The following is a 144,179-nucleotide window of genomic DNA, read 5'->3' as shown; positions in this document are numbered from 1 at the left end:
AGGTGATTAAGACTGTATTGCAGCTATCTACCTGAGGAGCAGGTGATTAAGACTGTAATGCAGCTATCTACCTGAGGAGCAGGTAATTCAGACTGTACTGCAGCTATCAACTTGAGGAGCAGGTGATTCAGACTATACTACAGCTATCAACCTGAGGAGCAGAAGATTCAGACTATACTGCAGCCATCAACCTGAGGAGCAGGTGATTACTGAACTGAGAATCCCCCACCAGAACTAAGCTCACTGGTGAGGGCAGAAGAGTCAGACAAGCAGGTTCGGCAACACACGGACAGATACAGTACAAAGGCAGAAGACTGAATCAGAGTGAGGTATAAGCTAAGTCGGCAACTAGATCAGATAGGCAAAGGCACAGAATCAAAAGACGGAAGAGTAGTCAAGGCTAGCAGAGGGTCATAACAAATAATACAATTTAATTAGTACTTTAAGCTATCAACAGAATCTGGCTAAGTGTGGATCCCCAGTAGTGTTGGGCGAACAGTGTTCGCCACTGTTCGGGTTCTGCAGAACATCACCCTGTTCGGGTGATGTTCGAGTTCGGCCGAACACCTGGTGGTGTTCGGCCAAACTGTTCGGGTTCGCCCGAACTGCTGAATGCCCGGCCGAACAGGGCCCCCCCTATGGGGTCGCAGGCATAAGGGAAGAGCATGCCCCGATCGCGGGGGGGGGGGGTCGGAAATTCCCCCCACCCCCTCCGCTAGCGCTCCCCCCTCTGCCCGCTTCCCCATACAAAAGTTTCACGAAAGTAAAATAGTACCGGTGGTGTTGGCTGGCTGCTGCAGTGGCTGGCTGGCACTATGAAGTGACTGAGAAGGAGGAGTCGGAGTAGGACGCGTTGAGGGAGGCCGGGCAGCGGGCGGTTCAGTGGTAGTACCCTTGTGGTACTTCCGCCCTTTCTCTGACCTCACGTCCTCTGCGTAATGACGCATACGAGGGTACGCGTGACGCGTACCCTCGTATGCAGAGGACGTGAGGTCAGAGAAAGGGCGGAAGTACCACAAGGGTACTACCGCTGAACCGCCCGCTGCCCGGCCTCCCTCAACGCGTCCTACTCCTCCTCCTCCTCCTCAGTCACTTCATAGTGCCAGCCAGCCACTGCAGCAGCCAGCCACCACCACCGGTACTATTTTACTTTCGTCAAACTTTTGTATGGGGAAGCGGGCAGAGGGGGGAGCGCTAGCGGAGGGGGTGGGGGGAATTTCCGACCCCCCCCCGCGATCGGGGCATGCTCCCCCCTTATGCCTGCGACCCCATAGGGCCCCCAAAAGCGGGATGTTCGGGGAGTTCGGGGTTCGGCCCGAACATGCCGAACATCGCGGCCATGTTCGGCGAACGTTCCCGAACCCGAACATCCAGGTGTTCGCCCAACACTAATCCCCAGCTTCTGCTGGTTCTAGCACACTTTCAGATCTGACTAAGGGTCTGAGTGCTAACACGTAGCATATGCAACAGCAGACGGGGAACAACTGACAGGCATGTCCTATATATACTGGGAGCGCTCTTTAGCGCCGCCCCAGTCAATTAGACAATCAGGATCAGTGTTGGAGTCAGCTGACCGGCTGATCAGCTGACTCCCATTCTGCTTGCATAAAGGTCCTGTCTGTGCGCGCGCGCGTGCGCGAGTAGACCTCATTCTATGTGCGACTGAGGGACCAGGCAAAGTTCCACCATGTAACAGCGCGGCGGAGGCCGGTGGCCGAGACGTGGAGATAGCCGGCATGCCGCTCAGCGCTGCGGCGGCCTCCCCCGCATTCACCATAGTCCCAGGCACAACTCCATCATGTACCTGCGCGGCGGAAACCGCCGGCTGAGACGCGGAGATAGCCACCATGCCGCTCCCTGTTGCGGCGGCATCTCCGCTATGCTTTACACACCCAGATATATCTCCACACCCTAGATCTCTCCTCCTCCACCATGGACAAAGTCTCTGCCTGCCTCACATCCATTTCCTCCTGGATGGCTGCCAGGTACCTGAAGCTTAATTTCGACAAGACTGAACTTCTAATATTACCACCCCGCCCAGCTGCACCCCTCCCTGATCTGCACGTCACTATCAAAAATACTACCATCCGCCCTACCTCCCAAGCACGCTGTCTAGGCGTTACTCTGGACTCTGAACTTTCCTTTAAACCCCACATCCAAGGTATTGTCAGATCCTGCAACTTCCACCTCCGCAACATCTCCAAGATCCGCTCCTACCTGTCCCCTGACACCACTAAACTCCTTATCCACGCACTTGTCATCTCCCGCCTAGACTACTGCAATTCTCTTTTGTCTGGCCTCCCCTCTAACCATACTGCCCCACTTCAATTGCTAATGAATGCGGCAGCCAGACTGATACATTCTTCTCACTGCAGCACCTCTACAACTCCGCTCTGTAAAGCCCTACACTGGCTCCCTATCAGCTTTAGGATCAATTTCAAAATTCTGTGCTTGGCCTACAAATCAGTACACAAGACCTGCCCGACCTACATCTCAGGGCCCAAAGCTGTAGCCAACGGAGAGCGGAGGGACCGGCCATGATGGGGTAGCCGTTCCCCTGGCAGCGCTGGGTTTACAGGGGAAGTGGGTTGGCCGCCCGGGTGTCATGGGGCAGTGCATGGGTTAACAAGGGAAGGGGCGGGTGGTTTAGCGCTGGAAGACGTAGGGAAACCTTCCCGGGCTAGGCGGCGAATGTAAGGGGGCCGGCACTTCCGGCCTGTAGCAGCAAGATGGAAGAAGCTGCTTGCCGGACGCCCGCCCGTGCCCCAGTGAGTATGGCAGATTTGGAGTTGTGGCTGGCCAGGATCTGGGCGGAAGCGGAGTCGAGGGGCCCCTCATGGGTCCATGTGCAGCTGGCAGCTATGGGAGCGGGCACAGCGGCGGAGGTTGCGGCGGCCAGCGAGCAACCCGCGGCTGCGGCACCCATCGCTCCACCCACGCAAGCAGGTGAGGGGAGAGGTGACGAGAGGAGACTGTCCAGGCCACCGGAGAGACTTAGCCCAGAGCCCCATGCCAGACCCCGGCGCTGCTCGGGGAGCCCCCCTTGGGACCCTCCACCTCCCCCCGCAAAACGCCATTCAAAAAGCCGGGGGTCTGGCGGGAGGAATCCCAGCCAACAGCAGGAGTCAGCAGGAGAGGGGCTATCCAGTGCGGCCTGCTCCTCACATCCACAGGCAGCGAACGGTGATAAAGCCCTTAGTACCCGCACGGCGTGGCAGACTAAGCGGGCCCAACAGAAGGACTCTCATCCCACGGGTGCCGCCCTTCCCCTGCGGCGACGACCCACCAAGCACACGGTGGGAGCAGGAGCTTCACAGGCAAGAGCAAGGCGGGAGGAGCAACCAAGCAGAAGGGCAAGTCGGGCAGAGGCACTCAACGGCCACAGACACAACATGAACAGCAGGGACACGCGTCCAGAGCAGCCAGGTGAGGCCAATTTAGCTGCGGTCAATGCCTTAGCCACTTTATTGTTGGGGATTTGTGGGGGAAGACAGGGTGGGGCTGGTAGCCTAGCAGCGTCGGCAGGGTCGCAGTTAGCGCAGGCGCAGCCTTCACTTCCTGTTGCGGCGGTTGCGACGGGTTGTTACCAATTGGGTCGCCCCTCTCACCGGTGGGAGCTTGGGCATCGACATCCTCGGTAGCGGCTTCGCACGCGGGGTTGGTGCCTTTGGGGGCGCAGGTTGTAGGTCCGGCTGCGCAGGGGGTGGTTCAGGTGGCTCCACCCGCTGCGTTGGGCTTGAATAGTGTCCAGTTGGAGGTGGCGGTGCAGATGGAAGGAGCAGTGGGCGGTTCTTCCTTACCTGGGGGGGCAGGCCAGGTGCGCTTGGCAGACGCGTCGCTTGCGGAACTGTATGTTTGCTTCAATTGCCTTCTTAGTTCACATTTGAAGCAGGATGTGAAGGAACAGATCTGGAAGGGCGAATATATATGCTCAGCACTGTTTGGTTACATGGACTCGATCGGGGAGGCTTATCGGTCGTACGGGGGGAATGCCTGGCTGCGGTACGACGAGCAGTTTAGGCAGACGAAGGCGGTACGGCTGGCGGTTTGGTGGGACCACAAGGATATTACCTTGTGGATGCGGCTGATGATCCCGGCTAGGACCTCTCAGTCCTTTCACCCGATTGCCGGAGGGTCGGCCCCCGCTGGCCAGCCGGCTACCCGAGGAAAGGGTATCTGTTGGCAATACAATGACGGATCCTGTCGTTTCGGGCAGTCCTGCCGGTTCAAGCACGAGTGCTCCAATTGCGGAGGCTCACACGCGGCAATTTCTAAATAGGTATCCTGAACACGAGGTGTAATGAAACGCGGAAAAGCCGCGGCCTCTCAAGGTGAGGCGGCTGTTTCCGCGTCCAGCAGGACGCCACAACGCGGAAAAAACGCCGCATGCCACTCAGGCAGAGCGGCGGAATCCGCATTGGGAACAGCGGAATCCGCATCGGTAACGGCGGAATCCGCATTGGAGGCGGCTCCCGCACTTGGTTCACTAGATACATTGCAAAACAGTACTGGTGTGGCTGGGACTGATAGTCCACCAAGATTCAGACTTACACGCGCGCGAGCACAGAGGCTGAGTTTAAATAACAGCCAGAAGTGAGTCAGCTGACCAGGCTGGTCAGCTGACATTTTCCACAACTTTCATTGGTCCAGCAATTAGGGAGGTCCTGGAAAGGTCCTTGAGTATATATACTGCTGGCTGTTCACTTGCTCTTTGTCTGGCGTTGCAATCACATATGTGGGAGCACCCAGATCCGTAGCCGGGACCAGCTGGAGCTGTAATCCTACACTTAGCTAGATTCTGTTGATAGCTAAAGTACTAGTTTGATTGTATTTATTTGTTATGACTTTTGCCTGCCTTGACTATCCTCCTGAACTCTGATCTTGTACCTCGATATTTCTGATACCTGTTGCCGAACCCCGGCTCGTCCTTAGACTCTGTTTCTGCCTCCTGATTTTGTACCTCGATATTTCTGATACCCGTTGCTGAACCCTGCCTGTACTTAGACTCCGCCTTTGCCTACTGTATCGGTACTTTATCTGTCCGTGTGTTACGACCTGGCTTGTCCGACCTCGAGAACCGACCTCACTTTTGGAGACGGTTCCCCGTCCTGTTAGTGACACTTCCTCCTGAGTGTCACTCTCGAACTTTCATTCCTACTGTCAGTCTGACTCCTCCCGTCTTGGAGAGCTCAGGTCTGCGGAAGGAATCCGTGCAGTTTTCCTTGCTGCACTGAGGCCTAGGCCTCCAAGTGTTACTGTTACACCAAACACTACACTCTACTCAGGTGAACAGAGGTTAGTTAGTATATCGGATTATCGGTGATACTGCAGATCACGTATAATCTGGTATACATCTGTATTTCCTGTGATACTGCAGATCACCGGTAATCAGACCCTCTCTGTGCTTCACCGATCGTTACAGAACGCCAGACCAAAAAACAGATGGACGCACGCACTGACCCTCTGACTGTGCTTGCCACTTCGGTGGATAGCATCCATCAAGCACTGGGCCAGCACAAAGCCTTAATTGATGGCTTATCAGGCTCTGTGCGAACTCTTCAGACGTCAGTTGATTCGGTGCGATCCCCTCCGACTAATGATATACGTATGCCCGTACCTGATAAATTTTCCGGCCACAAGTCTGACTTCCGGAATTTTAAGAGTAGAGTGTTATCATATTTCGAGTTGAGACCCCGATCCTCGGGGACTGAGACCCAACGGGTCATCTTTATTAAAACTTTGTTAACTGGTGACTCCCAGTCCTGGGCGTACAACCTGCCCCCCACAGATACAGCTCTGACCTCGGTAGAGGAATTCTTTAAGGCCATGGCGGTAATTTACGATGACCCTGACCTTGCTGCGACCTCTGAGCGGAAGCTTAAGCTTTTACGGCAAGGCAGGGGTTCAGTCGAAGATTACGCGGCCGAATTTCGTAGGTGGTCAGTTACAGCCAGGTTTGACACCTATGCCCTCTTAGATTACTTCCTGTCTGGGTTGTCGGATGAGGTCTCCGACCTAATGTTAAGTCAACCCGAGCCCAGAACAGTCGATGAGGCCATCTCCGCGGCCATTCGAATCGACCGCAGGTTGCGCTATCAAAGACAAACCAGGGGTAGTCACCGTGTCAGAATGGTGTCTTGCGCCACAACCCCAGTGACACCACCTTCTCCCGAGTCAATGCAGATTGGTCGGTCGGAGCTGTCCCTAGAGGATAAACGGTTGCTCCTCCCGTGTACGATTACATGGGAAGGTAAGACCGAGCTCACGGAAGCCTTTGTTGATTCTGGCGCTGCAGCTAATTTTATGGACTTTGAGTTTGCTAAAAGGTTGGGTATTCCACTCACTCCGGTAAAACCACCCGTCCAGGTTACAGCAGTGGATGATTCCCCTCTGCAGAGGAATCATCCGTTATCACAGACATCAGAAGTGGGAGTCACTATAGGGGTGCTGCACAGAGAGAGACTGCAGTTCATTGTATTACATATGTCCACCTCCACAATCATCCTAGGCATGCCGTGGTTACAAATCCATTCACCACAGATAGATTGGGCCACGGGGCAGTTAACAGCATGGTCACCTCATTGTTTCCAGCAGTGTTTAGGGAGGCTGACGTTAGGTCAAACCAGTGTACAGGTGGAAGGAGTACCTGAGCAGTACTCGGATTATGCTGACGTGTTCTGTCCGAAGGCTGCGGATAAGTTGCCTCCGCATCGCCCTTTCGACTGCCCCATTGACCTCTGTTCTGGTTGTATGCCCCCTCGAGGCCATTTGTATAATCTGTCTGGACCTGAAAAATTAGCCATGCAGGAGTATATCCGTGAAAACTTGGCCAAGGGCTTCATTCGGCCGTCCCGGTCGCCGGCCGGGGCAGGCTTCTTTTTTGTTAAGAAAAAAGACGGGGGTTTGCGACCATGTATCGATTACCGGGGCCTAAATAAAATCACAGTGAAGAATCGCTACCCGTTGCCGTTAATAGACGATTTATTCACACAGGTCACTGATGCGAGGATTTTTTCGAAACTAGATTTACGGGGGGCATACAATCTGGTGCGCATAAGAATGGGCGATGAATGGAAAACGGCCTTCAATACACCTAACGGGCACTACGAGTACCTGGTGATGCCTTTCGGGTTATGTAATGCTCCGGCCGTTTTCCAGGAACTCATTAATGAGGTCTTTAGGGAGGTGTTAGGGAAGTTTGTGTTAATCTACCTGGACGACATTCTTATCTTTTCTAACAATCTCCCTGATCACAGAACACATGTCAGATTTGTACTGGACAAGCTGAGGCAGAATTTGTTGTACGCAAAACTTGAGAAGTGTATTTTCGAGGTTACATCTGTCGCATTTCTGGGATATATAATCTCCACCTCGGGCCTGTCTATGGACCCTGCCAAGGTCTCCGCGGTACTGGAGTGGCCGCAGCCGGTGGGGTTGAAGTCTTTGCAACGGTTCTTGGGTTTTGCAAACTATTATAGGAGGTTCATAAAGGGGTACTCCACAGTAGTCGCACCCCTCACCGGTCTTACTAAGAAAGGGGCAGACACCACTCACTGGCCTCCTGAGGCTGTACAGGCATTCTCTACTTTAAAGGAACTGTTCTGCTCAGCACCCATACTGAGACACGTGGACACTTCTTTTCCTTTCATTGTTGAGGTAGACGCCTCAGAGGTTGGAGTGGGAGCTGTGCTGTCTCAACGTTCAGGCTTACAGGGTAGATTACACCCGTGTGCAAATTTTTCTCTGAGGTTTTCTCCTGCGGAGAGAAACTACGATATAGGCAACAGGGAGCTTCTAGCCATTAAGTTAGCCTTCGAGGAATGGCGTCATTGGCTAGAAGGAGCAGAGCACACAATCACGGTTTATACCGACCACAAGAATCTGGAATACATCGAGGGGGCTAAGAGAATGAGCCCTCGGCAGGCCCGATGGTCCCTGTTTTTCTCGGAGCTGGGAAAAAAGGGCGCATGCCGCTAGTGGACAAAAAGGGCGCCGCCATTCACTCCCATAATAAATAGAGTTTAATGGGCGCCGAGTAGGAAAAAAGGGCGCCGGAGCTAAATAAAGTTTATAAACGGCGCCAGGAGCTAAATAAAGTTTACAAACGGCGCCCGGCGATGTTTAATGATTTATAACTGAACTTGTGGTGATTTACGTTTATAAAATGCACCCGTGCCGAATAACGTTTATGAAAATACTAAACATATTTATCTTATTTAAATAATTAAAACATTATTTAAAGTTTTATCCCTTACTGTTTGTAAAACATTATTATTCACAAAATAAAGCGATCAGTACGTAACATAAATTGCAAAATATTTTTTGAATCCACAATTAGTAAAACATTATTATCCACATAATAAAGGGGGGTCTTAGGTTTAGGCACCAACAGGGGGGTCTTAGGTTTAGGCACCAATAGGGGGGTCTAGGGGTTAGGGGTAGGTACAGGGAGGGGTACTTAGGCAACAACAGGGGGGGTCTTAGGTTTAGGCACCAACAGGGGGGTCTTAGGTTTAGGCACCAACAGGGGGGTCTTAGGTTTAGGCATTAACAGGGGGGTCTTAGGTTTAGGCACCAACAGGGGGGTCTTAGGTTTAGGCACCAAGAGGGGGGTCTAGGGGTTAGGGGTAGGTACAGGGAGGGTTACTTAGGCACCAACAGGGGGGGGTCTTAGGTTTAGGCACCAACAGGGGGGTCTTAGGTTTAGGCACCAAGAGGGGGGTCTAGGGGTTAGGGGTAGGTACAGGGAGGGTTACTTAGGCACCAACAGGGGGGTCTTAGGTTTAGGCACCAACAGGGGGGTCTTAGGTTTAGGCATTAACAGGGGGGTCTTAGGTTTAGGCACCAACAGGGGGGTCTTAGGTTTAGGCACCAACAGGGGGGTCTTAGGTTTAGGCACCAATAGGGGGGTCTTAGGTTTAGGCACCAACAGGGGAGTCTAGGGGTTAGGGATAGGTACAGGTAGGGTTCTATGTAAGAGTAGGCTTAGGTATAGTTTTAGTAAAATTTTAGTAATAATTACTAATGTATTACAACACTTATTACGAACGTAGTTATATTTATATCATCTTTATAAACAATATTTTCAGATTTTATTATAAGAACAAACCATAAATGACTGTTATTCACAATAATATACAATTATAACAATTAAACATATATTATTGGTTTTTTTAAAAACGTAATTATAAGTTTAACTTTTGAAACAGGGAAGATTAACGTTTTCACAATTTCCGATTTCATAAACATTATTTAATGATTTATAATTTTGTTAAACATTATTTGTAAACGAAATATAGCACACTATATTTATAAACCCTATTAATGATTAATTATTATTTAGAGTTTACACCCCGCGCCCTTTTTGTCCAGGCGCCCTTTTTGTACGTACGCGTTTTTCTCAAGGTTCACATTCCTGATTACGTATACTCAAGGTAGTAAGAATACCAAGGCGGATGCCCTCTCCAGGTGTTTTGAACCAGTGACAGCACAGTCCCCCGCTCCTGAGTCTATCATTCCGCAGAAACTAGTGTTAGCTGCCACGGAGACCTGGGAGGATTGGACAGAGGTTTTGGGTCCCTTTCAGCAGGATGTTCCTGAGGGAAAACCTGAAGGGGTCATGTTTATCCCACTACCATTTCGCTTACAAATCCTGCAACTCTTTCATGCCCATAAGAATGCTGGTCATCCTGGAGCTGCCAGAACGCAGGATCTGATTGCCAGGTGTGCTTGGTGGCCTTCTTTGGCAACAGATTGCAAGGAGTATGTCAGGGAGTGTGCGGTATGTGCCAAGAGTAAACCCTCCCGGCTGGCATCTGTAGGAAGGTTGCAGCCTTTGCCCACCCCGAGTGAGCCATGGACCCACTTGTCCATGGATTTTGTGGGGGAATTGCCCAGGTCTCAAGGCATGTCGGTCATCTGGGTGGTAGTCGACCGTTTTAGCAAAATGGCCCATTTTGTGCCTCTGAAAGGACTCCCCTCGGCTCAAGAACTGGCCGAATTGTTCATCATTCACGTCTTCCGGTTGCATGGCATTCCGGAAGACATTGTGTCAGATAGGGGAGTCCAATTCGTGTCTGGATTCTGGAGGGCATTTTGCAACCAAATGGGCATGAAATTGTCTTTTTCGTCAGGCTACCACCCACAGACAAACGGGCAGACTGAACGAATTAATCAGTCTTTGGAGCAGTTCCTGAGATGTTACGTTGCGGAGGCTCAGAGTGACTGGGTAAAATTTTTACCCTTTGCAGAATTCGCACAAAATATTTTAAAGAATTCTTCGTCTGGTTTCTCTCCATTCCAGATTGTGACAGGGAGGTCACCCAAAGTCTCCCATTTTCCAATTGTCTCTTCTCCTTTTCCAGCACTGGAGGATTGGCAGAGGTCACTGAGGGACAATTGGGGAATCGTTAAGGGGAACTTGCAGAAGGCATTCCAGAATCAGAAGGGTCAAGCGGACAACAGACGGTCCGTGGAATGGGAATTTCAGCCAGGGGATTTAGTCTGGGTGTCCACAAGTCACTTGACCTTGAAGCAGCCTTCTGCCAAACTGGGCCCCAGGTTTGTGGGTCCATTTTCCGTGACTAGGAGAATTAACAACGTCACTTACGTCATTGATCTTCCTGCCAGCATGCGGGGCGTAAGGTCGTTTCACGTGTCTCTGCTCAAACCCGCAGTCCATGTGGGCCCTACTCCGCCTCCTCCGGTCCTGGTAGATAGCCAACCCGAGTTCGAAATAGAGAGAATTTTGGACTCACGCGTTGTCCAGAACTCAGTACAGTACCTGGTACACTGGAAGGGGTATGGCATTAAGGAGAGACAATGGGTCCCGGGGACTCGCATGCATGCGGATGAGTTGAGGGAAGAATTTCATACCTTACACCCCGAGAAGCCTGGTAGGAGTTGTCCGGAGTCCACTCCTCGGGGGGGGTACTCTCAAGGTGAGGTGGCTGTTTCCGCGTCCAGCAGGACGCCACAACGCGGAAAAAACGCTGCATGCCGCTCAGGCAGAGCGGCGGAATCCGCATTGGGAACGGCGGAATCTGCATTGGGAACGGCGGAATCCGCATCGGTAACGGCTGAATCCGCATTGGAGGCGGCTCCCGCACTTGGTTCACTAGATACATTGCAAAACAGTACTGGTGTGGCTGGGACTGATAGTCCACCAAGATTCAGACTTACACGCGCGCGAGCACAGAGGCTGAGTTTAAATAACAGCCAGAAGTGAGTCAGCTGACCAGGCTGGTCAGCTGACATTTTCCACAACTTTCATTGGTCCAGCAATTAGGGAGGTCCTGGAAAGGTCCTTGAGTATATATACTGCTGGCTGTTCACTTGCTCTTTGTCTGGCGTTGCAATCACATATGTGGGAGCACCCAGATCCGTAGTCAGATCCGCAAGTGTGCCGGGACCAGCTGGAGCTGTAATCCTACACTTAGCTAGATTCTGTTGATAGCTAAAGTACTAGTTTGATTGTATTTATTTGTTATGACTTTTGCCTGCCTTGACTATCCTCCTGAACTCTGATCTTGTACCTCGATATTTCTGATACCTGTTGCCGAACCCCGGCTTGTCCTTAGACTCTGTTTCTGCCTCCTGATTTTGTACCTCGATATTTATGATATCCGTTGCTGAACCCTGCCTGTACTTAGACTCCGCCTTTGCCTACTGTATCTGTACTTTATCTGTCCGTGTGTTACGACCTGGCTTGTCCGACCTCGAGAACCGACCTCACTATTGGAGGCGGTTCCCCGTCCTGTTAGTGACACTTCCTCCTGAGTGTCACTCTCGGACTTTCCTTCCTACTGTCAGTCTGACTCCTCCCGTCTTGGAGAGCTCAGGTCTGCGGAAGGAATCCGTGCAGTTTTCCTTGCTGCACTGAGGCCTAGGCCTCCAAGTGTTACTGTTACACCAAACACTACACTCTACTCAGGTGAACAGAGGTTAGTTAGTATATCGGATTATCGGTGATACTGCAGATCACGTATAATCTGGTATACATCTGTATTTCCTGTGATACTGCAGATCACCGGTAATCAGACCCTCTCTGTGCTTCACCGATTATTACACGAGGCGGCTGAGTTCTTGAGGGCAGGTTTCGAGGAGGGGTTCCGGATTCCAAGCAGTTGTTTGTTGCGGTCGGACCCCCCTTTTAGGAATTTAAAGTCTGCCTATAAGCTACCGGGTGTTGTGGACAAGAAGATGGCTAAGGAGGTGGCAGCAGGTTGGTTGGCTGGTCCGTTCCCTTCTCGTCCTCCTGGTTGATCTGATTGCGTCACCGCTGGGCGTGATTCCTAAAAAAGAACCTGGGTCGTTCCGCCTAATCCACCACCTGTCTTTTCCTCGCGGTTCATCTGTCAATGACGGTTTGTCGGGTGATGATTCATCGGTAGTACACACATCATTCGATGCGGCTTTGAGTTGGGTCAGGCGTTTGGGTCAAGGGGCATTGTTGGCAAAAACTGATATCGAATCAGCTTTTAGGTTACTGCCTGTTCATCCTTCGAGTTTCTGTTTGTTAGGTTGTTTTTGGAAAGGGGAGTACTTTGTGGATAGGTGCCTACCCATGGGGTGCTCCATTTCCTGTGCGTATTTTGAGAGGTTTAGCACTTTTTGGAATGGGTAGTAAAGGATATGTTGAACGTTCAATCGATCATACACTACCTCAATGATTTTTTGTTCATGGGTGCACCAGACTCTCCTGATTGTGCGTACGCGTTGGCCACTATGCGGCATATATGTGAGCGCTTCGGGGTCCCACTCGCTGAGGAGAAGACGGAGGGCCCTATCACGGTGTTAAAATTCCTGGGAATTACCATAGATACCGTTGCTATGGAATGTAGCTTGCCAGCTGACAAGGGGGAGAACCTTAAGAATTCCATTTCGGTGGCGATCCATAACAAAAAGATGACTTTGAGGGAGGTGCAGTCTATGCTAAGAAAGTTGAATTTCGCCTGCAGAATCATGCCCATGGGGCGTATTTTCTGCAGGCGCCTGGCAATGGCAACCGCAGGGGTATCCGTGCCGCATCACCGCATTCGGTTAACCGCGGACATCAAAGCTGACCTGCAGGTGTGGTTGATTTTCTTGACAGATTTCAATTGCAAGTCACTGTGGATGCAGGACACGGTGAGTAATTCAGAGTTAGAGCTGTTTACGGATGAGTCGGGCTCCCAAGGTTTCGGTGCCTTTTTCGCCGGGCAATGGTGTGCGGTTTCCTGGGACACATCCTGGGTGGAGGCTGGTTACACTTCCAACCTTATTATTCCCCATAGTAGTGGCGGTACAGATTTGGGGACGGCAGCTGGCCAACAAGCGGGTCAGGATCAACTGTGACAACATGGGTGTGGTCTTGGCGAAAAACAACTGTTCGGCATCCTCTCCTCCGGTGATAAGTCTGATGCGTCAATTGGTGTTCTATTGTTTGCCGCTTAATATTTACTTGTCTGCTGTACATCTACCTGGGGTCGACAATGTCATTGCTGATGCACTTTCTCGATTCCAGTGGGACAGATTCCGGGCGGCAGCTCCCACGACGGAAGAACGTGGGGTTTCTTGCACGTCCGCGGCGCGGAGGAATCCTTTCGAGCGGTATCCTGTATGATCGGGAGATCCTTATCGGAGTCATCAGAGGCAGCGTACACGTTAGTGTGGAACACGTGGGATTCTTTGATGATTCAAGTGGGAGGTTGTGGGATGCTTTGATGATTCAAGTGGACGAAGAGCGGCTGTGTTTGTTGTTGTATTTTTTGGGGACAAATTTCGTGGAAGGTGTTTCGGTGTCAGCAGTGGCTAAGACGCTATCTGCTCTGGCCTTTTGGTTTAAGGTTAGGGGGCTCTTAGACGTAACAAAAGATTTTCGTGTGAGGCAGGCACTTAGAGGTTACCAGGCGGTAGTGGTTCGTAGAGAGGCCAGACGCCCGGTGAGGTTCGAATTGTTGGGTAGGCTGGCAGAGGTGCTGCCAGGTTTGTGTTCCTCAAGTTACGAGTGTGGTCTATTTCAGACCGCTTTCATGCTGGCCGTTTTCAGGGCTTTCAGAATAGGGGAGTTAGTGAGCCGGAACAAATCTGGAGTGGGAGGCATCCTTGCAGAGCACGTCACCGTCCTCGCTGATACGGTGGTCATTTATTTACTGCGTTCAAAAACCAACCAGTTGGGTAGGGGTCGTACCATCACTCTGTTTCAGATTGGTGGTCCGTTATGCCCTCATTATAATGTACAGAGGTTAGGGGCGGCTCGCCCTTCACAGGCGCCGGTGTTTTTGGTGCACCGGGACGGTACGGCTATGTCCCGTTTTCAGTTCGTAGCGGTATTTTGGAAATGTTTAGGCCAACTTGGCCTCCCTTTCCTGGGGTTTGCCTCCCACTCTTTTCGGATCGGGGCGGCTACAGAGGTGTCACGTTGGGGGTTGAGTGAGGGGGTTATAAAGCAGATTGGGCGTTGGGAGTCAGCTCGGTACAAGTCATATATTAGACCCCATTTAGTGTAGGATGGGGGGTCGTTTGGGTACTAGGGCAATTGTTGTTAGTTTTTTGTTTCTCTTTTGTTGCAGGTCTGCAGGTCATCGTCTGGATTGTGGGACATTCCTACAGTAGTAGGGGGGCGAGAAGGGCGGATGTGAGGCCTGAGGGCCGGAAGCTTGGCTTCCCGAGGGAGCAGGTACGTATCAGGTGGATAGGTTTCCCTGGGATGGTTTGGCCCAGCCTTTTTCTGGAGCTACACAAGTTGGCACGCATGGACAGAGCCCCCGATATCCTCGTTTTGCACGTTGGAGGGAATGATCTGGCCGCTAGGTCCACCAGAATTGTCATAAGGGAGATTAAATTTGATTTTTTAAGGGTACGCATGGACAGAGCCCCTGATATCCTCGTTTTGCACGTTGGAGGGAATGATCTGGCCGCTAGGTCCACCAGAATTGTCATAAGGGAGATTAAATTAGATTTTTTAAGGGTACGGTTCCTGTTTCCAGAGGCCATTGTAGTTTGGTCAGACATAGTGGCTCGGGAATATTGGAGGTTGGTAAACTCGGTTCATAAGGTCAACAAGGCAAGGATTAAACTGAACAAAGAGGTGGCAAGGTTCTTTATCAGGAATGGGGGGTTGGCTATCCGACATTTCGAACTGGAGGAGGAGATTGGTTTGTTCCTTAGAAGGGATGGGGTTCATCTTAACCACTTCCCGACCGCCCACTACACAAGGGCGGCGGGGAAGTGGAGCCCTGCAGGACGGCCTCACCCACAGAGGCGGCGGTCCATTTAAGGGCATGGGCGGAGCGATCGCGTCATCCGTGACGCGATCCTCCGCCGGCGCCTGTCACCGCTCGCTCGCCGCAACATCCCGCCGGCTATACGGAAGCGCCGGCGGGATGTTAACCCCGCGATCGCCGCATACAAAGTGTATAATACACTTTGTAATGTTTACAAAGTGTATTATACAGGCTGCCTCCTGCCCTGGTGGTCCCAGTGTCCGAGGGACCACCAGGGCAGGCTGCAGCCACCCTAGTCTGCACCCAAGCACACTGATTTCTCCCCCCCCTGCCCCAGATCGCCCACAGCACCCATCAGACCCCCCCTGCCCACCCCCCAGACCCCTGTTTGCACCCAATCACCCCCCTAATCACCCATCAATCACTCCCTGTCACTATCTGTCAACGCTAATTTTTTTTTTATCCCCCCCCCCTGCTCCCTGCCCCCTCCTGATCACCCCCCACCCCTCAGATTCTCCCCAGACCCCCCCCCCCAGACCAGCCCCCTGTTTACTGTATGCATCTATCCCCCTGATCACCTGTCAATCACCTGTCAATCACCTGTCAATCACCCGTCAATCACCCATCAATCACCCGTCAATCACCCCCTGTCACTGCCACCCATCAATCAGCCCCTAACCTGCCCCTTGCGGGCAATCTGATCACCCCCCCACACCAATAGATCGCCCACAGATCCGACATCAGATCACCTCCCAAATCCATTGTTTACATCTATTCTCTCCTCTAAACACCCACTAATTACCCATCAATCACCCATCAATCACCCCCTATCACCACTTGTCACTTTTACCTATCAGATCAGACCCTAATCTGCCCCTTGCGGGCACCCAATCACCCGCCCACACGCTCAGATTGCCCTCTGACCCCCCCTTATCAATTCACCAGTGCATTAATTACAACTGTTCTTCCCTGTAATAACCCACTGATCACCTGTCAATCACCTGCCAATCACCTATCACCCATCAATCACCCCCTGTCACCCCCTGTCACTGCCACCCATCAATCAGCCCCTAACCTGCCCCTTGCGGGCAATCTGATCACCCACCCACACCATTAGATCGCCCGCAAACCCGCCGTCAGATTACCTCCCAAATGTATCGTTTACATCTGTTATCTTCTCTAAACACCCACTAATTACCCATCAATCACCCCCTATCACCACCTGTCACTGTTACCTATCAGATCAGACTCTAATCTGCCCCTTGCGGGCACCCAATCGACCGCCTACACGCTCAGATTGCCCTCAGACCCCCCCCTTATCAATTCGCCAGTGCAATATTTACATCTGTTCTCCCCTGTAATAACCCACTGATTACCTGTCAATCACCTATCAATCACCCATCAATCACCCCCTGTCACTGCCACCCATCAATCACCCCCTGTCACTGCCACCCATCAATCACCCGCTGTCACTGACACCCATCAATCAGCCCCTAACCTGCCCCTTGCGGGCAAACTGATCACCCACCCACACCAATAGATCGCCCGCAGATCCGACATCAGATCACCACCCAAGCGCAGTGTTTCCATCTATTCTCTACCCTAAACACCCACTAATTACCCATCAATCACCCCCTGTCACTGCTACCTATCAGATTAGACCCCTATCTGCCCCTAGGGCACTCAATCACCCGCCCACACCCTCAGAATGCCCTCAGACCCCAGCCCTGATCACCTCGCCAGTGCATTGCTTGCATCCATTCCCCCCTCTAATCACACCTTGAGACACCCATCAATCACCTCCTGTCACCCCCTAGCACACCTACCCATCAGATCAGGCCCCAATTTGCCCCATGTGGGCTCCTGATCACTCGGCCAAACCCTCAGACCCCCTTCCGATCACCTCCCCAGTGCATGGATTGCATCTATTTTCCCCTCTAACCACCCCCTGAGACACCCATCAATCACCTCCTGTCACCCCCCTAGCACTCCTATCCATCAGATCAGGCCCAATACAACCTGTCATCTAAAAGGCCACCCTGCTTATGACCGGTTCCACAAAATTCGCCCCCTCATAGACCACCTGTCATCAAAATTTGCAGATGCTTATACCCCTGAACAGTCATTTTGAGACATTTGGTTTCCAGACTACTCACGGTTTTGGGCCTGTAAAATGCCAGGGCGGTATAGGAACCCCACAAGTGACCCCATTTTAGAAAAAAAAGACACCCCAAGGTATTATGTTAGGTGTATGACGAGTTCATAGAAGATTTAATTTTTTGTCAAAAGTTAGCGGAAATTAATTTTTATTGGTTTTTTTTCACAAAGTGTCATTTTTCACTAACTTGTGACAAAAAATAAAATCTTCTATGAACTCGCCATACACCTAACGGAATACCTTGGGGTGTCTTCTTTCTAAAATGGGGTCACTTGTGGGGTTCCTATACTGCCCTGGCATTTTAGGGGCCCTAAACCGCGAGGAGTAGTCTAGAAAACAAATGCTTCAAAATGACCTGTGAATAGGACGTTGGGCCCCTTAGCACACCTAGGCTGCAAAAAAGTGTCACACATGTGGTACCGCCGTACTCAGGAAAAGTAGTATAATGTGTTTTGGGGTGTATTTTTACACATACCCATGCTGGGTGGGAGAAATTTCTATCTAAATGGACAATTGTGTGTAAAAAAATCAAACAATTGTCATTTACAGAGATATTTCTCCCACTTAGCATGGGTATGTGTAAAAATACACCCCAAAACGCATTATACTACTTCTCCTGATTACAGCGGTACCACATGTGTGGCACTTTTTTACACCCTAAGTACGCTAAGGGGCCCAAAGTCCAATGAGTACCTTTAGGATTTCACAGGTCATTTTGCGACATTTGGTTTCAAGACTACTCCTCACGGTTTAGGGCCCCTAAAATGCCAGGGCAGTATAGGAACCCCACAAATGACCCCATTCTAGAAAGAAGACACCCAAAGGTATTCCGTACGGAGTATGGTGAGTTCATAGAAGATTTTATTTTTTGTCACAAGTTAGCGGAAAATGACACTTTGTGAAAAAAAACTATTAAAATCAATTTCCGCTAACTTGTGACAAAAAAATAAAAACTTCTATGAACTCACCATACTCCTAACGGAATACCTTGGGGTGTCTTCTTTCTAAAATGGGGTCATTAGTGGGGTTCCTATACTGCCCTGGCATTTTAGGGGCCCTAAACCGTGAGGAGTAGTCTTGAAACAAAAATGACCTGTGAAATCCTAAAGGTACTCATTGGACTTTGGGCCCCTTAGTGCAGTTAGGGTGCAAAAAAGTGCCACACATGTGGTATCGCCGTACTCGGGAGAAGTAGTACAATGTGTTTTGGGGTGTATTTTTACACATACCCATGCTGGGTGGGAGAAATACCTCTGTAAATGACAATCTTTTGATTTTTTTACACACAATTGTCCATTTACAGAGGTATTTCTCCCACCCAGCATGGGTATGTGTAAAAATACACCCCAAAACACATTGTACTACTTCTCCCGAGTATGGCGATACCACATGTGTGGCACTTTTTTGCACCCTAACTGCGCTAAAGGGCCCAAAGTCCAATGAGTACCTTTAGGATTTCACAGGTCATTTTGAGAAATTTCGTTTCAAGACTACTCCTCACGGTTTAGGGCCCCTAAAATACCAGGGCAGTATAGGAACCCCACAAATGACCCCATTTTAGAAAGAAGACACCCCAAGGTATTCCGTTAGGAGTATGGTGAGTTCATAGAAGATTTTATTTTTTGTCAAAAGTTAGCGGAAATTGATTTTAATTGTGTTTTTTCACAAAGTGTCATTTTCTCCCACCCAGCATGGGTATGTGTAAAAATACACCCCAAAACACATTATACTACTTCTCCTGAGTACGGCAATACCACATGTGTGGCACTTTTTTGCAGCCTAACTGCGCTAAGGGGTCCAAAGTCCAATGAGCACCTTTAGGCTTTACAGGGGTGCTTACAATTTAGCACCCCCCAAAATGTCAGGACAGTAAACACACCCCACAAATGATCCCATTTTGGAAAGTAGACCCTTCAAGGTATTCAGAGAGGGGCATGGTGAGTCCGTGGCAGATTTCATTTTTTTTTGTCGCAAGTTAGAAGAAATGGAAACTTTTTTTTTTTTTTTCTCACAAAGTGTCGTTTTCCGCTTACTTGTGACAAAAAATAATATCTTCTATGAACTCACTATGCCTCTCAGTGAATACTTTGGGATGTCTTCTTTCCAAAATGGGGTCATTTGGGGGGTATTTATACTATCCTGGAATTCTAGCCCCTCATGAAACATGACAGGGGGTCAGAAAAGTCAGAGATGCTTGAAAATGGGAAAATTCACTTTTGGCACCATAGTTTGTAAACGCTATAACTTTTACCCAAACCAATAAATATACACTGAATGGGTTTTTTTTATCAAAAACATGTTTGTCCACATTTTTCGCGCTGCATGTATACAGAAATTTTACTTTATTTGAAAAATGTCAGCACAGAAAGTTAAAAAAATCATTTTTTTGCCAAAATTCATGTCTTTTTTGATGAATATAATAAAAAGTAAAAATCGCAGGAGCAATCAAATAGCATCAAAAGAAAGCTTTATTAGTGACAAGAAAAGGAGCCAAAATTCATTTAGGTGGTAGGTTGTATGAGCGAGCAATAAACCGTGAAAGCTGCAGTGGTCTGAATGGAAAAAAAGTGGCCGGTCCTTAAGGGGTAGAAAGCCCTAGGTCCTCAAGTGGTTAATGACATTGGGATGGATTTATGGGCCCTGGGCATCGAAGATGGTGTGCAAAGAGCTTTGAGGTTGGGGGCCTCAAGGGCATAAGGGGTCATGCCCTTTCAGGGTGGAGGGGTAAAAAGGGGCTCCGGTGGTCGGTTTCTTGTGAAACGAGATTTGTCGCGGGACAGATCCGGTGGTTTTAAGGGAATTAAGAGAGAGATGACTTTGGGGCATGCAGCTGTCCCCGAGCCAAGGAGCACGGCTGGGGGCCGGTACAAGGCTGCATGTCACACGGGTGTTGTGACAGACGGAATTTCGGTGCCTCCAGACCCCTTTACCCCAGCTCTTTGTGGATGCTGTTTTTGGTTATGTTTTTGGTTATGTTGGTTATCTATGATTGTTTTTGGAATATTGTTAATTGGCTGAATAAAGAAGGGGCTGCTATGGCCTTAAATTAATCCAATGCCAAGTAGTCCGTGTCCATTATTTAATAGGTTAAGATGGGAAGGAAAATGGTGGGTGGGGGTGGTTTTTGGTGGTTAAGGGGAGGTATGCTTACCATTATCAAGATAGGGCCCGAAGCTGTAGCCAGCGGAGTGCGGAGGGCCCGGCCATGATGGGGTAGCCGTTCCCCTGGCAGCGCTGGGTTTACAGGGGAAGTGGGTTGGCCGCCCATGTGTCATGGGGCAGTGCAGGGGTTAACAAGGGAAGGGGGCGGATGGTTTAGCGCTGGGAGGCGTAGGGAAACCTTCCCGGACTAGGCGGCGGTTGTAAGGGGGCGGGCACTTCCGGCCTGTAGCAGCGAGATGGAAGAAGCTCCCTCCCTCCCTCATTTCCTGTTTTGTGTGGTACGTCTTTGTTTGTCATTGCAGCCGGAGGGGTAAAAAGGGGCTCCAGAGGTCGGTTTCTTGTGAAACGAGATTTGTCATGGGACAAATCCGGTGGTTTTAAAGGTATTAAGAGAGAGACGACTTTGCAGCTGTCCCCGACTTGAGGTGCGCGGCTGGGGGCCGGTACAAGGGTGCATGTCACACGGAATATGGAATATTGGAATATTGTTAATTGGCTGAATAAAGAATGGGCTGCTATGGCCTTAAATTAATCCAATGCCAAGTAGTCCGTGTCCATTATTTAATAGGTTAAGATGGGAAGGAAGATGGTGGGTGGGGGTGGTTTTTGGCGGTTAAGGGGAGGTAGGCTTACCATTATCATGATCTGGTCCACAGGCACATACCAGCCCGCCCCCTCCGATCCGCCAATGACCTGCGCCTAGTCGCACCACGCATAACTCAGTCACATGCACGATTGCAGGACTTCACCAGGGCTGCCCCTACTCTCTGGAACTCGCTCCCACCAGCCGTCAGACTCGCCCCCATCTTTAATACCTTCAAACAAGCTCTCAAGACTCACCTCTTCATGCTCGCATACCCCCCTACACCAGCACCATAATATGTTCTGTTAGACACCCTCTCAAAAAATGCACCTATTGTCTCCACCCCCACCCTTTCCGTATGTTCTACCTTGTATGTTAACCCATTTATCTATTGTGCAGCGCTACGTAATATGTTGGCGCTTTATAAATACAATAAAAAATAATAATAATTAGGTAAGATTGGATGAAAAAGATTGGATCATTAGTGGACACCATTATGCTAGCAAAGGGAATCCGTTGCTGCCCTCGATCAAATCCACCACTAGGACTCAAATAGGTAATAATAGTGAAGTACAGTTTTAATAAAATAGAAGACAAGTGGTATTGCACTTACAGACATCTGAGGTATGAAAGCATATGGTGTGCCCGGGACACCGCTCCCAATGCATCCGCCTCCGCCCTTCAAAAAAAGCCAAATAGCGTTGCCATAGATGACTGCACCTCTCAAGGCTCTGCCCTACGCGTTTCGACCTAGAAGTCTCATCAGGGGCTCATACATTTTGCTCATCTCATGTTGGAGACTTTTGTTAACTCAGTACTTTATATTTATTAAGACCTGGTTTACACTGGCAGTAAAATACGGGCCCTTCGTGGATCGGAACGAAACGGATCCTAACGGATCAAATGTTAACCTATGGATCTGTTCACATCCATCCATTCAAATGGATCCATTTTGCGCCATCTGCTGCAGCAAGTTTGCTTCAGCACCAATTTTTCCGGACAGCTGAGCCCAGCGGAACAGAAACGGAAGCTGAAGTGCTGTACTGGGGGCAATGAGAAAATAGAACACTTCTTCACACTAATGAAGAAACTGACCATTCTAAGGACCAAAATCCACTTTGGGGGTGGGGGTCTGGGGGGATGTTGGGAAATGGAACAGAAGCAGCGGAACAGAAACAGAGTGGCAATGGAATGAAAACAGATCTGATCGACTAGTGGTGATCAGATCCGTTTTCACAGATCCGTTTGCCACTCCTATGCAGGTGTGAACCGGGCCTTATCTTTTTTCTTTTTTTTTACTTTTTCAGATTTGTTTATTTTTAAATCAGTGTGCCCCCTCAGCCTTTGTAATCCCTTATACTCCATGCAAATTGAGATATGAGAAAAAAAGCACACCACTGATTCATTAATTCTTTAGCACTTTTTACTTTGGAGAATATGGGACAAAAAATGTATTAAACAATGAAGATTTCCTCTCACATCATTCCAGGTAAAAAATATAGAATAGGATAGATAGATAGATAGATAGATAGATAGATAGATAGATAGATAGATAGATAGATGTTTAGGTTTTAAAATTCATGCTTTATTGAGATGTCAATGCCCTTTTGCTGTTATGGAATTTGTTGAGAAATAGAGGTTTCTGGTTTATCAGCACTTGGTCAAGCATGCAGAGATAGAAGCCAGGAACTTGTCCCAGGCAGCATGGGCACATGGTGTGAAGTCTTCTGGGAAGTGGACAGCCAGGACAACCAGGATGCATTCATTCAGAAGCTGCAAGAGATAAGACTTTGCTTTAATATTTAGTTAACTCTACTTTTGCCTAGAAATAATTGGTCATTACATATTCTTGCTCACTGAATCATGAAATGAATTTTTGTCCACTTTTCTACATATAAGGAACTGAGATTTGTATAGGGAAAAAGCATTTTGTTTAGTTTAGCTGTAATTTCTGTGTCAAAGCACTCTGCCTTTGATTAGCTATAAATATTTGAAGAGTGGCAGTAATGCCTGGTACACACCATGCCATTTTCATCAGATAGATGGGTGGAATAAATTATTTCTGACATGTCCAATCAGACTTCTGATCGTTTTTCTGATTGATTTTCTGATTCTGATTGATCAGAAAAACTATCGGAAATCCGATCAGACCTATCGGGAATAATCGATTTGACCCGTCTGATAGAAATCATGGTGTGTGTACCAGTCATAATGCAGGAAACTCTTCTTCACCAAAGCAAGGAAAACACGTCTTTCACCAATCTGAGATTACTTTTTTACATCCACAAAAATTAAAAGAATCAGTTTGATGGACTTTAGAGATTCCAAAAAATATCTGTACATGAATGGATTTTTTTTAATTACGGGTATACTATCCAAATTACAAGCATGTTTGTTGTCATCATTTGTACGCCCACATTGATGATAAAAACAACCAAGCATGATCATTCTATAGCATAAAATTTGTGGAATAAAATGATAGCCCTAAGACCATAACCACTTCACATCCAGACCTTTTTTCCCACTTATTGACCAGAGCAGTTTTGACAGTTTAGCTATGTCCTTATTTAATCATAAATAACTTTATCCCTACTTAGGACACAGAAATGAAATATATATTGTTTTTTTCAAGACTAACTAGGCTTTCATTGTATGCCATTTTTTCCCTCGAACAATTTTGTTTTCTATGAATTTTAATGGGAAAACAAAGAAAAAAATAGAACAAACATTGCTCAGTTTTACTAATTCCAGTTTAAAAATAAAAGTGCTACTGTAGATAAAAAACACAAATTTTGTTTGGCTATTCTTACTGCTTATAACAAAACTTAGATTATGTTCCGGTCACAATTTATGGGGAAGATATTTGATTCTGAAATAATGCTACAGAGTGTATTTTTCACTATGAAATGAGAAAATAAAAGTATTGTTAATAGTAAAAATTAATCTCATTAGCTCAGGAAACATATATTCCCATTCACCAATTAGTGCTGCATCAGATAGTGCCAGAAATGTACACAGGAGCAAGCCCAATCCTGCACAGCACTGCTTTTGTACAAGTCAGTAGATTTTACTGACCTGTGGCTTAGATGAAGTCACAGAGGACATATATCTACTGACCTGTGGATAAAGTGGTTAAACACGGTTCTTATATTTAAATTTCCTGCCTCTAAAGATGCATGATAAGCAATACCATAAAACAAATGATAACTAGTAATTTAGCACATAGTGAAAAAATGTTTACATCTTAGTTTACCTGGTTTACCGTCAGTATTTTGTTATTACTTAGACTGGCACCCACTACAGAATGCTAATCGCAATCGCAAATAATTTTTGCAAGCTGTTTGCACAGCTATTTAAAAGGGAATTTCTTAGATTTTTGAAGCAATTTTTTAATGCTTGCCTTTCCAGAGCGATTGTGATTTGCAAGTATTGCAAAATCGCTTTTGCATAGCAATTGCAAAGTGATTTTGCAGCAGTCGTATTTTTTGTATTAGAGCGCATCCTGTAGGCTTAATTTCATTGACTTTCATTAGCCTATCGCTTTTCAAATTGCCGGCAATCACCAAATTCCAAAGCGCGGCTAAAAGCGCTTTAGTGGGCTATGACCCTGAGACTACAATAGAAAAGGTTTACCGGCAAGATATGCGGTAAAAATATATGAAAAATGCAAGCCAACAATTAAACATTCCAAAACAGCTGATTTAGTAAATAATGGTGCAGTAAAGAGCGATGAGAAGCAATATGAGAATAAGCCATAGTTATTGAAGGCTATTGTTGTTCTGACCAACCACTAGCTATGCAAAAGATCTTCAGTTATCAGCATGAAAGATATTTCTTAACAAAACCACCTCCTGTGCCCTGATACAAAAATATTTTTATTGGATGACAGCACAAGAAGTAGAAGACACCGCATTGACTATGGCAACAGCACAACGTTGCCCAGCTCGACTGAGCAACCGCCAGAACAATCAGTCAAGTTTCTACTGAAAAGTAAAACATTACTGTAATTGCGATTGGTTGTGAGTGATAAGCTTTTCTACTCTTGCTCCAATTCTCTATGCACCTTTCTTGACAAATCAGCCTAACTGAATATGTGCATTGGATTATTTTGCACTGAGATGGTGCCAGTTAAAGGACCACTATTGCCTAAAATTAAAATGAAAAGTTCATATGTATAAAATGTACATGTGATCCAGAATAAAATACACTATAAATGTATTTTTTCCTATGTTGCTGTCACTTACAGTAGGTAGTTAAATTCTGACAGGTCTGATAAGTTTTGGACTAGTCCATCCCCTTATAGAGGATTCTCAGTGTGTTCTTTATTTTCAAAAGAAATGAATGAATGAATGACATTTGCTCAGTCCAACTGGCAAAATAGTGTGCAAATGAGCTGGGAGGCTGGCTGACATCTTTGTACAGATTTTTTTACAAGGAGTGGTAAAGGAAATGCAGGAACCCCATATAGAAATGGACTTGTCCAAAAACTGTCAGATCTGTCTGCTTTTTACTAGTTAGTGCAAAAAATGATTAAGGTGACATGGTGCCCTAGGCAAGATAGCAGTTTTTGCCCACCGCTGAAGGTCACCTTTTTTTTTTTCTAGTAAGATTAGTAGCATCCACCAGGCCCCTAGACTCTCTCCAGGCCCTAGGTAACTGCCTAGAATTGCCTTGTGGATGATCCGGCTCTGGATTGGTGTAAGCGACAGCAAAATAGAAAATGTAATTTATAGTGCATTTTATTCAGCGATACATGTAGTGTGCGTGTGTGTGTAGGTGTGTGTGTGTGTGTGTGTGTAGGTGTGTGTGTGTGTGTGTGTGTGTGTGTGTGTGTGTGTGTGTGTGTGTGTGTGTGTGTGTGTGTGTGCGCGCGCGTGCGTGTGTGTGTGCGTGTGTATATATTTACATGTGTTTTAAATCGACAACATTTTCATGATAGTGGTCCTTCAAGGAAGTAGGGAGCCATTACTAAGCCCTCCCCCATCACTAATTATCCTATAGTCTATTGCACCATATTCACTTACTACTGGGTTGTCTAAAACAAAAAAACCCGTACTTCCATCATTTGGAATGCAGTTTATATTAATCAGGACACCCCTGTCATTCCCAACAATATGTAACAGTTCCAATCTGCAAAAGAGGCATATTAACCTGACCCCCTTCTACTATAGTACTAATACTCCACGATTGTGGTAAAATGAATATCTTACAGCAAAGTTCTGTGGATCCACTCTGTTGTGTGCATGCAGGTCCCTCAGGGCACTCAGGGCTTTACTCGGGTTGTCGATATGTTGGTTGGCAAGACCAATGGCTTTCAGCACCTTGCCTCCTAGGGCCTTCACAGCGGGGGATCCATGCTCCAGGTTCATCTTACTGAAGTATGTCTTTGTTTGTGGATAGCACTTAAAAAGCCTGCAAGATATAAAGTGTCATTTAATCTCCAGTAGAATATGATATGATTTACATATATAGTGAACAATTCATCCCCCCACCTTTCTATAGGTCCTTTCCAAGGAGTGCTTTCGTAAAGATTGAAGAACAAAAACTAAAATGTGCTTTCTTAAAACAGAAAGTATTGGCAATAATTCAGGGTGGAGTGAGCTCCGAGATGTCTCTCAGTGCATCGCTGCTGAATATATGCAAATTACCCATCACTGGGAGACATCTCGGAGCTTACTCCATCCTGTATTATTGCCAATTCTTTCTGTTTTAAGAAAGAAAACTTTTGTTTTGCATAACATTTTAGTAGGAGAGCTTTTTGGTCCTTTGCAGCCCCTTATTTATTTATTGTATTTATAAAGAGGCAACATATTACGCAGCACTGAGCCCCTTACACACTCCTAGGAGTTCTGGTTCACCATGATCTTGCTGGGTACTCTGGGTACTCTTGCTGGGTACTCTGTAACTCTGTAAAAATTGAAGGAAATACTGAGAATCCTCCATGAGGAGCTGGGCTGGTCCAAAACCTGTCAGATGTTAACTGCTTACTATAAGTGACAGCAACATAAGAAAAATGTCATTTACAGTGAATTTTAATCTGGGACAAATGTATACCTCAATTTTTTAATTTTTCATGATAGTGGTCCTTTCACATCATCATCTCGACATTGCTTTGAAAAATCGATACGTGTATGGCCAGTATGGGATCCAAGACTTTATAAACACATAAGAATAACATTTTTTGTGTGGCTATTACTTGATTACTAGAGACAAAGCTCACCTCTCCACGAGGTTTTCTCTTAAATTGACAAGGCAGAGGAATTTCAGAAAGCTGCCCTATTTATATCCTTGTGAACAATGATGATTGCCTGCCTGTATTGCTGATCATTTGTCTCCAATACTTGAAGGGTGCATTCATACTATGTACATTGCGTTGTGTTATGTTGCTGCATGTGAACTCATGTGACCTCAGTGCCTACACAATTGTATGGACATGTTCGCATCACTGTGTTATAATGGACCACGTTGTCCTAATGCACTTTCTACAGTGCATTTCTGGATAAATGTGTGCAAAAAGTCACACCTAACACAGCAATTGTTCATGTTCAAGCATACGATTAATAACGCAACAGACAATGGGCCACAATTCAGCACTTTGCAATTGAAAAAGGGCCAAAAAGAAGGTGGAAAAGTATTTTCCAAAATGATTCTGCATATTTTCTTGCTTGCTGTCGGGGTTTAAAAGGCATTATATTGATAAGGTGTGAAAATATCGCCTAGGAGAAAACTTAGGAGAAAAAGTTAAAGGGACACTTAAGGCTCGAAAAAAAAAGCACCGGACAACTGCAGGGGGCTGGTGGAAGCCCCAGGTGAGTAAAAGTCTTTTTTTTCCCGAGCCTTAAGTGTCCCTTTAAGTGCATAAGGTTCAGTGGCCCATTTTCAATAAAGTTTTTCTCCAAGGTGATATTTTTATACCTTATCAATACAATGCTTTATAAGTCACAAGCAAGATGCAAACACATACTTATTTACCTATGTTTTGGTACTTTTGCAATTGCAGAGTGCTGAAAAGTTTCATTTCAGTTAGGAAAGGTTGCGTTAAGATGAAAAATTATCTCCGATGAGAAAACCTAGATGAGAATAAGGGCCATAATATTGATTCACAGAGCTTTTCTGTTGAATTATCTCTCCTTATTTATCTTATGCATTAGCTTTCCTTACAATTAAGGTGAAAAATAGGTAAGCTTTGTAAATAAACCCCATACTATGAATTCAGGCTAACTAGGGTGCGTACACACATCTAAATGTAATTGGCCAATTTTACCTTGTCCATGTACTATGAGAGCTTACTTACACAATCTGCTCATTGTATTCACAATCTAGTCGCTTCATACTACATGGAAGTGATAGAATTGGCCATTCATTGGCCAATCAAAATTAGACACAGACAGTCCCAGAATAAGGATGCAGATAAGGTGCACTTACTAATCTTCGACAACACTACCGCATGCTTGTTTTGGGTGTGTGATTCAGACACTGCTGAAATGGGAAAGATCAGCAGGACAGATGGCATTGATATAAGGAAATAAATATGAAAGCCTACATATTCCTGACATTACAGTGTCACTTTGTTAAAGTAACAGTAAAATGCTGAAATTAGGCTCAGTAGGAATAAAAAGAAAGTAAAGCATGAAATAAATGCCTTTTATTAACTATACTGAAAATTAAACCTGTGCGTTTCTTTATCAAGCATGATCTTTTGCATTCCCAACTTCATTGTGCATAACCAACCTTAGTTTTTTAATGAAAAACTTTTGAAATAGAATAAAGAGGATACCTTTCTAGTGCTTCACCGCCAAGAGCGTCCTCATGTCCGGAGGCTTTGCTCAAGATAGCCTGAATGGCAGCCTTCTCAGCTTCAGAGAAAGTCATTTTTGCTTCTGTGTTGTTGCCGGTAGTTACAGAGAGAGATGCAGGATAGTTGTATTGTTCTGCTCTGCACTCTCCACTTTTATAGAGAGAAGGTCAGCAAGACCTCCCATGTCCAGTGATCAGATAGAAGATACACCAAAAGGAAAACTGCAGCCCATGTACAACTGTGTGACCATTCAGCATCTTACAGATTGCTGACCTCTGGCTTCTACAATCTATTTAGCCCTAGTTAACCACATCTACTGACATGCCGTTATGTTTTATATTCTTCCAATGAAAAAGAAAGCTACGTAAGAAAAGCATTGATCGATAAAAATGTGAAACATATTTAATAAAACTGAGAAGGAATTTATTGTCTCCTGTAAAGTGCGTATGGTAAAACCTTATATTTATATAAAATTCCTTTGTACTGTCTGCTTTTGAATGGCCTTTGTTGACTGCTCAAGTCCTTTATGTGGGTAGTCACGTGCAAACCAGAACAACCTCATGCAGGGTGATTAGACTTTTCAGGGGGTATCTCTAAGTATATTATTTAAAAGAGAAGAAGGATAGATCATCAAGCATGTTGATTTTCACTGCCCTGTTTACAGAGTAATATGATTTTACGTGGAGGCCTCTGCTAATGATCTCAGCATCCTATCATGAGATTGGCTCACAGTGATCATGTGGTCAAGAGCCAATGAAATCGACTCCCGACCGGCTCGGGGAGCTCTGGGCGTGGGGGCTGCAGTAGCGTGATCGACGGCAGCGGTAGGGTGAGGCAGGCTAATTGAAATCAATGACCTGGCCGGGATAACAGGTCCCAAACAGGGCATACATTTCAATTAGCATGGTCCTGAAACGGTTAAAGACTGGGTTCCACAGCTCCCCCAAGGTTGATATATGTTTTATTACTGTATTTTTACATTTAATACAGAGATCATAGTATGTATATAGTGTTGGGTACAGTAATGTATTATCTAGGCCTATTTTTACCATTGACTCTCAAGCACATTTATCCAGCATTAGCCGATCCCCATCGGTGCCAAATAATTGAGACTTTACTGCAAATCATCACATAGGCCTAAATACAGGTATTCATTATTTGATTATTATAAAAAATATGACTTAATACCATTGTAAAATTCATACTCGCAATACAGTTTACAAAGGTAGTTGGTGTAATGTCTTATAAAAAAACCTCTACTCTCTAGCATACAAGTTGTACTCGCTGTGGGACCATCCCAAGTTAACAATTAGCCCTATAAGGGGTAACAAGCAATTAACAATTAGCCCTATAAGGGGTACAAAAAAACCTGTTGTTTTATTGCCATGCTATAGTTGGTACAATGCTCAGTGTGAAAGTCCTGCAATGGGTACTATGGTACTATAAGATTCTTAATCTAATTAGTCTTTCTAGCTATTCTCTGTGAATTTACTCCATCTTGATATAACAACCTTATTGGGCTTATTGTCAGTCCCCAACTGGGATTATTTATATATATATATTTATATATATATAGTGCAAATAAATTCACAGTTGAGCAGAATATACTGATTTGTGTGTGGCCTTTTATAGGTAAGGCGGCCCAGACTTACATCAAAGGAGCCTATAGGCACAGATGTCCTGGCCCCCTAGACTCCGCCCTCCATGAACCTAAAAACCCCTGCTGAACTGCATCACACATTTGCTGGCTGGCCCCACAGTCACTTCTCCCTTACTTCCCTTGCCCATCATAGGCAGCTACAGGTGTCCCCTAGCATTAGGTAGCCAGAGGTACCCAGAGGTATTAAGTAGCTAGTGGAGTTCCCCCAATGGAATGCCTAGAGCTGGGTGACTAACCTCTCATTTACACTCCATTCTGGAAAGGAGGGAGGGAAGAACAAGAGGAGGGGTGTGAGCGCCTATCCATTATGAGACGCCTGTGGGCCCGTGCCTACAGTGCCTTATGGTAAATCCAGCCCTGAGGTAAGGTGTATTGCCAGTGCTTGCACCTGTTTGATACATGTATGCAAATACCTACTCAATTCTAGCTTTTGTGTACTACTAAATGTTTATTAGGCTCTGATGCAGTATAGTATTCTTATACTTCTCACCTTAGGCGTGATTCAGATGCAACTGTCACTATTTCCAAGGGCGTGAGACTATTTAAGCATGCAAATGTTTATTCACATGATTCAGGTGTAAAAACTATGCCATGCTAAAGTTACCATAGCTGCAAATGGTCAGCAGGAAGTATGGATTTTTTCAAATTTGTTTTGGTGTTTGTTTCTCTTGATATCATTAGATTTGGGGGGTGTTTATAATTGAAAATGAAAGCAAATGTGAGAAGTGTTTTCACTTGCTCTACTTAGGTGAACATACATTTTGCTCATCTCATGTTGGAGACTTTTGTTAACTCAGTACTTTATTTTTACTAAGACCCGGTTTACGCTGGTGGTAAAATACGGTCCTTTCGTGGATCGGAACGGAACGGATCCTAACGGATGTGGATGGATCAAATGTTAACCTATGGATCTGTTCACATCCATCCATTCAAACGGATCCATTTCGCGCCATCTGCTGCAGCAAGTTTGCTGCAGCACCAATTTTTCCGGACAGCTGAGCCCAGCGGAACAGAAACGGAAGCTGAAGTGCTGTACTGGGGGCAATGAGAAAATGGAACACTTCTTCACACTAATGAAGAAACTGACAATTCTAAGGACCAAAATCCACTTTGGGGGTGGGGGTCTGGGGGGATGTTGGGAAATGGAACGGAAGCCGCGGAACAGAAACAGAGTAGAAATGGAATGAAAACAGATCTGATCGACCGGTGCCGTTTTCACAGATCCGTTTGCCACTCCTATGCAGGTGTGAACCGGGCCTTATTCTTTTTTCTTTTTTTTGTACTTTTTCAGATTTGTTTATTTTTAAATCAGTGTGCCCCCTCAGCCTTTGTAATCCCTTATACTCCATGCAATTTGAGATATGAGAAAAAAAGCGCACCACTGATTCATTAATTCTTTAGCACTTTTTACTTTGAAGAATATGGGACAAAAATGTATTAAACAATGAAGATTTCCCCTCACATCATTCCAGGTAAAAAATATATAATAGGATAGATAGATAGATAGATGTTTAGATTTTAAAATTCATGCTTTATTGAGATGTCAATACCCTTTTGCTGTTATGGAATTTGTTGAGAAATAGAGGTTTCTGGTTTATCTGTACTTGGAGGTCAAGCATGCAGAGATAGAAGCCAGGAACTTGTCCCAGGCAGCATGGGCACATGGTGTGAAGTCTTCTGGGAAGTGGACAGCCAGGACAACCAGAATGCATTGATTCAAAAGCTGCAAGAGATAAGACTTTGCTTTAATATTTAGTTAACTGTACTTTTGCCTAGAAATGATTGGTCATTACATATTCTTGCTCACTGATTCATGAAATGATTTTTTGTCCACTTTTCTACATATAAGGAACTGAGATTTGTATAGGGAAAAAGCATTATTTGTTCAGTTTGGCTGTAATTCCCGTGTCAAAGCACTCTGCCTTTGATTAGATATAAATACTTGAAGAGTGGCAGTAATGCCTGGTACACACTATGCAATTTCCATCAGATAGATGGGTGGAATAAATTATTTCCGACATGTCCAATCAGATTTCTGATCGTTTTTCTGATTGATTTTCTGATACAAAATTGATCAGAAAAACTATCGGAAATCCGATCAGACCTATCGGGAATAATCAACTTGACCCGTCTATCTGATAGAAATCATGGCGTGTACCAGTCATAATGCAGGAAACTCTTCTTCACCAAAGCAAGAAAAACGCGTCTTTCACCAATCTGAGATTCCTTTTTTACATCCACAAAAATTAAAAGAATCAGTTTGATGGACTTTAGAGATTCCAAAAAATATCTGTGCACGAACGGATGTTTTAATTACGGGTAACCTATCCAAATTACAAGCGTGTTTGTTGTCATCATTTGTACGCCCACATTGATGATAAAAACAACCAAACATGATCATTCTATAGCATAAAATTTGTGTAATAAAATGATAGCCCTAAGACCTTAAACACAGTTCTTATATTTAAATTTGCTGCCTCTAAAGATGCATGACAAGCAATACCATAAAACGAATGATAAGTAGTAATTTAGCACATGGTGAAAATTTTTTTACATCTTAGATTACCTGGTTTACCGTCAGTATTTTGTTCTTACTTAGACTGGGCACCCACTACAGAACGCTAATCGCAATAACAAAGCATTTTTGCAAACAGTTTGTACAGCTATTTAAAAGGGATTTCCAGAGATTTTTGAAGCAAATTTTTTAATGCTTGTGTTTCCAGAGCGATTTTCAAATTTTTTATTTTTTTTTTGTTCGGGTAGTTAAATCACTGCAAAATCACTTCTGCACAGCGATTGCAAAGTGATTTTGCAGCAGTCATATCTTTTCCTAATCTCAATCGCTCCTGTGGGTTTACCTCCATTGACTTTGATTAGTCTAGAGCTTTTGAAATTTATGGCAATTGCCAGATCCCAAAGTGCAGCTAAAAGCACTTTAGTGGGCTACAGCCCCGAGACTACGAGAGAAAAGGTTTACCGACAAGATATGAGGAGAAAATACATGAAAAATGCAATCCAACAATTAAACAGTCTAAAACAGCTGATTTATTAAAGAATGGTGCAGTAAAGAGTAATGAGAAGAAGCCATGGTTATTGAAGGCTATTGTTGTTCTGACCAACCACTAGCTGTGCAAAACATCTTCAGTTATCAGATTGAAAGATATTTCCTAACTAAACCACTTTCTGTGCACTCAGCCAAAACGATTCTTGTTGGATGAGAGCACAGGAAGTAGAAGAAACCACATTGACTATGGCATCAGCACAACCTTGCCCAACTGAACTGAGCAACCACCAGAGCAATCAGTCAAGTTTCTATTGAAAAATAAAACATTGCTGTAATTGCGGTTGGTGTGAGTGGTCAGCTTCTACAGCAGGGGTCTCAAACTCAATTTACCTGGGGGCCGCAGGAGGCAAAATCAGGATGAGGTTGGGCCGCAAAATGGGCGTGGTCATGACATCATGTGGGCGGGGCTAACTAATGTAGTTGCATAAAAAAAATATGAAGTAAATGCACATCATGACAGACAGCGTTACCCCAGTAAATGCACATAAGAGACAGCGTTACCAGTCCAGGAGAGTGCTCACTCAGAGTCAGGCAGGCCTGATGGTGGTTGGTGGTGGTGCCTGCTGCTGGTGCTGCTAGGTCGCTCAGCACAGGAGGGCAAAAAAACAATTTGGAAGTTGGCTGGCTACAGGACAGGAGTTAGGAGGACACCCACCCACCTACCCACCGCACCCTGCACCCACCTTGTCTCGTCGGAGTTCCGACTTAAGTTCCGAGTCCTGCCTGGCTGTCTAGCTGAGCTTCCGGGGGGCTTGAATAGGGGCTAATGATGCGCCAGCCGGAGCTGAAGCCTGGGTAAGCCCCAGCGTGACGCCTCCCCTGGCTGCAGAGCCCCCAATTCCCCCGGGGGGCAATCTGTCCAGTATTTCCTGGAAGGGGCAGAGCTTTCAGCTTCAGCTCTGCCCCTCCTGACGTCAATCGCGGTGGATCGCCGCCTCTGCCCGCCCCTCTCACTCTTCCTTCACAGAGGGGCGGGCAGAGGCGGCGATTGACGTCAGGAGGGGCAGAGTTGAAGCTGAAAGCTCTGCCCCTTCCAGGAAATGCAGGCGAATTGCCCCCCGGGGGAATTGGGGGCTCTGTAGCCCTCATTTTGCGGCGGGGACAGGCGGATTAACTATGGGAGCACTGAAGCGAACAAAAGTAGTTCGCTTCAGTGTCTTGCCGGCGCGGGCCGCAAATCAATGTAACGAGGGCCGCAAATGGCCCGCGGGCTGTGAGTTTGAGACCCCTGTTCTACAGTCTTGCTCCAGTTCTCTTTGCACCTGTCTTGACAAATCAGCCTAATTGCATAGGTGCATTGGATTATTTTGCACTGAGATGGTGCCAGTCAAAGGACCACTATTACAACAAAAAATAAAATTTAAAGTTCATATGTATAACATGTACATTTGATCCACACAAAAAATGCACTATAAATTATTTTTTTCCTGTGTTGCTCCCACTTACGTGACAAGTTACAATACGTTTTGGATGAGTCCATCTCCATATAGGGGACTCTCAGGGCTTCTCTATTTTCAAAAGAATTAAGTGAAGGAATGACATTTGCTCAGTCCAACCACCAAAATAGTGTGCAAATGTGCAATGCACATCTTTGTACAGATCTTTTACAGGGAGTAGTTTTGTAAAAAATAAAGGAAATGTAGAAACCCCACACGAGGAGATGGACTTGTCCAAAAACTGTCAGATCTGTCCAAGTTTTACTGGTTAGTGCAAAAATGGATTAGGTGACATGGTTGTGCCCTAGGCAAGATAGCAGTTTTTGCCCACCGCTGATTGTCACCTGGCTTTTTTTTTAGTAAGATTTGGTGGGGGTGAGCAACATCCACCAGGCCCCTACACTCTCTCCAGGCCCTATGCAACTGCCTAGGTTTGCCTAGTGGATGATCCGGCTCAGTCCTTAAAGGAAGTAGGGAGCCATTACTAAGCCCTCCCCCATCACTAATTATCTTACAGTCTATTGCACCATGTGCACTCACCACTGGAATAGGTTGTCTATGAAACCCCGTACTTCCACTATTTGGAATGCAGTTTATATAAATCAGGACACCCTCGCCATTCCCAACAATATGTGACAGTTCCAATGTGCAAAAGAGGCATATTGACCTGATCCCCTTCTACTATAGTACTAATACACTCCACGATTGTGGTAAAATGAATATCTTACACCAAAGTTCCCTGGATCCACTCTCAAGTTGTGTGCATGCAGGTCACTCAGGGCGCTCAGGGCTCCACTCAGGTTGTCGATATGTTGGGTTGCAAGACCAACGGCTTTCAGCACCTTGCCTCCTTGGGCCTTCACAGCGGGAGATCCATGCTCCAGGTTCATCTTACTGAAGTATGTCTTTGTTTGTGGATAGCACCTAAAAAGCCTGCAAGATATAAAGCGTCATTTAATCTCCAGTAGAATATGATATGATTTACATATATAGTGAACAAATCATCCCTAACTCCCTCCCCCCCCCCCCCCCATCACGCATAGAGATTTTCCAACATGTCCAATGAAACATTCAATTGTTAAACTGCCAAGAAGGGATCAAAAGTGAATCCATGTTAGATGGCCGTCATTCTATTAAAGTGACTATAGGACACTATCCTGAAAAATTGTGAAGTTTAAAATACAGACATATAACATGTAGATTTCTGCCAGAGTAAAATGCACCATAATGTATTTTTCTGCAATGTTCCTATCACTTACAGTAAGCAGTAACAATCTGACAGATCTAACAGGTTTTGGACTAGTCCATCTCCTCATTCTTTATTTTCAAAAGCAATTACTGAATTGCAGTTGTTAAATCCAACTTCCAAATGAGTAGGCAGGCTGGCCAACATCTTTCTATAGGTCCTTTCCAAGGAGTGCTTTTGTAAAGATTGAAGAACAAAAACTAAAATGTGCTTTCTTAAAACAGAAAGTATTGGCAATAATTCAGGATGGAGTGAGCTCCGAGATGTCTCCCAGTGCATCACTGCTGAATATATGCAAATTACCCATCACTGGGAGACATCTCGGAGCTCACTCCATCCTGAATTATTGCCAATTCTTTCTGTTTTAAGAAAGCAAACTTTTGTTTTGCATAACATTTTAGTAAGAGGGCTTTCTGGTCCTTTGCAGCCCCCTACACAGTCCTAGGAGTGCACCATGAGCTTGCTGGGTACTCGGTAACTCTGTAAAAATTGGAGGAGATACTGAGAATCCTCCATGAGGAGCTGGACTGGTCCAAAACCTCTCAGATGTTAACTGTTTACTATTTGAAAAATTGATACGTGTATGGCCAGTATGAGATCCAAGACTATATAAACATATAGGAATAATATTTTTGTGTGGCTATTACTTGATTACTAGAGACAAAGCTCACCTCTCCATGGCTTCTCCACCAAGGTTGTCTGCATTTCCGGCAACTTTTCCCCAGATGTTGGTAATATCTTGCTTCTCTTGACCGCTAAAAGGCATTGTCCTTGATCTCTTCACACCAGCTAAAAGAAGGAAAAAACTGTGATACTGAACCTGGAATCCAGGGGTTTATATATGGTTGGGTTGCTCCCCTTATGTCCTTAATCAACCCTCCACCCATTTTATTACCATGTGCTTATCTATCCTTCTCAGAAATAATGACCAGCCGTTCTTATGATCTGTACATTCCAGTATGATAAATTTAGCTTTTTCTTTTAATAGAGCAATTAAATAATCTGAAAACGGCACTGCATACATGTAATTTATTCCTGAATATATTGAATTCACACATGCAAGTGTTTGATTAGACTTCCAAAAAGTGTACAACTTTACCATTTCACATGCCAACAGCTGCAGTTCATCTTTTTTTTTTTGTTTACAGTACCTCGCACACACCTCCTCACATTCACGTATACAAGATTTTGCATGTGCTTCACCTCTCCTCTGGATTGCCCTTCCACAACACATCCGTCACTCTCCAACCTTTGATATATTTAAACGCTCTATCAAAACTCACTTTTTTTCGACAAGCATACTCTCTACCTTAAGCCATTCTCCCTTTGTCCTAATGCCAAGTTGCACTCCTACTAGATATCCTAAAATACACTGCCTCCAGGTATGTGTATTGTATACTGCCCCACCTCTTGTGTCTATTCCTTTAGATTGTAAGCTCGCAAGGGCAGGGCTTTCTCCCACTTTTGTGTCTTGGAATTCATTATACATTTTATTCATTATGTTACTTTTGTCACTGTCATTACCAATTCTGTATTTTGTATATTGAAGTACACCATCGTCTGTATTATTATGTACCCTCTGTTTGTTTCTTACGTTGTACTGCGCCACGGAATATGTTGGCACTTTATAAATCAATAATAATAATATTAATATCCTTGTTCCTGTAATGATATTGATTACATATTACATGATTGCAGTATTTGCACTTAACTTATTTCTTGTCAGTGCAATACTGGTGACTGTTCAAGTTCTCATAGGCTACTAGGGTGGAAGGATGAATATGCAGGTAGAATCTGACCAAGGGTATAACAATCACCCCTGCGACCCCTGCCATCGCAGGGGGGCCCGGAGCCTCTGGGGGGCCCTCCTCTTCCCTCTCCCCAACCGCAAGTGCAGCCTTTTAGCAAAAAAACCTCCCGCTTTGCTCACAAAACCCGTCCCTGCCACCTCCTCCCGCCATGTAGAGTAGCGAGTAGCGGGAGTGTGTGATATTTTTTTCCTGCCTCCAGACGCGTCTTCACAGCAGAACAGTCTCTGCTGCCATTTGTTGGCTCCCGATAACGTGACCCTCATGGGGTTTGGGGACCATTGGGGGCCCCATGCTATCATTTTTGCAAGGGGTTCCTATTAATTCTAGTTACACCACTAAATCTGACCTTTGCTTGCCATCAGAAGCGTAGCAATAGGGCGCGCCGAGGTAGCGACCACATCGGGGCCCTTGGGCCAAAGGGGCCCCAAAGGGCCCTCTCTCAACTACATTATTAGCTCTCTATTGGTCCTGTGTTCATAATAATCACTTCTATAGATACTTTGAATAGTGGTAATCACTAACAAACTGTTCTTCATCCCCCTCTTGCACCTCTGACATTGTAGTTGCCATTGGCAGGTGCGCCGTATTAAGTGTTATGTATAGAGTGCTTGGGGGACCCCATTGTAAAACTTGCATTGGGGCCCACAGCTCCTTAGCTACTCCACTGCTTGCCATACAGTGTATAGTACCAGTTTGTGGTAAATAGTGGATACCTGCCTGATCATGCCACCAACACTGCTAGCTTTGTACTGCATGATACAGTACAAATCTATGGACACCTCAGTTGCTCACTGTGCCTCCTCACTTCCCACACTTACAATGACCTAAGGAATGGAAATGTTCTCTATAGCCTTTGCCACTTCCTACTTACATTTCACTTTATCGTAGTCCTGTTACACGTCAGATTTGAGTTTTCCTGGGCAAATAAACTAGGGGCGTGGCTTGGTGCAGTAGCGTGATGTACTCCCAGAATCTAAGCTACTAGTGTTGGGACATGTTGGCTCAATATTCGATCAATAAATTGAAATTTTCTGTATACCCTTAGCCACTCCTTACTTACATTTCACTTCATCGTAAGCCCTGTCACACGTCAGATTTGAATTTTCCAGGGCAAATAAGCTAGGGACATGGCTTGGTGCCATAGTGTGATGGCTACCTCAGATTGTGATCCTGGAATCAAAGCTACCAATGTTAGGACATGTTGGCTCAATATTCGATCAATAAATTGAAATGGCATCTATTGAGAGGTCCTTATTTTCTATTACATTTTTATGAGATTAATTTTCATATCAAACATTTAACCTATTAAAAGTGTCTAATAGTTTCCTTCATATTAGGAATTTTGCGCAGAGCTGAAGTCCTGGATACTTCACCAGCCTCCTAAGTACTGTATATTCATACAACAAGTCTAATCTCCCTGAAATCTGGTACCAACAATTAGAAGAAGTAGCCCCAACCATGTCTAAGTGGCAGAATAGGCTTCACATCACAACACCTGGACAACTGAGGATTATATTTTCTTAGGCCTAGCAAAATCCTCCATGTATAGTTTGACAAAGGAAAGAGACTACAGAATTTTATATGACTGGCACAAGACCGCCTCTGTCTTCTTTTACATGGCCTCTCGCCCTCGGACCATTGCTTCAGGGGCTGTAGTGCTGCTGCAGTCCAGGAGCATTGCTGGTGGTCTTGTCCTCCAGTACAGAAGTTTTGCATAGAGTGTTTTTGTTTCGCCTCTACGGTCCTGGAGAACAGTGTTTCCGCAAATCCTTGGATGCCTCTGTTTAGCAAAAAAGGTTTCCTCCCTCTCTAAAAACAAGAACAGGCTACTTGTTCACTTGTGCAATGCAGCCAAAGCTGTTATTGCCAAAGGATATAAGTATTCCACTTTTCCTCTTCCTGCTTTTACCCATAAAATGAAAAATGAACTAGTACTACTGGATGGACAAGATCACCTCTTTTCTGACCAATCATGAGGAGCAGTTTGGTAATAGTTGGTCACCCTGGAGTTCTCCCAGTTAATGCTGCTCTCATAGGTTTGATCTGTATGCTGTGTTTTATTGCTTAATCCCTGGAGAGCACTTATAATTTTCTCCTGTGGCCCTTGCTCATATAAATTTGGGCACGAAGAGCCAGTGCTGGGCCGAAATTACGCATTAGCGTAATTACGCATCGTAATTCACTACAAATGCACCGTAAGCTTAACATGTAAGGTTACGGTATTACGCGTAATTAATTACGCGTAGACCGTGGGGTTACGTTTTACGCGTAACAAATTACGCGTAAGACAGTAAACTCCCATTGAAATTACACAGTCTGCCGTAATCGCGTAATATTACGCTCCCGTATAATATAAAAAAGCCGCCGACTTTAAGGGTTAATAGCAAAGCCCCCTTAAGTGCTAAGAGCCTCAAATTTGGAGAATATATTAAGGAGATCAGAAGGAATAAGAGGAAAAAAATTTTTTTCAAAAAGACCTTATAGTTTTTGAGAAAATCGATGTTAAAGTTTCAAAGGAAAAATATATACATTTAAAAACCCGCCGACTTTAACGGTTAATAGCAAAGCCTGCTTAAAATTTAGGAACACCAAATTCACAGGGTATATTAAGGGGATCAGTGGGAATAAGAGGAAAACATTTTTTTTCAAAAAGACCTTATAGTTTTTGAGAAAATCGATTTTTAAGTTTCAAGGGCGAAAATGTCTTTTAAATGCGGAAAATGTCAGTTTTTTTTGCACAGGTAACAATAGTGTTTTATTTTCATAGATTCCCCCAAGTGGGAAGAGTTTTACTTACTTCGTTCTGAGTGTGGGAAATATAAAAAAAAAACGACGTGGGGTCCCCCCTCCCAGACCTCTTTAACCCCTTGTCCCCCATGCAGACTGGGATAGCCAGAATGCGGAGCACCGGCCGCGTGGGGCTCCGCACCCTGACTATACCAGCCCGCATGGTCCATGGATTGGGGGGTCTCGGAAGGGGAGGGGCAGCCAAGCTTTCCCCTCCCCCTCCGAGCCCTTGTCCAATCCAAGGACAAGGGGCTCTTCTCCACCTCCGATGGGCGGTGGAGGTGGAGGCCGCGATTTCCTGGGGAGGGGTTCATGGTGGCATCTGGGAGTCCCCTTTAAAAAGGGGTCCCCCAGATGCCCACCCCCCTCCCAGGAGAAATGAGTATAGAGGTACTTGTACCCCTTACCCATTTCCTTTAAGAGTTAAAAGTAAATAAACACACAAACACATAGAAAAAGTATTTTAATTGAACAAAAAAACATAACCACGAAAAAAGTCCTTTAATATTCTTAATTAACCATTAATACTTACCTGTCCCTTTAAAAGCCAGTTCCCACGCAATATCCTCGGAAATATACTAATCAGTTACAATGTAACAAAGTTATTACAATGTAACAACTTTGTTACTTTGTAACACCACCGCACCCGACGTCACTCGCCGCTCACCCGCCGGCCGCCGCATACACGCTAGTCCCCGCCGGCTCCCGCCGTCCACTCCGCCCACACCTGTCACCCATATACATGCTGGCACCCATGGGTGCCAGCATGTATATAGGTGACATGTGGGAGAGGCGGGGAGGGCAGCGGAGCCGGCGGGGACTTAGCGTCCCTTCACCCGACAGAGCTCTGAGCTATATTAGCTTAGAGCTCTCGAAAGCATCTTTGTATTTGGGCTCCAAGGAGCCCCATTGGTCCTTAGCAGACCAATGGGGTTCCTTCTGATTTGAAGGAATGTATGCGGCGGCCGGCGGGTGAGCGGCGAGTGACGTCGGGTGCGGTGGTGTTACAAAGCAACAAAGTTGTTACATTGTAATAACTTTGTTACATTGTAACTGATTAGTATATTTCCGAGGATATTGCGTGGGAACTGGCTTTTAAAGGGACAGGTAAGTATTAATGGTTAATTAAGAATATTAAAGGACTTTTTTCGTGGTTATGTTTTTTGTTCAATTAAAATACTTTTTCTATGTGTTTGTGTGTTTATTTACTTTTAACTCTTAAAGGAAATGGGTAAGGGGTACAAGTACCTCTATACTCATTTCTCCCTTTATCTGGGGGACCCCTTTTTAAAGGGGACTCCCAGATGCCACCATGAACCCCTCCCCAGGAAATCGCGGCCTCCACCTCCACCGCCCATCGGAGGTGGAGAAGAGCCCCTTGTCCTTGGATTGGACAAGGGCTCGGAGGGGGAGGGGAAAGCTTGGCTGCCCCTCCCCTTCCGAGACCCCCCAATCCATGGACCATGCGGGCTGGTATAGTCAGGGTGCGGAGCCCCACGCGGCCGGTGCTCCGCATTCTGGCTATCCCAGTCTGCATGGGGGACAAGGGGTTAAAGAGGTCTTGGAGGGGGGACCCCACATCGTTTTTTTTTTATATTTCCCACACTCAGAACGAAGTAAGTAAAACTCTTCCCACTTGGGGGAATCTATGAAAATAAAACACTATTGTTACCTGTGCAAAAAAAACTGACATTTTCCGCATTTAAAAGACATTTTCGCCCTTGAAACTTAAAAATCGATTTTCTCAAAAACTATAAGGTCTTTTTGAAAAAAAAAATTTTCCCCTTATTCCCACTGATCCCCTTATTATACCCTGTGAATTTGGTGTTCCTAAATTTTAAGCAGGCTTTGCTATTAACCGTTAAAGTCGGCGGATTTTTAAATGTATATATTTTTCCTTTGAAACTTTAACATCGATTTTCTCAAAAACTATAAGGTCTTTTTGAAAAAAAATTTTTTCCTCTTATTCCTTCTGATCTCCTTAATATATTCTCCAAATTTGAGGCTCTTAGCACTTAAGGGGGCTTTGCTATTAACCCTTAAAGTCGGCGGCTACCTAACATTGATCCATGCGTCAACTTTTCCGCTTGGCAGCATGACCTTACGCATTAATTGCTAGTAGGATTTTACGCGTAAGCCTATAACGTAATAACCTGAATTACGGGATATACTTACGCATAATTGCGTAAGTGCTATGCGTAATTACAGACATGTTCCGAAATTGAATGTCTATGCCGTAAGCGTAATTTCGTAATGCGTAATAGCGTAAAATTACGCGTAATGATCCGTAAGCGTAGCTTTCTCCATTACGACCAGCACTGCGAAGAGCGCCAATGAATTTGAATCAGCTGATAAAATAGTGGGCGCAGTAATGCAAATTGCTGCTATAAATAGTGGTCACAGAGAGACTCAGGCACCAAAATTTACAGTTATAGCCACTATTAGCTGAGTTTTACATGGGGCCTATGGCAGCAAATAGTGGAATATCAGAAGATAGTAATAGGCGGGGGGGGTCCTTTAGCGTTTGACATTGGGAGTCTTAAGGTCAGGTGCCCATCTAGGCTTGGGGGGGGGGGGGGTTAAGGTTAGGCACCTATCAGGGCCTTTTAGTGTTAGGCACCACCTGGGGGATTCTTAGTAGAGATGGCCCGAACAGTTCGCCGCCGGACAGTTCCCGGTAAGAGTTCGCCGTTCACATTTAACGCAATTTTTTTTTTCAAAGCAATGTGTGTTCTCCTTTTTTATATTAAAGTCATTGGCCGCCAACTTTAGCAATTAATAGAAAATCCCCCATAAGTGCTAGAAACACCAAAATTTGCAGAGTATGTGAAGGAGACAAGTTGGAACAACAGGAAAAAAAATTCAAAAAGACCTAGGGCTTGATTCACAAAGCTGTGGCAACTGTTTAACATGGGCGTGCTAAACAGTTAGCACGTGAAGTGTCGTTCGCGGACTTTTGCACATGCAAATTTGCACGAATCGCGGCAATTCGCGCGCGCAAAAGTCCGCGATCAAGCGAATCGCGGCACTTTGCGCACGCAAAAGTCCGTGAACGGCACTTCACGTGCTAACTGTTTAGCACGCCCGTGATAAACAGTTAGCACGGCTTTGTGAATAGATACCCTTATAGTTTTGGAGAAAATCGATTTTAAAGTTACAATAGGAAAAAAGTAAACATTTAAATGCGGAAAATGACAGAAAATGTATCAACCTAACGGTAGTGTACATTTACATATATCAAAAGAAAGAGCAGTGAATTTCATGACCAGGTTTCCAGGGGGGTCCGTAAGCAGAGCGCATGGAAACTCCTTGGATGAGGCAATGCTTTGGCCACAAATCGCTGTACAGCTGCAATAAGGCTGTATAAGGATCCCTGGCAACTTTACCTATTTTTTGGAACATTTTTTTTTGTTCAGAGTGTGGGAAATATAAATAAAAATTATGTGGGGTCCGCCGTCTTGGCCAAGCCTCCCCCTCTCCCACAGAGCCCTTGTCCAATCCATGGACAAGGGGCTCTTCCCCACCTTCAATGCACCAGGAGGAGGTGGGGGCCAACGACGCCCTGGTGGGGGGTTCAGGGTGGAAGGGGACCCCCAGATGCTAGCCCCCCTCCTGAGGAGAATTGAGTATATAAAGTAACTTTTATCCATTTCCACAAAGGGTTCAAGAAATAAAAACCTATCCATGAGTAAAGTCCTTTAACCTCCTTAGCGGTAACCCCGTGCTGGTCACGGGGTAAGCCGCCGGAGGGTGCCGCTCAGGCCCTGCTGGGCCGATTTTCATAATTTTTTTTTTTGCTGGACGCAGCTAGCACTTTGCTAGCTGCGCCAGCACTCTGATCGCCGCCGGCCCCCGCCCGATCGCCGCTATTTGCTGCGGCGTGCGCCCCCCCCAGACCCCAGCGCTGCCTGGCCAATCAGTGCCAGGCAGCGCCGAGGGGTGGCCCGGGACTCCCAATGACGTTCCGACGTCAGTGACGTCGGTGACGTCATCCCGCCCCGTCGCCATGGCGACGGGGGAAGCCCTCCAGGAAATCCCGTTCTATGAACGGGATTTCCTGATCGGAGATCGCCGAAGGCGATCGAAGCGGGCGGGGGGATGCCGCTCAGCAGCGGCTATCATGTAGCGAGCCCTCGGCTCGCTACATGATTAAAAAAAAATTTTTTTTTTTAAAAACTGCTGCGCTCCCTCCTGGCGGTATTTTTCATACCGCCAAGGAGGTTAATATTCTTAATTAACTATAAATGCTTACCTTAAAAAAAATGTTCCCATGCCAATATCCTCTGAAATGGTACCACGCCAATATCCTCTAATGTTAGCGATCTTTATTGAAGATCACCACGCACCCACCACCACACACCGCCACTCCCTGCACAGCTAGATCCAAAGCATCTTTAAATTTGGCCCCAGGATCCCAACTGTTCAATTAATAGACTAATGAGAAGCCTTGGAGCCAAATTTAAAGATGCTTTGGCCCTAGGTTTATTTAGTATAGCTAGAGCTCTGCTCGTCCACCCTCCTGCACGTCTCCCGTTCTCCTCTCCGCCCACTGCATCTATAGCGCCCACCCACGCCGTCACCCTGGATCACCCATAGCCCAGGGTGATGGCGTGGGTGAGTGCTATAGATGCGGTGGGGGAGGAGGAGAGCAGGACCCGCGCAGGAGGGAGCTGTTTATATCATGTACGGGGGCTTTGCTATTAACTGCTAAAATTGGTGCCCATTACATTTTAATAAGTAACCATTAAAAAAAGCGTTTCCGCAAAATACGTATTTTTTAGTGATTATTTTGCAGTTGATCTTCTTCTGCCATGCCACTGTCCGGGTTTTGGCACATTTTTTTTCATGCTTTTAAAAGAAATGATGGCTGCAGAGATGCCCTGAAAGTTTTGAAGTTCTCCTGCCCATTAAAGTCTATGGCGGTTCGCCTGTTCACGCACATTTGCGGTGAATTTGCATTTGCAAACTGAAAATTTGATGTTCGCTCCACCTCTAGTCCTTAGTGTTAAGTACCACCTGGGAGGGGCTTAGTATTAGGCACCGCCAGGGGGGATCAGTTAGTGTTAGGCATTCTGTGTGAGAATAGGGTTAGGTTAGGGCATCATAAAATATTGGTAAAGATTACTGATATTTTACTCTCAGAATTAAGTAGTAGAATATCAGTAAAATTAATAATAATCTACTAAAGTAGTTAATAGCATATCGGTAACATTACCAATATTGCATTACTGTTTTTCCTTGCAGTGCTATTATAGGTACACCCTAAGGCATAGCTGTATTTTGCCTATTCAGAGAGAAAAATACAGATGTAGCCAGACACCTAGGTACATCTTGCTGGGTGACACCAATATTATTCAGAGTGTCTTTTTCTAATATTTCTAATTGTTCCTCCACAGATTAGTTGGCTAATAATAGTCTTTTCTCATAGGTCATTTTTTGTTGATGACAATATTATTTACTTTCAGCACCTACTATTTCACCACTTGCGGACTATGCCTACTGCAATCTTGTTTACATCCCCTATCTCTGACACAATGTAGATGTCAATAGTTACGGGCCTTGCTCTCCAGTTGCAATCAAGCATACTCAATGCCAAAGACAGATGACATCTCCTGGCAGGTATCAGATGCCAAGATTATATTGCACTATATTTACACTATAATTACATGATTGATCATGGCAGTCATATACCACAATATTTGCTTAGTCCAGTGTGGCATGTTGTTATTATCTACCTTTGGTCCTCTTTTCACAATTGGGCTTCCTCCATTTAGGCTAGGTTCCCACTTTAACTGGACCCTGAACCGCAAGTGGGAGCGAACAGTGTAGTTTCCGCTCCACTGGTCCGTTGTGGTCTGGTTGGAGCCCAAGGCAGATGTGATTCAATCATAGCAGGCTGTATAGGAAAAGCATCTGCTCTCCCGGAAAAATCATGGACAGCACAGAAGTATTAGGCCCTGTTTCCACTTGTGTGCGGCATGCATCTTGCGAGACGGGATGCCGCACAACTGCTCGTGTCTTGCAGCCAAATCCCTCTAGTCGCGCTATGCACGGCTATGGGATTCGGACGGTGACGCGGGCAATTATGCTGCAGGGCCTCAGATTTTTCCTCGCCCACGAATTTGGATGCTCTGCATAGACTTCTATAGGCTGCCAAATTCCATCCGAATTTGTGGCCGAGGAATCGGCCCGTTTTCGTACAAGTGGAAACTTAGTCTTACAGACTGACAAGTGTGAAGGGATCCCATTTTCTTATTCTTATTTCAATAGTCACATTCTGTCAACTTTTTATTTTCTTTTTCTGGGGATTGTATCAGGGGCGTAACTACATTTAATAGGGCCCCCCTGCAAAAATTATAGCATGGGGCCCCTTTGGACCCCGAACCCCATGAAGGTCATGTGATTGGGAGCTGAGGAATGGCAGCAGAGAGCGTTCTGCTGTGCAGCAGTGTCTGGAAGCAGGAAAAAATTACACATGCTCCTGCACACTGTTTTTTTGTGAGCCAACAGGAAGGATTTTTGCTAATCAACAGCACGTGCGGTTGCCGGTTGGGGAGAGGAAGTAGGAGGAGCCCCCAATGACTTTGGGCCCTCCTGCGATGGCAGGGGTCACAGGGGTTATTGTTACGCCCATGGTCAACCCAGACCGCTCATAAGCGAGCGGAGGTCTGGAAAACCTGGGATCTTCCAGAAAGAGGTAAAACGCAATGGGGAAATCAATAAAAGCGGTATTCACAAATCTTGGTTGTGGAATAGCAACCACGTTATATAATCTTTGGGTGTGACGTATTTGATCACACTAGCTGACTTTCATGTCTTGAAATGGTCAGGTCGTTCTCCAGAAAAAGTGTAGTTAGGGTCACCAAGGGGGGGGGAGACCCAAACCGATAATCATCCCTGTAGGGTATTATAAGTAACTTGGGAGGGACACGCACCAAATAGAATAAAACACTTAGAACAGTTTAAAAGGTAAGAGGATCTTCCTCAGGATGACACACAGTTTAGAGAAGTGTTTCTCAAACCTGTCGTCGTGACTCCCCAATGGTGCATGGTTTGCAAGCAACCTCACCTATGCACAGGTGGGGTAATTAGAGTCTCAGCTACATGGAATCCATCTGAGACACTAATTACCCCACCTGTGCATAGGTGAGATTGTCTGCAAATCATGCACCATTGGAGAGTCAGGAGGACAGGTTTGAGAAACACTCGTTTAGCGTAAAAGAAAAGGTAGTTTATTTGTAAAAAAACAAGACAAAACCCAAAACACTAGACAATGCGTGTTACGGGAGTCAACCGGCTTCCTACAGATGCTCTAAGTCGAGTCAAACTTGTCCTATGACACGGTAATACACTGCATGCAGTGTTTTGGGATGCTGTGTGCTGGTATATCACAACGGCAGAACTGTGAATGTCACATAGACGTTGTGATAAATGGATCAGTTTTTATTAGGGCATCAGTTTTTCATCTGTTCCATTATCCAGGAAAGGAGTGGAGTCGGAGTCTTGGAGCTGGAGCAATTTTTTGGGTACCTGGAGGCAGTGCAGTTTCCAGGCTAAACTGCGCCCAGGGCGAGGGTGTAAATATTGCCCCCCCAACCCCCCCCCCATCCCCTTGAACTTGTGAACCCTTACTCTATAGGGACAGTCACACAGCCACAGGTCACAAGTAGATCTGCCTACTTACTAGTGACCAGCCGTTCATCCAGGAGGAAGCAGGGACCAGGAACAAACACAGGCGAAGAGAGCCTGGAAAGCCGACTCCTCCATGGGCACTGTGCACTGACAGCCTGCAGTACGTACCGCTACAGGACATCAGGTGTCATCACGCGGTGGTGCTGTGATGATGACTCGACGTCTGACGCAGGCAGACTAGGAGGAGTCAAGGAAGGTGATCACGCTGGTAATCTTCCTTCTTCTTCCATTTGGCTGCACCACGCGTCACCAGCTGCCTAGCGGTTATGTCCTTCTGCCTGCGCCCCCCTTCTTCTACTTGTCAGTCTGCGCCCAGGGCGGTCGCCCTGCCCGCACTGCCCAAGAAACTGCTGTGCCTGGAGGTTTCATAAAATGAGGAGTCAGATGATTTTTGTACCAAGTCCACAGCCCTGCCATTAGTGATTGGTCAATACGAAGCATCCCTCCATCTGGAATTATCGCACACTCCCTATATTTGAGGTCTGTTCGGTGGAATTGATCGGTTTCTAACGGACTGATGTGAATTGATCCTATTGATAAGCATACAATGCATTCATCTCCATTGGAATCTGTTTCAATTAGTTCCACTAAACTGAACATTTTTTAGGACAATTTGAAGCGGCCTTAAGTTCCTGTCAATATAAACTCTTTGGCCCATATGCAATAAACGTTTTCACAACTTGTCAATAAAATGTCCCTTAAAGGAAACCTGTAGTAAAAAAGTGCCCAATTTGGGAACCTACCTAGAGGAAAGCCTCTGGATAATCTAAAGCAGGGGTGCCCACACTTTTTCGGCTCGCAAGCTACTTTAAAATTTGCAGAGGCCAGGAGATCTACCAACGTCCCAAATGCTAAGCACGCCCCCCCCCCCCCCCCCCCGCCCCGCGTAGGTTAGCCAGGTATATGTGCCTGCAGCATAGGTTACGTGCCCTCAGTATAGGTTAGCCAGGTATATGGTCCCTCAGTATAGGTTGGCCAGGTATATGGGCCCTCAGTGTACGTTAGCCAGGTATATGGGCCCTCAGTGTAGGTTAGACAGGTATATGGGCCCTCAGTGTAGGTTAGCCAGGTATATGGGCCCTCAATGTAGGTTAGCGAGGTATATGGGCCCTCAGTGTAGGTAAGCCAGGTATATGGGCCCTCAGTGTAGGTTAGCCAGGTATATGGGCCCTCAGTGTAGGTTAGCCAGGTATATGGGCCCTCAGTGTAGGTTAGCCAGGTATATGGGCCCTCAGTGTAGGTTAGCCAGGTATATGGGCCCTCAGTGTAGGTTAGCCAGGTATATGGGCCCTCAGTGTAGGTTAGCCAGGTATATGGGCCCTCAGTGTAGGTTAGCGAGGTATATGGGCCCTCGGTGTAGTTTAGACAGATATATGGGCCCTCAGTGTAGGTTAGTCAGGTATATGGGCCCTCAGTGTAGGTTAGCCAGGTATATGGGCCCTCAGTGTAGGTTAGCCAGGTATATGGGCCCTCAGTGTAGGTTAGCCAGGTATATGTACCTGCAGCATAGGTTAGCCAGGTCCTCTGGACTCCTGGAACCTCCGGCAGGCAGGCCGCTGGCCAATAAGAATGCAGTAGTGGTCAGCCGACTGTCCCACGCGGAGTGGTCAGCCGACTGTCCCACGCTGACCACTCCGCTGCCGTCCCAGGCTCCCCACACGGTGCAGAGGCTGATCCCGCAATCATGGCCACATTGTCCACGGTGCACTGCGCAGGCACAGTAGTTATGTGCGTGCGCAGTGCGCCGCGAACAACGTGGCCATGATTGACAGCAGCGCTTTGCGCAGGTGCAGTAAGGGCGACCCTGTGGTCGGCCTCTGCACCGTGCGAGGAGCCTGGGACGACGGCGGAGAGCAGAGTGGTCGGCGTGGGACAGTCGGCTGCAAGGGGCTGAAGAAAGCCCCATTTCTACATTTTGCCTGACAACTCCTTTAACCATTTCAGCCCGGGGGGATTTTTCACCTTATGCATCAGAGCAATTTTCACCTCCCATTAATTCGCTAATATCTTTATCACTACTTATCACAATTTATTGATCTATATCTTGTTTTTTCCGCCACTAATTAGGCTTTTTTTGGGTGGTACATTTTGCTAAGAATAATTTTTTTATAAATGCATTTTAACAGGATTAATAAGAAAAAAATGGAAAAAATTCATTATTTCTCAGTTTTTGGGCATTATAGATTTAAAATAATCCACGCTACCATAATTAAAACCTATGTATTTTATTTGCCCGTTTGTCTTGGTTATTATACCATTTAAATTTTGTCCCTATCACAATATATGGCACCAATACTTTATTTGGAAATAAAGGTGCATTGTTTCAATTTAGCGTCCATCACTACTTACAAGCTTATAATTTAAAAAATGTTCGTAGTATACCCCCTTCAAATGCATATTTCAAAAGTTCAGACCCTTAGGTAACTATTTACGTCTTTTTTTTTTTTTTTTATTGTAATTTTTTTTTTCCATTAAAAATTTTACATTGGTAATAATTTTGTGTGGGAAATAAACAGTTAATTTTTAATGTTGTTATATGTGTAAATTGTAATGTAAAAAATATGTAGATGTAGTTTTACTATTTGGCCTTCAGTTTTTTTCTCCCTCCTTGTGCTTCTCGCTAAGCGAAAGCACAAGGGGGATGCGGAAATTTTGACGCGCAGAAAGACTGAAGCCTCTTGTAAGAGCGCTTTGGTTTTTCTGCGGGGGACACGGATTGGTGATCGGGAACCATGTTCCCGATCCACTGATCCCAGGGCTACCGGGGGACACCACGGGGGTGCGCCCGCGATCACGTGGCAGTGCGCCAAAACGCGGCACCACAGCAGAGCAGCCGCCCGGACGTGAGCTTCACGTCCGGGCAGCAGAAATGGTTAAGCAAGGGGCCTCCCTTCCCCCATCCCAAACCCCCCCATCCCACATGGTCATGACTTCACTGCTCCCCGGATCCCCTCACGTGTAGCAGCATTAATCACTCACTGGCTGTCCCAGCTGCGTCGCCCTGCACTCCATGCCATCTGCCTCTTCTCTATCTGGTGCATAATGTGTAAACGCACGCCATATAGAGAAGAGGCAGACAGTGTGGCTTAAGAGTGCCTGGATGGTTCTCTCCAGGAAAGCTTGTATTTAATGCCACTAAATGTGAGGGGGGCCCCAGAGGGCAGTGGGGGGAGACAACTTGGAGGGGTCCAGCGGTGCAGGGGCCACTGAGAGGTTGGAGGACCAGGTGCAATTGCCCCCTTTGCCTGTATGGCAGCTCCGGCCTGGTTTCATGCATACACAATAACATACATGGACCCCCTCGGGCTTCTGTGTAAAGAGCAGAGCCTGATCGGGTCCATGCTACTGGGCATGCAGGAGCCGTCTGCGCGAGTACGAGAGGAATTGGCGCGGGAGACTTGGGCGCAGGATACAGCCGGTATATGGCTGATCCTGCTGCTGCACAAGTTCCCGGCCGTGTTAAATACTATTCCCCCTCCAGGCTGCCATGGATGGTGGGGAATGAAATAATTTGGCTTCCAGCAATTGCTGGAAGCTGAATTATTGTGTTTTAAACGTAACTTCAGCTCCGTCTTCTGCATAGCTCCCAACTGTCCCTCTTTTGGAGGGACAGTCCCTCTTTGGAAACCATGTCCCTCTGTCCCTCTTTCCTCCTCATTTGTGCCTCTTTCAGGACTTTGTCTCTCTTTCTAAGTAAGCATAGCTCCCAACTGTCCCTCTTTCGGAGGGACAGTCCCTCTTTGGGGACCCTGTCCCTCTTTCTCCCTCATTTGTCCCTCTTTCAGGACTTTGTCCCTCTTCTATGTAAATATATGTATTTCTCTACTAAAATGTGTTTGATTGTTTGTAAACTTTATTCCCATCTTTTAAAATTATATATTTCTAATTTTCAAATGTTAATATGAAGAAAAATGAACCAGGATAGAAAGGACCAGTGTCGTTTGAGTAAGGCCCGGTTCACATTAGCGGTGGCCATCCGGAATCGCCGTGCCGGAGCCGGACCGCTTTCAGAACGGACGGAACGGACGCACGGCATGGCAATGAAAGCCTATGCGTCCGTTCACATGCGTCCGTTCTGCCGGACCGGAGCCGGACCGGATCCGGGCCGGATCCGGACTCCGGCGTCCGTTCCAACATGCGCTATTTTTTGGTCCGGCTCCTCCGGCAGCCGTATCCGGAGCGGAGCCGGACTGCACCATCCGGCCAATACAAAGCAATGAGAGCCGGAGAGCGCACAACACACTGGCTACAAAAACCGGACGTTCTACCCCACTTCCTATGCATTTTGGATGGGGACCACATGGGCCCAGCGAAGAGTGGGGCAGCAGCGATTTCATGCTGGAGCTCTTTTTGCCAGCAACATGTCTGCTGAAGGAGGCGAACAACAGAGAGAATTCCCAGGTTTACGAGTAACAACAGAGAGAATTCCCAGGTTTACGAGTAAATGCCTGGATCCATGTTCCCAACTGCAGTCTCTGTATCCACGGATGGTCTCCACACGTCCACCTGTCTCCAACAATGACCCCAGACCCTTCTGCTGACCTCCCAGACCCCAGGTAATTAAAAGGATGTTATCTCCTTAAGAAACCGGATCCGGACCGCAACCGTGTTCACACCGCACGGAAACCGGATGCAAACGGACCGGATCCGGATAGGAACCGTACGGATCAGGTCCGGTCCGGATACGGTGCGGTCCGGACATCCGGTGCGGTTTTTACTAAACCGCAAGTGTGAACGGGGCCTTACAAAACAACAATTTTTTCTTATGAAATCTTTATGGTATTCACAACTAGGGGTGTGCTGGGGGTGTGATTAGGGGTGTTTCAGGGGCATGGCTTAAGTGTCCCTCTTTCTCATCTCAAAAAGTTGGGAGGTATGAGTAAATATATATATTTCTCTACTAGAAAATGTGTTTGATTGACTCTAAACTTTATTCCCGTCCTTTAAAATTATATATTACTAATTTTAAAATGTTAATATGAAGGAAAATGAACCAGGATAGAATGGACCAGAGTGGTTTGAATTATAAAACAACATATTTTTGTTATGAAATCTTTATGGTATGCGTGACTAGGGGTGTGACAGGGGCGTGATCAGAGGTGTGTCTTAAGTGTCCCTCCTTCTCATCTCAAAATGTTGGGAGGTGTGCTTCTGACGACGCCAAAGTCTCCTGCGCTGGATTCACTGTGTTCGGCCTGTGCCTGTACAGACCTGATCAAGCTCCCGCATTGCTGATCACCAGTGATCAGCAAAGAGGGAATCATGTGAATGAGGACTAATTTAGATACTGTAGTACTTTTTTACCTACTTTTGGAACTTTTATTCAAAAAAGTTCCAAAAAGTAGGTCATTGCAGAGAGCTAAAAATGTATTTTAAACAGAAGATTAAAAATAATATACGAGGAGAGAATTCGGATAAGAAAAAGTGAAATGCATATGGGCTCTTGAATTGGAACCTGAAATGTTAATAGGATAAAACTAGCAACTGTTTTTTTTATTTTTTATGATTAGCATGTTGCAGCCAACTTCACGTTTTGACAGGATAGTTTATAGCTACTCAGTTCCTGCATGAAGCAGCTAGGACATCTATTCCAACCAAACCAAATATCCTTCCTTGCCTAGTGCCTCACTGCCTACTAGACGGACCTGCATAGTAGTGTTGTCCGGATCATGAACGATTCGGATCTTTGATCCGAATCTATTTTATGAGTCGATCATCCGAATCATCAAAATGAGTGATTCGGATCGTAAAAGGGGCGGGGCCAGGAGCGACACGCCCCCTCTCAGCGGGCAGCGGGGGTCCTGGAAGCAGAGCAGGGATGGATAGCTGAGTTGGAGGGGAGCCAGCCTTGCAGCCACAGGTAGATGAGAGAGAGGGGACATTGGGTGCCACTGCCAGATATGTGTAGAGCACACATACTGGCTATAGCGTGCTGCTCATTACAGGCTGTCTGTTCCGTAGTGCTGCATAGTGATCACATTGGAAACTTTTGGCTCAGCACAGCTCAGTAACTTTGCAGACAGTGTGATTGCAGGGCAATATAATCCTCCTGCACTCGGCACTAAACAGCTGCACTTATCTTCTGGGAATGCTTTCTTTCACTGTGTGACGTTTGCTTTCAAAGTATACAGATGACCATATAGGTGAAATATATGTAAAGCATATGATTGCAGCATGTGGGTATTGTGTGCAAACAAACATTTCTGCTCTCTGCTCGTCCCTCCTACCATCTCTGTCCACTCCCTGCCCTCTGTCCATCTTCTCCCCTTCTCTGTGTGTCCACCCCCCTCCCCTTCTCCTGTCCACAGCAGGGAAAGACCTGTCCTGCTAGTCATTTCACCCCGAATGCATCGGTAGTAAAATGATCCGAGATTCGGATCAAAGATCCGGATCTTTTCAATGATCCGATTCGAATCATCCGGATCATTGAAAAGATCCGAACTTCCCATCTCTACTGCATAGAGATACAAGCAGGCTGCACGTCTGCAGGGCTGCAAGGGACGCCAGAAGCTGGATTTTACTGAACAATCATTGGCTGGCTGGAGAGCTCGGTAGGTAGGCGGGACTAGAGAAGACGAGAGGAAGCTGGCTGTAATGTCTGCCATCAGTACATTCGGTACAGCATTGTCTGCACATTAGAATTATAGAAGGTATGAAGTATATACGAGCCTTCTCTGTGACACTGACTCTCTTCTGAAAGCCACTGTGCACAATACAACCACCACTGTAGTGATTCTTTGCTGTGAACACAAGTTGTAATGGGTATCCGCAGGAAATAAAATCTGTGCTTGCATCTCTCTCTGACATGGCATTAGTAATTAGGGTTTTTGCATTAACCTGCTCATAGGACAAAGCCAGGAGCCTGCTGTGATGGGCACTTTAGGGAAACCTGTGATAAAGTGCTGCAGCAATGTGTGGTGGGTGACTGCTATGTCACATGACAGGATCCTGCTGGGGCTAATGCACTTGTGTATCTCCTGTTTAAGTCCAGTTCCTAGAAAAACCTGTTATGGTAGGTTTGGCTAGTATGGCAAGGGATCATAGATTGCTGTTTTTTTGTTTGTGTGTGTTCTAATCTGCTTGGAGGAGTGAAAATTCAACTTTAGCTTATTTGTTTAATTCTATTTTGCTCCCCAGGAAATGGAATTGAAATGAGAAAAAGTGGCACACTGAACAGGGCTAATCGGATTTAAAACTTTCAATTGGCTTGAGGCTCGGTTCCCATTTGTAGCCGGATCACATGCAGCCAGAGGGAGCGGACTGTGTAGTGTTGAAGGTCTGTTGCAGTGGCGTAGCTAAGGAGCTGTGGGCCCCGATGCAAGTTTTACAATGGGGCCCCGAGCACTCTATACGTAACAAGTGATACGGCACACCAAAACCTGCCAATGGCAACTACAGTGTCGGAGGTACAAGGAGGGGATGGGGCGCAGTTTGTTAATGATTACCACTATTCACAGCATCTATAGAAGTGATTATTATGAACACAGGACCAATAGAGAGCAAATATTGTGCTTGAGGGAGGGCCCTTCGGTCCTCTGGCCCAAGGGCCCCGATGCGGTCGCAACCTCTGCACCCCCTGTTCCTACGCCCCTGGTCTGTTGTGGTCTGGTTTAAGCCTGGGGCAGATACGTTATTCCCATAGGCTATATGGGGGAGCGCATCCGCCTGCCTGGGATTATCGCGGACTGCACTGAAGTGCGGCCTGCTTACTGCAATGGATCTGTTGTAGACAGCGCTATAGCTAAGGAGCTGTGGGCCCCAGTGCAAGTTTTACATGGGGCCCCCCAAGCACTCTATGCATAACAATTGATATGGTGCACCAGAACCTGCCAAGGACAACCACAGTGTCAGAGGTGCAAGAAGGGGATGGTGAACAGTTTAATGATTACTACTGTTTAAAGCATCAATAGAAGTGATTTTTTTTTTTACCAGTAAAGGACCAATAGAGAGCTAATATTGTGCTTAAGGGATGGCCCCTCTGGCCCAAGGGCCCCTGATGCGGTCGCTATCTCTGCAACCCCTATTGCTACGCAACTGGTTGCAGAGTAACAAGTGTGAACAGCTCCTATGTATAAATTAGGAGTCGCTCACTTTTTAGTTTAGCAATGAACAGAGAATGGACACAAAATGTCCGTTCTCAGCTGAAGTGGGAACACAGCCTCACTGTCAGCTTGGTTTTGGAGAAGTAGCAGTGTTCTTCCCACTCATGCTGCCATCTGCTGAATCGATCCGCCAGGCTGATTGCTGGCTGAGGCATCAGGGAGCATCTGGGGTTGCTATATACACATTAGATTCTGGTGAGCGGTGGCCACAACAAATTTCATCTAGCTTGTGTACAAGGCTTTAGGCTCGGTTTACATCGGAGACGGATCTCCAATGGCTAGCTGAAGCGGACAGTGCAGTATCTGCTCCAGTGGTGCGTTTGGGTCCAGAGCAGATGTGTTATCACCATAGCATACCAGCGTAGTTGCTATTGGAAATGCATTCCGCTAGTATGGAAAAAAATAGTTGGGACTTTGCACTGTGAACTGACTAGTGTGAACTAATAAATTAATAACTTAGGATATGTCATCTATCAGTATTGCGATCCATCAAAGTGGACAGAAAAAAGGAAATGATGAGCCTTATGCAACTGATTCATCATATGCAAAGCTTTGTTCAGCTTTTGGTAATTAGAGAGCAAGATAAACTACTGGTACTTAAAGGAACACTATTACTTAACATGTTTTTTTTTAACCTGGAAATGAGAAAGTTCCTTAAGTGTTGGTAAATAATGATGAATACAATTCACTTGCCTATCTCTTTTTTGTTAACTGTATCAAATTCCTTTCACCCAAAACTGATGTCTGACGGCAGAGTGAGCCATGAGGAGAGGGAGATTTCCCTCACAGTGCATCTGTTAACCATGTGTGTGAGTAATGCTGCGTACACACTTGCGATAACGATCGCTCGTAAATGCCAATTAACAATCGCTCGTAGTCGCTCGTACGATTATTGCCTAAAGTTCGTTCATAAGCGATTGTTAAGTCAAGCGATGGAAGGGCAATGATTGCTCGAGAAAATTTTCCAAATAGTTGGATATAATCGAGCGATTGTCGCCGTGAAAATGAAGTGTGTATAGCGATCGTGCGAGAACGATCGCTATCTCATGAACTGCGCAGGTGCGTTGAAACTAGGAACGTACGTATTTCGGGAACGTTTGTTCCGTAGCGATCGTTCATCTACCACGTCATATCCGTGTGCGCACGCAACTATTCTTCCTGATCGTTCGTTTCGGCGACAACAATCGCTTCGCTACTTTCCCAGTCGCCTGATTTGCATTTACTACCTGCTCGTCCGCCTATCGCCCGTCGCAGAACGATCGCTTGTAACGAACGATCGTTATCGCAGGTGTGTACGTACCATAAGGCTACATACACACTTGAGATAAAAGTCTTTGGAAAAGGCAAGATCACAGACCAGTTTTACCCCATTCCATGTAGTATGAGAGCATACTCTACACAGTCTATTCTATGGAGCTAAACTCCCCATCAGAAAAAAACCTTTGCAAGATGCTGGACACAAAAATGTTGTACACATTCAACAGATCAGTATCTGCAAAAGATCTGTTCCTGCAAAATGCATTCATAGTCTATGATATCTGCAGATCCTCATACACCTTGTTTAACAGACATTCATCTGCAGATCAGATCCACCAGGATGGATCTTCAGATCTGCAGATGATTGTTAGATATGCAGATGAATGTCTGTTAAACAAGGTGTGTATGAGGATCTGCAGATATCATAGACTATGAATGCATTTTGCAGGAACAGATCTTTTGCAGATACTGATCTGTTGAATGTGTACAACATCTTTGTGTCCTGCATCTTGTAAAGGTTTTGTATCTGATGGGGAGTTCAGCTCAATAGAATAGACTGTGTAGAGTATGGCTCTCATACTACATGGAATGGGGTAAAATTGGTCTGTGATCTTGCCTTTTCCAAAGACTTTTATCTCAAGTGTCTAAGCTGGCTACCTGTGTCTCTGACTGAAGTGTCTGAAAAGAGCAGAGGAAATGTAACTTGTTATAAACATTTGTAATTGTCTGTGACACCACAGCTTTTCATACTTTTTTTTTTTTTTTTTGCTTTTAGAGAAAAATACTCTATAGTCTGATATGCAAAAAAAAACAAAACAAAAAAAAAACACTTTCTGTGCATTGAAGCAGACACCCCATTTGAGGATAATTTGTCCCAATTGAGCTAAATCCTGAACACATTGAATTAAAGCTTTTGCCTCTGATATTTAACATGAAAAGTAGAAAAATGTTTACACAGCTACTTAGACATTATTTGTACGTTGTAATTTTAGAACACTTGGTTTAATAATGTTCCTTTAAAGGGAACCTTAACCCTGGGGGGGAAAAAAGTTTCACTTGGGGCTTCCCCAAGCCCCCTGCAGCCGTCCTGTGCCTTCGCTTCTCCTCGAGTGTCCTCTGGTACCTGCCGTGGGTTAGTTTCATTTTCGGTCGACTGACAGTTGGCCCCCGGCAAAGCATATTCTTCTTCACCTACACGCTGTCATGCGCAGGCGCAGTACGCTTGCACCTGCGCAGGCGCAGTATGTTTGCACCTGCGCAGGACGTGCTAGATGGCGCAAAGGCGAAGAAGAGTCCCCTACGCGTTGCCGGGGGCTGACTGTCAGTTGACCGAAAAGGAAACTAACCCGTGGCGGTGACTGGAGGACACTCAAGGAGCTGTGAGGGCATAGGACGGCTGCAGGGGGCTTGGGGAAGCCCCAGGTAAGTGAAACGTTTTTTTTTTTTCCCCAAGACTAAGGTTCAAGCTGGTACACACTTTCAATTTTGATTGGCCAATCACTGACAAATTGTACCACCTCCATGAAGTATGAGGGACAACAGATATTGAATACTATGAGCATAGGTAAACTTTCAAATGAGACAGGTTCTCTCCAGTGGGGGCACAGATGGCAATGAAAGTCTCAGGGCTCATTTCCACTTTAACGCAGAGCCGAGTGGCTCTACATTGCACGTCATACGTCAGGGGGCGGAGCTTATGATCCCATTCATTACACTGAATGGGATCACGGGCTGAATAGCCCCAAAATGCAGCAAACCATGTGTGGGGATTCAGCGGTGAATCACAGCGCATGAATGGAAACGGCAGACAGTGCAGTCTATGCACTGTCTGCTGTCCCTGCGATCGCATTTCCATAAGCACGCCTGAAAGCGTGCTACATGGAAACGAGCCCTCAAGCAGTTTCAAACATTTATTCAGATAATTCAAAACGAAAATAATTTTCCTGTAATTGGGCACAGTTCTCTAGTCCTTCTCTCAGTAGTAGAGGTTGTATATTGTGAATTGTAATTGGTTGGGTATGAAAGATAATCACAGGTTCTTAAAAGATTTGTGTATTGCCCTGATATTTTAATGTGGATGTTTATTTTTATGGGGAGATTTTTTTTTAAGTCAAGTATAGCACCCTCCATAACTACATGGGGACAAATTTATTTTCATTCTTCAAGACCACAAGGCTCTGGCCTCTTAAAGGACAACTGAAGCAAGAGGGATATGGAGGCTGCCATGTTTATTTCCTTTAAAGCAATATCAGCTGCCTGGCTATCCTGCTAATCTTCTGCCTCTAATGCTGGGGATACACGGTACGTTTCTGTACCATGTATCGACCAGCTGATCCGGCCAGCTGATAGTATTCAGCTGGTCCGATCACGCTGCTCGACCCCCGCCGGAGGACAATGGCAGGAAATGGAGCAGCTGATAAGGAGCGCTGGCGGGGATGAGCGGTAATCGATCCGCGCGGGGATGCTGCGGGAGTCGGATGGACCCGTGTATTCCCAGCATAATACCGTATTTTTCGGAATATAAGACGCACTTTTTCTTCCCCAAATCTGTGGGGGAAAAAGTGGGTGCGTCTTATATTCCAAAGGTACGGTATTTTCGCCCCATAACATACTTACCGGATCCTGCCGCCGCGATCCTCGCCTCCTTCGTCTGTCCGCCGTCATCCAATGTTGCAGCAGCCGTCATCAGAGGGTCCAGCAATCCCATCCAGTATCCCCGCTCTTTAAGTGTCCAAGTCGCCGGCTCCTCTTCACTGCAGTCATGCTTGTATGCAAGCTCGCGGTGATTACGCGCTGCCGGGGCCGCCTTCCTCCATAGTTACAGCGTCCTCTTCTTAGATACAGTGCCCTCTTCTGTGTGACGAGCGGCGCATGTGCGCCGGGGTCACGCATGACGTCAGGCGCACGTGCGCCGCTCGTCACGCAGAAGGGGGCACTGTACCTAAGAAGAGGACGCCGTAACTATGGAGGAAGTCGGCCCCGGCAGCGCGTAATCACCGCGTGATCACCACGAGGCTGCATACAAGCATGACTGCAGCGAAGAGGAGCCGGCAACCTGGACACTTAAAGAGCGGTGATACTGGATGGGATTGCTGGACCCTCTGATGACACCTAATGGGACCCTCAGATGACGGCTGCTGCGACTCTCGGGTGATGGCAGGCAGATGGAGGGGAGGATCGCAGCGACAGGATCAGGTGAGATGCAGCAGGGGTGTAGTGTAGTTTGGGTTGGCTGGAGGGGTTACTTAGTGAAGTGTAGTGTAGTTTGGGTTGGCTGCAGGGGTTAGTTAGTGAAGTGTAGTGTAGTTTGGGTTGGCTGCAGGTGTTAGTGAGGGAAGTGTAGTATACTGTAGTGTAGTGTAGTTTTAGTAGGGGTTAGTGAAGTAATGTGTAGTTGGTGGGGGCAGCAGGGGTAAGGGAAGTGTAGTGTAGCTGGTGTTAGTATAGATGGGCAGTGTAGCTTAGATAAAGACAGTTTTGGGGGAGTTAGAGGTCCATAAGAAGCCCCTGCACCATAGACGCACCTAGGTTTAGTTTATTTTTTTTTCCTGATTTTTGCCCTCTAAATCTAGGTGCGTCTTATATGCCGGAGTGTCTTATATTCCGAAAAATACGGTACTTACAGCAGACACTGAACAAGGATGCCACAGATCAGGTGTTTCTTAATTATTGTCAGATCTGAGAAGATTAGCTGCTTGCGTGTTTCTGGTGTGATTCAGACACTACTGCAGCCAAATAGATTAGCAGGGCTGCCAAGCAACTGGTATTGCTTAAAAGGAAGTAAATATGGAAACCTCCATATCCCTCTCACTTCATTTGAACCATAAAGGACAACAGTAGTGGCAGTATTAGTGAGAAGAATATGGAGGCTGGCATATATATTTCCTTTTAAGCAATACCAGTTGCCTGGCTATCCTGCTGATCCTCTGTCTCTTAATACTTTAAAGAGAATCTGTATTGTTAAAATCGCACAAAAGTAAACATACCAGTGCGTTAGGGGACATCTCCTATTACCCTCTGTCACAATTTCGCCGTTCCCCGCCGCATTAAAAGTGGTTAAAAACAGTTTTAAAAAGTTTGTTTATAAACAAACAAAATGGCCACCAAAACAGGAAGTAGGTTAATGTACAGTATGTCCACACATAGAAAATACATTCATACACAAGCAGGCTGTATACACCCTTTCTTTTGAATCTCAAGAGATCATTTGTGTGTTTCTTTCCCCCTGCAGCTATCTTCCACTGAAGTGTCAGGCTGTTTCTTCCTGCAGAGTGCAGACAGCTCTGCCTGTATGTAATTCCTCAGTATGTGAAAGCCCAGCCAGCTCAGAGGAGGATTTATCCAGCTTGTAAAAGATAAGAGAGAAGAGAGAAGCTTCCCTAATCTAAATAATACACAGGCAGTGTGCAGAGAGGGGCCTGGAGGGGGAAGATGCATCACAGAACCACAACACTGAAGAACTTGGCAGCCTTCCAGACACAGGCTGACAAGTCTGACAAGAGCGAGATAAGTTGATTTATTACAGAGATGGTGATAGTAGAAAGTGCTGCAGTAAGCCAGAACACATTAGAATAGCTTTTGGAACTTGTAGGATGATAAAAAACAGGATGCGATTTTTGTTACGGAGTCTCTTTAAGCCATAGACCCTGAACAAGCATGCAGCAGATCAGGGGCTTGATTCACAAAGCGGTGCTAACTGTTAGCACGCCTGTGAAAACCCCCTTAGCACGTCTAAACAAGCTTTTCGCGCATAAAACTTTACCCGCGCAAAACTTTATGCGCGTAAAACTTTACGCGCGTACTGCACAGAGCACAGGGCGCACCGCGCGAAGTGCCCATTAAAGTCTATGGGACTTAGCGCGCGTAAAACATTGCGCGCGTAAAACTTTACGTGCGCAAAGTTAGCGCACGATCTGATTGAGAAATCCGGTGCTAACCTACTTAGCACCCTGGTTAGCGCGTCTAAAGACTTTAGACGTGCTAAGTAGGTTAGCACCGCTTTGTGAATCAAGCCCCAGGTGTTTTCTGACAATAGGCATGATTCACAATGATTTTTCACCTGTTTTCACCTTATCTATGTTACATATTTAAGCTTCCAAAGAGCAAAAATATAATATAAATAAGGTAAGAAAAGTAATATTGAAATTAAGTTAATTAGGAACAACTTACTTTTGAGTGTTTTTTTTTCTTTTCTTTTTGCTGCTTGTAAATGTGCTGAAAGGTTATTTTTACCAATTAGGTGATAAATAAGTCATTTATGAGAAGTTTTGTGAATAGAGTTCAATATTGTCAGATCTGACAAGATTAGCTGCATGCTTGTTTCTGGTGTTATTCAGACACTAATCTAGTCAAATAGATTAGCAGGACTGCCAGGCAACTGATATTATTTAAAAGGAAATAAATACAGCAGCCTACATATTGGCAGCCTACATGTTCTTCTCACTACAGTTGTTCTTTAACGACCAGAACCCTTTTTTTTCCATTCTGTTGGTCAGTGATCACCTGGTAAGTAGCCAATGAAACTGGCTCATTACCGATAGGAGGAAGCTCAGCTGTCATATGACAGCCAAGCCCACAGTCGCAGCAATCGATTAGGGACTGCGGTAAGCTGAGGCATGGAATCTACGCCGCATCAGAACAAGAGAGCCAAAGAGGCGGCATAAATTCTTCCTACCGCCTTCCCAAACCGGTTAAACTATAACTCTGACAGATGATGGCTGAAATGGTTGGCCAATTTTACCATTTCCATATTACACAATCTGCTCAAAATATTCAAAATCTGTTGGCCCTCACACTACAGGGAGGTGGTAAAATTGAGAAATGATTGACCAATCAAAATTGGATGTGTGTATGCACCCTAATGCTGGGAATACACTAAGTGTTTCTGACGCTCGATTCTCCGCTCGATCGTTTTTGCCGCTTGAATCTGCAGTCGATTCTCTTATCTGACGCTCGTTTTTCTTATCTTTTTTCTATTCACTTCTATGAGAAATCGAGCGGCGAAACGATCGAACGGGAGATCGGATATGTCGGAAATTATCTATCGAGCCATCTATCTGCGGCAGAAACAAACCGTATGTTCCCAGCATAAAGGGCTTGATCTTGATTATCTTGGCAGGTGGCGAAGTCCAGAGATGCAAAAGAAGTGGTGCCTAGTGGTAGGCGACAGAGAAGGCTGTTACAGTAGTCAAGTTGTGATGAGGGATGGGATGTGGGTGTGTACCAGGCTTAAATCCAATTTTGATTGGCCAAATATGAAAGATGAAATAGCATTTTCCATGCACTACAGATTTAACCAGTTATTTGCTGGTATGAGAGGATGCCAGGAAAGTACAATTGCTATAATGATGTTTTATGTGTCTTTCAGAATTTATCGATGTGAATTTCTACAGATGGGTGAAAACACCAGCCCTATCAGTGTTATTCTGGTTAGCTCTGGAAGTAGAGGGAATAAGCTGCTGTTCCGATATCCTTTCCAGAGAACTACAGAATGGCAATCCTCACAGATAAGTAAGTCTGGCAAATGATGTGCGCAGCATCTTTCTCATCATACACAAGTTTTGGGGTTCAGAAATATTAAGTAGAAAAGCAGAAGTGTCAGTATTGTTAATATAGCAGAGTCAGACACACTATGCCAGAAAAAAAAAACATATATAAGTAGATAACTAGTTGTAGTAACATACAACAACGTAACAGATGTATTGTACTGTCCACATTTTGATTTCAGTTAATTTTATATAGTAAACTAGCTGATTGCCCGGCGTTGCCCGGGTATGTATTTGGCTGGTGTTAGCTCCGCCTACTTTTTCTAACCCTAACACACAATTACTCACTGACCAAGTTTGTGAGCTTTGCGGTCTTTGGTATCAATAATCTGCTTTGAAATGAAACAAATCTGATTGGCTGTGTGTGGCTCCACCCCCTTTTCTGAATTCGAACCCCAGTCACCCAATAACCAACTGTACCAGGTTTGAGGCCTGTGCCATTAACAGTTCAAGAATGGTAGCAATTAAATATTCCCCTTGAAAAGCAACAGGTGAAGTTTGATTCACTTTTGTAGGCTCCACCCACTTTTCTGAATATTAATCCCAGTCACCCAGTGACCAACTGTGCAAAGTTTAAAAACCCTGCTATTAACAGAATGGCTGCAGTATACATTTTCCCAGTGAAATTTGTATTTGTCTCCACCCACTGATGACCCGGCGTTGCCCGGGTATGTATTTGACTGGTGTTGGCTCCGCCCACTTTCTAACCCTAACACTCAAACACTCAATGACAAAGTTTGTGAGCTTTGGGGTCCTTGGCATCAATAATTTGTATATTCCCATAGAAATTAAACAAATCAGATAGGCTGTTTGTGGCTCCACCCCTCTCCAGCATTTGAACCCCAGTCACCCAATGACCAACTGTAGCAGGTTTGAGGCATCTACTATTAGCAGTGTGAAAATGGCAGCAATTTAAATATTCCACTTGAAAATCAACAAGTGAATTTTGATTGGCTATTATAGGCTCCACCCACTTCCCTGAATATTAATCTCAGTCACTCAGTGACCATCTGGGCAAAGATTAGGAACCCTGAAATAAACAGTGTAAGAAGGGCTGCAGTTTACACTTTCCCAGTGTAATTTGTTTTGGCTCCGCCCACTTTTTGTAACCTGGACACAAAGTCACTACTCAATGCCCAAGTTTGAGAGTTTTGGGGGTCCTTGGCATCAATAATTTGTATTTTCCCATGAAATGAAACAAATCTGATGCACTGTTTGTGGCTCTGTCCCCTTTTCTGAATTTGAACCTCAGTGACCCAATGACCAACTGTACCAGGTTTGAGGCTTGTGCCATTAACAGTGCAAGAATGGCAGCAATTTTTATATTCTCCTCGAAAAGTGACATGTGATTTTTGATTGGCATTTTTAGGCTCCACCCACTTTTATGAATATTAATCCCAGTCACCCAGTAACAATTAACTGTGAAGAAGGGCTGCAGTTTACAATTTACCAGAAAAATCTGTTTTTAACTCCACCCACTTTTTGTAACCTTGACACACAGTCACTACTCAATGACCAAGTTTGTGAGCTTTTGGGTTCCTGGCATCAAAATTGTGCTAATGGAAGCAGTTTATCCAGCAAAGAAATCTGGCTGTTTTTGGCTCCGCCCATTTACTAAATTTGAACCCCGAACACTTAACAACTGACTGTAGCAGGTTTGAGGCCTCTGCTATTAACAGTGTGAGAATGGCTGCAGTTTCAATATTCCCCTTGAAAATCAATAGGTGAATTTTGATTGGCTGTTGTAGGCTCCACCTACTTTTCCGAATATTAATCCTAGTCACCCAGTGACCAACTGTGTGAAGTTTGAGAACCCTGTCATTAACAGTGTAAGAAAAACTGCAGTTTACATTTCCCCATGTAAAAAGTTAGTTGTTTTTGGCTCCACCCACTATTTCTAATCTTGACATACAGTCACTTAATGACCAAGTTTATGATGTTAGGCCTCTGCCATTAAGAGAGCATGAATGGCAGCAATGTAAATATTCCCCTTGAAAATCAAAAGGTGAATTTTGATTGGCTGCTGTAGGCTCCACCCACTTTTCTGAATATTATATCCCAGTCACCCAGTGGCCAACTGTGTCACGTTTGAGAACCCTGCCAATAACAGAATGGCTGAAATCAATCTAACAAATCTGATTGGCTGTTTGTGGTTCCACCCCTTTAGTGAATTTGGACCCCAGTCATCCAATGACTGACTGTATCAGGTTTGAGGCCTCTGCCACTAACAGTGTAAGAATGGTAGCAATGTGAATATTCCCCTTGAAAATCAATAGGTACATTTTGATTGGCTGTTGTAGGCTCCACCCAGATTTCTGAATATTCATCCAAGTCACCCAGTGGCCAATTGTGTAAAGTTTGGGAACCCTGCAATGTAAAAAATGAAGTCGTTGGCACCGCCCACTTTTTTTCTAACCTTGACATACAGTCACTCAATTATCAAGTTTATCAGCTTTGGGGTCCTTGGTATCAATACTTTGTATATTCCCATTGAAAAATAAACAAATCTGTCTGTTTGTGGCTCCGCCCCCTTCCTGAATTTGGACCCTAGTAACCCAGTGACCAACTGTACCAGGTTTGAGGCATCTGCTTTTACCAGTATAAGAGAATGGTAGCAGATGAAATATTCCCTTTGAAAATCAAAAGGTGAATTTTTATTGGCTGTTGTAGGCTCCACCCACCTTCCAAAATCTTAATCTGTCAACCAATGACCAACTGTGCAAAGTTTGAGAACCCTGCCATTAACGGTTTAAAAATGGTTGCAGTTTATATTTTCCCAGTAAAAGTTCTTTTGGCTCCGCCCACTTTTTGAAACCTTGACACACAGTCACTCAATGACCAAGTTTGTGAGCTGTCAGGTTCCTGGCATCAAAAATGTGTGAATGGAAGCAGTTTATCCACCAAGGAAATCTGATTGGCTGTATGTGGCCCCGCCCCTTTAGTGAATTTGGACCCCAGTCACCCAATGACCGACTGTAGCAAATTTGAAGCCTCTGCCATTAACAGTGTAAGAATAGCAGCAGTTCAAATATTCCCCTTGAAAATCAATAGGTGAATTTTGATTGGCTGTTATAGGCTCCACCCATTTTCTTGAATATTAATCGCATTCACCCAGTGACCAAGTGTGGCAAGTTTGAGAACCCTGCGATTAACAGTCTAAGAATGGCTGCCGTTTACATTTACCCATTTAAAATGAACGGCTGAAATTTGATTGGCTGTTTTATGCTCCACCCCCTTTTCCTGGATTTGCAACCTCGGTCACCAAGTGACCAACTGTGCCAAGTGTGGGGACTCTGGCTTGATTACTGTGAGAATGGCAGTCTTTTACATTTTTTCCATTGACTTGAATGGGTGGAATCTGATTTGCTGTTTTTAGCTCCGCCCACGTGTGCAGGGGGGCCGCGAGACCCCCAGAACATATCATCCCAGGCAGTAAGGGATCTGTGTACCAAGTTTCGTTCAAATCGGTCAAGCCGTTTTCGCGTGATCGCGGCACATACACACACACACACACACATACACACACACACACACACACACACACATACATCCGATTTTATATATATAGATAAAGATAATTCTGTTTCAGGCATTTGCCATCTTGATTCCCTCTGACTGAAGCCAATCCTAATCTAATTTCCTCCCTTTTTTTCACTCCTAGAAACTGCACTGTCATAGTTAGCTTGCTTTTGTAAGCACAGCATAGATCGTAACACCACTGCATGTCACATGCTGATGCGTGGTTTTAAAACTGTTGCCATGCAGCTGCATTTACATTTTACTCGAATGGTACTCATGGTCGGCAGAAGGGCCCTGAACTGTTGACAAGCCCACAGTTTAGCCGTCCATCTGAAAGAGACCTAAAGCGGGCCATACACATATAAATTATAATTTCGATCGATTTGCGGCAAAAATCTAAATTAGGTGCGAACTGGATGTAAAATTTTGGTCGATTGGGCATGGTTCGATTTTAAAATCTGTGTGCAGTGCATGGAGGGATTCTGTTTTGATCAGAGAGGTATTGATCTGTTCGCCTTGTTGGGTGGGGGCACATTAAGATCTACTTAGGCATAGAATGAAATCTAGAAATAAGTGGACTAGAATAGTAAAAGCTGTTACTTTTCAGGCATACATTCCCCATCAATAAATGTATATTAATTGTACTTTTGTACAATGTTTCTTGTAGGTAATCCAAGGAGCTGCTATGCCTTAAATAACACCGGTGCCAACACTGAAGACCCAGATGGAGACTCAAAGTATGATAAGTCTATCTCACCTAGCAGTGGAACTATCAGTATGTTCAGTGTAATCAGCTGTTCTATGTAGGAGAAGGCATTCAATGAAAAAGGAGCATTCATCTGTGCCATTTCTGGGGAGTCACCAGGGTTGAAAAGTATGCCTCCTTCTCCAACACACTTCTATGGCTTTGTCCCGCTAGCCACACTTTGGCCATTGCTTGCCGATTGCCGGCCATCAGCAAAACGTATTGCCAGTGGATCCCGATGGGGGTGGTCCCACTCTGTGATCACAAAGTGCGGCTTGCTAGTGATCCCAGAGCGATCACATAAGTGGCTACAGTGGCCAAAGTCACAGGCACTTTGCACTTTCACAAATTGCTCGTAGTGGGTCCCTTAGTTTGCATTTTAGATTATTAAGGTCTGAAGGGGACATGAAATCTTAACCCATTAATCATGAATGTTTTTGGTGACCTTTTTTCCAGATAACCTAACTTGATACACTATTCCACAAAAAATACTGTAAGGGTACGGCGTGGAGGTTTCTCCAGTCATTGGTAGTAATCCAGTCTGACCTCTTAATGACTGACCTCCGTAGTTTTTATAGGAACATGTGTTGAATTTCCTGAATTTCCTGAAATTCTTCTTGCCGAAGAATAGAATGAGCTGCTCTGCAGAGAACCAAGTTTATAGAGGTTGCCATATTTATTTCTTTTTAAACAGTACCAGTTGCCTAGTTGGCCTGCTAATCTATTTGGCTGCAAGAGTGTCTGAATCACACCAGAAACAAGTAGGCAGCTAATCTTGTCAGATCTGACAATAATGTCAGAAACACCTGATCTGCTGCATGCTTGTATAGGGTCTATGGCTAAAAGTATTAGAGGCAGTGGATCAGCAGAGCTGCCAGGCAACTGGTATTGCTTAAAAGGAAATAAATATGGCAACCTCCATATCCCTCTCACTTCAGTTCACTTTAAAAAATAATAATCGTGGCCATCTTGTTGAAGATCAAGAGCCCCTTTGTGAATGAGCCCAGCATGGACAAAGCGTGAAGGCATCTCGCAGAGTTTAGGAAGTGATAAATTGTTGCTAGGCATACAGTGCATGTTTACAGAGCAGGATATGAAGCTGAAAAGAGAATTACCGTATTGGGAGCCATTTCATTCAATGCTATTGTGAGGAAGAACTAAGTAAGGTGCTGGAGCCTGGGCTAATGGAGTGTCAGGATTGGTGGTGGTGGTGTATTAGGAATGTGCAGCCCACAACTGCTTACCCTCACAGCACCAAGCATTCCAGCCTGTGATATCAAATATCCAGTTAAGGAGAGGAGGAAATTGAAGTACCGTATATACTCGCATACAAGCCGAATTTTTGACCTCCAAAAAGGGGGTCAAAAGTTGGGGGGTCGGCTTGTATGCGAGTCTCTATTGTGGTGGTGGTGGTGGTCCACGGCGCCCCCCGCCCGCTCGCTCCCTCCCTCCCTCCGCGGCCGCCGCTGCTATTACCTCTTCAGCCGGCGGCCGCTTTCTCTACTGCGGGTGCTGCTGCTGCTGTGACGAGGCCCCTGGTAACCGCTTCCCCTGGGAACCGCTCTCTCCTGCCTCGTCACAGCAGCAGCGCCAGGCGCGCTGCTGTGATACACGGTGAGCAGAGTGAGAGGGGCACCCGCAGTAGAGGAAGCGGCCGCCGGCTGAAGAGGTAATAGCAGCGGCGGCCGCGAAGGGAGCTGTGGGCCGACGGCGGGCGGACAGGGGATCTGGCTAAACTGGGCACTATATTGGCTAAACTGGACACTTTACTGGCTATACTGGGCAGTTTACTAGCTATACTGGGCATTATACTGGCTAAACTGGGCACTATACTGGCTAAACTGGGCACTATACTGGCTATACTGGGCACTATACTGGCTATACTGGGCACTATACTAGCTATACTGGGCACTATACTAGCTATACTGGGCACTTTACTAGCTATACTGGGGCACTACCTACCCATACTGGGCACTATACTAGCTATACTGAGGCACTACCTACCCATACTGGGCACTATACTAGCTATACTGGGACACACTGGGGGGATCACGCGGCCTGCACCCTTCCAGCATTTCCTACCCCCGGCTTATATGGGGGTCAATCATTTTTCCCTGTTTTTTTTGGTAAAAGTTGGGGGGTCGGCTTATATGCGGGTCGGCTTATATGCGAGTATATACGGTAATTGCCAACAATGCTTGGGGGTTATTTTGTGAGCATGGGGTGGGGGGATTGTTTTTGCACACTTTAAATCATTGCTGAGAGTTTTGCAATGAATAAAATGATTGGTTGTCATTTTGATGGGGAATATTTGTGTGATTGCTGTAGGGGATGGGTCTCAAATAGTGACAAATGTGTATGGGTGGGGGTGACAAGTCTGTTGTGATTCTGAGGGATAAATGTGTGTTTTTGTGAGGGAGAGAGGGCTTGTGATGGATGATTGTGTGTGTGGTAGGGCCCTGTGTAATGTAATTGGTGATCCTGATTGTTGTGGGGGGATTATTGATAGTAACACTGATGAAAGAGGGGCCTTTCTCCTGGCTAATACGGTTTGTGTTTGTGGGGGAGGGATCTGGCCAAACGTTATCCAAACTCATCAATTTTTTTTCTGCCAGATTTGATACTGTGATCGAATCTGCCAGTTATCTGGTATTTATTGAGCTGTTTTGGTCATAATTTTGAACAATTTGTGGCAAACATTGATGGTAAGTTTAAGTCAATTGGACGAGGAGGGGCAGCAATAGATTGAAAGCCCTTAGGTGCCCACACTTTTTCGGCTTGTGAGCTACTTTTAAAAATTAGCAAGTCAAAGTGATCTACCTATGTACAATTTTAGGAGCACACTTGTATATACTGAATGGAAAATGTAGTGGGGTCGGGATCTACCATGAAGGCCTTCACGATCTACCGGTAGATCGTGATCTACCTAATGGGCACCCCTGCTAGAGGAACCTCGAAAAAAATCAAAATCACCAAGGGTGCCCTCATCTGGAAAAGTTGGAGAACCAGTGGGCTACAATTAAAGATGGTCAATGAGATGCAAATACTTTTGAGTTGATGCAGCATTATGCAACGTTTGTATGCAAATTATGCAGCTGGAAAATGAACCAATCATATTCTACTGAGGTAACATTTGGTTGGTCCATTTTTAAGCTGCATATATTTGCATGCAAATTGGCATAATTCTGCATCAACTTGAAATTATTTGCGTCTTATTGACCACCCTTACTTACAATCTATTGCTCATGAGGTCATGTGTTTTAACAAAGCTGTGTTGTGCATTGTTTGGTGTGTTGTTATGTGTCACGTGCTTATTCGTTGTTGATGGCTACTGTTCCCATTCTAGAGAGCCTTCTCCCCTAACTGATGAGCAGTTGGTTGCAGGGTAAGACTAGATAATCTAAACAAAATGACTTTGTTTAGAAGACCTCTCTCTCTGTAATGAGTCTGCATCTCTTCCTGCTAGTCCTAACACCTGTTATCACAGCATCAAGAAAGCTAACACAGTTCAAAGATCTACATTTAACTGTTTGTTACAAATTGCCTACTAACCTTTTGGTACAAATCTCGCTTTACTGAATACTCAAAAAGAAAATCCATTTCATAATTTTTTTCCATGTAAAATGTGCCAAAATTTAGAAAGACCTGCTTTAACGTAATATTGCATGTCTCAAGAAAATCTGTAACAATGTATCACAATAAGGCAATGACTTATGATGATTCAACATATGATCAGGTCATTGTGAGCTGCATTTTATAGTACGGTATATAGTCAGGTCATGTTATAAGAATGAAACAAACTGTGGTGACATTAGGACATTTCTGAAACAAACGTGAATTGAATAGCCATTTCATGTAGCATTTGGTTTTATTATTATTATTTAGTATTTATATAGCGCTGACATCCTTTTGCAGCGCTGTACAGAGTATATAGTCTTGTCACTTAAAGTGAAAAAAATACTAGAGTTTCACTTACCTGGGGCTTACTGCGCATGTGCAGGACACATTCGCTGACGTGAACATGTACAAGGATACATGTGTCAAGGCCACGGAGGTGCAGTGGACTGCTGATTCATTAGTTGGCAGAAACAAATGTAACCCACAGCGGGGGAACGGAGGATTGGTTCGGCACGCCGCAGGCACGGGGTGGCTGTGGGGGGAAGGGGGGGTGCTGATCGAAAGCCCAGGTAAGTGAAACGCTTGTATTTTTTTTCGGTTACAGTTCACTCTCACTGTGCCTTCACAGTCACTGTGTTCACAATCTAATCCCTACCATAGTCGTATGTCTATGTACGTATTGTGTAGTGTATGTATCGCAATTAATTTAGGGCGAAGCCAATTAACTTATCTGTATATTTTCGGGATGTGGGAGGCAACTAGAGTACCTGGAGAAAACCCACACAGGCACAGGGAGAGCATACAAACCCCGTGCAGATAGTGCCCTGTCTGGGACCCAGCTCTGCTAGGCAAGAGCGCTAACCACACGCCACTGTGCTGCCCATGCACTTCACATTTTGCTGGCATTGAGGTAAAAGATCCCTGATTAAAATAAAGGTGGGATAAAATGAGCTTTGCAAATTAAAGTGTAGCCTTGATTATAACCAGACCTGGATCCATCCACAAGGCAATTCTAGGCAGTTGCCTAGGGCCTGGAGAGGGGCCTGGTGCATGCTAGCCCCAACCAAATCTTACAAAGCGGTGAGCAAAAACTATCTTGCCTAGGGCCTCGTTTCATCTTAATGCACTCCTGCTTATTACACTTGTATCCGCGCAAGGAAAGAATTTCCCAAGCTGTCAAATAATAGCATAAACTCCACCCACAATAACATATTTTTTAAATAAATCCTGTCTAGCCTGTATTTATTCAAAGAACATCTGTCTGAGGGATGTGGCATGTTAGGACCCAACTACGTTCTAATCTGACCTAAATGAGGGTTTCAAACTTTTGCCATCTAATCTTATTCATCTTATATCACTGATATTCTCCAGTCTTGTCATGGGGCAAAGCAGGAGAAAATGTCCATGAACTGCTAACCCACTGTACCTCTACCCCACCCCGTTCCTTGATCCCCCCCCCCCCCCCCCCCGCTTTGGCAATGTCTCTATGTATCTTGGTCATGCCAACAACGCCATCTTCGTTTGATTTTAGAAAAGTGTTTTGGAGATTAAAAGTTAAGATTTGCTAATCCATTCGTGCATGTGCCAGAAGCTGTGAGGTGAGATGAAATCTATCAGCAAATTTGCTTAGCACTAGAATATAAAAACTAACGTTATAGAAAAAGTGGTTTTGAAATGAGAGCACAGCCTTGCTAAGCCATTTATGAATACATGAGAAAAAAGTTCTGTTTTTAGGATTGGACTTTTTAAAATAATGTTAAGGTTGAGAATTTTATTTCTTGGTTATCTTTTTCGATCCCCATCCCCTTCCTACCCTGCCTCCATGCCAGAGTGGTGACCTTGTAGGGGACAGCCAGGGTTCAAGTGAATTCCTCAAGTAATTTCAGCAGCCCAGCAACCTGCTGTGCCCTTTGGGAAGGTGGCACGGTAAGTGCCACACACCCTTTCTTCCATTTTCCTTTGGATGGAGGTATAGCTGTTAGACACCCTCCCTCTGTCACACTTCTGGCAATGGGTAGGTTCTTGGCCATGAAAGCTGTTTATATGATACAGTATTCCAAACAGGATGCAGCACAGAGGGTTGTGAAAGCAGCACAATTCCACCATCCCGACAGTGCCATTTTTGGGGGGAGGGGATATTGTTGAGGAAAAAGGGGATGTATAAACAGCCAGGTTAGAGTTTGGTGAAGACTAACAGGCCACTCGGATGGTAATGTGATATCTGAAGTTTAATGGTGGAAATCATCCGTCTGTTGGGGTCAGAGGAGCAGAAGGCGTTGGGTACAAAATAAATATTTTATTTCCTTTTCCGAAAGTAAAGCTTTACCACTGGGCGGTGGAGGGGCATTTCTTAATTCTCTTTCTCCTCTTTGGCCCTCTTCTGTGTTCCCTGGTAGCCACTTCTCATCCTTCTCCCAGCCTTTGCAGGGAAGTACGGCATTCATGCTGGAATCTTACCTCCTCTAGTGCTGGGTCTGCTTGCCGCCCCCCTCAGCTGCAGCTGTCACTTTGCTTCCTGTTTCCGAGTCTTCCTGCATGTCATGTGGCAGAAGACCAGGATGGAGACCGAATAAGAGCGGGTCGCTGCTGCTGAGAATGCACAGCGGATGCAACACTAGAGGAGGCAAGATTCTAGCGCCACACTTGTTGTTGGAAATGTTGGCTGCACTTGACTTTTTATTAGGCAAGGCAAGAGTGACCACAATTGCTATGGTAAGGAGGGGGAATGGTGGTCACACTTGTAATTGGGGGGAGGGGAGGAGGGGGATAGGAAAAGCCTGCACTAGTTTTTTAACTGGGATTGGTTGTTAGTAATTTAGAATGAAGAGCTCCATCAAAGTTTGCCCAGTGGTCTCAGTGATTTGTCGTTCTGTCCCTGAGCGCCACCCAGATTTCTTAATGTAGTTTACAATAGACTGTAGGTGAGGGTTACATTCCTGTCAAGATATTTGTTTTGCTTCTAATGCCCCCAACTGGACAGATTTCTCATTGACGATGTCATTAAACAGGTACTGTAGAAAAGCTTCTCATCGGGGACACGGGCAATAAAAAGAAACATTCTCACCAAACTTCTAAATAGAGTACTTTAATTGCAATGTTTTTCTCTATTACAGAATCTTTGTCTTGCTTCCTGTGCTTAGTGACACTGTCACTGGTATAGAAAGTGAGGAAAAAGTTCCCTAAATAGCACAGGTAGAATAAAAATCTCACAGATGTTTTAACCCATCACACACACACAAAAAGTTTTCCGTATGGAATGCAGGCGTATCCCTATGGACAGAAACCTATAGTCTGGCGTTCATTTTAAGTACCATATTTAACATTGTATTTTATTTTCAGCATATCAGTTGTTCTTTAGAATTTATTAAGAGATAAAACGTGAAGCAATGTAAAGTTATTGTATTGTCACTATACAGTAGTGTATAGAGATAACTGGCTTCTACAGGCAGGACCCTGACACTCCTAGATATCACTTACCATGTTATCTGTGTGAGACCATATTGAGCACATGTACATTGTACTCTTGCTGCCGTCCAGCAGAGGCATCAATGTGAGTAGATACAGATAACCTTCTATACATACAGTGCATACAAGTACAGAAAGGATTTCAGAAATATATGCCAGTCCACGGACCTGTTTATATTGCACCACCACAATTACCTTAATTATTCACCTATGCAAATTATGTGTTATGTCGATGCATCTTGAATCAAACACAGAAATAAGAAAATATAATAACTTTGTTTTGTTTTAAATGTGGCTTTGTAATTAACAACACTGTTGTCCTCAATATGTATGAATCCCACAAAGCATGAGCTTAATAATGAGCATGTGGTCACAAACTATAATTAGTTTTATCTTTTATATCATGTTTAATCACTTTGCTCTTATCTAATAGATAATTTACCTGAAAGATAAAACTACTGCTTTCACTGAGACATTCATAGTTGTAATATTTGTATTCCTCTGTTGAAGGTTTTCAGATGTCATACTTGCAACTATTTTGGCTACCAAGTCAGATATGTGCGGTAAAAAATTTGAACTGAAGATAGATAATGTACGCTTTGTGGGTCATCCGACCTTGCTTCAGCATGCGCTGTGCCAGGTAATTTCACTGATATAAATCATCCCATTGCTGACCAGAAGGGCCTGTTTCCATTAGACTATGTAGCCGCACCGCACTGCGGGTGTCTTGAAACACATGCATGGCAATGAAATAGTTTCCATTGCGTGCATGTTGTGCGGAGCAGTATGGAGCGATCCAAGAATCTGCAGCATGCTGCAGATTCTCGCACAGCCACATCCGCCCGCACCCGCGTCCCATCTGCTCAATTCACTTCTGGAGATGCGGAAGTGATGCAGTGAGGCTAGGTAGCCGAATTCGCATCACTTTATGGATGGAAAAGGGCCCTTACAGTCTTCTCTTTGGAACAAACCAGTAAGTTAAAAAGTAAAAAGGGTTTAAACAAATTATTGGTTTTTGTTTTTTTTGTAACTAACTGCACACATCCCATTTTTACTGCCCAGTTTTACCAGTATGTGAGCTTACTTACACATACTACAAAGTGGTGATAAAATTGTCCAATTATGGGTCAATCAAAATTGTGTGTGTGTGTGTGTGTGTGTACACACCCTAAAGGTGGCCATACATCTGTAGATTTGACAGCTGATCAACCATCTGATTCAATAATTATCGGATGAAAATCGGTGCAGCCAAAAGCATGCCGATTGACGAGTTGACCAATTTTGGTCCGAAACTAGTTGCATGTATTGATTGGCTGACACACTATCAGGTGCACGGTGGTAACGGCGGCAACGTGACGTCACACACGGGCCTTGTGTGCAACGCGCCAGCAACCATGTGGGGCGCGAATCTGGAAGAGTAGTGCGTACATCTGACATTTAAAGTAGTAATGCAGGGGCACCGGGAGGTACATCTACATTTGGGGTATGCGTCAGAAGGTGACATCATGAGGCCGATTGCCAAAAGATTTCATGCTGTGCTGCAATCGATTACGTTTTTTTTCTTTTTTTTTTTTTTTTTTTAAGGAATTCTTGCACTACAGATTTTTTTTATTTTATTTTTTAATACCAAATGCAAGCAGAAAGATTTACAGAGTAAGTGGATTTATATTGTAGTGAGAGGTATGTGGAGGATGCCATATTTATTTCCTTTCAAGCACTACTAGTTGCCTGGCAGCCCTGCTGGTCTATTTGGCTATAATAGTGTCTGAATCACATCAGAAACAAGCATGCAGCTAATCTTGTCCAATCTGACAACAGTGGTAGAAACACCCGGTCTGCTACATGCTTGTTCAGGGCTTGTTGCTAAATGCATTAGAGGCAGAGAATCCGTTGGATAGCCAGGCAACTAGTATAGCTTAAAAGGAAATAAATATGGCAGCCTCTATATCTTTTAATATGAGGCTGTGATAATAATACATGTCCATTTCAGTTTTTCCTTTTTTTTTAACTCAGACACGTGACTTCTTAGTAGTCCCATAATCACTATATATTGAATTGCTTACAAGATCTGCACAAAGATTAGTTGTACGAATGGAGAATTTACTGCATAAGAAAAACAGAGAAACGTGTTAGAAGCAGAATGTGCAAACAGGGATCGGCATTCTTTATAAGTGTGTGTAAAGGAATACTATCGATACCCAAGTGTTCTAAAATGACAGTGTGCAAATAATGTCTAAGTAGCTGTGTAAACATGTTGCTACTTTTCATGTTAAATATCAGAGGCAAAAACTGTAATTTATTGAGGGTAGGATTTAGCTATATTGGGACAAATCAATTGCAGAAGGGGTGTCTGCTTCAATGCACAGCCAGAGTTGCATATCAGACTACAGAAAGCAAATATCAAACATATCAAACTCTGAAAGCAAAAACAGTATGAAAAAGCTGTGACAATTAGTTACATTTCCTCTGCTCTCTTCAGACACTTCAGTCAGAAACAGAGCTCCCAACAGCTGCAGCTCCTGTGTCCTGTGTCTCTCTGTCACACACAGAGATACACATAGAGTTAACTGATCAAGTGTGAGGGGAATTTCCCCTCTCCTCATGGCTCAGTCAGCGGTCAGTTTTGGCGTCAGTAAAGTTTGAAAGTATTTTGCTAACAGTAAACAAAGAAGTTGCGACTAAAATGTATACACCAGTACTTAGCAGCACTTCCCAAACAATTCCTGTGTCAATTGAAAAAAATATGTGAATCGATAGTATTCCTTTAAGCAGAGCCGGATCATCCTCAAGGCAAACCTAGGCAGTTGCCTAGTGCCTGGAGAGGGTTTAGGGGTCTGGAAGATGCTGCCCCCCACCAAATCTAACTAATAAAAAGCCACGTGATCATCAGTGGTGGGCTACAACTGCTATTTTGCCCAGGGCTCCATTTCATCTTAACCACTAGGCTATTTTTACTCACCTCCCGGGGGATCCAGACGTGGGTAGCCGTTCTCCTTCCTGTCGTCCGAGGCTCTGAATCACTCTGGTGAGATCGCCGTCAGGGTTACAGCGCCACCCGGAGGATGAAGGGAAAATTGCAGTGCTGGAGCCCAGGGAGGTAAGTGCTCGGGCTGCTGCTGGCGTTCTGGCAGCATGATATTTTTTTCTGATTTTAGGGTCTGAAACCTGCTGAAAAGACCCTAAAATCTGGAAATAATCACCGCCAGGGAGGTTAATCCTTTTCTGCCCTTATGCTGTAAATACTGGAGGTGACATGCCAGTATTTACAATTGGGCTATCATCAGTAATACAAGTATATTTTGATTTTATTAGAATGTGGATAGAAATATTGGGGCAGAATAGTTTGATGAAATATTGTCTAATATTAAAAGTGGCAGCAGGTATAGTAGTCAATTTCTAAAACTATTTCAAAAGCCACCTTTATTTGTCCTGTAGGTATCAAAAACTGATCCTTCACCAAAGAGAGAAATGCCCACCATGATTCTCTTCAATGTGGTCTTTGCTTTAAGGGTAAGTGTGCAGGTCTATGAATGGTTGCTTAGAGCATAATCTCAATTGCGTAAATAGTACAATACATTTTACCTGTTCATATATAAAATGTGATTAAAGAGTTAGGCTTGTTTATGCAGTTTTTGAGTAGTAAGTGCACCACATATTTTGCTTGGCATGCTTGAGAAACCAAAAAGCAAAATTACACAAACAAGTAGGGTTAAGCTGGCCATACACTGGCTCGATTCGCCGCCGTTTCGACTGCAGGTTCGATCACTGGGATCGAATCTGCTGCCAATCGTTCGCGCTACACGCCGAATTTCGATCCTTTTCGTCCGATCGCTCCGTGCGGAAAATTAGCGTCGATCGCCCGCGGGTAGGGAGCGCGTCGCTAGCGGTGTTCGAGTACCCGACGACCGACGCAATAGAGCCGCATACATTACCTGCTCCGCCGGCACGACTACCCCCAGTGACCGCTGCTCCGTGTCCGCGCTGGTCTCCGACATGCTTCACTTCCTCCTGCCCGGCAGGAAGTTTAAACAGTAGTGGGCGCTCTACTGTTTAAACTTCCTGCCGGGCAGGAAGAAGTAAAGCATGCCGGGGCCGGAGACCAGAGCGGAGACGGAGCAGCGGTGACCTGGGGACTGGAGTCGCGCCGGCGGAGCAGGTAATGTATGCGGGCGGGGGGAGCGGCGGCAGCACCACCACCACCACAACAGATTAACGGTTTCAGGCTGAAATCGGTTCACAATCTGTTTGCAGTGAAGGTAGCCATACGATCCCTCTCTGATCAGATTCGATCAGATAGGGATCTGTCAGTTGGTCGAATCTGATGGCAAATCGACCAGTGTATGGCTACCTTTAGAGTCACACAGGTGAAAATGCACATATTGCTTCCCAATTGCAGTGCACTGGGAGAATTGTGTGATTTTTCCACAGCGGGGGAAAAAAAAAGATGACACTGAGGGCCTGAGCCCACTAATGCAGTTGTACACAGTTGTGTCTGCTTTTCAGCATCTGTGACATTGATGTGTTGCTGCAAAGTGGACACAACTGCGTTAGTGGGCTCGGACCCTGATGCTTTTTACTGCTCAATGCATGCAATTCTCCGTTGCAGACAGTCAGATGTTCTCAGCTGGCTGCCGGCCAAGAATACTGATTTGGCCACCAGAAACCGCTGCCATTTTCACATGGCCTCCAAGTGGTACCCTACCCTAAAAGTATAAAAGCCACTAACAGGGCCTTCTAGCTCAAAGAACAAGCAACCAACAGTTAATCATTCTTCCTTAAAGGGTATACCAGCCACCATGTATCATGTCACTTTTTACTAATTTAATCAGTTTTTATTATCCTTATTATTTTATTTAAAATGGTAAAAAAAATGGGTTGGTTCTGCTCAGTGGAGAAACAATTGTATTGATCTATTGATTAAATATACCTGTGTAGAGGTGCTCTGCTTACCGCCTTTATAGAAAACATATAAGGTCTTCCATGGTAGACATCCATGAATGATGGTGCTCCAGGAGAAAGATCAGTGTTGGGCTTGGTTCCCATTTGTGATGGATCCGGTTGCCACAGAGTGAAGCTGACAGTTCTGGGTCCACTCCGCGCATGCCCACCATGACACACCGCGCGTGCTAAATCATTCACACTTACTGCGTCGCCCATTAACTTCATTTACCCCAAGCACCAAGTGTTAAGCATGGTGCTTGTGGTAACACGCTGAAGACGTGCGCCAGGATTGCGGTGGGATAAACACTTCCGTTGCAATGTGATGCGCTAAGTGTAAAGGCCCCATTGACTTGCATTGCTGTTGCGTTACCCTGCAGTCAAACAGGGTAACGCAATGCAAGTGTAAAAGGGGCCTCAAGCTTTTATCCTGATTTTCTTATTAGATCCGTTTTGAGGCTATAGTGGTTCATTCCTGTGTTCGATCATGCAGATCCTCCAGGATAGGCATATTGTATATCTTACACATCAGTGTTTGTTGGTAATATTACCCCATATACCCCATTATCGTATTGCCTTTTCTGCCTATATATTTCTCAGCAAGCACATCTGAAAACAAATACTGCAAGTCTTAACGCACGATGATTAGAACAGAACGCCATACATTGCAAGCAATGCATTAGGCTTTACTCATCTTGCGTAAGATTTTACGCACGTTATTCTACTTTCCACAGTTCATTGAATATACCCCTTTGTTCCTTGTAACAAAAGGGAGATTTTAGCTACTGTTCTACACTGTCTACTGTTCAAGGAACACAAATCCATTATCTGTCTGTCATGCTTTCTACAATATGGTTAGTGAACGTGCTTAAATAATAGTAAAATATCTCTTATCTGAAACAGATACATGTAGAATGACATTAATAAAAATAAATGAAATACATTGTTAATCTTTATCTTAAACAGTGCTGAGGAATGTTGTTTTTTAACGTGGAAGAAATCATTTTAATTTGAAGCTATATTTAACTAGTATAGTAATGTATTAAGATACAGAGAAGACATGTGGGTGTAGATGCCTGACTATTGCTGATTCAGTGTGTTTTAATCTATACGGTCTCTCTGCTATAGTATATGAGGACAGCATTAGTCAGCAGTAGATGTACCTTCAGTGCAGTAGGATGATTAAGCAGATCCTAGCAGCACATATCTTATCAGTGTGAGTCTTCTTTACATGACCAGCAGACCCTCCCATACAGTCCGCACCTACACTATCAGCACACATCAGAGTGCAACGTAAGGAATGCAAAGTCATCTAACCTTCCTATAGTTATAACTAGTTTGTAATATGTGTTCACACATAGTGTATATTAAATACATAACACGTTGCTTTTACATCTTATGTATAGCTTATCCAAGACCATATGAAAAAAAAATCAGTATGACAAACATTTGTCTCCCTTTCTGTCACAAACATTCTGTATGAACTTACAGAAATATAATCTACAACATGTTGTTTTTACATTAGTTTAATCTAACATCTTCTTTGAATGTATGTATTTATGTATGACTGCTAATAAACTGGTTGGTAAAGATGAAGTACTTAATTCTTGATACAGTAGGGCTCAGTAAATTAGACAGGTTCTTCATATGAGTCATTTTATTGCACCTTTTTACTTCATCTTATTCTCTTAAAGGTAATCCATAACAGAAAATGAAAAAAACAGCTTCTGGGGGGTAATTACCTTGGAAGGAGGAAGCCTCCTGATCTCAATCCTCCAGGATGCAGCGCTGGCAGCCCCCGGAAATACAGCCGACAAGGATGTCATCTGTGGCGCAAGCACAGTAGTGCCTGCAATATTATTTACCTTCCCGGCTCCAGCGCAGGCGCAGTAGCGGCCTACCAATGGGCTCCGGAGGAAGTAGCCGAGCCCGATCAGGTCCACTCTACCGCGCACTCGTGAGTTGCCTGCGCAGTAGAGCGGACTTGATGTGGCTCGGGTATTTCCACTGAGCACATCGGAAGCCACTACTGCGCCTGCGCTGGAGCCGGGAAGGTAAGTATTTGCATGCCCGCTGTTCAAAGGCTGCCAGCGCTGGATCCCGAAGGGGGAAGAGGACAGGGAAGCCTCAGGATACAGAGGCTTCCCCTTCCTGAGGAAAGTCCCCCCCCCCCCCCCCCAGGGGCTGTGGTGGCTTTTTTTTTTTGTTTTTGTTTCTTTTTATAGATTTGCTTTAAAACATTTGTAATAGCCTAGCAGTCAATTCTGCATGTAATACTTGTACCCATGTATATTCTCCAGGCAAATGCAGATCCTTCTGTGATAAACTGCTTGCACAACCTGACTAGAAGAATCGCCATTGTGTTACAGCATGAGGAGCGGAGATGTCAGTATCTAACCAGGGAGGCCAAACTCATCCTGGCAATACAGGATGAAGTGTCTGCTATGTCAGAAAGTACGATTTCAACATTACATTTATTTGTACCAACTGATATACATATTTATAACAGATATGTATTTTTTAAATTATGTTGTTAGTGAAGAAAATGGGATCCTTTCAGTTGTTGGACAGCTCGTCTTCAGGATTTATTTTTAAGGTTTACTCTAAAGTAGGGGTGTCAAACTCTATTACAAAGTGGGCCAAAATTGAGCTCTGGGACCAAGTCCCTGGCCAACATCAATGTCTAGTGGCCACCTCCTCTCCTGGTGTCTAATAGCTCCCTTCTATCCCCTATACAGTTAGTGGTCCTCCCTCCCTCATCTATACAATTCCCTGATGTTTAGTGGTTCTCCCTCTCCTATACAGTTTCCTGGTGTCTAGTGGTCCCCTACTTCCCCTATACAGTTCTCTGGTATCTAGTGCTTTCCTCCTCCCCATATGGCTTCCCTGGTTATCTAGGGCTTACCCTCCAGTATAGCTTCTCTGGTGGTCTAGAGTGGGACAAACATAATGCAAAGTGGGGAATTCATCTGAGGGCCAAATCTGATGGCTCCGAGGGCCAGATTTGGCCCATGGGCTGAAGTTTGACATGTATGCTCTAAAGCCTGGTATACAACTTTTGATTGGCCAATTTTACCACCTCCATGTAGTAGGCGGACCAACATATTCTGAATACTATGAGCAGATTGTGTAGGTAATCTCTCATGGTACATGGAGGTAGTACAATTGGCCAATGATTGGCCAATCAAAATTGAAGGTGTGTACCAGGATTTAGTCGTGGGCATTGTGGAAAAATGTTAAGAAGCCTGGTTAGTCTGGTGAATGGAAGTCCCACCTGCTCACTTCCATTCACTACAGGGCCTCTTTTACCTGAAGAACACCCTTTCACTGCTGAAATGCTTGCCCTGGAGCCTAATACATATTAAAGTGGACCTGAACTCTTGCACCGGACAGAAGGAAAACCGAGAAATGCACCCTGTATGTATTTAGAGCATTTAGACTGTCTAATTCCCCCTCTTCTGTGATGTTGTAATTTGATCCCTCAGCTGTGTCAGTTGACGGCCACGGCAGAGAGCTAATTGGTAAACACAGGATGTGAACAATATGTGTGCTCCCATGAAAGCAGGAAGTAGAAACAATGCAGATTTTTTTACGGGATTTATATAAGCTGTAGCAAAGAAATGTTTTTCTTTAAAGGTTATCATGCTGTTGTTTGTAAAGCAATAATAGTCAGCTCCCAACCATCAAAGTGTGACCTGCTCCAGTTGTTGTCCCTTTGTCTCCAGTAACAGCAAATGTGAAGAGAAGGGACCCTGCAACATCTGGTTGCTGGTTCTCTTCTCTTTGTACTTATTATGCTGTTGTGTATCTTTTAAAACAGAGAGGAAGTTCTGAGTTAAGGTCCGCGTTAAGAGAGAAATCTGGGAGAAATACAAACCCCATCCACCTCTATCCCAACATTTCTCCAAAAAAAAAGTTACCGGTATATACTGTATTGTATTTTATTTTATTCTGTGAGTATTTCTTATATAATGTCCTGTCACACCCCAAATCCCCACCAGCCTTTATTCAGGACACAAGGCTGGCTCTGACCTCCCCTCATGTGGGCCTCTGCTAAAACCTAGAACCTTCACAGCAGTGTGCAGTCTTTAAGGCTCCACTGTCCACCTGCGGTGTGTCTTGTTTTCACTGCAGCCTTCGCTTTCTCTTCGTGGCTAACAGGAGTGGGACCTCAGGAGGTTTGAGGTGTTTTGCATTCTCCGATGCTTTTCTGCTCACCACTGTTGTAGAGTAGATATCTCAATTAGTCTATAGCACATTTGTCAGGTCAAACAAGTCTGCCCTTTCTATGATCGCTACTAAAATACATATTAATATATCATCTTCCCCTTTCCAATTACAATGAGGAGTTGCTTTCACTAGACGGTATGTTTGACACTGAGGTGGGGGGGTTCTGTCCTCGACTGGGCAGGTATGTATTTGAACATTACCGTAACTCAGTGGCTCTCAACCTTTTTTACTGAATGTACCCCTTTGTGGGTCATCCACGAGCCAATATACCCACTTTGTTTTCAAAAATATAGCCTGCAAAAAAGAGGAGGAAAGACACCTAAAATTTTTGTTCACCACAAGTTTGGGTAGATATATAGGGCAGGAGCAAAAGTGCATTCTTTTGGCCCCAGCTAGCAGGAACATTGAGAATATAACCTTTTAAATGTGTGTAACACCTTGTGAATAGCTTATTATATAGTGTGTATCTTATACTTATGGCAGATGGAGGTCCACAGTCACCATTTCACCATATTTTACCAAAAAGTAAGCTGGCAAGAGACCTGAAGGAAGCCTATGACAGGTATAGTCTATTTATTTACATTTCTCAGTGACCTCTGGAAACATTAATTGCTGAATATGTAATGCATTTGATATTGTAGTAACATCATCATCCAGTAGTCCTTTTTATAATTAAAATGTCTTCAGATACTACCTCCTTCCACATGCCTACCCCTGGAAAATATTTGCTGTAGCTGATAACACTGTTAAAAAGACCCTGTAGTGAGCCTAAACTAAATAAACGTAATGCCTGGTACACACAAAGCAATTTCCTGTTAGATTGACGGTTGAATCAATCATTTGGAACAGGTCCGATTTTGATTTTTGATCATTTTTCGGATCACATCTATACAAAATAGATGAGAGGCTCCCTTTGCCGTATCGACTTGTTCATTTGGCACTTTTATTGGCCTGATGAAGCGGGCTGGGACCCGCGAAACGCGTTGCCTGTGCTAAATAAAAATCTTTTGTCATATACAAGGATTTCGTTATTGAGGTAAGCCACCTCATATTATTTCCTCGATTTTAAGCTGTTTTTAGATGCTTTTATTTCAACCAGGGCGCCTCTTTACCTTCAATTGTGCATAGCTATACCCCCAAACAATCTGTGTTTGAGGGGTGGTGACAGACCACCTGTGGGTGCCCCACAGTGGACACCTGTCCCTACTTTTTCAAGGAGAGCGACCACATCCAGGTCCCGGCTGGGACTACCCCGAGTGGAGTCGGGTTTATGGTCTCCACCTGCTTCCTACGGTTGGTTGCCCTTGCAACCTCCTTTTGTGAGTAGTAATTTATTGAAATTCCTTTTTTAATTGCATACTAATATACTACACTATTGGGCTCCCGTATTTGTCTCCTATATATTTTTTTCCTGCAAGGTGCTCAGACTCCCCCACTACACTACACTGTTAAAAAGACCCTGTAGTGAGCCTAAACTAAATAAACGTAATGCCTGGTACACACAAAGCAATTTCCTGTTAGATTGACGGTTGAATCAATCATTTGGAACAGGTCCGATTTTGATTTTTGATCATTTTTCGGATCACATCTATACAAAATAGATCAGAAAATCAGATCGGACCTGTCGGAGAGTATCGATTTGACCGTCAATCTGACGGGAAAGTGCATTGTGTTTACCATGCTGCCCCAAACAGTTCACTAATTGCACTTAGTCAGTGCTGTATGCTGTGTAATCTCTTCTGACATCTGGCTGTGGTTTTAGTTAATTCACTGGGTCCTTTCCACCACAGCAAAGATTTTTTTTCAAATAAAACAGGAGAATGGATTATTGTTGAAAAAAACACTTTGTTGTATTTCGTGATCAGCTCATCGTTTCGTTTCTACAATTTCCTGGTCACCTGTCGCTCCTCCTCTTCTCAAAGAATGGAAATGTATGTGCGGTACTCCTTGCAAATTAACATAGTTGATAATGGATGCCAGCCTAGCCTGCTACAAAAAAAAAAACAGTGACCTTCCACTCATATGAATAATCCAACCAAAGGGTTTTTGTGAATGTGACCAAAAAGTAACAATGTGGTAGTTCTAGGCTTTCCAAACCATTTTTGTAAATAAGCAACATCCACTCCTCTCCCCCCACATTCCGCAGTAATACACCAGACGTCACAAAAGTTGTCGCCACCTGTGAGAAATTTTAGGGTGAGGAAAGATTTTACAATGGGCAAATACTGACCAGATAATTTAAAGTAATGTTGTAAAAAGAAAAATGTGTAATTTTATTCATTACATTATTTTCAGTAGAGTTCCTTTTTAACTGTCAATATAAACCTGCCCTTCAAGGGGCACTATGCAGAAAAATTGTAAAATTTAAAATATGTGCAAACATAGACAAATAAGAAGCGCGTTGTTTTTCCACAGTAAAATGAGCCATAAACTACTTTTCTCCTATGTTGCGGTCACTTACAGTAGGTAGTAGAAATCTTACAGAAGCGACAGGTTTTGGACTAGTCCATCTCTTCATAGGGGAATCTTAGCAAGGTTTTTATTCTTTATGAAGATATTCCCTAAAAAGGATTTAAACAATGATGCTGGCCAGCTTCTCTGCTCGCTACACAGTTTTTTGGCAGTTGGACAGAGCAACTGCCATTTACTAAGTGCTTTTGAAAATAATTAAATCCCTCAGAATCCCCCATGAAGAGAGTTTTTATATATATATATATATATATATATATATATATACATATACATATACATATACATACATACATACATACATACATACATACATACATACATACATACATACATACATACATACATACATACATACATACATACATACATACATACATACATACATACATATATATATATATATATATATATATATATATATATATATATATATATATATATATATATATATATATATATATATATATATACATATATACATATATACATATATACATATATATATATATATATATATATATATATATATATATATATATATATATATATATATATATATATACATATATATATATATATATATATATATATATACATATATATATATATATATATACATACATACATACATACATACATACATACATACATACATACAGTGTTCTCCCCAGGCTCTTTTAGCCGGGTGCCCGGGCTAGTTTTGTGGAGCACCCGGCTGTCATCGGCTCACCTCTTCCTATTCTGTAAGCATAATTGCTCACAGATGCACTGGCCCTGCATGCTCTCATCTCGCCTCACCCGGCTACTTTTCCATGCCACCCGGCTACTTTTCCATGCCACCCGGCTACTTTTCCATGCCACCCGGCTACTTTTTCATGCCACCCGGCTGGAAAAAAATTCTGGGGAGAACACTGATATAAAATATATAATATATAATATATATATATATATATATATATATATATATATATATATATATATATATATATATATATATATATATATATATATATATATATATATATATAAAATTTTGGGGGGGGATGTCAAGTGATAGAATTTTTTCCTTCAGTGTTCCTCTGATGGTAGATTGATATACACAGATGTTTACCTATGAGAAAGAGAGGCCATTATCTCCTTAGCCATTAGTCTGGAGATCTTTGAGGTCTTCTGGGTTATTACATGCTCTTAGCTTGATCTTTGTTGTATGTTTGCTGACCACAGCTGGGTAGTTTCATTAGTGGTGTTGCACCGACTCCATAAGGGCCCTTTCACACCAGAGGGCTTTTTCGGCGTTTTAACGCCACGCCCGAAGTTGGTGTTTTCCTAGGTAAAAGGAAAGTCCATAGACTTTCATTTTAACATTCACACTTAACGCCGCGTTTTGGAGTGTTGTGTCTTAACGCTCCCAGGCGCTTTTTCTGGACCTACTGCGGCGTTTCTCATTACAATTGATATTAATGTATGGGCGTCAAAACGCCTTAAAAACGCCTTGAAAACGCCAGCAGCCAAAACGCAGCGTTTTGCCTTTTCTCTGCTGCCTGTAGTGTGAAAGAGCCCTAAGAACTATAAATTATTATCTTCCTATTGACGGTCCAGTGAAAGGTCACACCCTTTAGAAATGATTTTTTTTTTTTTTTTTTTGTATCCTTCACCACTCTGATGAGCATGAGAAATCACAAATACTTTTCTCAGAGGTTCATAGATATCCCCTTTGGTTAAACAATGACAAACACTTTTCCACACTTGTGTTGTAAGTATGAGGCCTAATAGTTAATATTGGATCAATGTACTTTGTAAATAAATGAACATCTGTTTGAATTTTCTTGATCTTTTCTACTTTATGGTCCTATTATGCAAATATTGTAATTTCAAACTTTATACAGGCTTGTAAAGTAATGTAACAGAAAGTGCTGTGAATGTCACAGTTTCACTAATTTGACTATGGTTAAACAAAAACTGTACCTCCAATTTTAATGAGTAAGCTTAATATAAAATTAAGTTCATTTATAATGCACATCAGCTGTAGACGTGGTTCCAGCTAGTAAATAGTGCCACCTAGCTGTCGCTTCAGACACCAAAACAGAAAACACAGGGCTTTACTAGAGGCCTGTGTTCCAAACCAGAAATGTGTGATAAAGAACAGCACAGTGCAGGAGAATCAATCCTGTTTACAACTGGATAATATATGGCTGATAGGCTTCTTTGTGTTTTACTGAAAATGTGGTAGTTAATGAAAGCAAGCCTATAGTATTTTAATAACTTAGAATGAATCTGTAGCCTAAACTTTTATTTTTGTGTTGTAAAGAGTCAAAAAGAGGTTCTCACTTGGAATACCAGTATTTCTCCCAGCATCACATATCTGTGATATAGTCATTGATAAAAGGAAATAAAGTTAAAGAGGAACCCACTTTTACACTACGGGTAATTATCCTGGTTTCAGCATCAGAAACACTTCCTATAGCTATATTGCTGTATATTGGTATGTGACCGAATCAAAACACCTCAGTGCACTGTAGCGTCAGGCTGTAGTACTGCTTAGATGTGGTGCATACTGCTGAGACAAACTTAAAGCCAGTGTAATTTGGACTTAAAAAAAAACCCAGATACTTGCCTATGGAGAAGTAAGGCTCTGGGTCCTATAGAGCCTTCCCGTTCCTCTCATGGTCCCCCCCGTTCCAGCGCTGTCACCTCATTATAGTCTGCTGCCGCAGGAGGCTTTGGAAGTCTTTGGGAGCCTGAGTGCACGCAAAGATGAGCAGCTCAGAACTGCACATGCGCGAGCGCACTTGTGGAAGCACAGTACGGAGCCGTCTGACTTCCGAAAGCCTCCCGTGGTGGCACAAAGTACTATGCGACTGGTCGGATACTGCTGTCGGGGTGACCACGCTAGAATGAGGGGACCAGGACAGGAGCGGGAAATCTTTATAGGACCCAAAGCCTTCCCTCTCCATAGGTGAATAGGTGAATATTCTTTTTTTCGGAGGGGGATGGGGGGAGGGGAGAGGTGGGGTTGAAAATCTAGAAAAATGTAAAATGCATGTAAACCTGTACAAATAGGAAGTACATTTCTTCCAGAGTAAAGTGAACCATAAATTACTTTTCTCCTATGTTGCTCTCACGTACAAGTAGTAGAGTCCTGACCGACAGATTTGGACTAGCCCATCTTCTCATGGGGGATTCTCAGGATCTTCTTTATTTTTAAAAGCACTAAGTGAATGTCAGTTGCTCCGTCCAACTGCCAAAAAAGTGTGCAGCGAGCAGGGAGGCTGGCCAGCATCATTGTATAAATCTTTTTCAGGGAGTGTCTTTATAAAGAATAAAGGCCATGCTGAGAATCCCCCATGAAGAGATGGACTAACCCAAAACCTGTTGGTAATGTCAGATTTCTACTACTTACTGTAAGTGACGGCAACATAGGAGGAAAGTAATGTAAGGCTCATTTTACTCTGGAAGAAATGTACAGTACTTCTTATCTGAATGTGTTTTAAATTTTAAGATTTTCGCAACAGTTCCTCTTTAAGCACTTTGGAAATATCCCTAATATGGGCAAAGAGAGTAATGAAAATATATTAAAGGTTTTAACCTTTCCTTTTTTTCTGGCTTAATTAAGGTCCTTAAAGTTGTGAACTGTTGCTGATGTTTTTGTGCTACATTTTACATGTGCATGTAGTGAAAGTGAAGGCATTGAAATGAGTTCCCTAGAACAATATTTGAAGTGTGTTTGTGTTTTTGCAGTCTTTGTACGACAGGCGTGGTGCAGCTTCATATTAATAACTGGTTAGAAGTCAGCTTTTGTTTGCCACATAAGATTCACTGCGTTGGAGCCAACTTCATCCCCCCAGAAGCAATAGAGAAAAGTCTAAAATGTATAAGGTATGGCTTGTGTTTATTTTGCATTATTGTTACATTTTCTGTGAGTTGCTGCCCTCTGCTGTTCAAAAGCTGACATGCACAGTAAACCTTAATCTAGTTACACTACAAGTTTCAAAATATACATCTAAGGCCCGGTTCACATTAGCATTCCCTGTCCAGATCCGCCTGATCGGATCTGGACCGTATACTGTACAAACGGAACGTACGTTCCGCATCGCAATGCAAAGGCTATGCGGACGTTCACATAAGTACGTTCCGTACAGTACGGAGCCGGACCGGATCCGGACTCCGGACACTTTTCCAACATGCGCTATTTTTTGGTCCGGCTCATCCGGCCCACGCACCCGGACCGGAGCCTGACTGCACCATCCGGATATAGAAAACCAATGGGAAACGGAAGCACAGAACACACTGGAGACAACACCGGACGTTCTACCCCACTTCCTATGCGTATCATAGCGGCCATTTCGGATGGGGAAACATGGGCCCAGCATATCTGGAGTGGAGCAGCAGTGACAGACGTGCTGTAGCTGTTTTGGCAGTATGTCGGAGGTGGAGGTGAGGCCTACAGCGGAGGACCTGATTCTACATGTGCACCAGGTGCACCTCCTGCAGACCCCAACAAATTTTAAGGTTTTTTTTTTTTTTTTTTTTTTCCCCCCACGGATCCGGATGGCAGCCTGAAGCAGTCCTGATGCAAACGGACCGGATCCGGATCGGAACCGTACGGTTCCAATCCGGATCAGGTCCTGATACGATCCGGACCGTTTGCATGCCAAAACGCAAGTGTGAACGGGACCTAACACTCCAAGCTAATAAAAAAAAAACTGTGGGGCAGATTTATCAAAACCATCTTAATGAAAACTGGAGTAGATCCAGTGCTAAAAAGGTACAGTAAAACAGAGCGACCAATCAGAATGCTTGTTTTATGGGATCTGCTCCATTATTACACCTGTTCTGCTGTGTTTTTTTGTGGCACTGGATTTGAGAACGTATTTTCCTCTGTGTTCAGCAATAAAGAAATACATTTTTTTTCTCCTATTGTTCACAAAGTTTATTCCAGGCCTGTGGGGTTAGTACCAAAATCATCCAACTCCGAATCCTCAGTTTATGAAAGTATGTATGTATGTATGTATGGATGTCACTGCGGCGACTAACCTAGTGAGAAAGGACACTGTCTGTTCTCGTAGGCTTTCATTGCATACATTTTCCCGGCCAAAGATCTTACCACATCCCTTCACTCTGGCCAGTGTCTCATTACAAATATGAGTGTCCTCTTTTCATCTCAAACATAAATGCCTCCTCTCCATCCACCTTTGTGCGAGAGTTCCGGCCAGTCGGTACCACATGTCCTCCATAGTATAATAAATGTAGCATTTGTTTTGGACGCAGGGCATGCATTTTCAGCCTAATAGAGGTGGTGCATGCCTGAACGATTAACCAGTCAATTGCAGCATGTTTTTAGGGATGCGCAACCTCCCCCCTTTTCATAATGGTGCCACATGTATGCATGCTGGCCCTTCCTACTGTGAGGCTGCCACCTACCACTATTCTAATATGACAAATGTCTTCTTCCTAGCATGTGCTGCATATTCAGTCATGCAATCCTTCAGGCCCACCTAAATAACACCACAACTCACAGCAGTGTTCCCATCACACCAGATCCCCACACCATGGCTCTCTGGAGCTTAGATCCTGATAATGCAGACAAGTGTGCTATCCATACTACTGCCCACTAATCTTATTTAATACATCAGTATGCTAATAGTACTTACAAAACCTGCACTAGTGGTGGATTGAGAAACATGTTGGGGAAAATTAGTTTGAGCTTTGTGCATTATCATATTTGTTTTATGCTTTTTTTTTTTTAAAGAAATTCGAATTTGCTCATAAGTGGTTATTAAACTAAATCTTTATGTTAACATTTTTTAGGCCATATCATGCTCTACTACTTCTAAAAGATGAGAAAAGCTTACTTGGCGACCTTCCACTGGATTGCTCTCCCGCTTTAGTTAGAATCATCAAGTCTGCAACGGCTGTAAAGAACCTCCAGCAGCTGGCTCAGGATGCCGACCTCGCCTTGTTGCAGGTACCTCACAGGTTTCATGATTAATCCCTGCTGACTGTTATAACTACCCTATATAATAATAGGCAACTGTCCCTGCGTATAGCAGGGACAGTTGTCTCTGTGTAGCTGGGTCCGTGCTTTTTGCTACAGCGCATGTGCGCAGCCCGGACCCAGTCTCACACAGATAAGATGGGCGGGCGTGCACGTGCGGCGTGCGCACTAACAGGCGGCGGCGGCAGGGAATCCCAGACCTAGAGCCCGTTTTTAGGTCTGCTAGTAACTAATAAATATGTTGGAGAGGAAGTGTGATCGATGGATTATACTTGTGTTCAAAACAGCCATATTTACTCAGGACAACACCTATAGGGGCAAATAGAGATAATCAGTGAGATGCAAAGAATTCTTGAGTTGATGCAAGATTATGCAAATTATGTGTTCATATGGACATTAGTGCATAGACATTAGTTCGCAGTATTGCTCAGAGTGAGGTAGCAATGGCCCAACCTTGAATGAGAAGTATTTTTTTCTAGCGTTTGACTGGCAATCAGCTTAAATGGAAGTCTATGTGTGGGAGATCAGCTGCAAACCTTCTCAGGTCACTGGGAGAAGGAGCCAGAGAAGCCAAACAGCGTGCAATAGTACAAGAAACACTGCTTCACAAGGTGAAGGGGACCAAGCACTATTCTTTTTAACAGTCTCTAATAGCTGTAGGAGCCATGCCCCCCCCCCCCCCAAGCTGCCCTTTTTCATCCAGGGCCAGGTGTGAAGATAACTGTGACTTCTCTAAACTCTTTGAAGCACAGTGTAGCCCTCGCCTGCCCCACCGATTAAAGCTTTTCTTTGCCCTCTGCTAATGTGTGCAATAAAAAGAAAATACATCAGTCCTTATATGCCTGAAATCTCTGCAGTCGGGCAGGCCATGTCATCTACTGAAGTAGAGTAATAAAAGCTTCTGCTAAACTTTCAAATGTAAAAAAAGGTAAAAATGGGAGATTTTTTTTTTATTAATAAGCCACATTGTTGGCATGCACTTTTATGTGCTATTGAGATGCCCTGGATGCTAACAATGGTGCTCGGTTCCCTATAAGGACATAAAACCTCCAATCTTTATTTTTCCAAACAGCCGACAGGTAACACATCAATAAGCCCACGCGTATCAGAGCATGTATAGCTCCTTAGTCACAGCTAGAGTACTGTGAGGTCTAATGCTGGTATATATGACAGGTGGGAAACGCCCACCATGTAGCATTTTCTGGAGCAATTGCAATTCTGTAACTGGTATAGAAAAGCAAAAGTTCTGTGAAAATCGCTTTAAGGCTCCCTGCTCACTGCAAATCCTATTTGCGATTCCGTTTCCGATTTGCAATTCCGATTTTCCCTGAATGCAATCAACAGAAAAACAGGAAAAAACGCAGCATGCAGTAACAATTAAAAATCGGAATCTGATGTAAAGATTGATTAAAAAACGGAATCGCATGCAGTGGGCAAGGAGCCTAAAATCGCTAGAGCTTTTTGTTGTGAAACAGCCCAAAAAGTGATTGGAAAATATGTGCCAGGGAGGTGGAGCACAGGGCACTAACAGAGCAGCAGCCCTGTGCCCTACTGTATAGCCACCCCTACCATCACGTAATGTCTGGTCCCCCTCCAGCCATTGTACAGCATTATTTTTTACTTCCCACCTACCTTCAGAAAAGGATCATGGTGAAAAATTTAAGCCCACCCTTGTTGGACTCCTGGCTTTTTTTTTGTAAGAGTTGTTGGGGGGCTCGTGTCAACCAGGCCCCTAGTCTCTCTTCAGGCCCTAGGCACCTGCCTATGTTTGCCTTGTGGATGATACAACTCTGTCTACATTACCGAACATCAGTAAAATGGTGAAGAACATTTGTAATGCTGTGTAAAGAAACACCAGGTTAGCTCTCGCTGCTTCACAGATAAAGAAAGCTGCCCTCTGGCAGTGACTCCAGTTTTAGCTGCGTTAACTACCTTAATGCTGTCTTTGTAACCTGAAGTGAGAAGCATATAGTGGATGCCATATGTATTTCCTTTTAAACAATACCAGTTGCCTGGCTGTCCTGCTGATCTTGTGTCTTATTCAGTCATACTTCAGTTAAACTCCCGATCTTCTGCATGCTTGTTCAGGGTCTATGGCTAAAAGTATTAGAGGCAGAGTATCAGCAGGACAGCCAGGTAATGTGCATTATTTAAAAGTAAATAAATATATTGGCCTGCATATCCATATAAAGTGTATCTTTGCTGCTTTTTTCAGGGCATGCTTTCCTCTACATATCAACAAAGCTGTATAGACATGCCAAAAAAACATTTAGTGCTATGAATTGAAGAGAATAAGACCATAAAGAAAATTGTATTTTATCACTTCAGATATTCTCTTAAGGGGCCCATACACTGGTCGATTTCAGCCATCATTCGATCGATTCTATAGAATCGATTGATCAGAAATCGATTCTTTTAAAATTGATAGATCGATTTGTGGCCGATTTCGATAGATTTGATCTATCTGACAGGATGGAAGACCTAGGTCGATCCGCTGCTGGTAGCAGAGCCTTGGCCCATAGAGTTGCATTGGATCTAATGGTCCAGTAATGCATTTAGATCGATTTCCAATAGATTTTATTCTGAAATCTGTTGAAAATCTGTTCCTAGTGTGTGGCACACATCAGATAGATTCCTGTCAGATTCCAACTTGACAGGCATCTGACAGAAATCTATCTGATGGGCGAATCTGCTGCAAATCTATAAGTGTATGGCCACCTTAAAGGGGAACTGAAGAGAGAGGTATATGGAGGCTGTCCTGTTTATTTCCTTTCAATCAATACCAGTTGCCTGGCAGCCCTGCTGGTCTATTTCTCTGCAGTAGTATCTGAATAAAACCAGAAACAAGCATGCAGCTAGAATTGTCAGATCTGACTTTAAAGTCTGAACCACTGAAACACCTGATCTGCTGTATGCTTGTTCAGGGGCTATGGCCAATAGTATTAGAGGCAGAGGATCAGAAGGGCTGCCAGGCAACTGGCATTGATTAAAAGGAAATAAACAGGACAGCCTCCATATACCTCTCTCTTCAGTTCCCCTTTAAGACTGCAATAAAAATTTAAGTTCTTCCAGTTTACCACTTTATACTGTAATTGTTTTGTATGAACGGTTATTCCTTAAAGAGGAATCGTGACCAAGTATTGATACGAGAAATCATTTACTTTTTCTGGAATAGATTATCAAAGATGTCTGTTTGACTGATATTGTGGGGAAACCCCTCCTACGGTGTGATATCAGGACCAAGGTCCTGACCTCACACTGTGGGAGCCTTGTTGCATTGTGACAAGTAACAGCTGTTTACAACTGCCAAGCAACCAACTTTGTTAGCCTGTCACATTGTTAGTAGGTGTGGTTATAGATAATGACAATTAATGCTGCCTTTTTTTACATGTCTGCCAATAGTAAAGATGATTATGTGCAGGCTGAACGAAGATGAAACTAAATGAACAAATTACATGGCGAATATCAATCATTTCTTGATCTCTCATCTATTTCTTAACTTCTCACTTTGCAATGCATTGATTTCTTTTTGCGAAAGCTCCTCTTTAAGCTTGCATTAATCTCTTCTGCAGGTGTTCCAGCTTGCTGCACATTTAGTGTACTGGGGAAAAGCTATCATCATTTATCCTCTTTGTGAAAACAATGTCTACATGCTGTCACCGAATGCAAATGTTGGCCTGTAAGTATTACCATTCTTAATCTTTGTAAAATAAGTCACAGCTTCTAATACTTGTTACATTTTATGATAGCTAATTGCTTATAGCATAAGTAAAAGTTCACATATATAAACTCTGAAATCACAGTGTAGACCGGCCTGTCTCATGAATACCGACCAGGGATTCTGTGGCATATCCTCCCCCTTGGTTTGAGCATCCATAGGAGGAGGTGTTGGCCTGGCTGGCAGGGTGAGAAAGTCACATATCTGCCTTTTCCTCACTTGCGCTGTACCAATCCTATGTCTGGCTTCTGACATACTCTGCAACACATGACTGTCTCACTGCAAACATGAGGGAGTATCCAGGAATTCAGGAAATGGGACAGTCAGACAAAGGAGGACACACAGAGCCATGCCAAACTCTGCAAATGGAATGGGAGCACTGGAATGGGATGTCACTGTAATAGACAGCTTTTTAATAGGTAGGCTCTATGAAAAGCAGAACTATAATGAAAGTACTCTATAGTGCTGATGTGCTCTCTGCAGCCAAGAGGTCACCAGAGGTAGAGGGACAGCATGGCGGGGGAGGGGACTGCTTTACTGTCCACTGCATTGTCGCTAATATAAACCTATATTTGATATAAGACAAACATAATCTTGGGTTATGTATAAGTGTACTGTATATGGTAATAGGAGCTATAATAGGATGACTATAATAAGGAGCACAATGAGGGCCAGTTCAGGCGAACTGCTGCCAGTTATCATTCCTGTAATGTGCGGCTATGGATCCACTGCGTCGTAACGACGACGATTGTTCAAGCACCGCGGTCAATAGAGTTTTCCTGGACATGGCATACAGTTTCTGGAGTCGGCAGCGTTCCCGGCTATGTAAAATGTTTCCAGGCGAATAGAAGAAAAGCGTTGGGTAGCGACGAACCGAGCCACTGGGAGCAATCCATCTGCACCAATCCTAACAGTGGGCATGTCATTGGCATAGTGTAAAGGAGGGACATGGCATGGCAGATAAACTAGGAGGCTGCTACAGTAGTTACCTCACCTATTGTGTTAACAAAAAGAAGTCAGAGGATAGCTTTTGTTTTTAAATTGGTAGTATACTTTTAATAAAGAGTGCTTTAAATGTGCAAGCAAATCTCGCAATGACCACCTCCTTTACTGAATTTTCTCATAAAAGCTTATTTTTGTGTATTTTCAGCCATGGGTAAATTTCAGATCAAGCAGTTACATAGTTACATAGTTACATAGTTACTTTGGTTGAAAAAAGACATACGTCCATCGAGTTCAACCAGTACAAAGTACAACTCCAGCCTGCTCCCTCACATATCCCTGTTGATCATAAAATCCCTGGATTAACATCATTGGCATTACCTAGTAATTGTAGCCATGGATGTCATTCAACGCAAGGAAAGCATCTAAGCCCCCTTTAAATGCAGGTATAGAGTTTGCCATAACGACTTCCTGTGGCAATGCATTCCACATCTTAATCACTCTTACTGTAAAGAACCCTTTCCTAAATAAATGGCTAAAACGTTTTTCCTCCATGCGCAGATCATGTCCTCTAGTCCTTTGAGAAGGCCTAGGGACAAAAAGCTCATCCGCCAAGCTATTATATTGCCCTCTGATGTATTTATACATGTTAATTAGATCTCCTCTAAGGCGTCTTTTCTCTAGACTAAATAAACCCAGTTTATCTAACCTTTCTTGGTAAGTGAGACCTTCCATCCCACGTATCAATTTTGTTGCTCGTCTCTGCACCTGCTCTAAAACTGCAATATCTTTTTTGTAATGTGGTGCCCAGAACTGAATTCCATATTCCAGATGTGGCCTTACTAGAGAGTTAAACAGGGGCAATATTATGCTAGCATCTCGAGTTTTTATTTCCCTTTTAATGCATCCCAAAATTTTGTTAGCTTTAGCTGCAGCGGCTTGGCATTGAGTACGATTATTTAACTTGTTGTCGATGAGTACTCCTAAGTCCTTCTCCAAGTTTGATGTCCCCAACTGTATCCCATTTATTTTGTATGGTGTTAGACCATTGGTACGACCAAAATGCATGACTTTACATTTGTCAACATTGAATTTCATCTGCCATGTATGTGCCCATATAGCCATCCTATCCAGATCCTGTTGCAATATAACACTATCTTCCTTAGAGTTGATGATTCTGCACAATTTTGTATCATCTGCAAAAATAGCAACATTGCTCACTACTGTATCCACTAGGTCATTAATAAATAAATTGAAGAGCACTGGACCCAGTACAGACCCCTGTGGGACCCCACTGCTAACAGTCTCCCATTTTGAGTATGATCCATTGACCACAACTCTTTGTTTTCTGTCCATTAGCCAGTTCCCTATCCAAGCACACAGACTCTTCCCCAGTCCTTGCATCCTCATCTTTTGCACCAGACTTTTGTGGGGAACAGTGTCGAATGCCTTAGCAAAGTCTAAGTATATCACATCTACAGCATTCCCAATATCCATATTAGCATTCACTACCTCATAAAAGCTGAGCATGTTAGTCAAACAGGACCTGTCTTTAGTAAACCCATGTTGATGCTGAGAAATAAGATTATTTTCTACTATGAAGTCATGTATAGTATCTCTTAGTAACCCCTCAAATAGTTTGCATACAACTGATGTTAAGCTTACAGGTCTATAATTTCCTGGATCTGATTTTTTGCCCTTCTTAAATAATGGGAAAACGTGGGCTGTACGCCAATCCACTGGGACTCTGCCAGTCGCAAGAGAGTCACAAAAGATAAGATAAAGGGGTTTATCTATAACTGAACTTAATTCCCTTAGGACCCGAGGATGCATGCCATCCGGGCCAGGTGCCTTGTCTATTTTTAATTTATTTAGTCTTGCCTTTACTTCTTCCTGCGTTAAGTATTTAATATTACAGTTAGAAGATTGAGACTCTTCCGCCTCTGTAATTTGCAACAGTGCTGTTTCCTTTGTAAAGACAGAAGCAAAGAAAGCATTTAATAACTCTGCCTTACCTTGGTCATCCACCATTGAGTTCCCACCCTCATCCTTTAGGAGTCCTATACAGTCAACCTTTCTTTTTTTAGAGTTGATGTACTTGTAAAACTTTTTTGGGTTAGATTTGATATCCCTAGCGATTTGATTTTCAGCTTCGATCTTTGCCAGCCTAATTTCTTTTTTACAATTTTTATTGCACTCCTTATAATTGCTTAGTGCAGCCTCGGTCCCCTCCTGTTTTAGGACCTTATAGGCATTCTTTTTCCTCTTCATTTTATCTTTAACCTTTCTATTCATCCATAGAGGCCTTTTTTTATTCCTAGACATTTTGTTTCCATATGGGATATACATACTACAATATTGATTGAGAATACGTTTAAAAGCTTGCCATTTCCCTTCAGTGTCCTCCCCTTGTAGTACATTATCCCAGTTCACCAAACTTAGTGCCTGCCTGATTTGATTGACATTTACTCAAAAAGTCAGTTATTTCTAATGCAAAAATGCATTGTAGGAAGTAAACCAAGAATTACCTGTCTCCTATAATGGTACATGTGGAATTCAGATATAGAACCACCCAACTGAAGTACTTAAAGAGAAACTCTGACCAAGAATTGAACTTCATCCCAATCAGTAGCTGATACCCCCTTTTACATGAGAAATCTATTCCTTTTCACAAACGGATCATCAGGAGGCGCTGTATGGCTGATATTGTGGTGAAACCCATCCCACAGGAAACTCTGAGGACCGTGGTACTCCTGGCAGTTTGCTGTCTGTGAACCTTGTTGCATTGTGGGAAATAGCTGTTTACAGCTGTTTCCAACTGCCAACAAAGCAAGCTGCAGCTACATCCCTTACCAGCAGTAAAAATGTCACCATGTGATAAATTTCAGAATGTAAATCAGGGATTTAAAAGATTTTACAATGGGCAAACACTGACTAAATCATTGATACATAATTATTGTAAAAATGAAGCACTTTTTTAATTACATTATTTTCACTGGAGTTCCTCTTTAAGGGATGGGATGGGGAAGGTTAGGTCCATTTAGAAAATCTAGTTAAGGTGTGAGGAAGGGTTTAACTCTGGGGGAAGGTTAGGGTTAGTTTTTCAATAGGAGTTTACATTTGCGTGGAGTTTAGGGTTTGGCATATTTGTATTATTTGTTTTACACTTTTCTTTTTTGATACAGGAATGTCAACCATTGTATGCATGCTTGTATTATACAGTATATGTTGCTACACTCTGCTTATACTAATGATGAGCTACATTCTGTGCTGGTCTCTGGTTCAATAATCTTTCTCAACAGTTATCCACCGCTTCTGACACGTGCAACTTTACCGCCAAACTATCGTCCAAATTTGGTCTGTTGGATAATAGTTGGGCGTGTGTATGCGTGACAGACTAGTGACTGATAACAGGCGGTTTGCTTGATCTATCTGGCGGATCAACTCTCATGACTGTTGGGCTGTTATCGTGCAGTTGGCCACGTGTGTACGAGTTGTTTGAACGACTTGTACTTGTTTTGAATTTGGCCATATTGTACAGTCCGTCATTCCGCTTGTGTGCGCAGTATGCAAATGAGTTGGTTGTTTAGTTTTTTTGATGTGGGAAAATACAAGTCGTGCAGTCGGTTGTTGTTGGGTAGGTTGTGCGCTTTTGTTGGACGTGTGTATAGGCCTTAAAGGAAGTGTCGGAGTAAAAAAAAAAAAAAAAAAAAATATATATATATATATATATATATATATATATATATATATATATATATATATATATATATATTCTCCTCCAGCTCCTAGAAGCCATCCTGTGCCCTCGCCGCAGCTCCGGTGGCTCTCGGTCCCTTCCATTGCATATGCCAAGATGACGCCAGATGACGTCAGCACAACACAGAGCGGCCTTCGCGCAGGCGCAGTAGATGCCGACCTAGTGAGGGTAGCATCTGCACCGGAGGGGACCGGGAGCCACCGGAGCTGCGGCAAAGGCACAGGAAGACTGCTAGGGGCTGGAGGAAGCCTCGGGTAAGTAGATTTTTTATTTTTCTTGGACATTTCCTTTAAAGGGTCAAACTCGCATAATGATATGTCTGTTTCAGTTCTGCTATCATCTGTAAACACTGCACAAGAACACTACTGCTGAGTCACTTCTGCAATGGGAGATAAACTGTATGTCTCTTTTTTTTCTCCTTCTTTTTCTAGTTATTCTGCATTGGCAGAACAGTTTTCCCATCAGTTTCCGGGACATGATCTTCCTTCAGTTCTTGCAAAGTTTTCACTGCCTGTTTCTCTAGCAGAGTTCAAAAATCCTTTATCGCCACCTGGTCAGGAGGTAAAGTCACTTCAGTTTATTAACACATTCTCATGGGAGATAATTAATGTCTGCTTGTGGATTCTTGTGTGCTTTGTAAAAGACAGGCCATGCCAGGTTATAGGCGGTAGGAAACTTAGGGTGGCCACTGTCATTCAGGCTTTTTATATTGACAAAAATAGCAGGCACTGAAGATGATAGGTGGATATCACAGCTACCTGTTAGTGTTTTGAAGATGATGGAATTTGAGAATCTGAGTTACCGGTTAGTGTTACAGGAAACTTTTACAGGACACCTAAATGGAAAAAAATGAGTTTCACTTACCTGGGGCTTCTACCAGCCCCAGGCAGCCATCCTGTGCTCTCGCAGTCACTCATGGCTCTTCTGGTCCCCCGCTGCCAGCTAGTTTCGTTCTTGCCGACTGGGAGTCGGCCGGCCGCCCTGCGTACCTTTTTACGCATTCCGCTGGTGCAGGAAGTTATCGCGGACATTAACACGAACATTTTTACGAGTTATGTGTGCAATGCATAAAATTTTACGCATTGCACCCGTAACGAGTAAGATGTATTTGTTAATGTCCGCGATAGCTTCCTGCACCAGCGGGAATGCGTAAAAAGGTACGCATGGCGGCCGGCCGACTCCCAGTCGGCAAGAACGAAACTAGCTGGCAGCGGGGGACCAGAAGAGCCATGAGTGACTGCGAGGGCACAGGATGGCTACAGGGGGCTGGTAGATGCCCCAGGTAAGTGAAACTCATTTTTTGCGGTTTAGGTTTCCTTCAAGTGACATGAGATATGTGCGTATGCAGTGCCAAACATACAAATAAATATGATGTGTTGCTTTTCTTTTTTTTTCTGCCTGAAAGAGTAAATATTTAGCTTTGCAACTGGCAGTTTCTCTCCAGTCAGGACCCAGTCTGACTATAGCTTCTCTCACTGATAATGAATTACAGTCATACAATACTTCTGAGAGCAGGGGATGGATAAAAAAGGACAATAGTTCATATATTTGAGCACTCTGAGACAGGGGACAGACTGTTTTTAAACATAACATAAAACTGTGGGATATCTAAAAGACATTTTTAGGAGTAGAAAGTTAGATACAAATGTTTCTCATTAGTTGATTTTCACTTTGAAGTTTAATTTTAACTATTTCTGCTTCCGCTTAGCGAGAAGCACAAGGAGGGAAAAAAAATGCAAGGTAGCCATCTTGTGGCCAAATAGTAAAACTACATCTACATATTTTTTACATTACAATTTACACATATAACATTAAAAATTAACTGTTTATTTCCCACATCAAAATATTACCCAAATAAAATGTTTCATGGAAAAAAAAATTACAATTAAAGACATATAAATATTTACCTAAGGGTCTGAACTTTTTAAATATGCATTTGAAGGGGGTATACTACGAACATTTTTTAAATTATAAGCTTGTAAATAGTGATGGACGCAAAACGGAAAAATGCACTTTTATTTCCAAATAAAATATTGGCGCCATACATTGTGAGAGACAAAATTTAAATGGTGTCATAACCGAGACAAACTGGCAAATAAAATACATAGGTTTTAATTATGGTAGCATGGATTATGTTAAAGCTATAATGGCCGAAAACTGAGAAATCATGAATTTTTTCCATTTTTTTTTCTTATTAATCCTGAAAATAAACCGATGAGAAAAACAATTATATCTATCCTCCTTCTCCTAAAATGACTTTTTTAGATATCCCACAGTTTTATATTGAAATCTAGTTTTTACTGTTTCATTGTCTCTGCTCAATGACCCCTTCATTGATGTATACTAGAGCTCAAATCTATGAATTATAGACACTTTTTTATCGCTTTCCTGCTCTCAGAAGCCATTTACTGACAGGAAAGTTTTGTATGGCTGTAATTACTTATCAGTGAAGGTTATGCTATAGTTTGGCTCAGTACGACTCGTTCCTGACCCGGACAGAAACCGCCACTCACATACCTGATGATTAACTCTTTCAGGCAGAGAAAGAAAAAAAGGAACACAGCCTAGTTATTTGTGTTTGGCACTGTACATACACATGTCTATCTCATAATGTCACCTCTCATCCCATGTCAACTCGGTTGTCCTTTAAGCATTCATTAAGAATGTGTGGGTTTGGGGTAGTGTTGCTAGATCAGTTCATGAACGCAACATGTTCCATTACAGTAAAATGTAAATTCTCAATATTCTTGATAGACTATATTTCCACATAAGCACCTGTTGAATTTTCTCACAAAGGCTTATTTTTGTGCAATTTCAGCCATTGGTAAATTTCAGAACAAGCAAGAACATTTACTCAAAAAGTTGGTTATTCCTAATGCAAAAATACATTAGTAAACCAAGAATGACCTGTCTCCTATAATGGTAAATGTGGAATTCAGATTTGGAACCACCCAAACGAAAGTACTTACGGGATAGGACGGGGGATGCATTTAGAAAACCTAGTTAAGGTGTGAGGAAGGGTTTAACTCTGGGGAAGATTAGGGTTGGTTTTCCAAGAGGAGTTAACATTTGCGTGGTTTATGCTGGGAATCTATTCTGGTGCTCGATTCTGCGCCCGATCGTTTTGCCCACTCTATTCTCTTATCTTCCGCTCGTTTTTCTTTTTTTCAATTCACTTCAATGACAAATCGAGCTGCAAAATGATCGAACATGTCGATCCATGTATTCCCAGCATTAGGGTTTGGCATCCGGAAGGGACTCATGTTAAGGCTCATACACACATCAGACCATGGTCTTTGGAAAATGAAAGATCACAGACCAGTTTTACCCCCTTCCATGTAGTATGAGAGCCATACCTACACAGTCTATTCTATGGAGCTGAACTCCCCATCAGAAAAAAAACTTTTCAAGATGCTGCACACACAGATGCTGTACAGACACAAAAGATCAGTAGTTGCAAAAGATCTGTTCCTGCCAAAAATCCAACCCTGCAAATTGCAATGATAGTCTATGAGATCTGCAGATCATCGTACACACATGATTTAACTGACAGATCTGCAGATCTGAAAATCCAACCTGGTGGATCTGATCTGCAGATGAATGTCAGTTAAATCATGTGTGTACGATGATCTGCAGTTCTCATAGACTATCATTGCAATTTGCAGGGTTGGATTTTTGGCAGGAACAGATCTTTTGCAGCTACAGATCTTTTGTGTCTGTACAGCATCTGTGTGTGCAGCATCTTGCAAAGATTTTTTTCTGATGGGGAGTTCAGCTCCATAGAATAGACTGTGTAGAGTATGGCTCTCATACTACATGGAAGGGGGTAAAACAGATCTGTGATCTTTCATTTTCAAAAGACTATGGTCTGATGTGTGTATGAGCCTTTAGAGAATAGAGGGCAGAGATTAAGGCTAGGTGTCAGGAACAGGTTAGATTTTGGTAAGGATACTCAAAATTAGGTGATGGGTTAGGGTTAAACTATGGAGGGGGTAGAAGTGCTAAAATCATCAATGTAATAATGCCACAAAGCCAATGTAATGGAGTATCATTACTACTGATACTCTGATCACTGGCTACCCCACCATCAACACACATACAGGATCATAACAGGTACAGAAATACATGTACCAAGACCAAAATTCCTTTGTTTTGCAAAGTAAGTTAAACCTAGCCCACACTCTTGTTTATAACAAATGTACACTTGATAGAGGCTAAACAAACTAGGAAATTTTGTCTTTTGTTAGGTGATATGCAAAGTTTAAAAGGTGTGCAGCAAGACACCGCATAAAAAACAACAGCGCTGTTGTAACTACCACCACACTCCACACTGATCCGATCACACAGACAGCCACAGCCTGACCAAGCGCATGCGGGCCCCAAAGTTAGTAAAGCCACCTCACAGTTAGTTATCCAAGTCCGATTGAGCTCAAGGATTTAGGGACTGTTGAAGCACAAGGCTGCATGCAAAGCAGAATGACACAAGTCTCATAGAAGAAAAGATTGCCAACGACCAGCAAATGAACAGGCACAATATCCACACGTCCAACCGGTCACAAGCAGTCCTCACTACAGAGGTAGCAGAATAAACTTACGTTGGGGTCCTCCTAATTGCTTCAATGATCCAGCTGTTTTACTCACGGCACACAGGAGGATAGATATCAGTCCAGGCCGCCTCGCCGTTAGAAAGCTCACCACGCACTTCAGAGATGACACCAGCAGTCACCGCTATATCCGTATGACCAGGGACACACAGCTCTCAATCCTCTTTCAGGACCTGGCGTCTAGTGGGCAACACGTGTGCTGGCGTCCACACTCCATAGCGTGTCAATCCGGAACCCCTGCATAATAGTTCTACTTTAGCATGCATGCTTAACACACTCTGCATTCTGAAATACTGGTGTACTCTAATACTGCAAGCATCCAAGCTGGTGTACCCCACTACTTGCAAGCATGCAAGCTGGTGTACCCCACTACTGCAGTCATGCAAGCTGGTGTACCCCACTACTGCAGTCATGCAAGCTGGTGTACCCCACTACTGCAGTCATGCAAGCTGGTGTACCCCACTACTGCAACAATGCAAGCTGGTGCACCCTACTACAGTCATGCAAGCTGGTATACCACACTACTGCAGTCATGCAAGCTGATGTACCCCACTACTGCAACAATGCAAGCACTTGCACAGATATTTTAATAGTAATTTTCAATCTCTGGGTTTCCTTTCACAGCCTCATCTCATACAGATGGTGATTTGGATGCTTCAGCATAGACTTCTAATCCAGATTCATACATATGTTTGTCTCCTGGTTCCTCCTAAAGAAGATGCAAGCTCAAAAGATGAAGATATGCCATTTGCAGCCAGAGTAGGTGGACGAAGTCTGAGTACACCCAATGCACTTAGCATCGGCTCTCCAAGTAATACATTCATCTACTTACCATATATGTTTTTTAGCAGAAGAAACCTTAGCTACTAAGAGGAAAATGGATTTTTATTGAGAAAGCAGAACTAAGTGTAAGGCTACTTTCCCACCAGGACGTTGCATTTTAGGGGACGTTATGGTCGTATAACGTGCCCCTAACGCAACGCCTGGTGGTGCTGGATGTGGACATCAGAGTGAGCCGCATTGTGCAGCTCACTCTGGCGTCCGTGATGCCGTGATGCGTACTCTTGGACGCATGTGGCATCACGTGGTGCTGCCAGCCAATCGCCGCACAGAGCGGCCGCTCCAGGAAGTAAACACTGCACGTCACACTGTGCAGTGAATATTAATTAGCCATGTGCCTGGCCGCTCTCCGCTTCTCCCCAACATTACTGCGCAAGCAGTCTAACGCGGCTTAGCCACGTAAAATGTGCTGCATGCAGTACGTTATCTTGTGGTGCAGCGTTACAATGTAACGCAACGTGGGCACTGTGAACAGCCCATTGATTTTTCATTACTGTGCGGTGGGGTGCGTTACAGGCTGCTCTAACGTGCGCCTGTAACGTCCCAATGTGAAAGCAGCCTAATAGATTTCATACTGAATCTAATAAAAACCATAGTCATGCTCTCTGCCCACCTGATCAATATATCCAACTCAACACTAGAGCAATGGCTGACATACAGTCAGGTGAGTGGACAGGGGAATGGCCACACCTCACATAGCTTTGTCCTCACCCTCACAACTGACTGCAAGCCAGCCTTTGCTGAAGCTCAGTGGCTGATGTATTGCCAGATGGGTGGGAAGGGCATGACTTCATGGTCATGACAGAGGCTGTCTTATGACTGTTGAAAAGATCCCTTTTGGTGTACTTTACTTAACCGCTTCCAGACTGGCCTAGTTGAAATCTGTGCTCAGTTTGAGACCTGTTATTCCTGCCAGGGTGTAAATTTCAATTTCAGTGGTGACCCGCAGTGGAGAGAAGAGTGGTGGCCTAATAACGGTGCATATACAAGTGCTTACTTCCTGTATATGCGCAGTTGCTAGGCCACACTTCACTGCGGGTCACCGCTGATTTGAGGATTCTGTGCCGGGCATGCAGTGCCAGGGATCCTGGTGTGGAGGAGGGCAGTCGCCGCTCGGTCTAGTAAAACGAGCAACAGCCGGGAAGGAAGAGGCAGAAAGTCTGCCCCTGGCTCTCTTGCCGCGCCCCTCCCTACACCTCTTGTGACTAGCTGCGTGCTGCACTGCATAGTGCTGCAGAGAAGCACAATTAGATGGGATACCGGCACTGCACAGTCAGCATCCGACACACTATTTATTTTAAAAAGTCTGACCGCAACCTACCCAGCAGTCCTTTGCGATCTAGTGGCAGTTTGCGACCGACGCAATGGGCACCCCCGGTCTACACTATCTAAGGGTAATTTACCACCTATGGAGATCAGCCTATTCTCACTATGTAATCATATCGGGTACTTGGCTTTTCATTCACAGTTTTTCTTTTTTTAATACAATACTTTCATGTGATAAGTTTGTTTCTCAATAGCATGATACAAATCCCACCAGTTTCTGGATTCTACCAGTGAATGGACATAGGCATTGTTCTTGTTGGGGAGATTTCCCTTCCCCCCCCCCCCCCCCCCCCCCCCCCCCCACACACACACACACACACACACACACCCAGAACTGTGCCGTGAGCTAGACTTCCCTCTCTCTCTCTCTCTCTCTCTCTCTCTCTCTCTCTCTCTCTCTCTCTCTCTCTCTCTCTCTCTCTCTCTCTCTCTCTCTCTCTTCCCTCTCAAAATGTTGCTGATCCGCTTGTCAAGTAGTTAAGTCTGCACTAGCAGAATCCAGGCTGTTTCATGTACTGTAGGAAGGCTTTGTGAACACTCTGAATGGGTACATTTTATTTTGTAATGCAATGTGTGGTTACATAAATATTAAGACCTTTCTATCCTCCCACTAGCCAGTAGTGACGATATGACACTGACAAGCCCGAGTATGGACAACTCCAGTGCAGAGCTGCTGCCCGGAGGAGACTCACCAGTCAACAAAAGAGCCACAGAGAATCTGCTGGCAAGTTTATCCCAGAATGAGAGAGAAGCAATTCTCAGTGTGCCTGCTGCTCAGAATCCAGAGGACCTGAAAATGTTTGCGAGGTAAAGCTTATATTTGAGGAGCATTGTAGAAGATAAAGATTAATTGGTGTACCTCAACATATTATTCTTATTTTAAAAAAGCACAAAGGGATTTTCTGGCCATGTTTATTAACGATGTTGAGCGGGACAAGTAAAGCCTCCTTTCTATTTGTATGATATCAGCTGCGTTTTCAGCAGTGAGCAGCCATGCGATCAGCAGGGACATTATAAAGTGCATAAATTACTCTGTGATGTTTCCATTCATGTGTTGGGATTCAGTGCAGAATCACAATGCATTGTTGCCTGCATTTCTGGGCCTTTGCGGTGCGAGTCCTTGCATTATAAATGAATGGGATTGCAACCACATCAGGGAGAGTTGCTTAGCACGGCAGTGGCAGCAGGGTTGTGGAAATGAGGCTTTAATAGGCAAACAGGAAAAGAAAAAGTTAAAAAAAAAAAAGAGCGTGAAAACTCTGGGTTGTAAGAACTAGTCATATTTGTTAATAACAGTTAGAGGCAGAATTTTTTTGTGCTCGGCCCAATGGCAGCCTGAGCAACTCAGGAGTTGTTAGCTTGGTTTAACAATGTCCATGAGACCCCTGTACTAGGCCCAATCCCAGCCTGCACAAAGTCAGTGACATGCACCACACTTGAAAAAAAGCAAACACAGTAGTTAAAGCTTTAAATTTCAGTAAGGGTGAGAACAACTTGTAGAGGTCACATGCAGTGGAAGGGGTGGGGCAGAACTGCCTTCATGTTTCGCCAGTCTTACTGGCATCCTCGGGGCTTAGGCCTATGCATCTGTATGCACGTTACACTGCTCACAGCCATATGTGTTTGTACGAGACAGAGCCATGTGCAAACGTCACTCCCAAGCCACTCCTCCGGGCCCAGCCCATCCAGTGGATGTAACGTAATACACGAGGACACGTAACACACAAGGCAGTACAGAGGTACTAGTATACTATCACCTGACATGTTTATCTCCCATTTTATAGTACAACTAAAGCGATGGTGGGTCAGTGCATAATATCATATGGTGGGATAGCATGCAGGCATACTGTTTGATTGTTGTTGTTTTTTCCCCCTATTTTTAAAAAACCATTAAAAATTATTTAAAAATCAGTTAAAGGAAAGCAGAATCATCGGAATGTATAATAGTGCATTACTGTTACTGTTCCACTATTTAAAGTGAACCAGAGGCAAAGCACTCTCCTGTATTTTACCATATATATCAGTGGGAACATTAAAGAAAACACCTACCCTGCTCTCTGTTTTATCCTTCACTGCTCAGCTTGCTTGTTATCAGCCCTAATAAAATCCCCGACTGAGCATTCAGTCTGGTTTTTCTCAGGAATCATTATAGGCGAGTCATTATAGCAGAACCAGAAGGGGGCAGGCTTGGGCTTGAAAAGACATCAGAGAAGACAGACTCAGCTATAATGATTCCTGAGCAAAGCCAGACTGAATGCTTAGTCGGGGATTTTATCAGGGCTGTTAACAAGCAGGCTGAGCAGTAAAGGATGAAACCGAGAGCAGGGTAGGTGTTTTCTCAAATGTTCCCACTGATATATATGGTAAAATACATGAGGGTGCTTTGTCTCTGGTTCCCCTTAAAGGTAACAAATATAGGATAATTGAATATACTGCTACCCCCACAATTACATGCTACGTGTAGCCAGAGTTCTGATTAGAGAGGTATGTACACTGTATTCTCTTCTTCAGCTTGGTGTATACTCTGCATGTAACTTGCATAGTTTAAACATTGTAGTCCTGCTTGTGGTTTGCAACATGCTTGATACATTTGTGACCCCAAACTTAAAAGAATGGAAGTATTTAGCCAAATCTTACTGTTCCAGATGTTTGGCTTCCACTCTGAACATCTTGCACAAGAAACGTAATGTATACTGAACACAAATTATCTAAAGAGCAAACAACTTACTTTTACTGCACGTCTTTCTAGCAGTGTAAAAAAATAGTTATCAGGCAGGAAAGTTGTTTTTTCTCCAGGCTTAAAGAGAACCTGAGACAATAAGTGAGAGAATGGATACTTACCTCCAATCGCCATACAATATAAACTCAGAGGTAAAAACCTTTCATAGCGTAAAAATGTATTGATTTCTAAAAAGCAATTGCCCTTACAGTATGTAGTCTCAAGTATAGGGCACAGAGTTTTTTTCCACGGGCTCTCCCCCGTTAAGTTGGGCTCTGGCTTCGTATTCGTGTCCCCTCTACTGCTGTAACGGGTGTCCGCGCGCCCTTCGGCCACCACTGCAGGACGGGACGCCGCTCAGATTTCCTCTAGTGTGGTTGATTGGCTCTCAGTTCCGCACCTAAGCCCCACAGACACAGAGTCATGTTCCCTGCTGCATGACATGCCTCTGGGCCCCCCACCCATGCCGCTCTCTGCCCCTCTACCACCACACTATCACCCCCTGAAATTGCCGACATGCGATTGCTGCCAATCTTGATGGGAAAGGAGGAGAGGGTTGTATAGAGCCTTCCCACTCCTCTCCCGGTGCCCTCGTTACGGTGCTGGCTCGCCCGGTAGCAGTATTTGACTAAATTAGTCAAATACTGCTTTACCCGGCCGAAGGAGGCTTCAGAAGTCTTCAGGGAGCCCGAGCGCTGCTGAAAAAGGGCAGCCCTGTAATGCGCCTGCGCAAGCATGCTCTCTTGCACGCTCACGCCTGTACAGTATGGAGCCGCACGTCTTCGGGAGGACACGGCTCCCGAAGACTTCCAAATACCCTTTCGGCGGGGGATTGAAACGGGGGGAGCCAGAACAGGATAGAGGGCACCGAGAGAGGAGACGGAAGACTCTACACGACCCAGAGCCTTCCCTCTCCTTAGATAAGTATTTGCTTCATTTTTTTTTAAATACGGTTCCCATTCACTTTAAACGCCCACTGGGGACGTTCCTGTAGGCCTTCCCCAGCTGCCGTTGGGCAGCTCTGCCTCTCCACGGCCACTCCCCCACCTCCCTGCACGCTGCTCTGTATGTGAGACGCACAGTGCAGCTCTTCCAGTGTTGTTACCCCAGAGGTCACAGAATCGAAAGAGAACACTAGAAGGCCACAGTAGCGGTGGGGATTGCAGCTACCTGATCCACTCAGCCCCCCAGATCAGGTAGCATTGTTTTTTGTTTTGTTTTTTAATATCTTTATTTTAACTTTTTTCAAAATATAAATAGTATACAAATACAGTAAAAAAAATCTAAGAAAATAGTCTCCAAATTTTTCCTATACACAGTGATCTATCACTAGCTTACAATATAATGCTAAGTACACACCACACAACTCTACGCCAGACTCTCTCCCAGACCCACCCGCCAGATAGCTTTTTTCCATGCTGTAGGTAAATCTAACAGGAGAATCCAACAGAAAATTGAATGGCGTGCCCCCAGCACAACAGGTGTCCTTCCCCTTCCCTATAGATCTGTTTCATATTCTAATGTCATACCTTCCACCATGTATAATAATTTATAGCACTGTGTCTTTTATATGACCTTTCTCGTATCTTAAGCTCCTATACCCCCCACACGCAAGTGCCAATTCCCACCAAACAAGCCTCCATTCACTCCCCTCTTCCCCCCCCCCCCCCCCCCCAAGGGTCAGTCCGTCTCGTTCTTACTTTAACTTCTCCTTATTTCCTAATTCCTGTCCATCAAAACCCCAGGGGTCTCATCTCATTCCGATTTCTTCCTCATTCTGTCGTATTCATCTGAGGCTTTGAATTCAAACCATTGCCTCCATCTTTCCTCATGTCTCCCTGTATCTCTATGTACAAAACTAGTTAATTCCTCCATCTTCCAGACCCTTTCCAGTTCCACAAACCATTCCCAGACACTTGGGCCTTGTGTTGATTTCCAGTGCATTGCTATGAGGGTCCTTGCTGCATTAATCAAGAACCCCACCAAAGACCCCTCATATTTCTTTGATGGCCACTCATTGCTATGTATTAGAAAAAAGGCGGGGTCATCCGGGAGTTCCTCTCCCGTTATTTGGGAAGTATAGTTTTTCACAGCCTCCCAGAACTCTCGTATTTCTTTGCACCCCCAAAAAATATGTAATATATCTCCCTTTTCCTTTCCACACCTCCAACACTGCGCTGAGGTACCCGGGAACATCCTACTCAGCCTCTCCGGGGTGAGGTACCATCTAGCAAATATCTTATATCCTGCTTCCTGGCCCCTTGTAGATATAGATGACTTGCTTGCCATTTTAGTTATTTTCTTCCACTGTTCCTCAGTGAATGGTCTTTCCAGGTCCTTTTCCCAGCCAGCCCGCACTGAGGCCGCAGGGTCTTCTGTCCCATTCAATAAGGCATATATCTTTGAAAGGGTCCTTCTTTGTTGGCCCCTTCCCCTACACATCTCTTCAAATGGGGTATTTTTCCTGCTTAGGGCCTCTTTAGTACCGCATCTTTTCAAAAAAGATTTAAATTGGATGTGGCTCCATTCATCTAGTGTTCTCCTCTCCCCCTTCCTTTCCAACTCCTGCAAGGGGACCCATTCTCCGTTACTCACTAGATCTCGGGCTATTAATTCCTTTTCTCCCCTCCAATTGAGATAACTACTTGGGTGTATTCCTGGAGGAACATTTTTATTTCCCAGTATTGGTATAATGGGCGTTGGCCAGGGGGAAATATCTTCCTTTACCCCATATTTTTCAAAGGTCCCTACCGTATATTTTATAATTTCTATTCCTTTGCCTTGTATATTCTTTTTATTTTTCTGTGAAGTCCACAGTAACTTTGTCAGGGGGCATCCCGCTATATCTTCCTCTAAAGATACCCATCTCTTTTCTTCTGCATGCTTATGCCAGTCTACTATTTTTGTCAATATCGCGGCTTCATAATAATTTATTTATTTAATAACTTATTCTCGTCTTTTGGCCCCTATTTATAAATCTATTGATGCAACTTGTTAGGTTTTTAAAAAAACAAGATGGCACTGGTATGGGTAGGGCCTGGAACAGATACAGTAACCGAGGAAGAATATTCATTTTAATTATAGCCATTCTGCCAAACCATGAAAATGTTGGTTGGTCCCAGGACTCCAAATCCTTTTTTACCTGTTCCAGCATCGGGTAATCATTATATAATACCATATCCTTTAAAATAAACATCATCTTCACTCCCAGGTACCTCAGTGCTTTATCTGGCCACTTAAACGAGAAATTCTCCTTCCACAGGCTCCTCTGGTTCTCCTCCACCCCCCAGGCTATTGCCTCACTTTTGTCAAAATTAATTTTTAAGTTTGAGATTAAACCAAAATCATGAAATTCCCACATCAAGTTTGGGAGAGAAATATGCGGATCCACAAGATAAAACAACATATCATTGGCATATGCTGCCACCTTGTACATTTTTCCCCTTACTTCAATGCCCCGTATGTTGGAGTCCTGCCTAACCCTACACAAGAAGGGTTCCAATGTCAGCGCAAAAATCATTGGGGACATGGAGCACCCCTGTCACGTCCCATTCTTTATACCAAACGTGTCCGATAAGACCCTATTTGCCCTTACCCTCGCGTTTGGTTCTGAGTATAGTGCCATGATCCTTCTTACCTTGTTCTCCTTTATGCCTATATATTTCAGTACCCCTTCAATGAAGGCCCACTCCACCCGGTCAAAAGCCTTCTCAGCGTCAGCAGATAGAAACATGACAGGATTGGAGTGGGCCGTCACCCATTGGGCCAAGTTAATAGTCCGTATAGTATTGTCTCTTGCCTCCCGACCTCTAACAAACCCCACTTGGTCTGGGTGTATGAGATTATCATAGGGGATATTCTATTAGCTAATACCTTCGCATATAGTTTGACATCCACGTTTAACAAGGCAATTGGCCTGTAACTCTGACAGTGTGTGGGGTCCTTTCCCTCCTTGTGCAGTACCGATATAAAGGACTCCAACATACGGGGGGAAAACCCTCTCTGTGTCCCCTCACCTGTTATATTGTTCATTGCCTTTACCAGGTGTCCCACCACTTGATCCACAAACCTCTTATAATATTCACTTGTAAACCCGTCGGGTCCGGGGGCCTTTCCTGTCGGTGTCTGTGTAATTGCTAATTTTAGCTCTTGTAGTGAAATAGGGAATTCCAGGGCCGAGGCCTCTTCATCTGACAGTCTCAAGTAGCATTGTTGATTTTCACTTTTTTATTTAAATCCCCACCCGGCTTCCCTTTAAGGTGATGTGGAATAAACCCAAGCAAATTAACCAAGGCTATGTATGGCTAAGTGTAGTTCAAGCTTAATAGATGGAACAGCCTTCCAGAATAAAACTATGTTCTATCCCTGAGCTACCTCTTATTCCACCAAGAAACAAGGTTATTTATCCCACACCCTGTAATTCCTCAAGTCCACATCATGTGCCAAAACCTAGTACAGCAAACAAACTTTTGGAACATGGTAATGTCCATAAAATGTCTTAACAGCTGAAAAGCACAAGGCGCTATCATGTGACCATCGCTTTCATCAAGTTACAGCAGAGTCCCATGACAACCAGTCTGAGGCATACATAAGGATGGCGCTGCAGAGTATGCCTTTTAACTCTTGGGGTAATGAGTCTATTTATGCCTCTTCATTTAGTGAGCTTTTTAGAATACATCCCAGAAAGCCAGAAGAAACTCTTAGCTGCTGGAATTAACTGCGCATCGTTTGCTAAATAATCACTTGGAGACAGCTGCTATCACACAGCACGATGGAAAATCCCAAACATTAAAGACTGGACTCTGTTTATTGTTTACACAACTGTATTCCCTTGAGCAGGCATTCTGGCAGATGATCTAAAATTGGGAGAAAAATAAACATTACTTTTCCCATCACTTTCTCAGAGATTACTCATTCTAACATCAAACCACATCTCTTATCAAAACCAGCAAGTGTACATCTTAAAGGGCCAGTTCACACTGAAAGGGTTTTTCTGACAAGGGTCAGTTCACACTGGAAAGGTTTTTCTGACAAGGGCCAGTTTACACTGAAAGGGATTTCTGGCATTAAGAGCTCAGTTCACACTGAAAGGGATTTCTGACAAGGGCCAGTTTACACTGAAAGGGATTTCTGACAAGGGCCAGTTCACACTGAAAGGGATTTCTGACAAGGGCCAGTTCACACTGAAAGGGATTTCTGACAAGGGCCAGTTTACGCTGAAAGGGATTTCTGGCATTAAGAGCTCTTTTACACCGCAAAACACAAATGCAGTGTGATTGTTTTTATAATTTTGCAATACTATTTTCTGGCGATTTTGCTTTGCGACTTTGTCCAGGCTGCAAGAAATGCAGGGAAGCTAGGGCACTTCATTTAGGGCACTTTTTCCCAGTCAAGTTTAAGGAATTATCTTGTTTGATTTTGACCTCAGCAGGCAGAACTTATTTTTGGAATGCTTTCATGTCTCTGTGCTAGCAGAATATATAGAAACTTAACCCTCCTCGCGGTTTACTAAAATCCGCCAGGGGGCAGCAAAGCCGGTTTTTAAAAAGAAATTTTTAAAATTTGCTACACGCAGCTAGCAAAGTGCTAGCTGCGCGTAGCAAAAAAAAATTATGCAAATCGGCCCAGCGGGGCCTGAGCGGTGCCTTCCAGCGGCATAGCCCGTGCTCAGCACGGGCTTACCGCCAGGGAGGTTAAAGAGAACCCGAGGCTGAATATTGAAATCCTAATAGGACCCAGAGGCATTTCACGTGCACAATGACATGCCTATGTGTCATTTTATCGCCGCTGAGTCTAATATTGTTTCCAGTACTGGAAGAGTTAAGAAACTCCAGTTGTTATCTATGAAAAAGAGCTTATCTGAGCTCCACCACTTTAAAAGTCGCAGAGAGTTGTCTTCTGAAGCTTTTTATCTCAATTGCAAATATTAGAGAATGATGCAAAGTTTAAAAAAAAACTATATAACTGAAAATAAACATATGAGACTATTTTCTTTGCTACTAATGTTCTATTAATTATCCGTATTACACATACAATTCATATATTTTTATTTTTTTTTCGCTTTAGTGTCACTTTCAGAGATTGAAGCCCTCTTACAAGCCATACATTTATGCTTGTTTTTGTTTTAGGCTCCTACACTATTTCCGAGGCCGACATCATCTTGAAGAGATCATGTACAATGAGAACATGCGGCGGTCACAACTCTTAATGTTGTTTGATAAATTCCGGAGTGTTCTAGTTGTGACAAATCACGAAGATCCGGTTATTTCTGTTTTTCAGTCTGTCTTTCCGTGACTAATTTACTGACTGTTTTACTTTTGTACATATTTTAATGTATAAAGCACTGGTATAAAAGAAACCTGGTATATTTAGTCTTAATGTGTTTCTGTATGCTGTGTATTCATTGGGCATAGCTACTGTAAAGTCATATATCACTTCAATATTTTTTCATACAAAAACATTGAACAAGCATAGACCTTTAATCACAAGCACAGAAGCCTTATTTAAAGGATACCAGATGTGAAAGCCTCTGGTAAAAACTGAACTGTACTGCGTGAGGGGGCATAATCAAATCCTGAATATGCCTCCCGATTCCGTCCATCCCGCACCACTCTTCTCCGGACCGTCTTGTTGTCCTGGGTGACTTCAGTGACTCCAAACCTGGACATACTGCGACGCGCATGCGCAGTATGTCCGTTCTGCTCCCCTGTGGCTGCACCGAGTGATGTCACAGGACAGGAGCGAGCTCGCTCCCCCCGTGTCTCCAATCAGTGCTCACGCTGGGATGCAGGAGAGAGTGTGCCCCTGTCCTGTGACATCACTACGCAGTCATAGGGGAGCAGAACGGACATACTGCGCATGCGGGTTTGGAGTCGCTGAGGTTGCCAAGGACAACAGGACGGATTGGAGAAGAGCAGGGGATCGGGAGGTGCGGTGAGTATTTGATTTTGTCCGCATCTGGTATCCTTTAAGTGAAAATACCATGTACCAATGATTGACCACTAGGTGGCATCAAAAACACTACATATAAAGATAAAACTTACCTTGTAATAGGTATACTTATAAACTAAGGTGAGGTGAGATGTAGAATATATAAGCCCCCCTTTCCACAAAGATATTTCATTTCACATGTATTTTTCTGTAAGTGAATTTTTTGTGCTTTTGCATGCAAATGTTTATGCAAACTGTCACATGCAACTCAAGTAATTGACAATTACCGTATTACATGGGAAACGGATGCCTGGTGATGCTTTCTTACTTCCTTTTTTTTTTTTTTTTTTTTTTTTTTACCAGAACAGACTATAAAAAAAAACGCATTAAAGAGAACCAGAGCTAAAGTAAAGAAAATATTCTATGCATACCTGGGGATTCCTCCAGCCCTATACGCGCTGATCGATCCCACACCGCCATCCACCGCTGCCCGCATCTACGAGAACCGGCTCCCCGCTCTTTCGTCAGTCGGAGCCAGTCTAGCGTAGCAGAAGTGCGCTCTTTGCGTATATCTCTGCAGCAGCCGCTGGAGAGATACGTAGAGGGCGCACTTCTCCAGCGTAGCGCGGCTCCAATGACGTCAGTGACTGGAGCCGGTTCTCCTAGATGCGGGCAGCGGTGGACAGTGGCGTGGGATCGATCAGCGCATATAGGACTGGAGGAAGCCCCAGGTATGTATAGAATCTTTTCTTTACTTTAGCTCTGGTTCCCTTTAAGTAGAAACTATCCCATTGAAGTTGCATTGCTATCAGTACTAATGCTAATTTGCACTTAGGGCCCTTTTCCGCTGCACAGCTGAATCGCAAATCGCTAATGATTTTTAAATCGCTAGGGTTGCTACTTTATCATAGAAATCATAAGAAGTATTTTCCACTATAGTGATTTGATTTGAAAATCGCAATCACTTTCTGGAGCGACTTTAAAAGTGATAATGCAATGCAAATGAAAATCGCAATCGCATAATAAAATTAATGAAAAATTGTAATCGCTGACATTTGTGATTTGCGATTGCTAGTGGAAAAAGGGCCCTAAGCTCAGTGATAGAGTGAAGGTGGTCTACTGAATGTATTATTACCCTAGTTGTTTCACCTGGTCCTCTAGGATCAATCCCCCTGATCACATTAGCAGGAACAAGGCGAAACTGGGAAAAAGGCCACAATAGGCTGTAATGTGAATTACGGCTATAGCGGCGCTCAGAGGATATTTGCTGCTGGCAAAAGACGGAGCCCAAATTATGAAAAAAAACCAGTGCAATTCAGCCGCCAGCAATAGCCGGAAGCCTCTTTGCATCTTACCCCTGAGTCCATGGCGGCCTGGAGGGGGTATAGTGATCTATGAGGCCAAAAAAGCGACACAGCGCCGTATCACTTGTTGGTAAAAAGTATTCGGTGGCTTGGTAACAAGGGATATGGTGCCATGTCACTTTTTTTGATTGGAATTTTGAAACCAAATCATTACGCATGGGTGAAGGAGGCTCTCCTGGCCTTGGTTTGGAGTCGGAGAGGGTGAGATCACTTCCGGGAGGCATCTATGTTGTGGCGGACCTTCCAGTGTTTCGGGACGCCAGCTGGAACTGGTAAGCGAAATACTCCTTTTGTATGATACAAAGTTAGTATATACAAATTCAGTAACTGTAGCACTTGTTGACACCACACTGCATCTGAAGCAGTTATTGCCGAAAAAACGACCGTGTTACCTACCCCCCCATATATATTCTATATGCACCCAAATGCTCAGAATATGGGATGCAGTACTAAAAGGAATGTATATGCTAAGCTTCCATGAATACAGATTAATTTGATAAACCAACATTGTATACTATGGTACAGATAGAAAAGTGTGAATTCTGATACACAACAATGGCATGTATGGTACTTCTTAAAGGAAACCAGAGATGTTAAAAAAAGAAAGATTTGATACTTACCCGGGGCTTCCTCCAGCCCCATAAGTACCGCTGAGTCCCTCACTGTCCTCCCGCGTGCCTCCATTCAGCTGCAATCAGCCCCGGTAACTGGCTAAGTCGCGTTAGTCAGGGTCTTCTGCGCATGTGTAGACCCAACGCACATGCTCAGAAGACCCTGACTGATGTGACTTTACCAGTTACTGAGGCTAATTGCGGCTGAACAGAGGCACACAGGAGGACAGCGAGAGACTCGGTGCTTATGGGGCTAGATGAAGCCCCGGGTAAGTATCAAATCTTTCTCTTTTTACGTCTCTGGTACACTTTAAACCAGGCATGGGCAAACTCGGCCCTCCAGCTGTTATGGAATTACAAGTCCCACAATACATTTGCCTTTATGAGTCATGACTGTGGCTGTCAGACTCCTGCAATGTATTGTGGGACTTGGCCCTCCAGCTGTTAAGGAACTACAAGTCGCACAATACATTGCAGGAGTCTGAAAGCCACAGTCATGACTCATAAAGGCAAATGTATTGTGGGACTTGTAGTTCCGTAACAGCTGGAGGGCCGAGTTTGCCCATGCCTGCTTTAAACCTTGCTATATAAGTAATGGGAAATAAAGGATTTTAGCAATACATGAGCTACAAGTAGAACAAACTGTAGAAAGTGGGCTCCAGTATTTTGTATTTTCTGCATCGTCTACACTGCAAATTACAACTCAAAACAATGTGATAATTTTGGTCAGGAAGGGCAATTTTATCAGTTAGCAGCTAAGTGAAGTGGAAGTTTGAATTATTAACCCCTCCAATAACTATAAAACTGGTCGAACTTTGTCTATTTGTTTTATGATGTGTTTAATGCTTTAGGCCACAGATGAACTTTCATCCCACTGTAAGCATAAGCCCTTTATCAAGGGAATATATTTTGTATGTCTAAGCAAAAGTAAGTTGGCAATTCTAAAATAAGTTTCTACTTAGCGGAATAAAATCACTCCACAATACAGGAAGTTTGCAGATTGGATGTCACAAGGGGAAAACAGCCCGAAGTGCTGGAAAGCAGCTGTTCTGTTGGGATGGGTGGGGGAGAGAAGGCTTACAGCAGTGTAATGCTGCAGCAATTACTATACTGAAGAAGTAATGTGGAATTAATGAATAATATTCAAGTCATCCAAAACAATGAAAAGTGAGAGGTCTGGGAAACATTCCTTCAGCAGCACGCCCTGGTAATGCAGAAAAAAAAAATTATTTTTGTGAACTTTAAATTGTTTTATACTTATGTTTAATTGGATCCCTGAAGCTTGGAGCAGGTAAAATGGCGCGAGACGTGCTTGTTAATTTGGGCGCCACTATGTAATTAGCAGCTTTCGCAGCACGCAGGGTGAGCGCAAGATGCACCTCTTTAATTTAGGCACTGCTATAGGCCGCTATGTAATTTTTGGCTATAGCGGCGCATGGGGTAGCAGCTATAAGCTGCACATGCAGGTCCGAGGGCAGCAACACAGCAGCTGCTGTGTTTGGGGGGGGGGGGGGGGGGAATAGCAGGAGTGGAGTGCCTGAACCCAGGAAAGGTAGAGATATGGCTGGGAGCCAGGACTCTAAACTGCTTGGACCCAGGGCTAGTAGAATATCAGTAAATTTACCAATATTATTCTACTGCCATTATCCTGCAGCCTTTTTTTAGGGTGCCTTTTCATATGTACTCCTGCAGCCAATGTGGACATTTACTATTGTTTAACCAAATACACAAGCAAGTTATCTGCAGGGTCTGTGCAACGTCCTATTACTAAACTATTTATTCTGTGTGTGCTAATGTGAAATAAATACAGAACAGCAGTAAAACTGCCAAATACTTGTGTGTCCTTTATTGCCCTCATCAGATGCCTGCCAATTTGTTAATGTAAAAAGCTGTGGGTGTGGAGAATGTGGCTGAAAACAGAAAAGACATGACATCAGTTGAATGAATTCAGAGCTGGTCACAAGGGCAGAGCGCTGTGAACAGATGACATTCCACATGGATGTGCATGACAGTCAGCAGAGGAGTGAGGGAAGCACTTCCAGATGTGAAAAGATGAAGCAGTAGCAGTCCAGGAAAACAGAAGACATTACAGATAACTGGTTTTTTGTCCACAGCTGCTGGGAACCAGGCAATGACTGATGTCCCTGACAGTATCTATAAGCACCATCATAACTCACTTTTTCATCTTTAAAATGGATCTCCAGGATTTTAACCACTCTGCGACCACCTAACACCGATTGGCGTCAAGTTTTGGGGGCGGAGATTAGCAGGAAACGCACACGCATGTGTGCTCATTCCCTGCCGAGACACGGAGCTCCACGATTGCAGCTGACAGACTGTGAAAGCAAAAAAAAGCCGTTTCTTATATGTACAGAGCTGCGATTTAGAGCTGCGATCTAGAGCAGCGCTGTATGGGGGACAACTCTGTCACTGAGCTGTCCCCAGGAGAGGCTAACAAAGCGATCCCTCTCATAAGCTGATGCCTATGAGAGGCAATTGGATCTCGGGGGGAGAGAGGGGGTAGGGATAAATCATTTTTATAAAAAAAAGTTAATAAAAGAATAAATTTGATTATAATCGAATTGGATGAAAATTGGTGCTGCCAAGTGCATGCCTGTCCGACAAAGCGACTAATTTTGGGACGGAAATTGGCCACACTGTCGATCGCGCATGCCGCAAGATGTCGGGCCGAAGTTAGTTGGTCGGGTGCATGGCGGTATGGCGATCGATTTGCAAACGAGCGGCGAGACAAAAAAAACCCGCCGCTGCTGCCACAATGTATAAATGTATGTAGTGTGTGCATTTATACATTACCTGTCCAGTGTCAGCCTCCACGTGGTTTCCGTCCATCTTGCCGGGTTCCGCATACACGCTGGCGACAGAAGGAAGCTGCTACAGAACAGGTAATGCACACACTACATACATTTATACATTTTGGGGGCAGCGGCGGGGCGGACACTGCAGGTTCAGCCGATTCCCTAATGATTTCATGTTGAAATCAGACGGGAATCGGCCTGTAGTGTATGGGCAGAATCGACCAAGAGACAAATTTTATCTCTAATTGGATTCAATTAGAGATAAATTTGTCTCTTGGTCGAATCTGCCCATAATCTTCTGATGTATGGCCACCTTAAGAGTCTATTTCTTGCAGACAGAGAACTCTGTCAGGCTACCCAGAGCTATGATAGGATAAGCTGTGTGTCCTGGGAAAAGGTGACGTGCTGCTGATGCTTATCACGACAGATCAGGAGGGCTGGCTCCAACAAAAACACAAATTGCCTGACACATATACAGGACTGTAGAGCTCACATTATACTGCTACTCTCCTGTATCCAGGCTTTGTATTGTGCATGACTTGCTGGTGTCATGTGGGCTGCTCCTAGGGCTTACATTGAGGGGATGCAGAAATTCCTGCTTATTCTCAGGGGATGTCTTACTTTAGGGGAAACACGGTAGGGTGCGCTCAGTAGGCAGTAGCAGTGTTAGGAAGTCTAGCCCAAGGTCTCCTTAATTAAAAAGGTGCTGGCTTACTTAACAGGATTAGCCAAGATTAGATTGTCAAAGGCAGAGCCCTTAAAGGGACACTGCAGAGTGCCCGAATTTAAAAGACTGCACTTACCTGGGGCTTCCTCCAGCCCACCGCAGGCCGTGAGGTCCCCGGCATCCTCCTGGCTCTTCTCCGTGCGCCTCCGGCAGCCCCTGTTACCGGCAAAAAACCCAGGCCAGGTGTCGGGCCGGCTCTTCCTGGTTCGTTACTCTGCTCGTCATCACGCCGCCCGCTACGTGTCATCACGGTGGCCGGCGTGACAGGTCTGCGCATGAGGCCGTCGGGGGACCTCGCGGCCTGCGGTGGACTGGAGGAAAACCCAGGTAAGTGCAGTCTTTTAAATTCGGGCACTACTCAGTGTCCCTTTAACCACGACACAATCCAGTCACTGTAAGTCCCATATGTAAATTTAGTAGTACCATAGAATAAATAATGATATCCATTCAGTCCTACCCGACTCTTGATGATTCTATGGATTAGCGCTCTCCATGCTGTCCGATAGAATAAAGACTAGGATAAATAACTTATACACTTAAACACCTCTTTGCTTATCTTATGTAGCTTTGTCTTGGAGTCAGGTGTGCTTTAAGCCAGTATGGTCATGTGACTGGACAGCCTGTTCTCTTTCCTGTCAAATATGTTTCTGCAGTGCATAATTGGAGAGGGTGTAGTCTAATCTGCAGACTGGATAACTGGAAAAAGGGTGTTGTGGTCTACTCCTGGCATCAATGGGAGCAGATGTACCGGTATAACGGAAAATTGTATACTTACCTTCCGTAATTTTCCTTTCCTGGATCAAACGATGGCGGCATACCTATGAGTATTGGCTCCGCCCCCTAAACCCGATAGGACAGTTCATCTATAAGTTTCAAACACCCACCCCCTCCAGCCATTCTGATCTAAATCAGTCCTCGAATGGACAAGAGGGAGGGATTCGTATGCCGCCATCGTTTGATCCAGGAAAGGAAAATTACGGAAGGTAAGTATACAATTTTCCGTTTTCCTGGACCAAACATGGCGGCATACCTAAGGGATAAAACAAACCACACTTGAGGGAGGGAATGCTGCAAAATATACGTATTTATTCATACAGACAAAACAGCTTTGCCAAACTCGACAGAAGACAAAGAGGCGGGATCAACATGATAGTGCCTCAAAAACGTATTCACAGAAGACCAACTGGCCGCTTTACAAATAGATTCTACTGACACTTTTGAGAAGCATGCCCAAGAAGCAGCCATGCCCCTGGTAGAATGCGCATGAATTTCTTTTGGGGCAGGTAGCCCCTTAACAGTATAACATTTCTGAATAATCCTAACTAGCCAAGAAGCCACAGTACGGGTAGTCACAGGAAGGCCCTTTCTTGGACCTCTGAAGTTGATAAATAAGCGATCCGAGTTTCTGAATGAAGCTGTACTCTCTAGATAAGACTTAATAGACAGGCCTACGTCCAAAGGATGGCATTCACCTTCTGAAGTGAATGTGGGCAAGGACAGCTCTTGGTTAATGTGGAAACCAGACGCTACTTAAGGTACAAACTGTAACACTGGCCTAACCACTACCCTATCCGGGAAGAATTCCAGAAGGTTACTCAAGCAACCTAGAGCCTGGAGGTCTGAAACTCTCTTCCCAGAGGCTATAGCTGTTAGGAACACTGTTCTTAAGGTCAAATCTTCTAGAGAGATGGACTGTAACGGAAAGAAAGGTGGAGAAGAGAGGACTTCCAACACCATAGGCAGATCCCATTTTGGGAAAAATGGCTTTCTTGGAGGGCGCATCTTGAAGATTGCCTGTACAAACTGTACAATCAAGGGATGGAAGGCCCATTTCTGATTTGTCAAAGCTGAAAGCGCTGATATTTGGACCTTGATCGCTGCCACACTAAGACCCTTTTCCACTCCTGACGGAAGTCCAGGATGTTCTGTACCTCAGGGGACATACTATCGAACCCGTTTTCCAATGAGAAGAGAATAAATCTTTCCCAAATACGATAGTAAGTTCAGTTAGTGGAAGGCTTTCTTGCTCTTAGAAGTGTCTCTACTACCTGACTGGAACATCCCATGTTTGCATATTTTTGCCTTTCAATTTCCAGGCCGCTAAACATAGGCCCTTGACCCCTGGATGAAGAAGGCTCCCCTGAAGTAGAAGGTCGTGAGTCGCTGGTAACTTCATTGGCTCTTCTATGCTTAAGAACATTGCCAGAGGAAACCATGGCCTTCGCGGCCAAAAGGGCAGGATAGCAATGATCATGCATGATTCCCTGCACAGCCTCTTCAGAAATCTGGGAATCAGTAGAACTGGGGGAAAGGCATATCCTAGCAGGAAGTCCCACTTCTGAACTAGACAATCCACTCCCGCTGAGGTGGGATGATGGTAAAGTGAAAAGAACTTCCGAACCTTGTTGTTCTGCGGGGAGGCCCATAGATCCACCTGCGGCTGACCCCACATGACGACTATCTTCCTGAAGATCTTCTTGTTCAAGGACCACTCGTGGGGACTTGCAAACCTCCTGCTCAACTGATCCGCTAACACATTCATTTCCCCTGGAAGGTATGATGCCATGAGATCTGACAGATTTCTCATAGCCCAATTCATTATCAGAGTAGATACTTGGAGCAATGACTGACTCCTCGTCCCTCCTTGCCTCCTGATATAGACTACTGCCGTGATGTTGTCTATCCTCAACAAGACCGACCTTCCATAAATGAGATGACGAAAAGCCTTCAAGGCCATAAAGGCTGCCCTCAGCTCCAGGAGATTCGAAGGTACACCCTTTTGTACAGTTCTCCACCTCTCCTGCACTCGGATCCCATTGCAGTGGGCTCCCCAACCCTTCAAACTGGCATCCGAGGTGATGACTACTGGAATCTCTGTCTGAATCTGACAACAGTTTCTCAAGTTCCGTTCCGCGGACCACCACAGAAGTGAGTCCCTCACAAGCAATGGGAGATGAAACTTCTGAAGCATATTCCTCTTGTTTCATCGATGCAGAAAGAATATCTGAAACTTCCTGAGCGCCCAATAGGCCCATTTCACCATTGGAATACAAGACGAAAAAGTCCCCAGCAGACTCACTCTCTGGCAGACAGGGACTGACATCTCAAGGCCCTCCGAACCTTTCCCTGAAGTGCTGTAATCTTCTGCTCGGGGAGGCACACTTGATTCTGGACTGTGCGGAACCTCGACCCCAGGAAAACCAAGTCCTGAGACGGCACTAGCTGGCTCTTCTTGAGATTGACTAGCCATCCTAGGTGTTGCAGTAGTTGAAGCAGCCTGAACTGGTGTTGGATCAACTGCTTCTGATCCTGGTGGAGCAGCAGAATGTCGTCCAGGTAGTGGAATATCCTCAGACCCTGGAGCCTGAGATATGCGATGACCGGCAGAAGTACCTTGGTGAATGTCCGTGGAACGGTCGACAGACCGAATGGCAGGCACTGAAATTGATAACCTCTCCCTTCTACCGAGAATCTGAGGAATTTTTGAAAACTGGGCTTTATGGGAATATGCAGGTAAGCATCCGCCAAGTCCACTGTTGTCATCCAGTCTCCAACACTTATCATTGGGATGATGGATTGCAGAGACTCCATCTTGAAGTGATTCACCCTTATGTGTCTGTTCAAGTATTTCAGGTCGAGGACCGGTCTCCAACCCCCTGATGACTTTTCCACCAAGAACAGAGGAGAAAAGATTCCTGCACGGCATTCTATTTCTGAAAGTGGGATGATCGCCCCTTGATCCAGCAAAGACTGTACGTAATCTGTGAGGGCAAGGTTTCTTTCCCTGTGTTGCGGCACTCTTGTCGGCATAAACTTGAAGCGTGGGGGTCTCTTTTTGAATCTCCAAGAATGTCCCATCTTCAAGGTATTCAACACCCATGAATCTTCCACTATTCCCACCCAAGACTCCCAAAAGAGGGGCAGCCTGGCCCCCACTTGGCAATCTTGAGTGGACGTCCCATCAAAAGCGCTTCTGGTTTTGCTGCGCATCAGACGAGATTTTGGACTTCATCCCTTTTCCGAAGGTAGACTGAGTCCCTTTCCAGCTTCTGTCAAACTGTCTGCCTGGCCTATAGGATCTTGATTGTTGAAATCTACTGCTAAAACCTCTCCTAGAGGTTTGTTGCCTGGAGGATCTCTGCTTTCTGTCTTGCGGAATTAATCCCGACTTTCCTCCTGTCACTTTCGAGATGGCATTATCCATTTCGGGGCCAAACAGATGAGCTCCATCGTATGGAATCTTGCACCAGTTTGACTTTGAAGACTGATCGGCCGACCAAGGCTTTAACCACAAGCCTCTCCTGGCTGTTACACTACACAGCATAGATCTGGCTGCTAGTCTAATTATATCAATAGCGGCCTCTCCCATGAAATCTCCCGTCAGCTTTAATTCGTCCAGGGCCCTTATGATTTCCTCTTTATCTGCCCCTGAGTTCAAAGCTGTCTCTATGTTGTCTACCCATACACGAGACGCTTTAGCTAACGAGGTTAGGGCAATAGCGGGTTTACAAGCTGCCCCAGCATTCAGAAAGGCTCTCTTAATATCAGTATCAATCTTCCTTTCAGACGGGTCCTTAAAGGCAATGGCATTCTCCATGGGCAGAGTCACATGCTTAGTCAGTCTCATTACTGAAGCATCCACCGCTGGTGCAGAGTCCAGCAGTTTGCAATCCTCTTGCCCCAGTGGATAAAGCTTTGATAACCTGTTGTTCATGGAGGGCTTCTGCTCCACCTTACTCCATTCCTTAAGATTTACCTCCTTTATGACCTTCATGAATGGGAAAACCTGCGGTTGCTGGTCTAGGTGCGGGTAATATTTGTCTGGCTCTGGGACTGAACCTCCCTCATCCTGCCAATCAATTGCTGACCTGATAGCTGTCAGGAAAGCAGGTACTAGAGCAAAACTAAATCCTGCTGCTGATACTTCCCCTTGCGCGAGGGCATCCTCCCCTGGCGCTTGCGGCATTGCCGTCGGCATTGGTTGCGGAGGAGTCCTATTCTGAAAAGTCTCTTTCACTGCTTGCTGGATAAAGGCTAACGCTTGCTGGTTATCAGTGTCTCTCTCTCTACCCAGTTCCGCAAAACAGACCTCGCAAACTCTTGCCTGGCATCGCCGGCTGAGTGCAAGACCAACACAAGTTCTGAACTGGTCTCTGAAAAGGTTCCAAAGGCTCAGATTCAGGAGAAATGTCCCAGTCTCTTCTGGCCCTCCTAGGGGACCTATCTCTTCCTCGATACTGTCTACGAGGGGAATAGCGCTCAGAAGACCGTCTCCTTCTCCTGTCACGGGAACGTCTACGAGAGGACCTGGACCTAGACCGATGCCTTCTCCTAGAGGAGTCCCTGTAGCGTCTTCTACTTCGGGACCTGGATCTATAATCCCTTGAAGACCTCCTCTTGTCCCGAGAGTGATGACTTCTACTGCGTTCCCTTGATCGAGGCCGGGACTTCTGTCTCCCAGTCGAGGAAAGACGTTCCTTAGGGACCGCCTGACCACTTCCTCCTTCCCCTGGACTGTGGAGACATAATATAATGTTCCACTATCATATCCAACATATAATTTATAAATGAGGAACAATAAGCACTCTTTTAAACTCCCTCAGGGCCTGTGCAAAGGATACTTTAAACAACAGACACCCGGTGCATAAGATCAGAAAAAGGCTGCATTTAGCAGCCTGTTACCTGACAGGGACCACCTGCTCAGCATGCTCAATATCCTCCATTCTCTATTTAAGAGAAAGATAGATAGAGCCATTAACTGACATACAGAGTATTTGCAAAAATACATTGCCCCAACAAGGAAGATCTCATACCTGCGTCCAGCAGACCCGTATAGGACAATAGTGTTCCTCCGGAAAAGCCCCAGGCAGACAGCGTGGTACCAGCGCAGAAAACATGCCACCCACCGCTATCACGCCGGCATCAGCGTGTATACACCGCTCTGGCACTTCCTGGAGTGTTAAAACACTCCCCCCAGCCAATCAGCGCTTGCAAGCGCGAAATCTCGCCTCTCGCGAGACCTCCAGCGCTGTGCTGCGCAGAGACATTATGCGGAGGAGTCCGGCGGCGCCATCTTCCCTAAGGGCAGCCACTACGCAGCAGAAGGCTGCAATGCACCGAGGAGCCGCCGTTCGCCCTGTTTAAGGGCTAGAGACGCTCCAACCAGGCGGGAGAGGCTGAACCCGCTCAGGTAAAACATATTCAAGGGGAAAGAGGGAATAAAAACCTAAAAGAAAGAAAAACAAAAGAAAACATAAGCACAACTACATAGACAAAACTGTCTATTCGAGGACAGAAAAAAGAATGGCTGGAGGGGGTGGGTGTTTGAAACTTATAGATGAACTGTCCTATCGGGTTTAGGGGGCGGAGCCAATACCCATAGGTATGCCGCCATGTTTGGTCCAGGAAATGTAAACTGGAAATCCTCCTTTAAGTAACACTTTGGGAACAGATGTATGATGCATATACATGCAAGCTCTGGGTCAGTCAATCTCTATTTGCTGAAATATTTGAACAGAAATGCTCCATGAAAACTTTAGATTAACCACTTCACATCTAGACTTTGCCCCCCCCCCCCCCCCCCTGTGGACCAGAGCAGTTTTGACATTTCAGCTACGTCCCTATTTTATCAGCAATCATTTTATCCATACTTATGGCAAATAAATGACACATGCAGTATATCGTATTTTTCAAGACAAACTAGGATTTCATTCATGGCATTTTTTTCCCTTGAACAATTTTGTTTTCTATGCATTTTAATGGGAAACAGGAAACAAATAGAAAAAAAACATTTCTCAATTTTACCAATTCCAGTTTAAAAATTAAAAGTGCTACTGTAGATAAACACACATTTTGTTTGGCTTTTTCTACTGATGATTATCACAAAACTTAGATTATGTTCCTGTCACAATTTATGGTGAGGATATTTGCAACTGAAATAATGCAGTGGGTATTTTTTACTATGAACTGAGCAATAAGTATTTTAATGGTTAAAATCAATCTTATTGGCTCAGGGAACATATATGTCCATTCACCAATTAGTGCTGCATCAGATAGTGCCAGAGGTATGCACAGGAGCAATGCCCAACCGTGCACAGCTGTGCTTTAGCTACAAGACTTGTATCTATGTCCTCGTGACTTAGATGAAGTCACAGAGGATGTAGATATACTGTAGTGGTGGATAAAATGTTTAATGAACAAGTTGTATGTTAATTAAATTTAAAAAAAAACAAAGATAGGTATTAGATGTAACTGTTTTCCTAGAAAGAAGAAAAGTAGATACTACTCTTTCAGAAAGTCTTGAAGGATGTGGAAATATCCAAAGGTTTATGTGATCTTGGAGTGGGGAATTTTGCCTACTCCTCACACAAACATGGCAAATGTTTGCCTCGGGAAGCTGGTTTCCTGGGATGCCTTTGTATGGCATGAACGAGAATAGCCCAGCGGTGGCTAGATGATGTACTGGTTAAAGACACTACTTGTGACACAGGAATCCTGGCGGCAGTTTCCTATTTAGCAAAGAGTCCTTCAGCAAAACTCTCTAAGGCTCCAGGGCGGCCTGTTGAGCGCCCCTTTAGTGGCTGCAGCTCGCAAGAAAATCGCTTAACAAATATTATGTTTTATAGGAACCATGTCTGGCAACTAACTGACCTCATGGTAGCTTCTGGATGCCATGTTTCACCTGCCAGGCTTGGGTATGTTAAGTATGATGCACGGAGCTCCATCTTCTATAAACAGAGTGGATGTATATGGAAGAAACTAAGCAGAACATATTGGCAGCAGACCTTGCTTCAGGATAACAACATATTTTGTGCTGTTGTTACCCACACATTATTATTATTATTATTATTTAGTATTTATATAGCGCCGACATATTACGCAGTGCTGTACAGTGTATACATATATCTTGTCACTAACTGTCCCTCAAAGGAGCTCACAATCTAATCCCTACCGGCCATGGCAGATCACACGCGCATTCTCACCTCCGCCCGTTAGCCCGGAGATCAATGAACGTGAACGCAGTTCGCATTCATTTTTCTAAGTCCCCGTTAGAACGATCGCTGGCTTCCATCTTGTGGCCAAATAGTAAAATTACACCTACATCTTTTTTTTAGGGTTTAAACTTATTTTTTAATATGCATGTCAAGAGGGTATGTTACTAATATTTTTTTAAATTATGAGCTTGTAAATAGTGATGGATGCAAAACTGAAAAAAATTCACCTTTATTTCCAAATAAAATATTGGCACCATACATTGTGATTCAGAAATAAATCAAATGATGCAATAACCGAGACAAATTAGCAAATAAAATATGTGGGTTTTAATTATGGTAGCATGTATTATTTTAAAATTATAATGGACGAAAACTGAGAAATTTTTCAATTTTTTCTTAACCACTTGCCGACCGCGCACTCATAACGCGCGTCGGCAAAGTGGCAGCTGCAGGACCAGCGACGCAGATCTGCGTTACCGGCTGCAGGCTAATTAATCAGGAAACAGCCACTCGCGCTAGCGGCTGCTTCCTGTCAATTCACGGCGGCGGGCTCTGTAAATAGCCTGCGGGCCGCTGATCGCGGCTCGCAGGCTAAATGTAAACACAAGCGGAAATAATCCGCTTTGTTTACATTTGTACAACGCTGCTAACAGTAGCAGCGTTGTACTAGATCAGCGATCCCCGACCAATCAGCGGCCGGGGATCGCTGTCACATGACAGGCAGGAGCCTGTTAGAGGCTGCACAGGACAGATCCGTTCCTATGCAGCCTCCGATCTCCGGGGAAGGGAGGGAGGAGAGGGGGAATCCTGCGGTGGAGGGGGCTTTGAGGTGCGCCAGCCACAAGCAGACAGGAGCGATCAGACCCCCCTAGTGGGGAAAAAAGGGGGGCGATCTGGTCGCTCTGCCTGGTGTTTGATCTGTGCTGGGGGCTGTAGAGCCCACCCAGCAAAGATCAGCAAAATCAGCGCTGGTCCTTAAAGGAAAACTTAAGTCAAATAAAAAAAATGACATTTACTCACCTGGGGCATCCCTCAGCACCCCGAAGCTGGATGGTGCCCTCGCAGCCCCGCTCCGATCGTCCTGTCCCCGCCGGCGGCTACTTCCGGTTCGGCGACAGCCGCCGACAGGCTGGGAACGCGGCTGATTTTCCGCGTTCCCAGCCGCTGCTATCACCCTCTATGCTGCTATAGCGTATATATAGACGCTATAAAGGCTGGGTCATCAAGTGGTTAATATTCCATTAAAATGCATTTAGAATAAAATAATTCTTAGCAAAATGTGCCACCCGACAAAGCCTAAATGGTGGCGGGAAAAACAAGATATAGATAATTTTGTTGTGATAAGTAGTGATAAAGTTATTGCCGAATGAATGGAAGGTGAAAGTTGCTCAGATGCTTAAAGGGGCACTATGGCGAAAAATTGTAAAATGTAAAATATGTGCAAACATATACAAATAAGAAGTTCGTTTTTTTCCCAAAGTAAAATGAGTCATAAATTACTTTTCTCCTATGTTGCTGTCACTTACAGTAGGTAGTAGAAATCTGACAGAAGTGACAGGTTTTGGACTAGTACATCTCTTTATAGGGGATTCTGAGGGATTTATTTATTTTCAAAAGCACTTAGTGAATGGCAGTTGCTCTGTCCAACTGCCATAAAACTGTGTAGTGAGCAGGGAAGCTGGCCAGCATCATTGTTTAAATCCTTTTTAGGGAATATCTTTATAAAGAATAAAAGCCTTGCTGAGAATCCCCTATGAACTAGTCCAAAACCTGTCACTTCTGTCAGATTTCTACTACGTACTGTAAGTGACAGCAACATAGGAGAAAAGTAATTTATGACTCATTTTACTTTGGAAAAAACGAACTTCTTATTTGTATATGTTTGCACATATTTTACATTTTACAATTTTTCGCCATAGTGCCCCTTTAAAGAGACTCTGAAGTGAGAATAAATCTCGCTTCAGAGCTCATAGTTAGCAGGGGCATGTGTGCCCCTGCTAAACCGTCGCTATTCCGCGGCTTAACGGGGGTCCCTTCACCCCCAAACCCACCCCGGCAAAACTTGGTCATCAACTTGGTCGTAGATTTTGTCTTCCTGGAGGCAGGGCTAACGGCTGCAGCCCTGCCTCTCAGCGCATCTATCAGACGCGCATCGCCGCCTGAAGGAAGGAAGACTGAGAGGGGCCGGGGAGAGGCGGAGGTACGCGTCTGATAGACGTGCGGGAGACAGGGCTGCGGCGGTTAGCCCTGCCCCAATGTGGAAGCGCTCCCCGGCTGTACGGAGGGGATTTGGGGGTGAAGGGACCCCCGTTAAGCCGCGGAATATCAGCGTTTTAGCAGGGGCACACATGCCCCTGCTATCTATGCGGTCTGAAGCGAGATTTATTCTCGCTTCAGACTCTCTTTAAGCATCTTAGCAACTTTCACCTTCCATTCATTCGCCAATAACTTTATCACTACTTCTCACAACAAAATTATCTATATCTTGTTTTTCCCGCCACCATTTAGACTTTGTCGGGTGGTACATTTTGCTAAGAATTATTTTATTCTAAATGCGTTTTAATGGAATATTAAGAAAAAAATGGAAAAATGCATTATTTCATGGTGCTTAATACTGGGAAATTTCTGAGCAAAACCTGTGTCAGTCTGCCAGTGATTTGAGATTGGGACACATATTTGTCCTTCCTGTCAAGTTTTACAAATACCTGCTGAAGTTCCTTCATGTCAAGTATGAAGTGCATTAGCTCTGCTTGCTCATATAATAAGTAGTATAGAAAAGTAGAGAGTGAATATAAGGGAATACAGTACTTGTTAGAAAATATGCTTTGTTTAAACTTTGTATGCAGGTAATCCCAGGCAGAGCCGGGCCGACACATAGGCTGGCGAGGCTACAGCCTCTGGGCGCCTGTCAATCAAATAAATCATGAGCGCACTTCAGATGATCGGATCCGTGCCTGCACGCCCGCCCGCCCTGCAATGTACCGGCCGCGGGTGTCAGCGGCGAGAATGTCTCTGTGTACACTCTCTCTCTCTGAGAGAATGTACAGTTGCCATGGCCACAAAGCTGCCTGCACCGCCCCCCGCTCTCAAGAGCCGATGTTGTAGCCAGCGTGCAGCTCACTCGTAAGCCCAATCCATGTTCACTGTAGCTGACGCTTAGTGGCTCTCACGTGAGTCCCGCCCGTGGTGGCCCGCCCCTTCACTTGATTGATGTGGTCAGTCACGGACGGTTTCTGCTTGCTGAGTCCGCGTCCGCCCCCTTTCCTCAGTCATCATGACGACAGTCACGTGACAGGGACGTCAGTAACGTCCCTCGCAGGCGTCTTCTCTTCTCTGGCTGGGCTGGCTTCTGGCTGCTGCTGCGTAATGGGGAATGGACTGCACCTGCCGCAGCCATAATAATAAAGTAAGTTAGTTAGTCAGTGCTGTGAATGAAGAGACAGTAAGTCAGCTTCAGTGTGTGTCACATAGATGATAGATAGTGAGTGACTGAGTCTGAGTGAGGAATATAATAGTATCCTGACTGACTGCCTAGTTGTTTGCTATTGCTAAGAGATCTGCCTGCAAGCAAGCAGCATAGTGTCTGTCACCTGTGTATATAGGTGCAGAATGAGTTTGTGGATATAGTATACAGTATCATTCATTCTACACCTATAAACACATGTGGCCAGAATTATGCTGCATGCCTTAAAGTAGTTATCAGGCAAATATTTTAAAAAAAGCTTTACTCACCTGGGGCTTTTTCCAGCCCCCAGCAGCCGACTGTTCTACACTGTCACCTCCGCTCTCCCGGTCTCTGTGCTTGGTGCGGAAGCCGACCCCGAGGTCATCCGCACTGCGCATGCGTGAACCCGCCGCTGTTAATCAAGCCCACGTTGTACGCGGCTTACAGTAAGCCTCATACAACGTGGGCATGATTGACAGTGGCAGTTTGCACCTTCCGCACCGAGCATGGAGACAGCGGCGGGGAGTGGAGGTGACAGCTTGGGACAGTCGGCTGCTAGGGGTTGGAGAAAGCCCCAGGTGAGTAAAGCTTTTCATGTAATATTTGCCTGATAACTACTTTAAAGGAAATTTGAGCTGAACTTACCTGGGGCTTCTTGCAGCCCCCTGGAGACCTCCTGTGCTGTGCCCGCGGCGCGGGTCCCAGACTCTCTGGCCAGCAGTGGGCCAACTCAATGCACTCCCGGGGGCGTTTGCCATATCTGCCATTTATAAAAATTGCTAATGCACATGTGCAGGAGCTACCGACTGGCGGAAAAATACTGTATTTGTGCATTATTTATTGTTACATTAAATGGGGGGGGCGCACTTGAGGGGGGGGGGGGCGCACTTGGGCAGCCCAGCCTCTGTTGGTGGTGGACCTTGTCCCGGCCCTGATCCCAGGTTAAGGTTACTGTAGGTTCTTTCTTAAACTAAACCAGGTTCATGAGCATGAAATGTTTGCTTGCTTACTGACTGGTGTGGGTAGAGTAGGGACCCTGTCGACTTGGAGGAACCCCAACGCTGGTGAAAGGGGTTAGTATGCTTTTGCATACAAACCATTTTGGAAGTGAATATCCTCCATTCAGTGCAACCAAATACAACTTGCATTAATTTGCATAACATGCATAACATTACTAGCATTCCAGCTTGTTGTGTTTGAGTGCAGGCGGTTAATGATTGTATGTAAATTGACCACTCTCCTCAGCAACTCCTTTCCCATTTAAATCCTGGGCCTGTTTGTGTGCAGTCTGTAGCTGTGAAATTTTGTCCTGCATGACACAGCTAGAGAAAGGGATCCTCACCAGGAAATATGAAAGTGATTATTTTACATGAGCTAACCATTGAACTTCATTGATAAAAATGATCGCTGCCACTTCAAGTCTACACAGGTTTAGATACATAGTTGTGGCTAGAGTTGGGCTTTAATCTTTGCATGTTTCATGTGCATTATATTATATTTCAAACAAAATGGGCTGATTGGTCATGCGGTTTGTCCATTCCAGTGACAATCCTTTATAATGAAGTGAATGTAGATGGATGTAAAAATATATTCGGGAACATTAGTAACGAGCACACAAGCCTTAGTCATGTAATAGCACACGCCCTTTCTGGTAATTTACACAGAGGATGACGGAGAGCAGAATGTGAAGGCGTGACTGAAATACTTCTTCCTAACACCAGGATTAGGGGTGTAACCTTGACAAGTTTCATGAGTTTTAAAGGTTTTAGGGAGGGAGTAATTGTCGATCTATTTGAGAGTATTATTAAATGGTACTGATAATAAAGACTGGTAACTGGTAAGGCATGAAAGAGCACTTCAAAATATTAGTACTGTGACATACTGCTGCATAAAGATAGCAACACAGAATATTGCTATAGTAACAGTGTTCCAGGTCTCTGGCAAGGTTCACACTTATTTGAAAACGCAATTTGTGATTTTTTGGGAATTGCAATCGCCTAATGTATTTCAATGGCGCCACAATTTTTATGCGTTCGTGTGCAATTTGTGGTTTTTGCGCATTTTAAATATGGACAGCAGGATTGCATTTTTTTTATGTGCGATTCATGTTTCATGCGAATCAATGGCAATGCATAAAATAGTTTTTTTGTGAAAAGTTGTCTGTAATTTTGATGTCAATTAGATACATTTTTTTATGTAAATTAACTTCATTAGTATTTACTGAAAAATTTGGAAAGAAAGTCATTTAAAAAAATCACAATACCAAATTTGTGCACGTGAGATATCACATGCAGAGCTTGCAGTGACAAGTGTGAATAGCCCTTTCTTTCAAATGGGAGACTGAATTGTTTGCTTATGGGGTACTTTAGCCAATCGGCAGCATTTGTGACCTCACAAGTGTCAGCGTTTGACGTATGGGCCCATGTGCAATTCACTTTTTCTCCTGAGTTCTCACCTAGGTGATATTTTTATACCTTGTCATAAAATGCCCTTAAAACCACCAGCATTAAGAAAATACTCAAAATAAATTTGATAGTACTTTTTCAATAACTTGCTTAAAGGTTAATTTAAAGAGGATATGAAAATTATCTCCTAGTGTGATTACCTGGCAGCAAAAAAAAACGCATCACCAGATGTCTGACACTAAGATGTGACTCAATTAGTGATGGTCATGTCTAGGGGAACTCATGGAGAAGCATGTGATCAGTTTAGTCAGGTGATATATGTAAATCTCAGATTTGCTAGTCATGATCATGTGCTAGGATGTGATCACAGAAAATCAGAGCTTTGCAAATCTATATGATCAAACAAATCACTTGCTTTACCATGAGATGTCCTAGACATGACCTTCACTAGACTTAATGAGATAAACACCTATCTGCTGCTTGCACCAAACACTAGCAAGTGCCCAGCCGGTAAGCGGGATCAGCTGATAGGCGGTGAATTCAATGTCTTCAGCCTCCCGTGTGAGTGAAGTAGAAATGAAAGGTGAAGTAATTTGGGATTTTTTTTTTTATTTTTTATTTGTACTTCACTCCTTACTTGTGGTCTGGGAAGTACATGGAAGACTCTGCACATGTGCTACACTTGACTCAACCATAGTATTAGCAGAATTAGGGGGAAAGAGGCACCCTGGTGTGTACAAAAGTTTCCAAAAACAGTTTAAAAGCGAAAAGGGTAACGAGGTGTTTTACTGCAACAACAAAATCTTTGTATCATACAAAAGATTTTTATTCAGCACAGGCAACGCGTTTCGCGGGTCTAAGCCTGCTTCCTCAGGCCAATAACAGTGCCAAATGATCATAGTCAGTCAGAGGCTCCCTATGCTGACTGAATCTGATCATTTGGCACTGTTATTGGCCTGAGGAAGTGGGCTTAGACCCACGAAACACAACAATTTCATCGTTGAGGTAATACACCTCGGTACCCTTTTCGCTTTTAAACTGTTTTTGGAAGCTTTTGTACACACCAGGGCGCCTCTTTTCCCCCAATTGTGCATTGTACACCCTCGTACATAACCTGTTTGAGGGTTGGTGACAGTATACCCGTGGCGAACACCACTGCAGACATCTGTCTCCGGTTTTTACACGAGAACAATCTCATCCGGGTCCTTTTAGGACCTCCCCGAGTGGAGTCGGGTTTATGGTCTCCGCCTGCTTCCTGTGGTTGGTTGCTCCTTGCAGACCTCCTTTGTGAGTGGCATTCTTCTCTTTACAATTTTCCCTTTTAACATTGACCTACTGCACTTTCGGGCTCCTGTGCCTTTTTCTACAGGGTGCCCAGACACCCCCACCACAACACAGTATTAGCAGTGCTAGAGGTGCCCCCTGCCCTAAACACCTTTTCACATATATATGAGTTGGCATTTCTATAGGTACCTCTACTATAACTATGGTGCCAAGCAACTCCATATGATAAACGCCTAACAAGTCCAGCCATTTGTTTTTTGTGTATATATATATATATATATATATATATATATATATATATATTTATTTATTTATTTTTTTGCTGCCCCAATTCATTTTATTTTACTGAACAAATGTTAAGTTTTAGTGCCTTCTTGGGGGCTTTCTACTTCAAATTAGTTTCTCATATTGATGCCCCTGTCCAAAACCTGCGTGGTTTTTGCCTTTTCCATGATTGCTAACTCAGTAAAGGAGCAGCCTTTAAAGCATTGCTATCATATAAATTTCGCTTAGTGGAGTCTGAACCCTCTATAACCGTAATTATAGATTGACGGTGTACCTTGAAATGAATCAGAGCACTCAGTATTTGATTTCATATAAAAAAAATTATTTGCTTATCATACAGCATATATACAAAATATGAACAGTTTCAAGTAGTGTTTCCCTCTGACAGTATTCCATCTCATCAAGGCTTTATAGCCAAGCGATCATCAATCTTCTAAGTACATTCAAAAAAGAATATAACAGTTGTGTTATGTAGAATAAGATCAAAAGTAGTCTCATCTGTATCAATAGCTGTGTATCTAGTAGCTGTGTAAAACTTATAGTAATCTTCTTAAAGAAATGGCTTAAAAAATTGCTTCTAAAAAAACTTCTTGCTAACATCTTAACAAAACATAATGATGAAAAATTAATAAAGTAAATCACCAGAATATTAAGCATATTACCCCTTCTCTGTCATCTCTTCAGCATCTAGAACCACTTGTGGGAAGGTAGCTTCTGCCTCATGTGTCTTCTCAGGAGATTGTTGGGCTTCTGCAAACTATGAGCTTTCAGCTCCTACTTTTATAGTGATTGGATGCAGTATGGCTGCCTAATCTGGAATTTCCCTGAATCCCAGGTTTTGATTGGCTAAAGCTTCCGTGCGTCAATGCTTTATCATGTTCAGAATTTATAAACAATAATATTATGATTTATGTATTCAAATTAGGTCATTTCTGATGCAGTTGATTAAAAATGGGCGTCACCAGCCATCTTGTCTGCTGGTTGAGTTTTTTGCCCCAGACATTGAGACTAAACAATGTCACTCATGACGCATTTCTGATAATGTGTCCGTGTCCTTCTGCTAATTAGTTTGGAATGTGTCTGTTCTTTCCCAGACATAAGATTGGTCAGGTTGATACTATAACCAGACCTGTGAGAGTCTTCAGCAATTTAAGGCTTATTAAAACATACAGGGCTTCTAATATACTTATTTAAATATAAAGCTTATTATATAATTCTTCTTAAAACAATCATATAAGATATAACTGCACAATAAAATTTAATAATATAAAATCATGTTTTATATATTTGCCTTTCTTAAGATATAAATATAGTATTTTCAACCGGCAGATGTCAGTATTTCATCATGTAAATAACCAGCAGTATTAATAATATTAATTATAAGACCATGAAACCGTCGGGTGGCATAATTGCCCTAAATACGGGACAATAGAAAAAACCTATTTCCATTCCAGAATTTTTGATACGACCTCCTAACTCAAACATTCATGTGGAACGCTTCTAATGTGTTTTGAAACTTTCACTGCAGAATCCACCATTTAACTGTATTTCAAAGTATTAAATTCTATTATTTGTAATTATGTGGTTTAACGATAACTATTTTTTTCTTTAGAAGGCCTGTATTGATTATTAATATTTAGATTAATAATATGTATGTGTAATAACTGAGCAAAATGTGTATATATATTTGTCTGCTGCAGTAATGTGAGTTTAAACTTGTTTCTTTCCAGTCTTCACACAGAAGCATCTTTCAAATGTCAAGGCCGCAGACAAGAGCACTAACAAACAAGAATGTTTCAGCGTCTGTAACTAAAATATTATAAGATGCATAGCCTGGAAAATGCTGAGATGTCTCAGAGCAATATATTAAAGAAGTACCCCAACTTTACAGTTTACAATGAAATTTTGCATAGAACATTAAAACTTAAAACATACACATGACAGCTTTTCCTGCATAAATAAAACCGCTAGAATTCTGACACCCCAAGTGCTGTTCATTAGTGCATTTAGTCTTTATTAGTGCATGTAGCCTGCTACAGAAGCAGGTTAGAACCAGCATAGAACTTGTTCAGTATTGGTAGCAGGTGTGTGTGTGTGAATGCAACGAAATGTATAGTGACTAGGCTTTGGGGTGAAGTATCCATATGTTCTCCCCTCCATTTCTGCTCCTCCTGTGCCCACGGAGGAGAACTGAAGGGGATGGGTGACTTTCTGTTCCCACTTGATTTCCTCTGTATATAGGGATTTGAAGTCTGCACCATTTAGCTATGATTAAGTACCCAGGAGGTCTGAAACATGTTCGCTTTTGGCAACTGTCCTCACTGCTTTTTTTGGATAATTCGATTCATAAACTGTGACCCATTTGAGAGTGGGAATCCATATTTTTGTTTGTTCATGTGTCACCTGGCTTTTTAGGTTTCAGATCCAGCATTGTCTGCCATTTTTGGGTTGGGGTATGAGCAGTGTCAGGAACTGGCCCCACGGCAAGCCTGCAAAGGGGTTTTCAACCAGATTGAGAGGGGGAACAGCTTTATTCAAGCTCACACATAGCTGTCACCCTTCAACTACACTCTGCGAGCCTCAGCCGACCACTAGCAGCTGTCCACGACGGCACTGCTAGACACTACGACGGTTCCTATTCTGCTGTCAAGCTGCCCGAATTCAGGCTGGCATATTACGTATTTTGGGTCAGCCACGGGCTTTAGCTTTAAAGGGAAGGTTCAGGGAGGGGATTCAAAAAATAAAAATAAATTTCCACTTACCTGGGGCTTCCTCCAGCCCGTAGCAGGCAGGAGGTGCCCTCGCCGCTGCTCCGCAGGCTCCCGGTGGTCTCCGGTGCCCGACCCGACCTGGCCAGGCCGGCTGCCAGGTCGGGCTCTTCTGAGCTCCATTTCCTGGGACTTCTGCGTCCCACGCCGGCGCGCTGACGTCATCAGGTGTCCGCCGGGCTGTACGGCGCATGCGCAGTAGTTCTGCGCATGCGCCGTACAGCCCGGCGGACGTCCGATGACGTCAGCGCGCCGGCGTGGGACGCAGAAGTCCCAGGAAATGGAGCGCAGAAGAGCCCGACCTGGCAGCCGGCCTGGCCAGGTCGGGTCGGGCACCGGAGACCACCGGGAGCCTGCGGAGCGGCGGCGAGGGCACCTCCTGCCTGCCACGGGCTGGAGGAAGCCCCAGGTAAGTGGAAATTTATTTTTATTTTTTGAATCCCCTCCCTGAACCTTCCCTTTAAGTACGAGAATGTCGCTCACACATGCAATCTAACACGGTAGCAATGTACAATCCGAGCATACATTCGGGCACTGAACTTGTAACACAATTCACTGCAGTTTCTCTCTAGGAGATGTAAACTTCTGTTTAGTACTCAGAAGACTAGCTTATTAAATAAATATTTAATATTCCAAGAGAGTGCAACAGTGCAGAAAGAAATATATTCAAAGATATTTACAAAAAACAAAGTAATAAGTACAAAGGCACACAAGACAATTTGCTTATCAAAATAAAAAAGGAATAAAAACAAAAATCAAACTTAACCACTTTACCCCCAGCGGTACGAATTTCTCCGCCCCTTTTTTCCCTCCTAAAAAACCAGGGACGGAGAAATCCGTACCTTCCGCGCTACCGCCGCTGTCCGCGCTCCCGCCGCTCGTGCGCGCGCACCCGCCGCTCGTGCACGCCGCCGCCCGCTCGCCCGGAGATCAATGAACGGGAAAATCCATTCCCGTTCGTTGATCTAGCCCCCGCAATGATCTGCTGCTTCTTTCAGAAACAGCGAGATCATTGTGCGTCTCCCAGCCTCCTACTGCTTCCTGTAAGCGTCCTTCCGGACGCTTACAGGTCGCATGTAAACAAACACTCTGTGGCCATCTTGTGGCCAAATAATAAACTACACCCTAAAAGCATTTTACATATACAAACATTACATTTACACAATAAATTAACTCATTACCTCCCACACTCCCCAATTTTTTTTATTTTTTTTGTAATTAAAAAAAAAAAAAAAAAAACAATAAAAAAAAAAAACAAATAGTTACCTTAGGGACTGAACTTTTTAAATATTTATGTCAAGAGGGTATAACACTGTTACTTTATAAACTGCGGGCTTGTAATTAGGGATGGATGCAAAACTGAAAAAATGCACCTTTATTTCTAAATAAAATATTGTTGCCAAACATTGTGATAGGGACATAATTTAAATGGTTTTATAACCGGGACAAATGGGTTAATACATTTCATGGGTTTTAATTACAGTAGCATGCTTTATTTAAAAAACTATAATGGCCGAAAACTGAAAAATAATAATTTTTTCCCACATTTTTTCCTATTTCCCCATTAAAACACATTTAGAATAAAATAATTCTTGGCATAATGTCCCACCTAAAGAAAGCCTAATTGGTGGCAAAAAAAACAAGATATAGTTCATTTCATTGGGATAAGTAATAATAAAGTTATAGACGAATGAATGGAAGGAGCGCTGAAAGGTGAAAATTGCTCTGGTGGTCAGGGGGTAAAACCCCTCAGTGGTGAAGTGGTTAACTAGTGTAAAGGTCCGAACTTGGTAGGAGAATGCCTGATCAGAAATCAGGGTAGACCTAGCGTCTCGCTATCTCCTGGGGACTACAACTGTTCCTCATCTGAGCATCTGTTTTATAGTCCACACTGTAGCTCTAGGCTAGAAATTTCCTGCAGTAATGCTTTTTAATTTATTGACCAACATCTTATACATGCAAATATCACAGTTTCTCTGAAACACCCAAGCTCAATTTATATGCTTATGCTGTTTCTTTGATCCCCCCTGTTCAAGGTGTTTACATGTGACAATAAGGTGTTTGCATTGACTTTACCTTAAAAATGTCTACGGGCCGACCGCTGGCTCACCCCTTTGCATTGGAGGCGGAGAGTCTGCACTCTCTCCAAATG

At 44.3% G+C, this 144,179-nt stretch overlaps 3 protein-coding genes across 6 annotated transcripts; 1 reads left to right on the top strand and 2 right to left on the bottom strand.

The window, feature by feature from the left end:
* Positions 1-22,518: 22,518 nt before the first annotated feature.
* Positions 22,519-29,115, bottom strand: LOC137525652 (hemoglobin subunit alpha-5-like). Its single transcript, XM_068246805.1, has 3 exons — positions 28,887-29,115; positions 26,320-26,521; positions 22,519-22,882 (listed from the first exon to the last, which is right to left on the bottom strand). Exons 1-3 carry the CDS (start codon positions 28,979-28,981, stop codon positions 22,760-22,762), a joined length of 420 nt encoding a protein of 139 aa, XP_068102906.1. The 5' UTR covers positions 28,982-29,115; the 3' UTR covers positions 22,519-22,759.
* A 2,962-nt stretch (positions 29,116-32,077) lies between these two features.
* Positions 32,078-37,125, bottom strand: LOC137525651 (hemoglobin subunit alpha-B-like). Its single transcript, XM_068246804.1, has 3 exons — positions 36,985-37,125; positions 35,796-36,000; positions 32,078-32,290 (listed from the first exon to the last, which is right to left on the bottom strand). The coding sequence occupies exons 1-3, from the start codon at positions 37,077-37,079 to the stop codon at positions 32,162-32,164; spliced, it is 429 nt and encodes a 142-aa protein (XP_068102905.1). The 5' UTR covers positions 37,080-37,125; the 3' UTR covers positions 32,078-32,161.
* An 18,037-nt stretch (positions 37,126-55,162) lies between these two features.
* Positions 55,163-117,756, top strand: NPRL3 (NPR3 like, GATOR1 complex subunit). 4 transcript variants are annotated; one of them, XM_068244628.1, is made up of 16 exons: positions 55,168-55,253; positions 55,741-56,009; positions 64,330-64,472; positions 68,694-68,763; positions 72,118-72,156; positions 76,365-76,494; positions 79,290-79,364; positions 83,093-83,246; positions 85,506-85,584; positions 91,233-91,370; positions 93,303-93,459; positions 97,062-97,168; positions 102,341-102,470; positions 107,138-107,324; positions 109,294-109,486; positions 117,527-117,756. In XM_068244628.1, the coding sequence occupies exons 3-16, from the start codon at positions 64,355-64,357 to the stop codon at positions 117,690-117,692; spliced, it is 1,743 nt and encodes a 580-aa protein (XP_068100729.1). In that variant the 5' UTR covers positions 55,168-55,253; positions 55,741-56,009; positions 64,330-64,354; the 3' UTR covers positions 117,693-117,756. The 4 variants fall into 4 exon arrangements, with proteins under 4 accessions (XP_068100728.1, XP_068100731.1, XP_068100729.1 ...); XM_068244627.1 differs by lacking the exon at positions 55,741-56,009 and having other exon boundaries at positions 55,163-55,253; XM_068244629.1 differs by lacking the exons at positions 55,168-55,253; positions 55,741-56,009 and adding an exon at positions 62,232-62,472.
* The last annotated feature ends 26,423 nt before the right edge of the window (positions 117,757-144,179 follow it).

This window comes from Hyperolius riggenbachi, chromosome 7 (genome assembly GCF_040937935.1).
Source record: "Hyperolius riggenbachi isolate aHypRig1 chromosome 7, aHypRig1.pri, whole genome shotgun sequence".
Classification (NCBI taxonomy): Eukaryota; Metazoa; Chordata; class Amphibia; order Anura; family Hyperoliidae; genus Hyperolius; species Hyperolius riggenbachi.
Note: the sequence above shows the minus strand (reverse complement) of the source record. Positions and strands in the feature narration are given on the sequence as shown.

Coding starts and splice junctions, on each gene's coding strand:
- NPRL3 (XM_068244627.1), top strand. CDS start 64,355: ATGGGTGAAAACACCAGCCCTATCAGTGTTATTCTGGTTAGCTCTGGA. Junction 76,495..79,289: donor TTCAGCATGCGCTGTGCCAG/GTAATTTCACTG, acceptor TTTGTCCTGTAG/GTATCAAAAACTGATCCTTC. Junction 93,460..97,061: donor CCGACCTCGCCTTGTTGCAG/GTACCTCACAGG, acceptor TCTCTTCTGCAG/GTGTTCCAGCTTGCTGCACA.
- LOC137525652 (XM_068246805.1), bottom strand. CDS start 28,981: ATGACTTTCTCTGAAGCTGAGAAGGCTGCCATTCAGGCTATCTTGAGC. Junction 26,522..28,886: donor GGCGGTGAAGCACTAGAAAG/GTATCCTCTTTA, acceptor TATATCTTGCAG/GCTTTTTAAGTGCTATCCAC. Junction 22,883..26,319: donor TGGATCCACAGAACTTTGCT/GTAAGATATTCA, acceptor TATCTCTTGCAG/CTTCTGAATGAATGCATCCT.
- LOC137525651 (XM_068246804.1), bottom strand. CDS start 37,079: ATGCCTTTTAGCGGTCAAGAGAAGCAAGATATTACCAACATCTGGGGA. Junction 36,001..36,984: donor GGTGGAGAAGCCATGGAGAG/GTGAGCTTTGTC, acceptor TATATCTTGCAG/GCTTTTTAGGTGCTATCCAC. Junction 32,291..35,795: donor TGGATCCAGGGAACTTTGGT/GTAAGATATTCA, acceptor TATCTCTTGCAG/CTTTTGAATCAATGCATTCT.